Here is a 144,179-nt window from a genome sequence, read left to right on the forward strand (position 1 = left end):
GGAATTATGGAAAAATGGTACACAGATTAACATAATGTAACTTCTATACTTACCACAAAAATACAACAATCAAGAATTTGTGCAATATTTATGTTATGAAAGAATAAAGGGGAGGGAGAGAAAAAGCCAAGACAAAGGCAGAAAAATATAGTCAACTTTTAATCAAAAGACCAAAGGAAACTTAGCCAAGGAAAAGTGTGATCTTGACCAATGTTGCTCAGCTATCTATGATTCTATGTGTATAGAAATTAAATAAGCACAAACTTTACAACTTTCACAAAATTAACTCAGAGTGACCCTTAAACTGTTGTTCTGACCCTACAGCTACTGATATTTCTTCCAAAGACAGAAGCCCCATGACCTAGAGTTCTCTCTGCAAATGTACACAATAAACCATTCCTCCTATTTTAGTATGAAGACAGAAGCAATACTCCACATGCATATCTTTTTCCTGTGACAAATTGGATAGTCAATTACATGACTCAAATGGATAATTTTAAAACCCTGATGTGGTACAGTCATTTAATTTAAGAATTTTGAAGGTGTAATATAGAGGACAGCAAGGTCCTAGAGAGCAACAGACTGAAATCAAGGCCACCTGAGTCAAAATAAGAAAGCTTGTGTCAGAAACACTTTTTCTAACAGGATGGAAATGCAGCTATTTTAGAATTAACATGCCTTCCCATTGAGAAATCACTTCACACACTTAAGAGATTAATAAAGAAAAATCTCTTTAATGATGGTATACATCCATCTCTGGCTAATGCTCAAAGAGGAGCCAGCTTAGACAGTTTTTGCATTTCGCATATGCTGTCATCCTTAAGTGTCTTCTAGGTTCATGCTCCAGGTTACCCTTTGAACAATTTAATTAGAGACAGGCAACTTGCCAGTCAGGACACTTAGGCAGATGGGAGAGTTACACAACAAAGATATTCCCAGATTAATTTCTTAAGCATACCAAGGACCTGAAACAGCAGTGACAGGGTCCTAAGGTAAAGGTCTTGGGGGATGAAAAACATAGGATAAGTAGAAGATAGAAAAGATAAAAGCTGGGGTGGGAAAGTCTTGCACAAGCTATATCCCATGCCATGTAAGCTTCTTAAGAATAACTACCTCCAGGAGGAGGGGGAAGGACAATGGAAGTAAATGGGAACCTTTTATGAAGTCAGCAAGAAGTATGATACAATGGGACAAACTCAGGAGGAGGCTAATCAAATAATGCTACACAAGGGGAACACGGGGAATCTCCACATTGCTAGCCCACAGTGGCCTTGGGACTGATAATCATAGCTCCATATGGTGAGAAGAGCTGGATTCTCAGAATTTGAAGCAACCCCTTCACAAAGGCCCTGACCACAGACCATTACCAGGTCTCCCAAGCATATTACTGGTTTTAGAGAAGGAGCTCTGTTATTGTCAATACATCAGGCCCTTAGGGAAAATCCCAAGGCCTAGGCCCCAGGCTTTTACTAGCTCTCCCAAGAATGTTCCTCCTCTTTGCCTGGGGGCCTAAATGAAAGCCTTGCTTGATCAAGCAAGTCCTTAACAACTGTATTTTACTTTTCAAATAGTTGTCACCTGGTGTCATATTGCCCATCTAGCAGAACTATGCTTTTCTCAAGAAGAAAACTGTAACTTTATGGCACACCACTCCTTAAGATTGGTTGTGACCCTGTAATGCCCCCTTGAACAGCCTGTTCTTTGATATGGGGATGGGCCTAGTGGCTGTTTGTAAATCAGGGGTGGCTTCTTTTTTTTTTTTTTTTTTTTTTGGTTTTTCGAGACAGGGTTTCTCTGTGTAGCTTTAGAGCCTGTCCTGTAACTCACTCTGTAGCCCAGGCTGGCCTCAAACTCACAGAGATCCGCCTGCCTCTGCCTCCAGAGTGCTGGGATTAAAGGCGAGTGCCACCACCGCCCAGCAGAGGTGGCTTCTTTGTAATGGTTTGGGGCCAAATGTCTGGACAATCCAGTGAACAAATGCATATCCTAACATCCTAATCTCTAATAGGCCTGGTTAGCATATACTTATCTTTTGGGTGTTCTAGGGGCAGTCCTCCCTCAGTTAAATTTTACTTTGTGAGACTTATTACCTCCTAAACATTAGTAAATCCTATATATCATCAATTCTACTCTTCTACATCACAACTTAGTAGTGGAGTGTTACCCAACACTCTATAAAATTAACTACAAATGGATCCTTTTTTAATTTTGACAATTTTTTTAATTTTATTTAATTTTATTTTATAATACAATTCAGTTCTACATATCAGCCACAAATTCCCTTGTTCTCCCCCCCTTCAACAAATGGATCTTACATGTAAAGGTCAAATGCAAAGTGCTGAACATTTAGCAGAATCTGGAGAAACTAGGCCTCTCTGAGTTTGGCAACCTGCTTTCCATGGACACACCAAAAGCATGTTGAAGTTGACTAGAAAGATGTTCCTATACACAGCTCCCTGCTCCCAATGTACTGAGCAGATTCAGCCCACAGAGTAAAGTTATTCAGAGGCCTGCCATTGTCCAAGGAGTTGCAAAGACCACATGGGACTTCACAGGACAGAGAATCTGGCTGCAGGTTCCCACTCAGACTTGGGAAGGACCCACCACACTGGCTCCTGCACCTCCCCATCTGCTCCTCCCCATCTGGGGACAGCAGCTCCTTACCATGTCGTGGTTTCCCTGCTCATCCAAGTTCTCCACTCAGCTCCCTGCAGCAGCAATTGCAACATCCACACAAAACCACTGGCACCAGCACCTCTTCAAAACCAAGCCTGAAGCTTGGCACCCAGAAGAGCCCCACACCACTTCTGACTGGCAGGTCACCTGGAGGGCCTGATTGGCTAGTAAAGCCTGAGTGACATGAGCACCTCCTATAGGGTTATAGTGTGCTTAGAAACACAGCACAGTGGTTCTTGGCCACACCTTCCACCACAGACAAAGATCTTTTCTAGATCTGCAAAGACATGCATTTCAATAGCACTTCCCCCTGGCTCTAATAGCAGACCTTGCTATCTTCCTGCACTCCATAGGCACTTCCCCTTCTTCCTCCTGAACACAATGTGGCTAGCTTGCACAGCCGATTATACTATGTGGGTGGAGTAATTTCCTGTCCCACAGGTGGAAGAGTACCAAGAATATTAACAATTAAAGAGAGATTTAATGACACAAAAGGATATGTTTGTTCTGTGGTTTCATGCTGAGGTCAGGTGAACTGAAAGTACTTTTTACCTGGTTGTCACAAGGACTTCAGACAACCAGGAAAGAAAAGCAGGAACCAGATCTCAAACAAGATAATAGGTCTTTCTCCCATCAGAAGGTTGGATGATGGCTCCTTTGCTTTAGGAATTTTATTCCTGAAATTCAGAGGAAACTTTTGGCAAATGACTAATAATAAAAAGAGTAGTCTTCATGGAAAGTTGAATACTTGGAGAATAATGGAGCTAGAAAGAATTTCTTTATGAGCACTATTGTTAGCCAGCACATCTTCCATGGGCAGGTGAAAAACAAACAAACAAGCAAACATCTTATTCAAGATTCTCTCTCCATGTATGTAGAAAGTAGATTTATTAGAATGCCTCATAAGCTGTGGTCCAGATAGTCCAACAATGGCTGCCTACCAATGGAAATTTGAAGAATACAGTAGTTGTTCAGTCCATGAGGCTGGATGTCTCAGCTGGTCTTCAGTATACATCAAAATTCCAAAGAAGTCTCTAATGCAAGCACAGGAATGAATTTGGTAGCCAGAACTAGGGCAAGCAGGCAAAAATAGAGAGGTTCCGTCTTCAATATCCTTTATATATGTCCACTGCTACCAGAAGATGTGATCCAGATCAAAAGTTGATCTTATTCTTTGTTTAATTGTGTTCTTTTTGTTTGTTCATTTGGTTTTGGTTTTTTTGAGACAAGAGTTTACCTGTGTAGCCCTGGAACTCATTCTGTAGACCAACCTGACCTCAAACTCAGAAAATCTGACTGCCTCTGCCTCCTGAGTGCTGGCGTTAAAGTTATGCACTGCCAACAAGCTGCTAAAAGTGTATCTCATCATCTCAAATAATTCAGATTAAAGATGTGTCTTTAATTTCAAAACCTTTAAGAAAAATCCCTCACAGTTGTGCCAAACTCTTTGGGTTTTAGTTAATTACAAAGTTAATCAGTTTGACTACTAAGAATAGCCATCACAACAGCAAGGCAGAAGAAATGAAAAAACCTGCAGGAGGCAAGGAGAGCATGGGAGTTATTTCCAAAACAATGATTTTCCTAAACAAAAGAAGCATGTGGATTTTACTTAGGGAGTCTGGACACATTCATGTAGAGTTCTGCCTATTCCTAACTAATCCATTTCTGAACATGATCACAATGTTAAAGCAGAGACATTTAGGGACATTCTCACCTCAGAGTCATGTAGGAACATATATAAATTATAAAAATGATGGAAAGAAATGCCTCTGGCTGTGGGGGGAGCCAAAAACAGCTTGATTACACAACTGCCATGACAGGCTTAGAGGACCAGATACAGCCTCTGTGGCAGGCTTACTGGCAGGCAATACCCAGATCCAAGAAAAGCTATGAGCTGATCCCACCCAGGGAGGGCCTGCATTTAAGGGGAAATATCTGACATTCCAAACATTCTTACATTCTTAGCACCCCTGGACAAATGTCAGTCAATCAGGGTCCTGAACCTGAAAATCCCCTCACTCCAACCTCTGCTTTTTTTGTTTTGTTTTGTTTTGTTTTTGTTTTTTTGAGACAGGGTTTCTCTGTGTAGCTTTGGAGCCTGTCCTGGGACTCACTCTGTAGACCAGGCTGGCCTTGAACTCATAGAGATCTGCCTGGCTCTGCCTCCTGAGTGATGGAATTAAAGGTGTGCGCCACTGCCTCACTTTGCTTTTTTATTTAAAATTTATTTCCACAAATTGCTAATTAAAAGATATTACACCACTTTCCCCTTTTACCTCTTTTTTTAAAAGATTTATTTATTACGTATACAGTGTTCTGTCTATATGTATGACTGCAGGACAGAAGAGGGCACCAGATCTCATTACAGATGGTTGTGAGCCACCATGTGGTTGCTGGGAATTGAGCTCAGGACCTCTGGAAGAACTAGTCAGTGCTCTTAACCTCTGAGCCATCTCTCCAGCCTCACCCCTTTTACCTCTTTAAACCTCTTCTAACTTTTTCCTTGTTAAGTACGGTTGAATGAGTATGCTGAAATGCATGAATACAACCTGCTGTGTCCATTTTTGTTGGTTGTATATATATGAATAATGGGCTAACCATGTTGTATTGGACAAATAATTAGGGAGCTCATCACTGCCTGAGGCTAATTCTCTCGAATGGAGGTAAATTCCACTTTTTAATCAGCATCAAGTGTCTGTCCCTGACTAGGCTGCCTTGGACAAAGGAAAAAAACTTGGGTGGAAAATACCTTAGCAATTAAGAGCACTGAAGATTTTTTCAGAGCACCCAGCTTCCATCCTCAGTACATATAGAAGCTCACTACTATCTGTAACTCCAGTATCAGGGGGTCTAACACTATCTCCTGGCCTTCCTGGCTGCCATAAAAAGAGGAGACTTGCTCCATAAAAATTATTTTTCAAGCTGTGTGTGGTAGTGCATTCTTTTAGTACCAGCAATCTGGACACAGAGGCAGGAAGATCAGTGTGAGTTTTAAAGCCTGTGATACATAGTCTACACACACACACACACACACACACACACACACACACACAAAACTGGAAAGAAGAAAATGGAGTAACATACAAGAAAAGGAGCATTGGTGAATTTGGACAATACAATGCCTCTTAAAGTCACTTCAAGTGTCTGTCACTGGTGCCCACAGAATCATTTTCAAAACTAAATATGGCCAAGTATGCAAGCGCATCCCACTAATCCCAGCCAGTAGGAGATACTGAACATTGAACAGTGGGCCACCAACTTACCATGCAACCTGAACTGCCTATCATGAGCTGGATGTTATGGGAACCACAAAGTTATAAAGTAGGACATGCACAGCAGCAATATGTTATCAAATGATAGTAGTATATAAGAGATCAGGCCCAAGCAGGTCCTGAAGGCACAAGCAAGCTATATGAAGAAGTTGCCCAAATGCCTATGGTTTTTACTCATGTTACAATGCCTTCTGCTGCCGAGCATATACCTATATTCTCATGGGGCATTCCCTATGATTGGTTGACTGAAGAAAAGAAAACTAGGGCTGGGTTTACTGATGGTTCTATACATCATGCAGGCACCACAAAGAAATTCAGGTAGTACACATCATCATACAATTTGTTTGAAAGGAGAAATTGCCTAATATGCAACTATTCAATGATGTTGATAGGCTATAGCCAATGGATTGGCTGGATGGTCAGGGACTTGGAAAGAGCATGATTGGAAAATTGGTAAGAAAAGACATCTGGGGAAAAAGTATGTGGATAGATCTCTCCAAATGAGTAAAGGGTATGAAGATAATTGTATCCCGTGTAAATGTTCACCAAAAGGTGACTTTAGCTAAGGAGAATCTCAATAATCAATTAGATAGAATGACTCTTTCTGTGGACAGAGCCCTTCATGTCATTGCCCAATGGGCCCATGAACAAAGTGGCCATAGTGGCAGACATGGGGGTTTGGCACGGGCTCAATAACATGCACTTCCACTCACCATGGCTGACCTGGCTATAGCTGCTGCTGAGTGCCATATCAGCCAACAGCAGAAACCAACACTGAGCCCCAGATATTGTACCATTCCCTATGGTAATCAGCCAGCAACCTAATGTTTGACTACATTGGGCTACTCTTGGTCCTCACTGGAGTAGATACTTATTCTGGTTATGGATTTACCTTTCCTACATGTAATGCTTCTATAAAACCACCATCAATAGATTTTTAGAATGCCTTATCCATCAACATGCTATTCCACACAGTATTGCTTCTGACCAGAGAACTCACTTCACAGCCAGAGAAGAGTGATAGTGGGCCCACAATTATGGAATCCACTTGTCTTCCCACATTTCCTAGCATCCTGAAGAAGCTGACCTGATAGAAAAATGGAATAAATGGCCTTTGGTCTTTTGAAGACGCAGTTACAGTACCAATTAGGTGGCTGCATCTTGAGGGCTGGGGCAAGGTTCTCCAGGACACAGTATATGCTCTGAATCAGCATCCAATACATGATACAGTTTCTCTTATAGCCAGGATCATGGGTCCAGGAACCAAGGGGTAAAAAAAGAAATATTTCCACTCATTATCACCCCTAGTGACCCACTAGTAAAGTTTTTGCTTCATGTTTCTGCAACCCTAAGTTCTGCTGGCCTGAAAGTTTTGGTTCCAGAGAGGGAATGCTCCTGCTTATCATAAGCCACAGCAAACATTCCATTGAACTGGAAAGTCAGACCTCTACCTGGTCATTTTGGGCTTCAGATGCCCTTAAACCAATAGACTAAGAAAGGAATAACACCATTAAGAGGGGTGGTATATCCAGATTACTATGGGGAAATTTGATTGCTTCTCCACAATGGAGGTAAGAAGGATTATGCGTGGACTGCAGGAGATCCTTTAGGGCATCTTTTGGTGCTACTATGCCCTACAACTAAAGTTAATGGGAAACTACAATAATCTAATCCAGGAAGGATGACAAAGGGTACAGACCCATCAGGAATGAAGGTATGGGTCGCTTCTCCAGGAAAAGATCCAAGACCTTCTGAAGGTCTTGCAGAGGATAGAAGAAATACAGAATGAGTAGTAGAGGAAAGTAGTTCTAAATACCATCTAAGGCCATGTGACAAGTTGCAGAAATGAGAATTATAACTGACATAGGTGCTTCTGTTGTATTTTGTTAACAATGTATTTGTACAAATATTTGTATGTTCTTTCAATTTCCTCATTATATTGCAATATCAATTAAGAGAATATCAGTGGTTATCAGATATAAGTTTGAAATAGTAGAAAGATGTCCCCCAAGGGATATTGCCGGTATTCTAAATATACAATGCATTTGCAATTGTATGTGGGATAGTTATGCTATGTTTAGGCACAATTATGATGGGGTCATTGTCTTCATTTGGAAATTAATCATAATATAAGGCTATATGATTTTGTGTCAAGTTGACAGGGGTGGATTGTGATAGCTCCTCTTGGCTGTCAACTTGACTATATTGGAATGAGCTATAATTCAGAAATGGAGTACACAGTTGTGATCTGGACCTTAAGGCAAGAAGAGAACATACCTTTGATCCAGATCCTGAGGCTAGATGACACACACCATTTGTCAGGAGCCAAGTAGCCTAACTGATTCTCATGGGAAAAAGCTGTGTACCTAACCTTCCATTAACAGTTTCAATAGCAACCATTTTTCAACAAAACCACAGTATGTACCTTTTGATCAACTCCCTAAAACATGATGGTTTGCTGCATGGTCCGTTGATCAAGCCCTGGAACAAAGAGACCTTTCCCTGAACCCTACCTTACCCTAACTTCCTCCTAGTAACTTTCCATACCCCTATCTACTTCTCCTAGCTCCCAGCATATATAAGCCTGACTCCCCTTGCAATAAACAAGACCTTGACGTGACTCAGACTGACTTTGTCTTCCTTTATGCGCCTGGTCTCCTTTCTCTCTCGCCCCCATTGATCTTTCAGGAGGTGCCTCCTCGGGTCTCACCCAATAACCTGGCCCTCGGGATGGGTCAACCATTAATCCAGACCTTGAGGCTGGCAGGCACACCTTTAATCTGGGTCACACTTTCTGCTGGAAGGACATTGGAAGATGGAAGTTTGTGTGTTAGTTCTTTGTCTGCTTTCCCTCACCCTGTCAGCACAACCATTCCTTCACAGGCATTGAAGCCTACTTCTTTGGGATTCCAGCATATTCAAACAAACAGCTGAGGCACCTAGCCTTGTGGGACTTAGCAACTACTAGATTCTTGGACTTTCCATTCACAGATGGCCATTTTTGGATTGCAGCCTGTAAATCATTCCAATATATACATACATACATACATACATACATACATACATACATACATACATACACACACATACATATATACATATATATACACACATATAGATAGATAGATAGATGAGAGAGAGAAGAGAGAGAGAGAGATTCAGTACATAAGTTATGTGACTCTAGAAAACCCTAGTACACTGGGATTTCCAGTCATTCAAATTTCTATACTTTTAGGTCCTAATTTTCAATTTATACTCTGACTACACATCTGAAACACTTTTAGCAAATACTTCAGTACCATATTACAATCTCTACTATGTTGTCTCTCACACATAAAGCATGTTATTTAATGAGTGTTCCCCGACATTTGTTTTTGCTTTATGTTTGAAATATTTGCTATGTTTCTGGGATTTGTGTGTGTGCATAAATTTGTAGTTGTTTGTTTTTATTTTTGTTCTTTTTATACTTTTGGGACCCACTACCCAGCTCCCAAATGTTGTTTGAATCTTAAATGGTCTAATTAATAAAAAGCCCTGAGCCAGCTATTGAGGTGAAAGTTGAAAGATCAGAGAAGCAGAGAAAACCACAGCCAACCTCACCTTGCCAACTCCTCAGTTGATCCTGTTTCCATGAATCTTCAGACTGAAAGCCTCTGAGTCCTCACCCAAAATGATGTCAGCTGAACTGCCTTAGTTCCTAATTCTTTACATACCTTTCTCTAACCTGCCATCACTTCCTGGGATTAAAGGCATGTGTGCTTCCCTGTACTGGGATTAAAGATGTGTGCCACCACTGGCTGGTTCTATTTTCAGTGTGGCCTTGAACTCACAGAGATCCAAATGGATCTCTACCTCCTAAGTGAGTGTGTGCCACCACTGTCTGGCCTCTATGTCTAATCTAGTGGCTGGCTCTGTCCTCTGATTCTCTGACAAGCTTTATTGGGGTATACAATATATCTCCACATTTCCCCTTTTTTGTCTAAAATAAAAAAAGGTTATAACTAATACAAGAAAAACTATATACAATAAGTATATACAATATATATAATCAAGAGTCACATTAAAATGTCCAATCCATGAACATTTAACAAATTCAGAGAAAATACTTCATTACCTATCCTATTTTTGTGAGTCCAAAGTGTTGTACCTAATTCACTTTCTATCTTAACTTGTATTACCAACAAAAATATCTTTTGATGTCTTTCAATTTTATAGGCTCTACACCTCTTCAGTGAGTAACAAGGAAAATTGTAACTATAACTAGCTAATCTTCAACTCCCCCCAGAGACTCGAGAAGGAAATAATATTAACTGAGTAAGCATGAGGTACAAACAAGTGACTTCCAAAAAATATGAGAAATTACAGAAACAATTGGATGCCTTGACAGTCACCCAAGATTTCTCTGTGACATTGGGGCATCCATCTTTGGCCTACAGGCCTAGCATATCTGACAGACTCATCTGTGAAGCAGAATTTTCCAAAGGATCTTCCTACCTTGTCTTGGCAAGGATCAGCAGTCCTTTCTTTTGTGTCCTGCATGTCCACTTTGGACAGCATCTGTCAGCAGTCAAGGCAAGGGCACTTTCTTGCCCAGTGGCTAACTTTTGCCACAATGAAAGTAAACTCCATAAGGAGTTTCTTCAATGCTCATCATCTTCTCTAAAGTATATTGGTGCTGCCAGGAGCAAACATGTCTCATTGTCATAAGAAAAAAAAATCTATGTTATTAAAATATGGCCTCTTAAATGCCATATTCTGTAGATCTCTGAAGTGTTTAAAGATGATCTGTCTATCTAAAATATACTTCTGTTTGACCTTGGAAACATACCTACTATGACTACAAGTTTGATTGTAATGACTATTAACTTGCATTTGTTATATCCTAGTTAGTTGGTAATAATAACTTTGAAGGACTAGTGATTTGCATTGTGTTGTTAAATGAGCTGTATAGGTACAATACCTTGAACAAGATTAGAAATATATGTACAGTATTTTCTAACAAAATCAATCTCAAATTTGTATCAATAAACATAATTTGTATATAATATACAAAAATCCAATCCAATATAAAATATTTAAAATTAATAGTTGCTTTTTAAAAGTAGATTCAATAATCTACCTTTTTACCTTATATCTATATCATCCCCTTTTTATTTTCAAAGTAGATTCAATAATCTACCCTTTATACATAATTTCTGTATCTTTTTTTTCAGAGTAGATTCAATAATCTACCTTTTTATATATATTTATATCCTCTTTTTTCTTTGTTTTTCTTTCTTTTCTTTTCATACAAGAACCCTAAATCTAATCTCCTTGTCTTGACCATTAACAATAACAGCTTGTAACCAACTATCCTAAACAATGACAATTATTCATAACCCACTGAACAACCAAAAACTGCCCATCCTACTTCTTGCAAATGTGGGCATCATGTTCTTAAAATTACTTCCTGCTGTGTGTGTGGGGGGGGTGAAGGCATCTTTAGGGAATCCTAAAAAAAATTGGGGGTTAATTGTAAAGTTCTGGGAGAGGTAGCTCTATCATTTGTCCAGTCTCTGCATAATGGGAAAGTTCAGGGCTTGTCTCAAGTTCTTGCTCAAGTAGTCTGTGAGGCTGGATCATCTCAGCTAGCCATCTCAAAATTGTCCCGAATGGTTTGTAGTCCAAAGCCGATCTTTGGGTGGTATTTGTCATCTTAGTGGTATTATCCTGATGAATTGTTGTTGTGGGGCTCCATCATCTTTTTAGAGACTTCAAAGATCACATTGGGTCAGATTATTCTTTTTCATGGTAATTTTTTCCAGGTAATTCTCTCTTCTTCTTTGGATGGTTATCTGTTCAAATGACTTTAAATTATTAAAGATGGTTGTTTTAATTTTCCTGAAAGACAAAAACAAAACCCTTCCCAAATCTTAACTTTGGGGAGGTTCTAGATCTAATCTTTATCAATTTTGATTTATGGTTTCTCCTGAATCTTTTGTTCTCTCTTATATAGTTGTTATATCACCCTGAGTTGTATAGTTTTTTACAATAGGCATTAAATTTTTAATTGCTCTGAGAATGGGTTTCTTTTATGATGGCAGGAAAGGACTGAACAGAATTTAACATAGAGGCCTGTGAGAGGCCCCTCAGGGAGTTTCCCAATGGCAAAGGCAAAGGATTAACTTGTCTGTCCCTTGTTGATCTACATTCATTAGTGAAATGTTTGCCTTTGCCATACCTCCTGCATAATCCAGAAGGGAGGGGCATTCTGTTGCCATTGTTCCTTGAAAAGCATTGTTTCTAGGAATGCCCTGCTTATGGTCACCTTTGTAGATGACTTTATTTATTGTATTTCAAACATCTGACCTTACTATTTTTCTTCAAACCTCTGGAAATCAAGTCTCCTATCCAAGTATCATCATGGTCATGAAATTCAATGTTCATTGTACCCCAAACCCACTACTCCAAGGTGCTGATCTTGCCTTTAATGGCCCAGTTACCTTTTTGTATTATGAATTAGCATTTTCAAAAGCCAGAGATTTGATTACTATCTGTCTAGCTTTTGAATTTGGTATCATTCTATTTACTGCTGAAGTCAATCTTTGTAAGAAATCAGTGAAAGTTTCTTTTGGGCCCTGTATAACTTTTGTAAATGACTCAATTTTCTTTCCTACTTTTTCAATTGTGTCCCAAGCATTCAAAGCTTCTGGGAGGCATGAAGCTAGGGTGTGGTCATCATATAGAGATTGCCTTTCTATATTAATAGCATAATCTCCCTCTCCAAGAAGTTGATCCTGGGAGATTTCAATACCTCTAGCCCTACTTCATTGCTCAATAGTTTTAGCCCCATCCTTCCACCTGGTCCTCCATTGTAATTGGGACCAACTTCTAAAACAGCTGTAACCAAGTCTCTCCATTCTTGAGGAATAATTCTATTACAAGTTGACCAAGTTTAACATCTGCTTCACAAACAGGGAATGAATACTATATGAGACTATTCCTTCTTTAAATCTCCTCAAATCTAACATTTGTACAGAAGTCCAGTTAGCTCTTACACAGCCTTGAGCATTTGGCAGTTCCTGTAAGGTTACTACATAGATTAAGGTTGGCTGTTTGAAAGCCTTAGACTGTTTCTCTGTAACATTATAACGTAATACTGAGATTGGTTCACCTTTAAATTCTTCTGTCTGGGTCTGAATATCTCTAAGATCTTTTTTAACATGTTTTTCTAAAACTTTTATCTTGGCATTTATATTAAACAAACGTTTTTAATGATGAAACAAAAATGATCAAACAAATAATATTTATAATTGACATTACATCTATTACATCTATTACATCAACATTAATTATCCTCTCATTATTTGTTCCATTTTTAGACCATTTAATGTATAGTCAAACAGAGAATAAATGCCTTCCATTGCAAAAATGTTTCTCCTTTTTTTTCCCCCAGGGACAAGGTTTCTCTGTGAAGTTTTGGTTCCTGTCCTGGATCTCACTCTGTAGACCAGGCTGTCCTTGAACTCACAGAGATCCACCTATCTCTGCCTCCTGAGTGCTGGGATTAAAGGCATGTGCCACTACCACCCAGCTTCCCATTTTTAATGTGGAAAAAGACTATCTTTTAGCTAATTCCTCCCTTTAAGGAATCCCAATTGACTCACCAAATCTGCTGACAATGATGATTCAGATGTGAAGCTGACTGTTTCTGCGTAGAACAGTAGGAGCCCAAGTCAGTTTTAAGGCAGCTAAATAATGTGATAACAGCCCAAGATGGGGATCAAGGGAGAGCCCACAACCAACCAGAAGAGAAGAAGCCAAAGAGCCAGCCATTTTCATGAAGGAACATGAGAAAATGGCTAACTCCTATGGTATTTGGAGCCCAAAAACACTATGGAGTTTGCTGCAGAGAAGCTGCAACAGAAACTTAGCCAGTGGGTTAGGGACTCTGGCAGTGTGCAGCTCAGGCCTGAGCCAAGGCCTGTAAGGCCACAGGCAAGTGGCTTTTTCATGGATTCATGCCCCACATTGGGTGACAGATGTTGTTTGAATCTTAAATGGTCTTATTAATAGAAAACCCTCAGCCAGATATTGGGGTGAAAGCTAAAAGATCAGAGAAACAGAGAAAGCCACAGCCAACCTCACCTTGCCAACTTCTCAGCTGATCCTGTTTCCATGAATCTTCAGACTGAAAGTCTCTGAGTCCTCACCCAAAAATGATGTCAGCTGAACTACCTTAGTTCCTATTTCTTTACATATCTTTCTCTAACCTGCCATCACTTCCTGGGATTAAAGGCATGTCTGCTTCCCAGTACTGGGATCAAAGGTGTGTGCCACCATTGCCTGACTCTTTTTCCAGTGTAGCCTTGAATTCACAGAGAACCAGATGGATCCAAGTGATAGGATTAAGGGTATGTGCCACCACTGTCTGGCCTCTATGTATAATCTAATGGCTGGCTCTGTCCTCTGATCCTCATGCAAGCTTCATTAGCATACAAAATATATCACCACACCAAAATAAATACACAGAGACTTAGTCTTAATTATGAATGCCCAACCTTAGCTTGGTTTGTTACTAGCCAGCTTTTCTAACTTAAATTATCTCATTTCTCTCTCTCTCTCTCTCTCTCTCTCTCTCTCTCTCTCTCTCTCTCTTTGTTTTTTTGAGACAGGGTTTCTCTGTGTAGCTTTGGAGCCTGCCCAGGAACTCGCTCTGTATACCAGGCTAGCCTCAAACTCATAGAGATCTGCCTGCCTCTGCCTCCTGAGTGTTAGTACTAAAGGTGTGTGCCACTACTACCCAGCTATCCCATATTACTTTATGCCTCATACTACATTTTGCCTCTGGGCTTTTTACATTTCCTTATTCTATATATCTTTCCTTCTTTCTTTCCTTCTTACTCTGTAGTTGGCTGGGTGGCTGAGTGGCTGGCCCCCATTGTCCTCCTCTCCTTCTTTTCTCACTCCTATCCTTTTTTAGCTATTTTCTCCTCTTTATTATTGCTGCCCACAAGCCCCACCTATTTCTCTCTCCTGCCTAGCTATTGGCTGTTCAGCTCTTTATGAGACCAATCAGGTGTTTTAGGCAGGTAAAGTAACACAGCTTTATAAGGTTAAACAAATGCAGCATGTTTTTGCATCATTTAAACAAATATTTAACAGCATAAATTCATCTTAAACTAATATTTTACAACAAAAATTAGTCCATAATATACTATAAAAAAGACCTGGGGTTTATGTGAAATTTACAGTGACTGAGCTATGCCTATGTTAAGATACATATGTTCTTGTGTGAGCTGTAAATCATAGTCTCAGGAAGAGCTTGTTATAACAATACTATGGTTGATAAACCATAATTGAACTTAAAAAAATAATTGTAATGCCATTCTGCCTTTTGCTGTTAAGTCAAATGTGTCTTGTAAACTGTTGATATGTTCTAAGTGTAATTTTAATGGCTTACAGCAATGGGTAGTAAGTACTGCAGAAGTCCTGTTTTGAGTGCCCAGGATCAGCAAGTGAAATGGTGCTGGCTCACAGAGTGTGTGTAAATTCAACCTGTGAGAAGCTTGGGGTTATTTTTGTAGTTATTTAATTAGAATAAGTTAAAAAATCAAGTGTGCTCTTGCTAATAAGTTCAGTATTTGGTAGAATAACTAATATTGTGTCTTTTAATAAAATGTAAGCACTCATGAAGGAAACTTCCTGAGGGGCCTCTCTCAGGCAACCTTGGCAAATTCAGTTCCTTCCTTTTCTGCCATCATAGAAGAAACTCCTTCTCAGAGCCATTAAATAACCAAATGCCTATTGTAAAAAAATCATACTGCTTAGGGTAATAGAACAGCTATAGCAGAGAGAACAAAAAATTCAGTAGAAACCACAAAGCAATTTTTTTTGGCAAACTTCTATAAATAAAGACCAAAATTAAAAATATGAATAAATGGAATTCTCTTTGAAGGTCTTGTAGACACAGATGCAGACATAGCAATAATTGCACCAGAATCTTGGCATCCAAATTGGCCTCTTCAGGAGGCAAATGTTCAGCTGCTAGAGATTGGAACATTATCTCAAGTGAAACAGAGCACAAAATGGGTTGAATATATAGGATCAGAAGGACAGAGAGAAAAATTAAAACCATATGTGGCTAATGTAGGTATAAATCTATGGGACCTTGATTTATTACAATAATGGAATACCCAGATTAACATTCCTCCAATCTCAGAAACAAACCATAAACTAACATATGTTTCTGAGAAAAATATTAAAAGGTATTATAAAGAACAGTCACTGACCATCCAGATTGTACAGAAACAGGTCACAACAGCTGCTGATCTTTCAAAGACACCAACAGCCCTACCTTTAAAATGGTTAACAAACAAGCCTGTATGAGTTCAGTAATGTCCTTTAACAACAAAGAAACTACAGGCCTTGAAACAACTGGTGGAGGTTCTACCAAGATCCGAGAAAGAAGGGACGTCACTGATGGACACCTGAGTAAGGCTGGCCAGCATTATAAAGAAAAAAGAAGGTAAAGGTGAATTGAATTGAAATGGGTGCAGCTAGCTCACAGTCAGTTAATTAGACTGTTGAAGCAGGAGGGTACCGAAGTTAAGAAGGGCAAGACAGTTAAAAATTTTAAATAAAAAAGGAAATCTTCCCAATAGAGAAGAGGGAAGGAAAGGAAATTTCCCATTAGAAAAGGGAGGAAAATTTTAATCAAGAAAAAAGGATTTTCCTGGTAAAAAGGGGAAAGATTTTGAAACTAGGCCTAAAGATTTTGGGGCCCTGTAGAGGAAGGATGAAGGAAAGAAAAAAGCCTCTTCCCAGTGGTAATGGAGGAAGAAAGGGCTCTTTCCAATTTAAAAAATTTCAGGATAAGCTAAAACTCTGAGCTCTTTCTGCCTGCCAGTGCAGAGCAGCAGCATCTGAATTACAAAGAATCAGCAGGTGGGCCTCACTGCTGCTGACTGAACAGCAAGCAAGCCCAGAGCTTAAAATTTTGCTGTCTGTTTGCTTATTTTGGTTTAAATGTTCCTTTTTCCCTCAGAGTGGGAATAATTCAATATTTAGGATCCCTTAGTGGGAAATGTTTTTCTGTTTTTTCCCTTATGGTGGGAATAACTCATTATTAGATAATCCCTTCATGGGAGTAAGAAAAAGCTTAAACAGGAGTATGCATGCCAAGCATGTGCAAGATGGCCCCGAAGCAGTGGGAGGACAGGTAAGCACCAATGGGAGGCAGAGTTGCAATGGAGCGTGGCCCAGGCAGGTGCTGGCACTAGAGCCCCAGCACCAGGTGGAGCCAAAGCCAAATCTGCAGCCTCAGCCCGCACCAAGAGATCAGAGGCCCAGGGAAGGACTAGCACTAAAAGTTTACCACTTCTGGTGAAAAATGGTTTCGGTCAGGACATAGAATGCTAAGTCAATGCTGTTGAATTTCTGTAGTGGGTAGCCATTCCAGCTTTGATCTGGAAGTTCCAACCCCCACTGAGGCTTCATTAACTGTCACACCTAAAAGGCGGGGCCAAGAGAGGGCCCTGAAGACCCGAGATCCAGATGCATGGGCTTTCTTAGTTCCTGGACCCTGTACGCTGGAGGTAGACTGAGCAGAGTTCTTCAGAGAACACCTCCGGACTGCACCATGCCTTTCCCAGACTCTGTAAGCTATCCATTCACTTGTAAGTCACCCCACAAAATAAACCTCTCTTTTAACTATGTGGAGTGCCTTAATAATTTCACCAATAAATTTCCAGGGATATTAATCATTCATTGTATAAAGGATGTTCTGTTCTTTTGATTGTCTTAATAAATGTTTGGATGAATGGTTGATTCTCATGGTAAATAAACTAAAGGAACAGAATTCATAGTTTTGAACTATATATTAGGTATGCTCTTGTCTGTTGATCATTATTGAAAATTTGGCTCTGCTCTTTAAGTTGCTTTCTAGAAATTCTTGGAAATTTTATAGAAATATAACACCTGAAATGGATTGGGTTGTTAGCTTATTAAATAATGTTGTTGCTAAGATAAACCCATAAAAAATAATCTCTTACTGATAAAGAGGTTACAAAATTATTTTTCCAGTAAATAAAATGCAGGTAAATTGTTTAGTCCACATTGTTAATAATTGGCTATTTGCATTAATGTGTTACTTGGGATCTATAAAAAAGGATTCTATTTTTAAGATTTTATAAAACTACTCTAGAAGAGTATTACCTAAAGTTATCTCTTCAAATTCTATAGAGATTGTATTTAATGCTTTTATAATTTGGCATATGTAAAAAGGACCATAGAAACAGAAGCTGGTGATAGAATTGCTCAATTATTATTGCTTTCATATTTTAAATGCAAAATGGCACTTATATGTAGAACTGGAGGCTTTGGAAGTACAGGAGAAAAGGTGTTTTGACAAACAGTTATCAAAGACAAACAGCCTAAATTAAAAATAAAATTATATGGGATTGAGATTAAAAGATTACTAGATTCTTGTGCTAGATATATCTATAATTTCACAAGAATCCTGAGATCCCAACTGGCCTCTACTAGACATCAGGAGAATGGAGGCTCTTACAGGATCTTAGAGCTGTAAATAAAACCATGCTTCTCATGGGAGCAACACAGCCTGGCTTGCCTGACCCTGTGTCAATTCCTAAACATTGGCATTTAATTGTGATTGACTTATATGGATGATATATTATTGGCTGCTAAAGATAAAAAACTTGTTTTTGATACCTTTTCTAAATTACAAGAGGTTCGTAGCCTGGCTAATTTACAGATAGCCCCAGAAAAGGTACAGGTATCCTTTCCCTATCATTATTTAGGTCATGAATATTTTGGGTTTTCTCATTCACCTACTGGAGTGTTTTGGCAAACAGGTCCTATTCTATGGGTACATTCCCCAGCTTCTCCAGCAAAAACCATTACTCCTTATCCTCAGGCTGTTGCTCAGATTAAATTTAAGGGAATCAAGATCAGTGTTCAAATCTTTGGAAAGGAGCCAGATATTGTGGTGACCCCATACACCCATTCTCAAATAGCATGGTTGCAAGCTAATGATAATGATTGGACCATATTGACATGCTCCATGCAGAGTCAATTTGATACTCACTACCCCTCCAATGATGTGTGTCAATTTTTTAAATTGTATCCTGTTATATTTCCCAAGATAGTACAGATGACCCCTATTCCTTAGGCCTGTGTGATATTTACTGATGGCACTTCACGTGATTTTGCTGTGGTGGTTTCTGGTAACAGAGTAAAGAGAATGAAAGTCCAGGACACTTCTGCCCAGATGGCAGAGGTACAGGCACTGTTGCTTGATTTACAGATGTTTTCTAATGAGAGTGTAAATATTTATACTGATAGCAAATATGTGGCACATGCCATTATACCTTTGGAGACAACAGCCTATGTACCATCCATTTCTCCCATTCATGAATATTTATTGCAAGTGCAAGGACTCATTTGGTCCTGCTCACATAACCTTTATGTGGGCCATATTAGAGCTCATACTCAATTGCCTGGACCTCTAAGTGAAGGTAATCAGAGGGCTGATACCATTATTCATATGGCTGTCACATTAATTTGTTCTGCCTTTGAAAAGGCTACTCAGTTGTGTCAACATTATCATCTTAATGCTGGATCTTTTTGTCATCACACAGGCATAACCCAGGAACAAGCCATCCAGATAGTTAAATCATGTCCTCCTTGTGCTGTATTTTTACCTGTTCCTCATTTGGGAGTTAATCCCTGAGGACTTTTACCTAATAATATGTGGCAGATGGACATCACACACATGCCTTCCTTTGGAAAATTATATGTCCATGTGTCTATTGATACATATTCCTCTGTAATTTTTGCCTCTGCCCATTCAGGGGAAAAAGTTAAGGATGTAAAGAATCATTGTCTTCATGATTTTGCTTATATGGGAGTGCCAAAATGCATAAAGACTGATAATGGTCCCACCTACAGCAGTATGGGATTTTCAAAATTCTGCCAAGATTTTTCTATTGTTAATAAGACTGGTATTCCTTATAATCCTCAAGGACAGGCTATAGTAGAACTCTGCCACCATACCGTAAAAACATATTTTGCTAAAGTAAAAAAGGGGAAGCTAGGGGCTCATCTCTCCTCTCCACATTCTATTCTTTCCCTTGTTTTATATATTTTAAATTTTGTATCAGTGGATCTGCTGGAGTATCTGCTGCAGATGAGCATTGGAGGGCTCCTGTTGCAAATCATCCTCTGGTGTGATGGAAGGATCTTTCTACTGGCACTCAGAGGGGACCCGATCTGGTGTTGGTGTGGGCCCGGGGATCTGTTTGTGTCTTTCCACAGGACAATGAGGTTCCTCTTTGGGTTCCTGAGCACTGTGTGCACCCTGTGGCTGCTGCTGAATCCCAACATGGCAGAGACCTATTGGGTCTTCATGAAAAACTCTCACCTTCTGATGCCAATGGGGATTGAGAGCCCAATACGGCCAGCCTTGGCAAGCATTAACGTAAGTCTAGGAACTGCAGCCATGTGGTTGGATTCTTCAGAAGGTAATGTATGGTAACTGCTTTTTCAAGTATGTTTGAGAATATGTCACCCAGACACCTTGAAGATTAAGGATAACCCTGAAGGTCACTGACCCCCATTTGTTAACAATAGCGTGACAGCTAAGCCTTTTCATTTTTGTAATCTTCAAGCTGGTGTAGTATCTACTTTTCAGGAGTGGCTCTGTGCAACATTTATTGGCCTCCTGAAATTCATCTAGCCTCTTTTGAAGATACCTTAAAATTTATGAGCCTGAATGTAGCCATTATGAGACCATTAGTTCTGCTCCTTGTTTGCTGTCTGTTTTTTTTTCTTTTTTTTTTTTTCTTTGTGGTTCTTAGTTGTCCTTTTGCAGAGCTGCCAGCTTAAGTCATGCTGGGATCAAGAAAAATGGGCCTTGGTGGTTCATGTTCCTGGAGCTGTGTCCATGCCAGTGGACCATGGCAGTAAGACACAGATGATGCTCACATGCTCAAGAAGAGTTTTTGACATCGTTGCTGCCATTGTTGTTGTTATAGCAGTGGTGGCCACTGTTGCTACTGTTTCTGGGATTGCCATTTCATAACTGGTTACTACAGCTAGCACAATGGAGACCCTGGCAGCAAAAGTAGCTACCACAGTCAATTACTCTTTCATTCTATTGGGCATGATAAATTTAATTCAGCAGTTACATTTTGATTGACTTTGAAAGTTATAAAATTTATAAATTCAAGTTCCACTTGCTTTTGGGATACCACCTTATGAGGACTCCAATTTGCAGTAAGGAAGGGAATGGCTCAATTGCCTTTAGCCTACTGGCTATGGGTGGGTTAGGACTTCTGTTGGTCTTTTCTGTGTTGCACAGATTGCAAGCCCAGTGCCACTTTGAGAGCTTTGGCAGCAGTTAACGCTAGAGCTCACATGGTTTAGCCTGTATGATAATGAGTAGTCACAGATGGGTAATGCCTGGGAGGCAGTCACCAACCTAAGGCAGAGTGCCTGTGTGGCCTGGGCAGGTGTCTCTATAATGGGTAAGGTGACCTGCCGACATCCCACGCAACCTAAATCAGAAGCTCATTTTTTAGTAAAAAGGGGGGACCTGTTGGGCCCTGTGCCCCCATTTTGGGTAGCTGCCACCTTGCTTGCTGACCTTGACCAGATGTCCTCCCTATGCTGATTTCCTGCCAGTTTCCTTCTTCCTGAATGCTCACCGGAGGTTCTTTGTTTGTGTATCCTGCATTTGGGTCTAAACAGCTTAGATGCAAGAATGTAGAACATTGGGTAGTGAACTTCGGCCCTCTGGGGATCCTCCATTGTGCTGTAAGCCTGTATTTAAGGTTTTCCCCCTCCTTCAATAAATGGCATTTGGCATTCTGCTGGGGCAAATGACCCGCTGTCTTTTGCCTATGTTTTTTAATCCACAGCCCCTCACTTGGACATGGTGAACGGGTGGTGGTAGCACAGGCGCTACCACAACAAGCTGGTACAAGAGCAGTTTAATGTCCAGCATATTGAAAAATCAACTAGCCCTTAGAATTATCCTGTATTTGTTATTAAAAAGAAATCTGGTAAGTGAAGAATGGTAATAGACCTAACAGCAATTAACAAGGTAATTCAGCCAATGGGCTCTCAACAATCTAGAATTCCTTTGACTACTCTGTTAACTAAAGGATGGCTTCTTATAGTTACTAATTTTAAAAGACTGTTTTTTCTCAATACAAGAAAAATACAGAGAAAATATCCCTTGACAGCACCTACGTATAATAATTCCCAGCCAGTCAAGAGATATCAATAGAAAGTTCTCCCACAGGGAATGTTAAATAGCCCAACCCTGTGCCAATATTTTGTACAACAGCTGTCGGAAGTAATACATAAACAATTTCCTAAATCAATAATTTAACCATTACATGCACAGTATTTTATTAGCTGATTCAAATGCAGATACCTTAGAAAGAATGCTTGAAGAAGTAAAGAAAGTTTTGCCTTGTTGGGGATTACAAATTACTCCTGAAAAGATACAAAGAGGAGATTCTATTAATTATTTAGGATATAAAATATGTCTACAAAAAAATTAGACCCCAAAAGGTGCAAATTAGGAGAAATTGATTATGAACTCTTTTTTTTTGTTTGTTTGTTCTTGTTTTTTTCAAGACAGTGTTTCACTGTATGGCTTTGGTGCCTGTCCTGGAACTTGCTCTATAGACCAGGCTGAGATTTGCCTGCCTCTGCCTCCTGAGTGCTAGAATTAAAGGCATGTACCACCATGGCCTGGCTGATTATGAACTCTTAATGACTTTCAAAGATTATTCATAAACATTTCTTATCTATGGACCACTGCTGGGTTAAAAATTGATGTACTGAGTAATTTCTTCAAAACCTTAGAGGGTGACAAGGACTTAAATAGTCCAAGAGAATTATTAGCTGAAGCTGAGAAAGAACTGACTTTGGTGGAAAAGGAAATACAGAATGCACATGTGGATCATGTGGATCTAAAGCTTGATTGCATTTTGGTTATTTTACCCTCTAAACATTCTCCTACTGAAATTTTAATGCACAGGGAAGATATTATATTGGAATGGATATTTCTACCAAATAAACAGTAAAAAATTAAAAACTTATGTGGAAAAGATCTTTGAGTTGATTTTAAAAGGAAAATTGAGACTTCATCAATTAGCAGGAATAGACCCAGCATAAATTGTAGTACCTTTAACTAATCACAAAATTGACAAATTATGGGCAGAAAGTGAACCTTGGCAAAGAGCTTCCAGTAATTTTTTGGGAGAGATTAACAACAAATATCCCAAAAGCAATAGAATTAAACTTATAAAGAGAGCTAAATGGATCCTGCCTCACACTGTATAGGAAACACCAATAACTGGAGCCCCTACATTTTATGCAGATGCAAAAAAAAAAAAAAAAACAAAGAAAGTCAGGTTACAAATCAGAAAATTTAAGTAAAGTGGTTCAAAGTGCTTATAATTAGGTTCAAAAATCGGAATTATCTGATATTCTGATGTTATTAATGGATTTTTCAGAACCTCTCAGCATAGTTACTGACTCTCAATATGATGAGTGGTCTTATATAGTGAAACTGCAGAGTTTATACCTGGTGAGTCAGAATTAACTTTGTTATTTATTCAGTTACATGAAATAATCAAGAATAGGAATCATTCCATAAATATATAATTCACATCTGATCCCATAGAAGCCTGCCAGGACCTCTAGCACAAGGTAATGACAAGACTATAAACTATTGATAGGAAATGTGCTAGAGGTCTCAGAATTTTATAAAAAACAAACAAACAAACAAACATGTCAATAGTAAGAGTTTTAAAAAGGATTTTTCTATAACCTGGCAACAAGCCAAGGAAATTATAAGGAAATGTCCTACTTGTTCTTTTTACAATTGAATTCCACTACCAGCAGGATGTAACCCAAAGGGTACTCAGAGGAATGAAATCTGGCAGATGGATGTGTTTCATTTTGTAGAGTTTGAAAACTTGAAATATGTACACCACACCATTTATACCTATTTGGAATTTCAATGGGCAACTGCTCTGAGTCCTGAAAAGGCTGATTCTGTAATCACACATTATCTAGAAGTTATGGCCATCATGGGGACACCTGAACTAATTAAAACTGACAATGCTCCAGCATATGTCTCTGGTAAAATGAAAGTTTTTTGCTTATTACAATATAAAACATATTACAGGTATACCACACAATTCTACAGGCCAAGCAGTCATAGAAAGATCAAATCAAACTCTAAAGGATATGCTAAATAAACAGAAAGGGGTAACAAAATCTCTCAGAAATAGATTAAATAATGCTCTATTAACTTTGAATTTTCTCAGTGTTAATGAAAAAGGAACAACAGCTGTGTAGAGACATTGGATAATAGAAAAAACTACAGAATTAAATCAACCTGTATATTTTAAAGATGCTCTGACCTCAGAATGGAAATGAGGTTTTTGCTTTTGTTTCTACAGGAGAAGAAAAGCTATTGATACTATCAAAAAATGATAAAGGTTCTATTTGAACCAGAGAGACCACTTAATTAGAAGAGGTGATGGTTCATCAACCAGCATGACCATTCAATTTAAATTAACTTATACCACTAACAAATGCCTTCATTTATTTAGATATAACTTGCCACAAGGGACCTCCTCAAAGTTAGGGTTTGGAAAAGGGTTTTGTGTAGATGTATCCAACCGTCTTATCAAGTAAGAAACACAGAGCCAATTCAGAGAAGAAAGCCAAGAGGTCAGAGCTAAGAGCCTCACCCTTCCTGATTCAGGGATCCTCTTCAGCCAAGAGAGCTCTCCGAAAAAGGGGCCTCTTCCTGTGTGTATGACTTTATATACTCTAGCTGTTCTGCCTTCTCATTGGTTGTAAACCCAAACATGTGACTGCCTCATCACTGCCTGAATGTACCACCCTCCATGTCCTTAAAGGCGTGTGCCACCACCGCCATGCACTTGCTATGGCTCTAATAGCTCTGACCCCCAGACAACTTTATTTATTAACATACAATTAAAATCACATTTCAGTACAAGTAAAATACCACCACAGTTTTGTTTTTTTCTTTCAGGAGAATGAAGGCTAAAGAATCTGAAGAACACTGGACAAATGAGACATCTGAAGAAAAAGGACAAATCATCCAGAAACATGTCCCAAGAAAGAGTAAATTGGCCTATTGGCATATCACATATAACATTTCTTAAGTCTTCCTAAATATTTGTTTCTGCTGTTCTCTGCAGACACATAATGCAAATTGTCCTTATGTAGTCACAGTTCAATTAAAAATTAAAGCCAGTTTTGGAGTTGGAGTGTGGCTCTCTCCTTCCCTAAACTCTAGCATGCTTGTTAAAAGAAAGTGCAAAATCTCTGTTTCATGTCAGAAGAACCACCTGATATGTATGGGACCCAAAATTAAGGATTATTCTATTGCCACTAATCTCACAATTATTTGGTTTTATTTTGACTCTCTAAATTTTTTCTTAAGATATGAATTTTATATTAAAATTAATAAGATATAGATATTAAACATTTTTCATGATATTAATTATCATATAGAGTACTAACTAATCCTAGAAAAAACACTTCATCTAGCTTCCTGTATTTCAGGTTTGAGTCTATATCATTTTCCTACAGGGAACCATGACCATTCCTAACAATGACTTTGAAGTCTCCAAAAAGATGATAAGGCACCACGAGGACTATTCCACCAGGACAATGATAATATCACTAAGCTGACAAACACTACCCAAAGATTGGCTTTGGACTATAAAATGCTCAGGACAACTTGGAGATAGCCAGCTGAGATGATCCAGCCTCACAAACTACTTGAGCAAGGACTTGAGACAAGCCCTGCATTTTCCCATTATGAGCAGACTGGACAACAAATGATACAGCCACCTCTCCTAGGACTTGACAATTAACCCAAAAATTTTCTTTTCAGGATCCCCTAAAGATACCTTTTCCCCTAGACAGGAGGAAGTAATTTTAAGAACATGACACCCACATTCTCAACAGGTGGAGTGGGTGGTTTTTGGTTATTCAATGGGTTATGGATAATTATCATTGTTTAGGATGGTTGGTTTCAAGTTGTTAATTAATAATGGTCAGAAAAAAAAACTAAACAAAGGAGATTAGATTCAGGGTTCTTGTTTGAGAAAAATAGAAAAAGAAAGAAAGAAAAAGAAAAAAGAGGATATAGATAAGAGGTAGATTATTGAATGTACTCTAAAAAATATAGAAATGATAGGATAAATGGGTAGATTATTGAATCTACTCTGAAGAGAAAAAAGAGGATATAGATATGATAAGATTAAAAAGTACATTATTGAATATACTCTAAAAAGATACAGAAATGATAGAATAAAGGGTGGATTACTGAATCTACTCTGAAAATAAAAAAGAGAAATATGGATATGGTAAGATTAAAAGGTAGATTATTGAATCTACTTTTAAAAAGCAACTACTAGCTTTAAATATTTTACATTAGATTGGATTTTTGTATATTGTATACAAATTTTGTTTATTGACACAAATTTGCGATTGATTTTGTTAGAAAATACTGTACATATATTTCTAATCTTGTTCAAGGTATTGTACCTATACAGCTCATTTAACAATGTAACACAAATTACTAGTCCTTGAAAGTTATTATGACCAACTAATTAGGATATAAAGAAATTCAAGTTAGTATTTAGTCACCTATTACAATAGAACTTGTAGTCATATTAGGTATGTTTTCAAGGTCAAACAGAAGTATATTTTAGATAGACAGGTCATCTTCAAACACTTCAGAGATCTACAGAATATGGCATTTAAGATGTTTTAATAACATAGATTTTTTTATATGACAATGAGACATGTTTGCTCCTGGCAGCACCAATATACTTTAGAGAAGATGATGGACATCAAAGAAACTCTTTATGGAGTTTACTTTCATTGTGGCAAAAGTTAGCCACTGGGCAAGAAAGTGCCCTTGCCTTGACTGCTGGCAGTATACTGTCCAAAATGGACATGCAGGACACAAAAGAAAGGACTGCTGATCCTTGCCAAGACAAAGTATGCCAAGACATACTTTCTAGTTCTATCCATTTACGTGCAAATTTCATGCTGTCATTGTTTTTCTCTGCTGAATAGTACTCCATTGTGTATATGTACCACATTTTCTTAATCCATTCTTCAGTCGAGGGGCATCTAGGTTGTTTCCAGTTTCTGGCTATTATGAATAGAGCTGCTATGAACATAGTTGAGCATGTGTCCTTGTGGTATGATTGAGCATTCCTTGGGTGTACGCCCAAGAGTGGTATGGCTGGGTCTTGAGGTAGATTGATTACCAATTTTCTGAGAAACTACCATACTGATTTCCACAGTGGTTATACAAGTTTGCATTCCCACCAACAATGGAGGAGTATTCCCTTTGCTCCAAATCCTCTCCAACATTGACTGTCATTAGTGTTTTTGATCATAGCCATTCTGACAGGTGTAAGGTGGTATCTCAGAGTTGTTTTGATTTGCATTTCTCTGATGATTAAGTCTGCAACGTAATCTGAGTAAACTGCAATCAGTCTGCAACCCACAGAACCAGGGAGGCTATATAGCAGGGGGGACACTAGGATGACTGTGGCTTATAATAAGTTTTAGTTTTACTCAATTCCTGGGCAAGCCTCAATGAAACATTTCACTATTGGGATAAGAATTTATACTGTATCAAGCTGATAATAGAAAAATAAATAAATAAATGAAAATGAAAAAAAAAAGAAAAAAGAAATTCCTGCTTCACAGATGAGTCTGTCAGATATGCTAGGTCTGTAAGCCAAAGATGGATGCCTCAACATTGCAGAATAACCTCAGGTGACTGTCCTGAAAGCCAGTTATTTCTATCATTTCTCACATTTTTTGGAAGTCACTTGTTTGCACTTCCCCCTTACTCAGTTAATATTATTTCCTTCTTGAGTTTCTGAGGGAGTTTAAGATTACATTGTTACAGTTATAGTATTCCTTGTTAACAAATTCAGAACAGAAACTCACTAAGAGGTGTAAAGTGTAAAGTTTGAAAGATATCAAAAGATAGTTTTCAGTTGGTAATACAAGTTAGGATAGAAAGTGAATTAGGTACAACATTTGGGACTCACCAAAATAGGATAAATGGAGTTTTTTGTCTGAATCTGTCAAATGTTAATGGAATAGACATTGTTAATGTGACTCTTGATTGTGTATATTGTATATACTTATTGTACTTAATATATATAGTTTTTCTTATATCAGTTATAACCTTTTATTATTTTAGACAAAAAAGGGGAAATGTGGTGATATATTGTATACTCTAATAAACTTATCTGAGGATCAAAGGACAAAGCCAGCCACTAGATTAGACATAGAGGCCAGACAATGGTGGCACACACCCTTAATCCTATCACTTGGGTGCTGTGGGAAGTTCTATATGGCAAATGTGTTGCTAATTAGTCAATAAATAAAACACTGATTGGCCATTGGCTAGGCAGGAAGTGTAGGCGGGACAAGGAGGAGAATAGAGCTGGGAAGTGGAAGGCTGAGTAAGAGAGACACTGCCAGCCGCCATCAGGATAAGGAAGATGTAAAGTACCGGTAAGCCACAAGCCACGTGGCAAGGTATAGATTAATAGAAATGGATTAATTTAAACTGTAAGAACAGTTAGCAAGAAGCCTGCCACGGCCATACAGTTTGTAACCAATATAAGTCTCTGTGTTTACTTGATCGGGTTTGAGCGGCTTGGGACTGGCGGGTGAGAGAGATTTGCCCTGACTGTGGGCCAGGCAGAAAAACTCTAGCAACAAATGGCGCCCAACGTGGGGCAAGAATTTCCACCTAAACCTGAGAAAAAAGATTCTAAAACGGAGCTAAAAACAGTTCCTAGTTGTCTCTTTCAAGTTAGCGGCAGCCTGCCGGTTTGAGCTACTGGTGGGTTCCTAGCGTGCGTGCTCGACCTGCAGTATGGTGGAAATGAGACCTCTGCAAGTGGCACATTAAGCTGCATGGTGGATTTAGCCTTTTCTAGTACAAAACAAAAAAAAAAAAAAAGAGGTTTCTGGGCTACACGCTGCTTGGATAAAAGCATAGACCCACGATAGCTCCCAGAGCTGGCGGTAAACCACCGCCATGTTGGGAAGCTGAGGTGGGCGGAGCCAGCAGCCACAGCTGCTGCAGCTTAAAGCAATAGATTCACAATAAGACAGATTCAGATGTAATAGTTTAAAATATGTGTAAAATATATGTAGGCTTAAAAGAGACAAAAAGGTGATATATACAGTATAGAAACAAATACATGGTTTTAAAAAATAAAGTCTTTAAAGAGACAGTAAAATTAATATAAAAAATAAGCCATGTAAAGATGAATATTATACAGAGAATCTGGATTGTGTTGTCTTTGGGATTTTTAACTGCAGAAAAACATTTGATTGTAAAAGCTGTTGAGTTATGCCAAAATGTATATTTTAAAGGTAACTTGACTTCAAAATTTGGATGTAAGGATATATTGCTTTGGAAAGGAAGCTCTGCTTTTGTTTCCACAGAAAGCAAGAGACTATGGATTTGTTCCAGATTAAGACACATCAGGTTTGACCAGCCAAGACCCCCTGAAAGGTCTCCGATGACACCATGGCCCAGATGATCCAACATCCAGAACGATTTGAAGGCAACTGGCTCAGATGATACACCCTCATGGACTATTCTATAATTCTAAAATTTTCTTTGTATCCCCATAAGATACAGCGCCCCCCTCCAGCAGGAAGTAGTAAGAGAAGCTACACCCAAATTCCCAAATTATATGTAATTTTACTTTGTTAAGGTTAAAACCTTCCTTTTTGAAAAAAAAAAGGGGGGGGGAAGTGCTGTGTTAAGTTCTGTATGGCAAATGTGTTGCTAATTAGTCAATAAATAAAACACTGATTGGCCATTGGCTAGGCAGGAAGTGTAGGCGGGACAAGGAGGAGAATAGAGCTGGGAAGTGGAAGGCTGAGTAAGAGAGACACTGCCAGCCGCCATCAGGATAAGGAAGATGTAAAGTACCGGTAAGCCACAAGCCACGTGGCAAGGTATAGATTAATAGAAATGGATTAATTTAAACTGTAAGAACAGTTAGCAAGAAGCCTGCCACGGCCATACAGTTTGTAACCAATATAAGTCTCTGTGTTTACTTGATCGGGTTTGAGCGGCTTGGGACTGGCGGGTGAGAGAGATTTGCCCTGACTGTGGGCCAGGCAGAAAAACTCTAGCAACACTTGGGAGGCAGAGATTCATCTGGATCTCTATGAGTTCAAGACCACACTGGGAACAGAGTCAGGCAGTGGTGGCACACACCTTTAATCCCAGCCCTTGAGATCTCATGCCCTTGCTTTGAAAGCACACATGCCTTTAATCCCAGGAAGTGACATGGCTGGGTGGAGAACAGTATATAAGGTATGAAGAGACAGGAACTAAGCAGCAGTTCAACTGAGATGCTCAGGGGTGAGGATTCATGGAAAAAGGATCAGCTGAGGAGTTGGTAAGGTGAGGTTGGCTGTGGCTTGTTCTATTTCTCTGATCTTTCAGCTTTCACCCCAAAATCTGGCTCCAGGTTGTTTTATTAATAAGACCATTTAGCAATTCATATTACAGCTGGATAGTTTATGCCTCCCAGGGCCAGTGGGACTGCAGTAGGGGCTGAGCCACATATCTAGCCACAGTGATTGGAGACAAAGTTATGACTTATGGGCCCCACTATGAAGATAGCTGCTCTGACCATTGGGGGCTTCACTGGGTTTCATGCATTTCCTCTTCCTTGTGCCTCTTCTTGGGACTCCACATAATCTCTCTTGGCCCTATACCATTCAACTGTACAAATGCACTTGTGTTTATCTACCTATAGGGACTACTGGGAAAGCTTCATCCATACCCTTCTTCCTCACTGAGCAGAAGCAGCAGCTGAGCAAGGTGGAAAAACTGATCCTTCAGCTAAAGATGATGATATATGAAAGGGATTACTGTGTGTAGTCCTGGCCAATTATACCAACAATGATTTGAAAAATAGGTACTCATCATGCCTCATTTTCTGGTGATGGTCTTGACTCTACTGTGTCAATCCCCCATTCCTCAGGTCACTGGAGACTATACCTCCAGGGTGTCCTCCTGCCCAAACTAATTTTCCTGAGTGCATCTGAGAGGCAGAACAGAAGCCTCGGTAGGGGTGACATGAGGATACAGGCTGTTCTGCTTTCTCCAAATGAAAAGCAGGGCCTGTGGCCTGAATCACTGTCTAGAGATAGGGGAAGTAGTGTATGAACTCTCAACATGCATTTCAAGAGGGCTTGACAGGTTTTGGCTTGTGGGAGATGCTGGGTGCTGTGAGTTTATAGTGAGTCTTCATATTTGACTATGTGATTTTTTTCTGGTTGCTCTGGGAGCAGCTTGGAGAGCCTGGACCTACTTGGTCCATCTCAGTGTGTGACTGGAAGGCCTGGAGTTCATCCCTGCTCCTCTCTGGTTTTTTTCCTTATGACATAAGACAATGCCACATACCTGCATTTCTTCAACATCTTAATTGTATGTGGGTTTATGTGTGGAAGGGCTCTCTAACAGGCCCAAACATTGCAAACATGGCATCAGTAGGTTTTGCCCTTTTCACTTTCCTCTCCCTTGCTAAACCATTAGATTACCTTCCTGAAGTTCATTCTATGGATTACCCAGGGTCTGGGGAGATCACTACATCTGGCATGGGATATCTAAGGGAAAAAAATCTACATACAGTATGTTTTTATGTCTATTGACTTTATTCCTTTAAGACAAAACTTTATCTACACAGCTACAGCTCCATCAGGCATTCAGGGCAGGAATTAATCTAGACACATCAAGCTCCTTATCCATCTACTTTATGTCTCTGGGGTGAAATCCTGTCTCCATAGCTTCAGTTCCATCCCGACACTCAGTTCCTCTTTGTCCCCTCTTTTACTGTCCTTTCATAGTCTTGCTAACAACTTTGTGTAAGAATTCTGTCCTTAATTACATCATCAGTCTGGGATGGCGTCCCAGCCTAAAAAGCGGGTGGGCCCTCTGTGCGCCCCTCTCTTTCCTTTCTGCTCCTTCCTTCCATCTGTCTGTCCTCTCTCTCCCTCTCTCTCTCCCTCTCCCCCCCACCCAATAAAGCTCTAAAAAGGTAACCATGGCTCATGACTCACCTCCAGCACTCTCCTTCATTGGCATGGCCGCTGCAGGCAGCAGCCAACCACAAGCAGTGTGCTGTTTAACCAACACTAAGCTCTTATGCTTCCAGCCTCATCTTCAACCTCTGTTTCTTCTCCATCCATCTCTACTTGCTCTCTACTCCTGGCACTGATGAATTCTACAAGAATTTTGTCTTACCATCTATGAAACCTCTGTGTTCTTCCTTTCTCCCTGATCATGCCATTCTCTTTGCTCTACAGAAAATGTCTCTCCTTCCCCTGGCCACATGGTTCTCTCTCTCCTGATTGGACAGCTTCATTAAGACAAGAAACAAAGCTATGCATCTCCAGCCAGCTTGTCTCCTAGGCTCACTGGGGGAGTTAGTTACCTAGAAGTTCAGCAGGTCTGAAGAGCTGAACTGTTTGCCAAATGGTCTGGGAATATTTTGGCATACAAGAATTTCATAGCAGAAGACAGCTGAAATATTAAAAGCTGGATAACACCAAATATTCATAATAAATGCCTTGCCTTTTGACAGATCCTTGGCCAGTCAAAGTATAGCTTTAATACACAGAAAAAATCTCTATAATATATTCTTTTTTTTTGTTTTTGTTTTTTTTTTTCGAGACAGGGTTTCTCTGTGTAGCTTTTCGCCTTTCCTGGAACTCTCTCTGTAGCCCAGGCTGGCCTCAAACTCACAGAGATCCTGGCTCTGCCTCCCGAGTGCTGGGATTAAAGGCATGTGCCACCACTGCCCGGCCTCTATAATATATTCTTATTGCTTGCCACACCATTCCCTTATTCAGCCACTAACTCATTCCTGAGACTAAACGCCAAAGTCCAAGGTCCAGAAATCAAAATTCATTATTGGCTATACTGGCTAACCTGTCCAATCAGGTCTCACCAACACATCCTATCATAGACTTTCCCTTTTCTCCTTAAATACCCACTGCTGGGAAAAAACAAAAACACCTGCTTCTTGTTGTCTGCCTTTACCTGATCCAGGGGCAGTCCCCAATTCCATGATTGTTCCTCTGGGGTAATAAGTCTCCAAGTCTCCTCTGTGCTGAGAATTTGGTGTCTGATTGTGTTCTGTACTGTCTCTGGGGGGCTTCCTTATTGTAGGTGAGTGTTGCAATTCTGGGGGAAAGGTATCCTGAATGTTCAGGGAGTCAGGCAATTCCTTGAGCTGCTAGGACAGCTCTTACAGCTGGAGCTGCAATGGGACAGCTCAGCTCTGGAAAGAAAGGTATCCTGACTGCTTGGGAGAGTCAGATAATACCTTGAGCTGCTAGAAAAGCTAAGCTCTGGAGGGAAAAGTATCCTGACTATTTGGGAGTCAGGCTATACCTGGAGTTGGGGTGCAGTGGGGGATGGTCTCCCTGCAGGACACAACAGTTCTGCTCCTCTCCTGGACAGCCACTACATCTAAGCTTTGCTCAGCCACCACTTACAAGGGCTTCCCAGCAGAGCTCTGCTTCTTCTCTGGCCCAATATGTTGCTTCTTTTGCTTCACCTTGCTAAAGAGGAAAACCCTGCAGAAATGTAGCAATCTCCTCTGGCTCCAGTGAAAAGTTGTTACTTTTCCTGCTCAGCCTTGCTCAGTCCCCTAAGGGACATCTCAGCAAGGTTCTTCTGTTCAGTCCCACCTTGCTCAGCCCCCTAAAGGAAGTCTCAGCAAGATTCTTCTGTTCAGGTCCCCCTGGCTCATTCCCCTAAGGGACATCCCAGCAAGGTTCTTCTTCCCTGCGCCAGCAAATTAAGATCTTCACACCCAAGACTCTTGAGAAAGAGATTTATTTGGGAAGAAGGATTCCAGAAGAGTGGCTGCCTCTACCAGGGTGGATAGAACAGTCCCCCAACTGAACAGGCAGGGTGGTTTATAGAGGATGCCTTCGGGGTGGATTTTCTGTCCAGGAATTGGTTAGTTTCTTCTGCTCAGGGATTGGTTAGTGTCGTTAGTCAGGAGCAGAGATGGCCCTGATTTCAGAGCCAAACTGTGTTTCTTTCTTAGCCTTTTGGCTCTAATTCTAAGGCCAGGGCATATTTCATTCACTGGGTCTGATTCTAGGGACAAAGTGTGTTTCTTTGGTACTGGTTTCAGAGTCAGGCCGTGTTTCTTTGGTTCTGGGCTCAGGGATAAAGTGTTTCTTTCTCTGCGTCAGGTTCCAGATCTAGGCTGTGTTTCTTTCACTAGTTCTGGGCTCCAAGGTCAGGGTGGGTTTCTTTAGCTGGCCCCTTTTCCCTACACTTTGTGTGTGTGTGTGTGTGTGTGTGTGTGTGTGTGTGTCCAGATCCTGTGAGTCAGAGATTGGTATCAAGGCTGAGGATTTGCCTGTCTCAGAGTTTCCAGGTGATGTAAGTGCTGAGGTGATAAAAGAGCATCACTGCTCTTGGTTTTTGTGCTCACCCTGGTAACACCTTGGAATCCCCTTGGGGGTGTATAAAGCCATCATGATGTCGTGTCTCCTCCATGGAGATATGTAGCACAAATCTTAGATGGTCTTATTAATAAAATCAAACCTGAAGCCAGGGGTGAATGCTGGAAGATCAGAGAAGCAGAACAAGCCACAGACACCTCACCTTGCCAGCTCCTCAGCTGATACTGATTTTGAGGCAGGAGAAATGTCATCAGTTTTCAGGTGGGCCCAGACCTGTGGCACAGAGTCCTGGGACCTTATTAGACACGTAGTCTACCTGTCTGTCCGTCTGTCCAGGCCTACTGAGCGAACTCCTGCAGCCCTGTCTCCTCCCTCTTGACATCCTGCCTTTCCTGGCCCTGGAGCAGGATAGCAAATCTAATCTCGTAACCCTAACCCCTAAGCCCTGACCCTTGATCCTGATCCTGACCCTAACCCTGTTCTCTTCCAGGCCATGGCAAAGGCCGAGGACACAGGAGGGATGAACTGGAACCAGCAGGTACAAACTGGGCATAGACAGGACTCAGTGCACATGCACTGCACTCTAGTACTGAGCCACCAGCACTCTAACCACTGAGTCTCTGTCACTGAAACCACTCAGTCCTCAACACTCTACCCACTGAGCATCCAGCACTCCATCCACTGAGTCACCAGCATTCTACCCACTGAGCCATGATTGGCAGCTGTCTGTCTCCCCTCTCCCGGTTCCCCTCAGCCCCAAGCTGACTGATCTTCCGGGCGGTCACGTGCTGCTGCTGATGTCATGTTGTCCTCACAGGGTCCCCACAGAGCATGATCTCCAGCATCATTGACGCCATGGTGGCGTGCTCACAGGAGCCACGCGGAGCCTCGCAGCCTATCAGAAGAAGCTGTGCTTCAAGGAGCAGAGTGGTGACAGGGATGGCGGGGTGTGTGAGGCAGGGGGATGACAGCAATGGCAGGGATGACAGGATGTGAGGCAAGAGGATGATGGGGATGATTGGGTGTGAGGCAGGGGGATGACGAAGATGACCATAAAGTGAGACTTCTGGTAACTGAAGGACTCCTGACCCCAGCTCCATGACATCATTCCTTGGAGGGGGAGGAGCTTTGGAAATGTCACTTTGGAAACATCACTGATGGAATTATGGGATGGAGCCACAGGGGGCGGGACATTTCAGCTCCCGGCAGGAGGGACTGTCAATCATGCCATTGTGAGGGGCGGGACTTCCTCTCTCCCATTTCCTGTCTTTCTCCTGTCCGTTTCCTCTGGCCCTGCCCCTGACTTTCGCTGATGTCATCATATCACTTCCGGTCCTGTCTCGCTCCTACCCCCTAGGTCTTGCCACATTGTAGGGACTCTGGCACTGTAACGTCCTGGGGCTGATCCCATGATGTTCAGAGAGGCCCCCCCCCCGCCCCCCCCCCGTGGCAGCCTCAGTTCTTACTGCCCTGAACTCCTGTTCAGTCAGCAAAACCCTTTTCTATTACGTTTTTGTCTAGTAACCAGACTAGCCTCAAACTTGCCGTAATCCCTGCCTCAGCTCAGGCTAGCCTCATACACCAACCTCTCTATGCTAGCTTGGGCTACCCTAGTAGTTACAGCAATCCCCTGTACACTCACAGTTACACTCACAGCAGTCTCCCTGCCTCAGCTCAAGCTAGCGTCACACTAAAAGCAATCCCCCTGCCTCACATCCCACTAGCCTCACACAGCAATCCCCCTTCCCTGCCGCAGCTCTCCTCATCCATGCTGGGATGACTGACATCAGGATGACATTTTGTGTCCAATTACCTTATACTTTTCCACTCCCCATTTCCTCTGCCTCTGGGTGTCAATCATGTGCAGGTGTCAATCATTCTCAGATGTCCATCATCCACAACTGTCAATCATCACAGTTGTCAAAAATCCAAAAACCTTCAAATGTTGATTTGCCAGTAAACTGAATTTTTGTATTTCAATTTTTTTGATATTTTTAGAGAAGGCGGGTGTCTCTCCAGGTAGTCCCCTGACTTCACATCTGCAGCTTGATGGCGGGTCAGTGGGGGGAGGGGAAAATGTGCTAGTTTAAACTAGGGTGTGAGGATTAAGTTGAAATGTACCAAGTGCCTGATGTCTCAGCTGGTGAGGCCCCACCTCTGACCCCCTGTGACCCCAGCATGACCCCACGTGACCTTGTAACCTCTCCTGGCCTGTTTACCACTCTCTGCATCTGCACTGAAGTATTTACTCTTACGTTTTGTTGGGGGGAGCGGCAGAGTGCAGTATATTCTAGGCTGCGAATGGACACGCCCCCAGTGTGGGGCAGGGGAGGGGCCAATGTCTTGTATCATAAACAAAACAGGAAGTTTAACAAAATTGATTCATGACACAGAGGGTGTCTGACCTGTCAATCATGGGTGGGCTGGATCAGATGGATGATTGACCTGGAAGGGCTGTGGGTGTCTCCTGAGGGATGGATGACTGACACAGGAGGGTTGTGGCCCTGTCTAAGGGATGATTGACACGGGAAGGCTATGGCCATGTCCTGAGGAATGATTGACAAAGGAGGAGATGTAGACATGTCCTGAGGGATGACTGATGTTTATGTGAGTTGACTGACTGGTGGACAGGTTGGTGTCGGGTAGATGATTGACATGTGTTTGGGTGATTGACAGGATTTCAGGTTGATTGGCAAGTGGGTGGATTGATCAGGTTCCGCAGGTCTTTGGTGATCCTAAAGCTACTATCCACTGTGATGACATCACGACCAGACTGGAAGGCCAGGAGGCTGGTGAGGAGGGCAGCAGGGCTTGGGGTGCACAGTGGGGCCACAGTGATTTGCTAGGTGACCTGACGCCCTCTGCAGCCCAACAATCCACATTCTGGCTCCTAGTGGACCAGTCACTCCACGGTCAGTCACACCACGTGACTGGAGGAAAAAGGCTCCAGCCCTTGGGGAATCATGGGAGTTAACTGGTGACCTCATCCCAGTGATCCTCAGTCTAAGAATGCAAATGGAGGAGGCAACAAGCCAACAACACCTGTCACCCCCCAACCTACCCCCCAACCCACCCCAACTGGAACCGGAAGTGGTGGGAGGAGAGTGAAGGACCATCGGAGGGACAACCCATACCTCAGTCTATTATTGCCAAAGCAACCGAGGTGTCCTAAGTCCAGCTCGCCTGCTATGATGAGGAGAATGCTTGGCTTCCTGGGGATCACCAAGGTAGACCGAGAAGCTTCAAGAGACAGCAGCAGGACTGGAGACAACATGGCACCTGTGCAGATGGAGACTTCAACAGGTCACCTGACACTGGTTTATGTTAAATTCCTTAATTTTAAATAATTTTAATTCAATTAATTTATTTATAATTGATGTATTTCAAATTAATTTATTTAAGATTGGTTTCTTTTAAGTTGATTTACTTCCAATTAGTATCCTCCTTCCAAGTAATTTACAGTAAATTAATCTTTCTCAAATTAATTAATTATAAAATAATTTATATCTAATTAATTTATCTCTAATTTATTGCAAATTAGTTTATGTCATTAATTTATTGTTAATAAATATATTTTATTTCTAATTAATACTTTGTAAACTAGTTTACATTAAATACATTTATTTTAAATTAATTTTTGAAATCGACTTTCAGCTAATTCATTTCAAATTTATTTCTTTAAAGTGAATTAAAAAAACTCATTCATTTTATATCAACTTGTTTACCAATCTTTTTATTTTAATTTGCCCATTTGGGTTTTTAGAGACAGATTTTCTGTGTGTAGTCCTGGCTGTTATGAAATTTAATTTAAACGAGTTATTTAAAATTCTAATTAATTAATTAATTTTATTTTTTTTAACATTCCAAGCTTTTTGTTTATTATAAAAAAAAGTGAATGAACAGGAACAGGGGCATCATTTCTCCCAGAAAAACTGCTTCAAGCTGACTTGATAGGTGTCAGTTGACTCTTGGGCGGTAGGGAAGGGGGCTTCTGAGGTAGACAGGTGTCCTGGGATGGTCCGCTATCATCTGCTGCCTCAGAGCTGTTCATCTTTCTTGGCTTGGCATTTTGGCTGCTGTTGTGTCTGACAGGATGCTGGTAAGACAGAGAAAAGCTTAGAAGAAAGAATTATTATTATTATTATTATTATTTCCTTTGGGGAATTCCCAGGGTGATAGAGGGGATCCCATGACCAGGAAAGTTTGGGTTTGGCACTTATCTGAAGTAGGTCCAATCTGTCAGAATGGTTTAAGCTAGTTTCTGGAGCCTAGGAAAAATTATAAACACATTAAGAAGCAGTCATGATGCTGGCACACGCCATCCAAGTGGCTGCATAAGGGCTCCCAGGTCCTTGTTTTAGAAGGCTACTCAGGCTAGTGTGTGCCCTGCCAGGCCATCAATTTAGCCTTGTTCAAAGTGCCACCCAGAGAGACAACTGGTCAGCTGACTGCACCCGGGCACCAAGTGGCATGGGGACAAACAACACCAACCTCCAGCAGACTTCCCAGGCTTAGGTTCAAGCTCACAGGGAACCCAGGATGCAGCATGGAGGCGATCCATTTCATTCATGTTGGATACTGAGCCACTTAATCAGTCCTGAGGGAGTTTTGGGGTCTCACCTCTCCTCATTTCCCTATTGTCAGGGTAGGGGGACAGTCTTACTCACCTCACCAGACTTTCAGGGTTACTTAATGTGAAAAGATTTTTCAGCTAAGGTAGGAGCTTTCATTTCATTTGCTCCCTCCATGTGCCTCACTCCAGACCGGTCAGCAGTGCTTCCTATGCACAGTGACACAGACAGGGCCCTGCTCTCTGCCTTGTCCCCAATTCCAGAAGAATAATTTATTTTAATGTATTTGTATTTTTTTATTAGCGGGGCTGTTAGTACCTACGGCGGCCGACAGAGGGCGTAGCGTCACGGGCTGCCCAGGCGAATTATCCACTTCCGATGAGCCGCTTCAGGACCGAGCGAGACCAGGGATTCCTGCGTCACCTACGGGAACCTGAAAGGCCAGTCCGAGTTGATTTGGGTGGGAACAGAATCCGACTAAGAGGGGAATTTAGGAGTAAGAAAGGGGCGGGACTCAGAGACATGATTGACGGGGAGGGGATCAGAAGGGAAGAGAGGGAGGGGCGGGATAGGGAGACGCGATTGTTGAGGCCTGGAGGGGAACAGAAAGCTACAAGACAGGGGAGGGGCGGGACCGGGAGACGTGATTGACGGGACCAGGAAAGGAATGGAAGGGGCCGAGAGAGGGGAGGGCCAAGATCTGAAGACGAGATTGACAGGACGAGGAGGGAACGGAAAGGAGTAAGGGAGGGGCGGGAACGGGAGACGTGATTGACAGGACAAGGAGGTGAAAGGAAAAGGAGTAAGGGAGGGGCGGGAACGGGAGATGTGATTGACAGGACAAGGAGGTGAAAGGAAAAGGAGTAAGGGAGGGGCGGGAACGGGAGATGTGATTGACAGGATAAGGAGGGGAAAGGAAAAGGAGCAGGGGAGGGGCGGGAACGGGAGACTTGATTGACAGGACGAGGAGGGGAAAGGAAAAGGAGTAAGGGAGGCGGGGGCAACAGGAGACGTAATTGACAGGACTAGGGAGGAGACCGAAGGCGACAAGACGTGGAGGAGCTGGACCTGGAGACATGATTGAAGGAGGCCCGGAGGCCCGGCGGAACCCGGGAGCATATTATGGGATGCGGTGAAACCATTAATGACAGGGTCACGGGCCAGGTGGAGGTTAAGGGGTGACCTGGTGGGGTTGCAGTGGCCCCAGACATTTTTTAGCTACAGGTTTGGCGGGCTTGGGTGAAGTGTGCGGATGCCCACCCCCCACCCCAGCCTCCCCTCTCCTCCCCCACCCGGGACCCACCTCCTCACAGCGATCCCCTGTGGGAAGCTATCTGGTTTAATACGGTTTATTCCGGTTACTCCGCCGCCACCCCCACAGCCTCACCTCTAGGGTCTACTCAGTTGCAAGCTGGTTCGGCTTGGTTGGCAGAAAAGTCTGAGATTCCGGATTAAGCCCCGCCAGGAGAACCCCAATACCTGCTCTTGTAATGGACTGTGGGGGTGGACAGTGTTATGATGTTGTATGCGGCAGGTCCTGGAGGGTAGAGCCAAGGTGTCCCGTGGCGGGTGAGAGACAGAGATGCCATGCAGACGGGGCTCAGTGAAGTTTTATTCGTTGGGGGTTGGGGGGGAGAGAAGGAGAGAGAGAGAAAGGAGAGGGGTGCACACCTCGTGGGAAGAAAGCAGGAGAGAGAGAGGAAGGGGCCGGGATCAGAATATTAACAGACATAGATCCATGGCACCCAGGCTTGGATCATGTCTATGGCAGGGGGATGATGATGAGAGAGAAGAGAGGGGAGAAAGGGGGGGGGGGGTAACGGACATCCGGTTCTCCAGTAGTTTTTGTTATTCTATCAGTCAATTTAGTAACAGTTGGCCCATACGCAATACATTGTGGGCCGGAGCTTAGCCCCTGCACTGCTAAATTTCGGGTTTGGTACATAGAGCTAAGTCCCGTCCCACCCCCACCCCCACCCCCCGCCAAAATAAAAGACTCCCTCTGTGTTCACCTCAACACTTCACCTGAGGTGGCATTCACTAGTCAGGTGGTTTCAATAAAGGTCAAGTGGGTATGACATCACACACACAAGTTCCAAATATAGTTCAACATGTTTGGTCTCGATCAGAAACATTCCAACTCTCTTTGGACTTGGACTCTGTCTGGGAATTTTAAATTTTATTTCTGTATTTTTTTGGGAAATTTCGATTTATATTTTGGGGTGAAAATTCCAATTTTCCACCCCACCTCACCCCCCAGTGTCTGTGTCCTGTGAGGGAAGTCAGGCATGAATGTCACTCGCAGTCACACCTGCACCCTGGGAATGCCCAGCACGAGCACCCACAATGAGTTGTAGATCTGGTGTGGGCTCATGTGGGTCCTTGGAAAGAAGACCCAGAGGCACCTTAAGGATGATTTTAACCTTTCCAGCTGCAGGGGGACTTAGCCTCTAGCAGACTGAGACCTCTTCCTTAGCCAAGGGCTTTTTTATTGTTATCCAGTTTACACCTTTAGCAAGTTGATTTCCACATCCCAAAATATCTTATCTAAGCGTCTCAAAGGGATAATGCCCAATGCAAATTTTCCATCAAGGAATACCCTGGTTTGCCAGGTTTTTCCCAACCAAGTTTTGCATAAGCTTTGCACCCCTAGTAAACTCCCAGGGAGCTATCACAAAAGGCACATCACAGCTGGCTGTTAGCACTCTAGACTCAAACCTGGAGGAAGCCCAACAACGGTTGCTATGGACATAATTCTGACAGTGATGGACAGGCAAAGCCCCACATCTCAGCCTGCGTGGTGTCACATGAGCATCACTCCTATTGGTCACACCCCACGCTGACCCTGAGTACCCAGTGGGTTTCACGTGAGTATCACTCTTCAAGGTCGCACCCACACAAGTGGAACATCCCGCAACAGCACCCACAGTGCATTGTGATGGCCTTAATATCCAATTCTGAAGGTGATGGACATGCAAAGCCACCTCTTGGCCTCACGACGGTGGGGTCTTGTGAGGGTGTCACGTGGGCGTCACTCCTCAAGGTCACACCTGCACCAGTGGAACACCCTGCACCAGCACCCACAATGCACCTCACCACAGGAACTCCCCAAACCCGGACCTACAATGCATTGTAATGGCTACAACTTCCAGTTCTGAGGTTGCTGGAAGTGCGAAGCCCCGCCCCTTGGCTCCACGTGGGTGTCATATGGGTGTCACTCCTCAAGGTCACACCCGCAGCGTGGGAACTCCCCGCAGCATGGTTGCAGCCATGGGCGCCAGATGTTGTAGATGGAGCCCAGCTGCTGGCGGACCTGGCTCAGTGAGTACCCTGCTGCCTCCTGCCGCAGTTTCCCCACTACTGTGTGGAACTCCGGCTCCAAGTCAGGCGTCAGGGGGTGGGTCTCTCCAGGGTCTGTAGAGAGGTCGAAGAGCAGAGGCGGGTCGTGCTCTGTCACGTCCCCTATGCACGGGCACACCTTGCTGCCGTAGCAGGCACCTGCCCCTTCCGGGTGGAAGTTCGGGGTCATGAAGTGAACCTTCCAGACTCTTCCTCCTGCCGGTTAAATGGATGATTGACAGCTGCCAATCACAGGGATGAATGGCAGTATGTCTACTCAGGGGGAGGGGAACAGTACATAGCCCCGAAGAGTGACTTCATTGACTGATGGATGCCAAAAGGGGAGGAGCCTAACCCATGGCCACTCTTAACCAGAAGTATTCCCTTCCTATGGGGAGGGGCAATGTGTGTACTCACGGTCACGCTGCACCCAGCGCGCAGCATGCAGGAACACCTCACAGTAGTGCAGCAGGAACTCATGGTCTGAGTGTGGGGTCTCCCCTTGCAGCAGGGGCATCAGATTCTTCCCATCAATCACCCTGGGGGGTTGGTGACACATTGGCTGTCAATCAAACAGGTGCTCCACAATGCTAGTATGGGGGCCTATAGTACCACCTATCATTCAAGTCCTATGCTATCCCCCTCCCCCGCCCCCTTATTGTACCACGTGACATCACACCTGTCACTCAAGTCCTCTGCAGCCCTGTCCCCCCCATTGTACTATGTGACAGCCCCACCTGACATTCAAGCATATTTCCGGTGTGACGTCATTGCTCATCCACCCTTCTGCCCTGCACCCACCATGTGCCCACATAACCGCAGCAGTCACTGACGTCTCGTGTGATGTCACTGCTCACTGGTTCCATGGTTTCCCTCTCCTTCTCCCATGTAACAGCCGCTGACATCAGGTTAACTTCCAGTGTGATGTCAGTGCTCACCTGTCCCCAGTTGCTCCGCCCCACCCTGTCCGCACATACATGACAGCAGCTGTACCCAGGAACACTTCCGGTGTAACACCATTGCTCACCAGTCCTGAGGCTCAGCCCTGCATTCACGTGACAGCAGCTGCCACTCAGGCACCTGTCACCCAGGCTCACTTCCAGTATGATGTTAGTGACCACCTGTCCACCGTGCTTGACCCAACCCCTGTGCCACACCTTTGTGACAGCAGCGGTCACCCAGGCTCACTTCAAGTGTGACATCATTGCTCACCTGTCCGTTGGCTCCGCCCCGCCCCCCAGGAGGACCACGGTGGGGAACACATCCATCATGCTCGTTGGCTCATCCACAACCCGCCCTGCGGGCAGCACACCGGGCCAGCGGAAGATGCCGGGAACGCGGATGCCACCCTCCCAGCCGCCCATGCCTTTGCCGCCTGCGAGGGAGGGACCAGAATTTAGGCTGGGAACCGGAAGTAGCAATGAATAGAGGAGGGGCGGGGAACAGTGAGGGATCATGGGAGATAGAGACAAGGGCACAACCCCAGAATACCTGTCACCCCAGGAACTCAGAGGGATCATGGGAAGTGGGAGGGGGCCAGCAGCCAAGGACACTTGTCACCCAGTTCGGGCAGGGCCACTAGCCCGGGACAGCTGTCACTCCAGGAACAGGAAGTGGAGGGAAGAGAATGAAGGATCATGGGATGGAGGGGCAGGGCCACCAGCCAACAAACCAGTCACCTCGGGTTCTTGAAGTAGGGGAGGAGAGTGAAGGGGAGAGGGAGGGACAGGGACAACATACAAGAACACCTGTCACTCAGGGAACCGGAAGTGATGAGAGTGAAGGATCATGGGCAGATGGGCCGGGCCACCAGCCCAGGGCACTGTCACCCTGGGAACCAGAAGTAGGGAAGTGAAGGATCATGGGAGGGGGAGATGGGGCCACCAGCCAAGGAATGCATGGTCGAGGCTGTGGAGAGTGCTCCTGTTAAGTACCTGAGCGGAGTACCGAGCTCACCTCTGTACACCCCGTTCCAGCCCCCGAGCTGCACGTGACCCACACGAGACTCCAGTGAGCCGCCATGGTCAGACGCGAAATACACAAGCGTGTTGTCCGTCAGTCCTTCCCGGTCCAGCACGTCCAGGACCCGCCCTGTGAGGACGGGCATGTGGGACCCTGGGACCCTGGGGGCCCTGGGGGCGTGGGGACGCACGCTGACCCGGGCACTCCCACCAGCGCCTGCCACCACCCGGCACTCACCCACCATCCAGTCCAGCTCCTCCACATTGTCCCCGTATGGCCCGTGCTTGCTTCGCCCCCGGAAGTCCGCAGTGGTCACGAGGGGCACATGCACGTGCAGGAAAGACATGAACAGCAGGAAGGGGTGGTGCTTGTGGCTGCAGGGGGTGGTGACGTCAGCGGCAGAAGAGACAGAATCTCCCTGCCGGTCCCTCCTATTCTCAGTGATACCATTGCCTCTGACCTACTTCCTCCCTGATTTCCCGTAGTCCTGCCTCTTGGCTTCAGTCATTTCCGCCTGGAGCCTGACAACATTAGTACTGTTTTTTCCATCTCATCTTTCTATCAACTGTCTATCATCTGTCAATCAATCTGTGCCGATATCTGTCAACCATATATCTGTCAATCAATCTGTACTTCTGTCAATCATGTTTCTTTTAATCTGTACCTATCATCTGTCAATCAATCTTTACCTATCGTCTGTCAATCATGTTTCAGTCAAACTGTACCTATCATCTGTCAATCATGTGTGTCCACCAATCTGTACCTATAAATGTTAATCATGTTTCTGTCAATCATTCTGTATTTATATCTATCAATCTGTATCTATACTTGTCAATCAATCATATACCTGTAAATCAATCTGTACCTATTGCCTGTCAATCAATCATGTATCTGTCAATCAATCTATCTGTCATCTATCAACCATCCTTTACAGACCTGTCAATCACGTATTTCTGTCTTGTGTGTGTATTCATCGATCATCTATCAGTCACTCTCTGATCAGGCCTTCAGCTACCTATCAGCTGTCAATCAATCCCTCAATTATCTGTTACGCATCGACCCGTCAATCATCCACCTGCCTATCTCTGCTTCTAGTCTCCATCCATCAGTCAATCAACCAATCAGTACCCATCACCCACCTCCTCATTTACTGATCACATAGTAGTTGTTCTGTGTCCAAGTTGTCGTCAATCCCGCCACCCTCTCTGCCTCCACTTACTTCCTGGCAGTCGAGGGTTGAAGACACCCCACCAAACGGTTATTGATTTTTTTCCTCACCCTGTTCCCATAGTCTATTTCAGACTCACGTGTACAGGGCAACTAGGCCCATTCCATGTGAATGACTGACAACCGACTCCCCACAGGGCACCATGGGAGGGAGAGAGGGCGTGGGGAGATGGTCAGGGATTTCCCAACATGCCCTGTGCTACTCACTTCTGCAGAAAGGTCTCCGCCTCCCGGAGCATGAGGCCTGTAACTCGCTCGAGGCGCAGGGGCTGCTGGGTCACGCTGTGGTTTCTCATGAGGAAGCAATCTGCGTAGATGATGAGGTCACCTATGTGACGCGATGCAGCAAGGAACATGGTGGCCACAGCAGCCAGGCCGAGGACCAGCATCCACCGCGGTGTCCGCAGGAGCCGGGTGAGTCTCCCAGCGGCCAGGGTGAGCGCAGCTAGCCCGGATACTTGGCCCCAAAGGTGCAGGCGGTGCTGCAGAGTCACGCGCTTCTCCGAGGGCTCTGCCCCTGTGCAGTCCCCCATCATGCCCAGCGGCATGCCCAGGAAGTGCTGGAACCCGTGACTCAGTGGGTGGTGGCAGTGGTCGGAGGAGGAGTCACAGTTCAGACCCAGGTGCCACTTCCCTGGAGGAGGGGGAAGAAACCGCATGGGCAGGTGGGTGCTGGTGGCCCAGTGACATCATCACCTGCTTAACATCACATGGTCTCCTGCTTAGTCTCACCCCCTACTGAGTCAGGTGAAGTCACCACCCACTCCATTTCAGATGACATCACCACACGCTCTACGAAGGATGACATCATCACCAGATCCATGTGTGATGATGACACAACCAGCGCCAAGTCTGGTGACATCACTACCCATCCAGGTCAGATGATGTCACCACCCCCTACATCCCAAGGACATCAGAGAACACACCGATGAGGCCCGTGACATAGCCTTGCTCCTTCAGGATTTTTGCGAACGTTATCTCCTCTGCAGGAAGGCCGCCAGAGCCTGCGGCCCACTGGAGGACACGGTGGCCATTACCGGAAGTCATGCCTGCACCGGAAGGACGATAAATCTGGAGAGTGTACACACAGTAGGACATGGAGCACACAGTAGGATTCCCCTAGAGCTGCCTCCCACAGCTCCCAGCATGCCCGTGGTTCTGCCTTTCACAGAAGAACTCAGGTGTCCAGAATAGAGGGAGGAAGCTACCTCATCAGTGGCACATAGTGGGAGGGAGTGACGTCATAAGTGGGGGTCATACATGGATGGAATCATAGGTCGGTGGGAGGGACTTAGGAATGCGGCTTAATGAGAGGAAGTGACATCATTGGACATTGGACGAAGTAACAATCAGTGTGGCATAACAGAGGAAGTGATGTCAACAGTGGGATCTAGTGGGAGGAAGTGACCTCACCAAGAGGATCATTCATGGATATAGTAATCGGTCAGGAGGGGGATTTAGGAGCCGGGCCTAGGGGAGGAACTGACATAATCAGTGTGATCATCCATGGATGTAGTCATAACTCAGTGGATTGTGGGTGGGCAGTTAGGAGTGGAGCCGAGTAGAGGAAGTGACATCATCAGTGGGGCCTAATGGGGAAGTGACGTCATCAGTGGGATTATCCAAGGCTGGAGTCATAGGTCAGTGGGAGGGACTTAGGAATGGGGCCAGTGGAAGGAACATGCCTATCTGGAGGAAGTTGTGCCATCAGTGAGGTCTAGTGGAAGGAGTGACATCATCAGTAGTCCATGGAGTCATTGCTCGGTGGGCCATTGTGGGGGACGTACGGGTGGGACTGAGTGGAGGAAGTGATATCAGGGGCATGTGGGCCCACCTACCTGAGCGGATGGGGTACCTCCCGGTGAGGAAAGCTGCCCGGCTGGGCGTGCACACAGCTTCAGCTGCCAGGTGCTGTGTGAGTCTCACACCACCTTCTGCAAGTCGGTCGATGTTCGGGGTCCTGGTGGGGAGGGGCGGGGGCATGGATCATGGCGTGGGGGGGCCAACACACCCTTGTGACACTGGCACACCCACGTGACCCCAATGTCAGCCTCACTGGGCAAGGTTGGCCTGGTGAGGCTCACTTCACTATCTGGCCCTAGGCATCATGGGAAATCCTGAACTGACACCTTGGGTGAATCAGTGTCCAGCTTTGGCATCATGGGAAGGGCAGATCCTGATGCATTATGGGTACCATTGCGAGGAGTATTTTGGGTCTCCTGGTGAGCATTATGGGTATCCTGGTGAGGAGCATTATGGGTACCCGGGGCCCTCCCCTGCGGTGATATTTTGTGCTCTAACAAATAAAGCTTGTCTGAAGATCAGAGGGTGGAGCTAGCCATTAGCTAATCATAGAGGTCTGGAGGTCTTTACAGAGGACAGACAGGAAGTGACAAGACGGGGCAGGGACAGTAGCTCACCCTTTCGGTCTGCGGATTCAGTAGAGGTAGAAAGTCTGGTGGCTGACTGCTCTTTCACTTCTCTGAACCTTTAGCGTCTACCCCATATCTGACTCCAGGTTTTAATTATTAAGGCCAGTTAGAATTCATGCTACACTCTCCTTCCTCACCTGACGGTGCTGTTGCCATAGCAGCCAACATCCCCGATGCCCAGGTCGTCTGCCAGGAGCAGGAGGAAGTTGGGTCGAGACTGTGATGTGTCCAGGCACGTGACCGGCTCCAGGCTGAGGAAGACACCCAGTAGGGCAGCAAGGCAATTCCTGAAACACATGTGATATGTCATCCATCGATCCTGCTTCTTCTATCCCTGTCTCTGAGGCAGGGAGCATGCACGTCATCACTGCAGTGCATGCTGGGTAGCTACATGTGGGTCCAGAGATCCAGTGGAGACTTCCGGCCACCATGGGTGTGTACAGGGTTAATTTTCAAATAATTATAAACTGTCAATTAAATTTCCACAAGGACTTCTGGGAGATTCTCTTACCATAAATGTGGGTGATGTGGCATGATGCTTCTGGCCTGAGAATTCCTATGAGAAGTAAACACGTGACAAGTGAGCATGTGACAAAAAGGACACCTGCATAGTCCCTGCCCCTCCATCTGCCTGAGTGATGGTGACGCCCACAGTGGAAATGCCCCCACTCCGTCAATCATCCATAAAGGACACGCCCACAGCCCTCCTGTGTCAATCTTCCCTCAGAACACGCCCACAGCCCTCACATGTCAATCATACCTCAGGACACGTCCACAGCCCTTCTGTGTCAATCTTCCCTCAGAACACGCCCACAGCCCTCACATGTCAATCATACCTCAGGACTCGCCCACAGCCTTCCTGTGTCAATCTTCCCTCAGAACGCGCCCACAACCCTCACATGTCAATCATACCTCAGGACACGCCCACAACCCTCCCTTGTCAATCATCCCTCAGGACCCACCTATAGTCCTCCCCTACCAATCATCCTTCAGGACACGTACAGTTCTCATGTCAATCATCCTTAAGGACACACCCACAGGCCAAACCCCTGAGACCCTTCCAGGGAATTCTGGGTAATGACAGTTGACAGAGTTGTCAATGACGTCACTGCTGCCCACTTGCCCACGTCCCCCACGTGGCCCTTAATGGATCAACTGTGACATCATCAGCGTGACCCTTTCTAGAGTTGCTGGTCAGGAAACTTGTTGGAGAGGACTGCTGGAGACCTGATAGCACCGGAAACGGAAATAGAGGGGCCTGTGTTACGGGAGAGACCCTCCAGCGCTTTCATTTTTAACTTCGGCTGAAATTGAATTTAGAGATAAATTTCATCTTTTAGTTACCGACCCCTGGGCACTCCATGTGTAAATATTTTGATTCCTGATGATTTTCCCATCCTGCGCAAGGCTGGGATTTTGCCAGTGCCTGTGGGACGGGAGCTTGGTAGAGTCGTGATAAATATTAATTTTTAAAAACCATTAAAAAAATCTTTAATGTTCTAAAACTTTAAAAAACTTTTCATATTTGAGAATCTCGCTCTGTCATAGGCTAAAAACTCATAGAAATAATGGTTTTGACAGTTTCCCACTTTGTCTACTTACTTATTTTTCAAATGTGCCTCGCTGGGACAGGCGCCACACAGCACAGCAGCCCAACAAGTGTTTTGTTTGTTTTTTTTTTAATTAATTTAAAATTTTTTCTTTATAATTTTACTTTAATTCAACTTAATTTTTATTTTCATTAAATTTCGACTAATTTTCAATTTTATTTCTAGTTTAACTTTCGTCTCAGTGTGCTTTCCAATTTCATTTCTGTTTAGATTTCTTTTAAATGCCATTTCCATTTTTCTTATTCAACTTAATTTAGCTTTTGATTCTCATCCATCTTAATTCAGTTTAGTTTTCCCAACTCTTCCTCGTCTTTCCTGTCTCCCTCCAAGCTCTTTTTCTGCAAAAAATAACTTTGGTTTCGTTTTGTTAACCAACTTTTTTTCACCCCAAGGTTTCCCACGCAGAGCTACACCAACCCGCCGTGACGGACCCTCCCGCGAGCACAGAAAGGAGCCTTTGAAGTATTTTTGGTTTTCTCCCCAGGGTGGGGGAGGGTGAGCGTTCTCTGCTGTCCTCCCGCTCCCCGCTCCTTTTCCCGCGATGGATTCCCCCCAGAAGACAAGGCTGCCCGTCCTGGGATCGCGGGCGCAGCCCCCTCCCTCTGCCCCTCCCCCTCCTGCCCAGACTCACTGTCAAGGCCGAACAGCGGATCCGGTGGGTTACAGCCGGTTCTGACCTAGCTCGCCACTGTCTCCTTGGTGTCCCCCAACCCCCACCCGGAGGAACTGGTCTGTCTGGTTGGGCGGGGTCGACAGGGATCACGCTGGAACCCGTTTTCAGCCTACTTGGGCCTGGGCAGCCAAGATTCATGTTTAATTTAATTTAATTTAATTTTATTTTGGAAATTCCCGTCCCACCTCAGCCACTCCAACGTCAGATGCTATAAGTTTCTGTAGAAATAGCTACAGGGGAGGAGGTTAGACCAGCAGGAGCTGCAGGACTCCCTGACTCCCTTAAGGTGATCTGTACAAGCTAGCTTGCTGACACTGGGACAGTAGCAGCAAATGTAGGAGCCTGAGTGTGCATGGCCAGTGTGGGGAGTGCCCAGCAATGACCAAGGCTCTCCCAGCATGCACCAGGCTCCTCCCAAAATACAGAGACCCCTCCCAAGCATGTACCAGGCCACTACCATAATACACAGGCCCCTCCCATAAGACACAGACCCATTCTGTAATACACAGGCCCCTCCCATAATACACAAGACCCTCCCTTAATACACAGGTTCATGATACACAGACCTATTCAGTAACACACAAGTTACACCATAATACACAAGTCCATCCCAGCATGCACAGGCCCACCCCATCATAAACAAGCCCCTCCCAGCATGCTCCTGCCCCTCTCCGTTTATTCTTCATTAATTCCCCCCCTAAATTCCCCACACTGGTGATTGAAATGTGGGCAGCTGAAGTCCTGTGAGACCTGTTGCTTGACCTCTGTGTGACCGCAGCTTCATTTCTTCCAGGTTATCATTAAAACTCTGTATAAAGAGCTCGGATTGGGGGGGGGGGGTTGTAGTCCAGACTCCCTAATTAATATGTAATTATGGTAATGAGGACAGTGGGGTACTTAATTATGCTAATAAGGCAGGGATACCAGGATATGCTAATGAGGCCTGACCATTGTACCAGCCTGGCAGGAATGACTCTCTGCATGTAGGAGCCGCAGCAGGAGCTCAGGGTGAGTGTGGTAGATTATTCAGTTTATTATCACAATACGGGGGGGGGGGGTCGATTGCTCTCTGTGACCCTTGACCTTGGCAGGGGGGAACCCCAGGGTTGGTGGGAGCACGTGACAGGTGTTGAGGGAGTTTCTGGAGTGTTGTCTGCTTGGGGACAGGAACTGTCTGTCTCTCCATTTGTCTGTCGTGATGAGAAATGGCATGTGTTTGATTGACAGCTAAGACTGGGGTCCGGGTCATGATGGGAAATGATCTGTGTTTGATTGACAGCTGTGACTGGGTCTGGGTCATGGTGGGAAATGGTATGTGTTTGATTGACAGAGGTGACTGGAGTCCAGGTCATGATGGGAAATGATATGTGTTAGATAGCTGTGATCGGGTTACTGATCATGATAGGAAATGATGTGTGTTTGTTGGGGTCAGGGTCATGGTGGGAAATGAGCATTTGATTGACAGGAGTGACAGGAGTCTGGGTCATGATGGGAAATGATCTATGTTTGATGGTCAGGGGTGACTGGGGTCCGGGTCATGATGGGTAATGGCGTGCGTTTGATTGACAGGAGTACGTAAATTTCTGTGTGTTTGTACATTATCCCACGATGACTTGGGGGAAATCACAGAAGGTCACGTGGTTCTCATGTGATGTCAGGCCGTCCCAGCACGCACCCTGTTTTCTGCGATACCCTGTCTGACCCTGCCTGTCTGGCTAAGTAATTAAGGGTGCAGGGAGTGATGGGAAAATTTAACAACTGCCCAAGTCCCCTTTGAACTTCACCCTTGACCCTGAGCGACTCCAGGTTCCCGCCCACATCACAATTAGGACATCATAGCTGCTTCTAGGCGATTGGGGTCACCCCGGGGTGACCCCGTGACATCAAAGACCCCGGAAGTATAATTACTGTTCATGACTCTGCCTCTCCCAGCCCTGGAAGTGTTTGTAATGAAGCCACAGGGACTCTCCATCAGAGCTGCAGGGATTGATGGGAAGGTTCTTGCACTCACCTGGGCCTCTGGGTGCATGGCATTCTGGGAGTTAATAAGGAATCAGTGGTTATAATGGTTTTAGCCCAGGATATCCCACATCCTTTGCCATGTGTGCACAGGGACTTCTTCCCATGTCCCCACGGGCTCATGCTTTAGTGAGGGTCTGTGACCTGGGGTCAGGGCTGCTGCATGGGAGTCTGGGGGAGGGGTCAGAGTGGATGACATCAGGGATGTGTGCACCTTTTTTCTCCACCATATAATTCCCTGCCACCCCAGCATGCCTTGCAACTTACTATCCGCTTATATTTTTTGTGTAAGTGTGAGCAATTTCTTTCTAGACGTCCCATGATGCTTAGTGAAAGGAGGGAGGAATAAGTTGAGCTGGTAACCCAGAGCATCTTGGGAGGCTGTGAGACAGCAGGGCATCATGGGAACATGAGGTGGAGCAGAGCATCATGGGAACATGGGGTGGAGCAGAGCATCATGGGAGCAGAGGGTGGAGCAGAACATCATGGGAACATGGGGTGGAGCAGAGCATCATGGGAGCATGGGGTGGAGCAGGGCATCATGGGAGCAGAGGGTGGAGCAGGGCATCATGGGAGCAGAGGGTGGAGCAGGGCATCATGGGAGCAGAGGGTGGAACAGGGCATCATGGGAGCATGGGGTGGAGCAGGGCATCATGGGAGCATGGGGTGGAGCAGGGCATCATGGGAGCATGGGGTGGAGCAGGGCATCATGGGAGCAGAGGGTGGAGCAGGGCATCATGGGAGCAGAGGGTGGAGCAGGGCACCATGGGAGCAGAGGGTGGAGCAGGGCATCATGGGAGCATGGGGTGGAGCAGGGCATCATGGGAGCAGAGGGTGGAGTAGGGCATCATGGGAACATGGGGTGGAGCAGGGCATCATGGGAGCAGAGGGTGGAGCAGAGCATCATGGGAGCAGAGGGTGGAGCAGGGCAGGGCATCATGGGAGCAGAGGGTGGAGCAGGGCAGGGCATCATGGGAGCAGAGGGTGGAGCAGGGCATCATGGGAGCAGAGGGTGGAGCAGGGCATCATGGGAGCACATGCTGACACCCAGCTGCTGATATCACAGTGAACCAGAAGTAAGATGGCTTCCTGTGTCCCTTTGAAGGAAAGGCCGGCAGTTATATAACTCTCTCCCTCTAGGCTCTGCCCCTTACAGGTGACCCCACCCCCGGCTAGTGTCACTTGCCGGGAAACAGGTCACTCAACGATCTCAATGGAAAGCCATGTCATTTCCTGTAAACCTGAGAAATATTTTCCACCTGGTGTTCAAATAAACCGCCGGGCAGCCATGTTGTCCCAGTTGATCTAATAGTCTATCAGAATGACATCAGCGTGATGACATGGCCAGGTCACATGCAGGTGGCACGTGATCAAAATTACATTTTTTTAAATTTATTTTTGTGCTTTGCTTCCCAAAACAGAAGAAGATGCCACTGCAAGATGCATGGTGAGAAGATACATTATTTCCTGTGTGTGGGCGTGTCTGAGGGATGATTGACACGGGAGGGCTGTGGGCGTGTCTGAGGGATGATTGACACGGGAGGGCTGTGGGTATGCGGCCACCTTTCCCCAGGACCCTCCATCTGTGGCTGTCCGTCTGCTTCACCTTCGTGGACACGGGTGGCGAGTTTGTGACCCGGAACTCCCGCCCCAACATCGTGCTGCTTATGGCGGACGACCTCGGTGTGGGGGACCTAGGCTGCTATGGAAACACTTCTGTCAGGTAAAAGCAGTCACGCCCTCAGCCCGCCTCCTTCCAGTGACGTCACCCCCAGCGGTGGCGGCCATCTTGCAGAAGCCCAAGTCTGCCCACAGGATAGCTGGCCACAGAAATCACAGTAGCTCATGCTACTCTGATGTGGGCAGTGACACAGGCAGCCACCCTCTCCCTCTGCTGTCAAGTCTTGATTAACAGCTGGGGGGGCGTAACATGTTGACCCATGATCTCTCCTGGCCCCACCGCCACCACGTGACCTCCCTGTGACCCCACAGCACCCCAAACATCGACCGTCTGGCAAGCGAGGGCGTGATGCTCACGCAGCACCTGGCGGCTGCGTCCATGTGCACACCAAGTCGCGCAGCCTTCCTCACGGGGCGCTACCCCGTGCGCTCAGGTGGGTGTCATGCATCAGCTGACATCATTGTGGGCAACTCCATAACCAGCATGCACTGTTACGTGAACTCAGATGGGTGTCACGTGTCCCTGATGTCACTGTGGGCAGCCTGCTACCCAGCATGCACCACCCAGAGTGCTCAGACATCATCACTGGCAGCTCCCTACCAGCATGCACAGTATGTCTGCCATTGCCTGACTAGATGTCTCTGCAGAGACAATGTTGGTTGGCTTATTTCTCAGTAATATATGCTAATTGGCATGCAAATAAATTTGCATATATGTACATATACTTCCATGTCACTCTTCCTTGTAGTGGGAAATCCTGGGGTGCTGACATCATGATGTTGTCCATTGTCCATGGGTGCTGACATCATGACAGAGTCCCAAGGGTGTTGAAGTCAGGATACTATACTGTGTGATGACGTCATGATGGGATGTGGCTGTGCTGCTGTCATGATATCCTCCTGAGAGTGCTGATATCGTCCTGTGGTGCTGATGTCATGATAGCATCCCCAGGGTGCTGAGGTCAGGCGGACGGGTTCAGATGGCAGCTCCCATGACCCCCTGACCTCTGCTACCCTAGGCATGGCATCACCCAACAACATGTACCGTGATGTCATGTGGCTGGGCGGGTCAGGCGGACTCCCGAGCAACGAGACAACGTTCGCCAAGATGCTGCAGCACCGCGGATACCGCACGGGGATCATAGGTGAGGAGTGGGGGCGGGGGGTCAGGGGTCAGAGAGAGGAGGGGGAGGGGAAGGAGGTCATAGATGAGGGGTCAGGGGTCACAGAGGCGTGAGAAGTCATAAGTCAGAAAGGAGAAAGGTGAGGAGGGGAGTGTAAGCGTTGCGGCTGGGATAGAAAAGTATTCTAGCCGTGGGGAGCCGAGGAACACAAGTCATAGTAAGTGTGGCAGCAGCTTAGAGCCCTGCTCCAGGGAACGCTTCCCCAGTGGAACAGCTCTGCTCCGCTCAGCCCAGGCTCCGGCTCTGCTCTGGTGAAAGAGGGCCTCCCCCAGACCTCATTCAAGAGATGCATAGGGAGGGAAGAATCTTAGAATCCCACCTCAGCCAGGGTGGGGGGCAGCAGGGAGAAGGGCAGCAGCAAACTGAGCAGGTGCAGGGTTTATATTGGCTCCTTAGGGGCGGAGTTTTCCAGGGAGAAGATTTTCAGGGTGAGGATTGGTCAGACTTCAGTCCTTGAGCTCAGATTGGCTAGATCTCGTGCTCCGGGACTGGTTACTTTTCTGCTTAGTTGGTCAGGGGCAAATTTGGCCCTGGTTTCAGGGCCAAAGGATGTTTCTTTCACTGTTCATTTTTGGCCTTTTGGCTCTAATTTCAGGGCCGGGGCATATTTCTTTCGCTGGTTCTGATTCTAGGGCCAAAGAGTGTTTCTTTGGTTTCAGGGTCAGGGTATATTTCTTTGGTTCTGGGGTCAGGGCTAAAGTGTTTCTTTCACTGACTCTGGTTTCAGGGCCAGGTGGGTTTCTTTGGCTGGACCTTTTACCCTACAGGGAGGGAGTCATAACTGAGGGGTAAGGGGTCACAGGTCAGAGAGGGAAGGAATGAGGACAGGAGGGGGTCATAGGTGAGGGGGGAGGGGAAGAGGTCAGAGGTGAGGAGAGGTCATAGCTGAGAGGGGGTGGGATGGGGTGAGGGGACATTGTGTATGCCGCGATTTGTGTGGCCAGGTGGGACTTAGGGAGTGGGACTTCTTACCCAGGATGATACCAGGATGCCCTGTGATTGACAGCTGTCAGTTATCAACACCCACATGTCCTGACAGAAGCCTCCTCCTAGAGGGAAAGGTTCATTTAGTTCTCAATCTTGGGGTCACAGCCCAGCACCGAGGGGAAGTTAAGGCAGGATTGGAAGTTAGCTGGTCACATGACATGTGCAGTCGGCTGTTCCATGCTGGAGGCCTCGTATGGAGGAAGGTGCCTCCCAGAGTGGGCGGGGCTTTGGCTGTCCCTTACCTATTGGGACACTCATACAAAGCCCTTAGGCTGTGTTTTCCATCGAAGATGGTGCAGGCCGGGAATATTATACACATGTGAAAAAGGGGCGTTTCCTGCCTAGGATAACACAAGGGTGTGATGTCGCTAACATGATGACACGTGCCAATGACCTCACCTTCACTCTCCCCTCCCCCACACAGGGAAGTGGCACCTGGGCATGAGCTGTGCATCCCGTGGCGACCACTGTGCGCACCCGCTCAACCATGGCTTCAACTTTTTCTATGGGATGCCGCTGGGGCTGCTGGGGGACTGCGGTGCCAGCTCCTGGCCGGAAGTGCACCGTAGGCTGCGCATCCAACTGTGGGTGACATCAGCAGCGCTGGCCACCCTCCCCTTCCTGCTGCTGGTGCCCCGCCTGGCACGCTGGTTTTCTGTCCCCTGGACACTTGTGGCCACTTCTGGCTTCCTGGCCGCGCTCTTCTTCCTGTCCTGGTTCAGCAGCTATGGCTTCGTGCGCAGGTGGAACTGCATCATCATGCGTGACCATGACATTGTCCAGCAGCCAGCCGAGGAGGCCCGGGCGTCTGGGCTGATGCTAAGGGAGGCACTGGCCTTCATTGACAGGTGATATCATGTCCTGCGCAGGGCCTAGGGGCAGGGCCTGAGGGTGATTGACATGGGAGCGCTGTGGGCGTGTCCTGAGGGGTCATGTGACCCCCCTGAATTCCCACCACAGGCATAAGAGAGGCCCATTCCTGCTGTTCCTGTCCTTTCTGCATGTGCACACGCCCCTGCCTACACGCGGGAATTTCGTGGGTCGCAGCAAGTTTGGGGCATACGGGGACAATGTGGAGGAGCTGGACTGGATGGTGGGTGAGTGTCACGTGACCGAGTGAGGAACTGCATATGTAAAGAGCACAGGAAGTAAATTAGGCAAATGTTTCATGGTCATTGGGTGACATCATGGCGTGATTTAATAAGGAAGCATCCTGTGATCTGAGTGATGGCATCATATTGTCATTTAACATCGTCAGAAATAACATCTGTGTGAACTCTAGGATGCTGTTGTTCAGTCATCACATATGATATCCCCCCAGGACTCCCTGGCAGTGGGCGCTCTTACCCCAAGCAGACACTGAGGGTGCTCACTGCAGGCCCCGCCCCCACCTGCCTTCTCTTTGTGGGACCCACCCCTTACCTACATGCACAAGGTAGTCCAGGCCCCCGCCTCAGGCGCTCACCTATGCCCTGCCTTCATCACATGTACTCATCTGAGGCCCCACCTGACCCATGAACTCCCTGCAGGCCCCCCCATCAGGTGTTTATCATATGTCCCGCCCCTGCCATGTTCACCCTAGGCCCCACCCCTACAAGCCCACCTTGGGCCCACCACCGCCCTCATGCTCACCCTGGCTCTGCCGCTAGGTGTCACCTTAAGCCTTGCGCACTGTCCATGTGCTCAACCTTGGCCCCTCCTGATGGGTGATGTCATTCTGTACGCCGTGAATATGTGCCGCTCTGATTGGTTGATAAATAAAGCTGTTTGGCCAATGGTGAGGCAGAATAGGGTTAGGTGGGAAATCCCAACCAGAGAGGAGGAAAGAGAAAGGCAGAACAGAGGAGAAGCTGCCAGCCACCGCCATGAGAAGCAAGGTGTAAAAATACTGGTATGCCACGAGCCACGTGGCAAAGTATAGATTCATAGAAATGGGTTAAGATGTAAGATCTAGCTAGCGAGAAGACTCAGCCAATAGGCCATACAGTTCGTAAATAATATAAGTCTCTGTATGTTTATTTGGGTCTGAGGCGCTGCAGGCCAGGCGGGACACAGAAAAACTTTACACCCTCCCACTCTCCCCCACCCCTCCAGGGAAGGTCCTCGCTGCCCTGGACCGGGAGCGCCTGACCAATCAGACCCTGGTTTACTTCACGTCGGACAATGGTGGCCGCCTGGAGGCCAAAGAGGGCAGTGCTCACGCGGGAGGCTGGAATGGTGTCTACCGGGGTGAGGGCTCCCAGCATGTGCTGCTGTCGCCCCAGGCTCTGTGTGGAAGTCAAAAGCCACCTACACTGTGTTCCCCACTATTCCCGAAGGGGGGCAGGGTGCAGGATTCGAACCCTGGACCTGGGCTGGGCTGCAGTCAACCCACCCGTGCTCAGCCTTCTCGACCCTGCTCCATGTTGGTCACGTGACAGGAGGCAGTGGCACCGGTGGCTGGGAAGGCGGAGTGCGTGTGCCTGGCATCTTCCGGTGGCCCACGGTGCTGGAGGCAGGACGAGTAGTCGAGGAGCCCACGAGCCTCATGGATCTGCTCCCCACGCTGAGTCACGTGGGCGGCGGGATCCTTCCCCAGGACAGGTGCTGAGGGGGTGGGGCGAGTGGGGGCGGGGCCTGAGGGATGATTGACGGGGTGGAGTTGGATTTGTACTGAAATCCCGCCTCCCTCCCTATGCCCCCTTCTCACCCCCACCCCCACCCGTGCTTCTGCATGAAGAGTGATTGATGGCCGGAACCTGATGCCGCTGCTGGAGGGCCGCGTGCAGCGCTCGGACCACGAGTTCCTGTTTCACTACTGCGGCGTTTTCCTGCACAGTGTCCGGTGGCACCAGAGGGACTGTGAGTGGGCACAGGGGTGGGCAGAAGCAAAAGGAAAACGGAAATGGGAAGAGGAAGGGGAAATGGAAGAGGAAGAGGGAGCAGGAGAAGAGGAAGCCGGGGGGGGGGGGGGACGACAAAAAGGAAATGGGAAGAGGAATAAGAAGTGGAAATGTAAGAGGAAGTAGGTGGGGAAGGGGAAGAGGAAGAAGGAGGGGTACCAGAAATGAGGACAGGAAGGGGAAGAGGAAGTTGGGAGGAAGAGGGAGGGTAAGTAGAAGAGGAAGGGATGGGGAAATTGAATTGTGGGGAAGAGGGAGGGGAAATAAAGAGTACAGGATGAGGAAGTGAGGGAGAGGAAGAAGTGGGTGAAGAAGAAGCCTCTGAAAGTATCTCGAGATAACCGTCCTGGTCCTGTGACCGTTGCACGACCCCTTTCGATCAAGCATCGCTCATGCAGTCAGTCAATTATGCTCATCTCCTCACAATGAGGTCACCTAGTCTCGCCCTCCCCACCCCCACTGTGGGGCATGTTCCTGAGATCCCACTCCATGAGGTCTTGGATTAATATGGAAGTCCATGGGGGTCATGTCACGTGGTTCTTCCCCTGTGCAGGCAACACAGTGTGGAAGGCCCATTACATCACCTCCAAAGGCTCTTCAGAGGGCTTGGATGCCTGCCATGGCAGTGGGGTGTGTGCGTGCTCGGGTGATGTCACCCACCATGACCCGCCACTGCTCTTTGACATCTCACGAGATCCCGCCGAGTCACGGCCGCTGAACTCAGAGAACGAGGTGCTGTTTGACACAGTGCTCAGCAGGATGACAGCGGCAGTGAGGGAACACCGAGCCACCATCACTCCTGTGCCCCACCAACTCTCTGCCTTCAATGCACTCTGGAAGCCCTGGCTGCAGCCCTGCTGTGGCGCTGCCTTCCCGTTCTGTGGCTGCTCAAGGGAGGACGCTTGAGTGTGGTGCTCCCCAAGGGCTGGATGCTCCCCATGAGGTGCTACATGATGGCAGGGTGCTCCTCACATGGTGCTCACAGATGGCAGGGTGCTCCCCATGAATCTGTGCTCTCAACACAGTGCTCACTGACAACTAGGTGCTCCCCACACAGTGCTTGCCAAGAGGGACTGTCCTCACACGGTTCTCACTGACTGCAGGGGTGCTTGCCAGGCAGTGCTCCTTGTTTGTTGCACCAATGATGACCTGACTTCTCATACAGTGCTCCCTCAGTGGAAGTGCTCCTTAAAGAGTGCTCTGTGGTGATATATTGTGTACCCTAATATATTATGTACCCTAATAAACTTATCTGAGAATCAGAGAAAAGAACAAGTCACTAGATTAGACATAGAGGCCAGACAGAGGTGGCACACACCGTTAATCCTATCACTGAGGGGCAGAGATCCGTATGGATCTCTGTGAGTTCAAGGCCACACTGGGAACAGTCAGGTGTGGAGGCACGCCTTCAATTCCAGCACTTGAGATCTTGTGCCTTTGCTTGAAAGCACACATGCCTTTGATCCCAGGAAGTGACATGGGTGAGTGGAGAACGGAATATAAGGTGTGAGGAGACAGGAACTAAGCAGCAGTTCAACTAAGACCCTCGGGTGAGGACTCAGAGGCTTTCAGTCTGAGGATTCGTGGAAACAGGATCAGCTGAGGAGTTGGTGAGGTGAGGTTGGCTGTGGCTTGTTCTATTTCTCTGATCTTTCAGCATTCACCCCAATATCTGGCTCTGGGTTGTTTTATTAATAAGACCTTTTAAGACTCATGTTACAGTACTCACTGACTTGCACTGAAAGGGAAAAATCATTCGGTGCAGGGAAGGCCATGCACCCCAGGAACTCCCACAGCACGCGTGGCGTCGGGATCACTTCAGCCTGGCGTGGGATCGGCTTCTGGTCGCCTGATGTCACCCTCAGAGGAGGAAGTCACAGCAGTGGTTTCGGGGCTCCTGTGGATCCCGAGTTCACGGATGTTTAGGCGCAGCAGGGCTGTGGACAGGAAGTCACGTTTGACAGCTGTGACTGGGGTCCAGGTCATGATGAACGGTCCCTGACCGTCTAACCATGGCTCTCACCTCCACCATGTCCCTGACCCTGTTCCTAAAACGCAGTCTTAACCTCCCTCCTCCACTTCCTACCACTGGTGCCTGCTTTCATTTGGCTTATGACTCTCAAAGCCAACATTCCATTTGCCTCGCCGTGGCATCTCTTCTCCCCTTCAAGGCTGAGATCTTTGAGGAGGTCTCTGAGGAGGAAGGGTTCGGGGCACTGTGCTTGTCCGGCATCCGTCTGCTGTTGGCTTGGTCTTCCGGTTACACACAAGTCAGATGTTTTCCTCCCTCACTGCCTCGGCAAGTTTTATGAACAAAGATTAAATGAGACAAGGAAACTGAAATGCACAGGCAGAAGTGTGAGCCTTTGTACTTGTGGTTGAGATGAGCTCTCAACTTCATGTTCCTACTACCAAGCCTGCAGATTGCTGACTTCCTACCAGCCATGATGGACTTATCCCTCTGGAACAGTAAACCCAAATAAACCTTTTCTATAAGTTGTATCGGCTGTGATTTATCATAGCAACATTAATCCTGAACCCCTGATCCCAACTCTAACTCATAACTAAAACCAAATTGAGATAATCTTACCCTAGTCAGAAAGGCTATAATTAAAAAAAAAAAAAAATCCAATAACAAATGCTGGATTTAAGGCCCATTTGACAGGGACTAACTTATATTTGGTAGTGGGGAAAGACTATGGTATGAAGCATACTATTAATACACGTTATGTGTCTATGTAACTTCCCTCTAAGTATTTGTTATTAAGCATACTTATTACTGCTGCTATCAATTTTGGTTATGGAGAAAAACTATTTACATCAAGATTCATAACCAGTTAAATGCCAATATGTGATTGTTAATATGACAATGCTCAAATGCCCAGTGCTCAAAACAGCATCATAAGCATATCGCGCCATCCAAAGCTCAGGGGACAACACTGGAGGAGGACCAGGGACAATGCTGACACCATGATCACTAATCATAGAGCAGAACGCAGAGATGACTTTAGTGCCATAGTCATGGCAATGTTAAGTCTAGGGTAATGGTAATGGTGCTATTAACACTCTTTAATATAAGAGGTAGAGTCAACTGACTCTTACCTAGGATTTTACAAACCTTTCCTCCTGTCTCACAGCAATAAGAGATCTTTGGGAAAGGGGTATTGCTAGAATATACAGGAGGTAGAAGACTACTTGAAGGTGGAACTCCATGAAATAGCTTCCATTCACAATGGAGTGGGACTGTGCAGTGGTGTAGCTCTTTTGGGTCACCTACACAACTCCAACTCCTTACCAACCTAGACTTGTGTGGAATCATTACTTTGGTCAATTGACAGTGCCCTGTCTGGGGGTAGTAGAGATCTGTTCACATCTCCCCATGAAAAATAAGCAACAATTAATGACACACACAATCTTTTACATTAAATACAAAAAAAGTTTCTACTGATATTTTGATTAAGAAAAATGACCAGAAGGCTGAGCATTTTGCTTGGTGGAGTGCTTGCCCAGTACACACAAAGCCCTCAGAATCTCCAGAATCACAGAAAACAAGGAATAGTGCTCCAACTCAGTGGTCTTAGTGTCTGGGAGGCTGAGGTGGAAGGATCAAGGACATTAATGGCTACACAGTTTTTTGGGTTTTTTTTGGAGCTGAGGATAGAAACCAGGGCCTTGCTCTTGCTAGGCAAGCGCTCTACCACTGAGCTAAATCCCCAACCCTGACTACACAGTTTTAAACCAGCAGAGGTATACAAGATAATGATTTAAAAAGAAAAGGTTGAAGTGGGGGGGCAGGAATCATAAAGAAGGGAAGAGAATGATGATTAGAATACTATAGCAAAAGAAAGGTGCTTTCTTATTAATCATTTATATTCAATACTGGCTCTGAACACATTTCTGTTTCATAACCATAACCTGTTATTTAGTTCTATTTGATGACAATACATTTCAATATAAAAATGTATCCAATCCAAGCTAGGTATGGTGACATGTGTTTTTAATCCTAGCACTCAGGAGGCAGAAGTAGGTGGATCAATATGAGTTTGAGGCCAGCATGGTCTATACATTGAGTTCCTGGACAGAAATGGCTATGTAGGGACCCTATCTCAAACAGACAAAGGAACACTGTACACATGACATCTACCACATGCTTGTTCTCACATCTTGCATCTCTTTCATTTTCAATACTAAAGTGTATTTTCAGGCTTAATATGGGAGAGTTGTGCATTTAAGAAAGCATACTTTTCTAGATAAGAAATCTCCAGTTAGTTTCCTTCCTTTTTGTGGGGGAGGTGGAGGAATGCTGGGTATCGAACCTGGGGCCTGGGCACTGGGCATGTTAGACAAATGCTCTAATGAGCTACATATACAGCCATATTTTATGTTTTTGTGGCTTTGTTACAAAGGAGTGCTTTGTGTCTAATACATGTAGATAGAAGTAAATACACATTTTACACAAGTTCAATCAAGTACATATTATATAACATACAGACATGAAGCAAATGAAGCAAACTACATAAGCAGCATGATTGTTAGGATATGTTCAAAATACAATATTTTGTGAGCTACTGATATCATTGTAGCTAGTAAAGAAATGTGCCAAAACTCCCTTTGCCATTCCACTTAAACTGGTTTCCCATAATTTCAATAAACATCGCCTGTGACATTATGTTGTCATCAGCTTGTATGATCCCAAGTTCGCTCAATCGTTTCTTCATCCGGCCTTTTTGCATGGAAGTAGCAAGCAGTTCATTTATAATTTCACAGTTTCCCTTAGCTTGGTCAGAAAAGTCAGCTGTGGCATAAAGCTCCATTTTGCTAGCCACACACTGAAACATTTCTTCCAGATCTAATCCTTCAGTGGCACCCGCCTCTCTATTTTTCTGAATTGTATTGTCTGAGGAAACAAATTATAATGAAGTTAAATGTACAGTCTAAACCAACAAGGGGGTATTTCTAACACAATCTGTTATGCTCAAGTATTTTCTGCCAAGAGTTTATAACTGGATTTTACTAATTCTTTACTATAAGAATCTCAATGAATCTTGAAAAGTTTCATGACACTAATAAGGTCACCAATTTTAAATTTTGTTTATCTTCTTCATCCTAGAATCTTAGTCACTGGGCAGACATTTTCCTGGAAATTTACTATCTGCTAAGCTCTGCATTGGGAGCTAGGATGCAAAGAATAATACAACAGTGCTACTTTCCTTAAATGCACTCTCACTCTACCAGCTAATTGACTGCCATCATGATTTCCATCCTCAAGAGGGTCCTCACATGATTACTAAATGACAAAAAGATTTTGCATTATTACCGAGCAATGCAATTAAGGCTATTTAAAAGTCCCCCCGGCCCCCTCTAGCTGGTTGCTGAAGAGGAACTCAGAAATAGGAAGTAGATTCTTCCACCAGAGCTTTCAAGGTACGATTCTATTCAACATATATCTCAATTTTACCCTGCTAAGTCCTGAGTAGGATGGACCCTGAATGATGGCAAGGCATATTCTTTAAACTGCCTCAAAATCTCCATCGGCACACTAATACTTTATACTTCTTTATGTCTGATATTTAAAAGTGGTTTACACCAATGACTTCAAATTCACACATTTCCACTGTGTGCACTCATCTTTACTGCCAGGAAGCTGGTATCAGGGAGGCAGTTACTTTTAAGCAAGAAAAAGCAAAGGTAAACTCTAATAAACTTCAGGCAAAAGCAACTTGCAACCTGGAAAATTCTTTTCCCGTTTTCATCCTTCACAAATATCTACAGAAGCTACTATACTTCACACATTGACAAGAAGCCAAAAAGGGACTTTCACTGAACCATACCAAAGCTCTGAATGAACAGATCAACAAGTCAAATTTGAAAGTTTCTTTCATACTTAGATTCTACCAAGCTTCTCTCTATGACCAAGCATATTTAATGTTTGTATGCTTGCTTGTTTTTTTGAAAAGTGATCTCTGACTCTCTGTAGCTTCAATTCTCACGCCCAAGTGTTGGGACTGAACCTACAGTTTTGTGCATGTTAGGCAAACACTCTACAAGTTGAACTCTATCGCCAGACCTCCAGCAACATTTTTGAGGAAGAAAAACTAAAATTGTCACCAGAATTTACTGCTGAAATACAGTAAATTAGATCTAGTTTTATATTCAATTAATAAGTACATTTACATATTTTAATTAAATTACTAAATATAGCATACCGCTAGTTTCATCTTGGGCCTTTTCCTGTAGATCACAGAAAATCGTAGGCTTCACCAAAACAACACCATAACCTTCATTGTTATGTATGATGTTATTTATCATAGAAATTTTGGGAATATCATAATGTTCATCAAGGAAGTCCTGTAACATTGAAAACAAGTATGTTAAGGAATTGTCATATTAAACAAGTTTCATAAATTCTCTGCCTTTCCCCACACTATTTCTAAAAATGAAAGTACAAAAGCTATGCTTATTAGTAAGTTGTAGCACTGAGTTCAAAGTAAGTGTTGCTGTTATTTCTGCGGATCTAAAGATACAAGACTTTAATTACTATTAGTGTCCATAAAGTTTATGTACTGTTTATATTTTACAAAACAAAATAACAAAACACAACATGAGAAATATACATAACTTTTTAGGTGAAATCATTCTAACTTTTAGAAAAAATGTTTCAGTTAATACTCACCTTAATAAGGATCCCTTCCTTGCAGTGATGGATCCCATTGTCAGTTAGGGTACACTTACTCCCAGGATATATTTCTATACCAGCACCCTATAAAATATGAGGTACCAGCTTTAAAAAGTTAAGAATAGGGGCTAGAGAGATGGCTTAGCAGTTAAGAGCACTAGCTGCTCTTCCAGAGCACCCAGGGTTTAACTCCTAGCACCCATATGGTGGCTCACAACCATCTTTAAGTCCAGTTCCAGGGGATCTTACACCCTCTTTCTGGCCTCCCTCCATGAGCACCAGGAACACATGTGGTGCACAGACATACAAGCAGGCAAAACAGTCACATACATGCAAATAAAATATTTAAAAAGACACGATTATAAAGGTTTATTACTATTACTTCTTGGCCTTTCAGATGGGATAAATGCAAAATATATTGTTTTAAAGATAACTTTTATTAGGTCTTTCTTTCACATTTATTTATTTTGTGGACGTGCGTAACTTCACACATACTTGTGTGTATGTGTGTGTGTGTGTGTGTGTGTGTATACATACCATGGTGTACCTGTGGAAATCATAAGACAATTTTTAGGAGTTGGTTCTCCCCTTCTCCCATTTTGGTTCTCAGGGACCAAACTCAGGTTTTCAGGTTTAGTAGCAAGCATCTAACCCACTGAGCCATTTTGCTGGCCTTTATTAGGCAGTTCTAATCCATATTGCCACCAAGCAATATTGGGGCACCAAGCAATACTCCAATGATGAGCAACTTTTGATAACTAAGCACTTTCAAAAATCACATTCATAAAACTGAAAAAAAAAAAAAGGTTCATTTACTAAAATGCTTGCAACACAAGCATGAAATGTTTGGATCCCAAACACATACATAAAAATCCAGGCACAACTGTGCGAACCTGTAACTCCAGTGCTGCGAGGACAGAGACAGGAGGATCACCGTCCAGCCAGACTAAACGAGCTCCAGATTCATTGAGAGACATTACCTCAAAAATAATATAGAAGTGATTGAGGAAGAGATTCAACATCAACCTGTCTTATATATGCATGAGTACATGAGCACACATACCCCTATACACACATACCCACACATCACACCACAGAGACAAACAGTAGCACATATAAAAATCACACACACAAACACTTATAAAGATGTACATTACAAGGAGTAAAGAGTGCCACACTTAATGCTTATTATACATTTTCATTATAGACAAATCAATTTTCTGATTACGTCAATAAATTTATTTAACAATTCTGTTGAAAGATGTAGTTATTCAAAATGACTCTCAACAAAGCCTACAGTGGCTCATTCTCAGTCAATCCATCACATGGACCTCAACCCATACACATCTGGGCAGCAATAAATGGACAAAGGTTTAAAAAAAAGAGGACACGAGGTTGGGAGGGGAAAGTGATAAAGAGGTAGAGGAGGAAATGGAGAAGAGGGAAAAGGAGGTGTATATATGCATGTATGAAATTCTCAAGCACTTAGAGTAACAGCTTCAATTGTTAGAATATTTATAGTTATGATCTTTTAAAAATATTAAGAAAAGTATTTACTATATATATATAGTAAATACTATATTTTATATATATATATATGTGTGTGTGTGTGTGTGTGTGTGTGTGTGTGTGTGTGTGTGTGTGTGTGTGTGTGTGTGTGTGTGTAGGAATGTGCACATGTGAGTACAGATGCCCAGAGTCCACAAAAAGGGTGTCAGATCCTTTGGAGTAGGAGTTACAAATAGTTGTTGGTCTACTGACATGAGTGTTGGGAACTGAACCTGGGTCCTCTCCAAGAGCAGTATATTAGTTCTTAGCCATTGGGTCACCTCTCCAGTCCCACCAGGGTATAATCTTAAGGGTCTGTATTTCTTTTTTTTTTTAAAGATTTATTTATTTATTATGTATACAGTATTCTGTCTGCATGTTTTGCCTGCAGGCTAGAAGAGGGCATCAGATCTCATTATAGATGGTTGTGAGTCACCATGTGGTTGCTGGGAATTGAACTCAGGACCTTTGGAAGAACAGCCAGTGCTCTTAACCGCTGAGCCATCTCTCCAGCCCAGGGGTCTATACTTCTTAAAGTCATCATAGGGAAAGTTAGACAATCATTTTCTCTTCCAGTGCCTTGTTTATAAAATGCTATAGAGGTCTTATGTTTAATGACTTCCTAAATTTTAGGTGACTAGATTATTAATGTCTGAATTTCCTTGAAGAAATAATAGATTTACAACTATTGGTATCTTATTTGTTTTATTTATTTGGAACTTAAACACCCTAACTACTTCTTTCCAAAGACAAAGCAATACCTTGGCACCATATACATCTGAGTTCTTCATGAAAAGTTCTGCTGATGTGCGTACTGTGACTCCTGTAGTTTCACATTGCAGTACACAATTTTCCAGTGTGGTCTTGCCATGGTGAATGACTGTAACAAAAATATTCATTCAACTACTTTAAGTGATATATCAATATCAGAAACAGCTTACAGCTAACATTAGATGTTGTGATAACTCTTTATAAAAATATCTCTTGACCCCCCCAAAAAACTAAAGTTTTGATGAACTTTGCAGCCAAGTTAATAACAGGTGCTGAGATCATTTAAGACTATGTACTTAACCCATCTTGTTGTGTATTCAGCCTATTTAAATTTAATCTGCTGTCTTGGTCACTGTTCTACTGCTGTATCATGACCAAGGCAACTCTTACAAGATAAATAAGAAAAAGCATTTAATCAGGGGCTTGCTTCACAGTTTTAGAGGGTTAGTACATGATCATCAGGCGGCACACAGGGAAGCGTGGTGCTGGAGAAGTGCTGAGAATTGTAGATCCTGATCAACAGGTAGAGAGCAGGCAGACAGTGAGACTCAGTCTGATGTGGGCTTTTGAAACCTTGAAGTCCACCACCAATAAAACACTTCTCCAAAAAGATCACACCCCCTAAGCCTTCCCAATAGTCCACCAACTGGGAACCAAACATTCAAATAGCCAATGGGGTCCATTCTCATTCAAACTACCACAATGGCCTTTATGTATCAACAAACAGCTTTGCTGGGTACCTTGGAAAAAGAAAAAGGATCTTGAAAACAGGTAGATACATATCCTATAAAACAAATACTAGAACAATGTTTTGGTCTTTTTGGTGTATCTATAACAAAATTCCTCACACACGATTGTAGTGTATATAAACTCAGAACAGCATGGTATCTGATAAGATCTCCCTAGATATGTCACAATGTAGAGAGGAACTGCATATAGAAGGGGTACATGCACCAGCAAGGAAGAGTACAGAGTTACCATGTTCATTCTTATAAGAACATACTCTCAGGGGAACTAATCTGCTCCTACAAGACCAGTATCAATCCATTCCCACGGATAGAGCCTCAGTAATCTAATTACCTACTACTAGGAAACATGTCCAAAAAGGGTCTACCACTTTAAAACTATTATACTAGTATTAGGTGTAGTGAAACATGCCTATAAACCCAGGGCTCAGGAGGCTGAGGCAGGGCTGCCATTTGCCATGATGGCTAGGTTCAGAGTGATAGCCTGTCTCAATAACCAAACCAAACTACAACAAGAAAACATTAATAGAAAAGAAATGAATAAGTTTTCAAGAATAAACTGAGTTATTTTTCACTATGAGGATTCCTAAATTTTCATGATATGCACATAAAGTATTAACTAGCCCTACATATATCCAAGTAGTATTAAATTTTATCTTCCATGAAAAGCCAATTTTTCTCTCAAAGCTCAAAACAAATATATCAAATATCCAGATACTTACCTAAGATTCCTTCTATAGAATCATGCTGGATAAATTTTATGCTTGAAATTTTAACATCCATACCCGTGCAATCCACAAAAGTATCTCCTTTGCCCCTCTTTTCTATGACAATATCATCTGGTAGACCATATCCTAAGGAAGAGAGAAAAACACTTAAGTGAAGAGAACTGTCTGTAGCACAAATTCTAATTGGTCTTAATAATAAAAACCTGGAGTCAGATATCAGGGTGAAAGCTGAAAGTTCAGAGAGGCAGAGTAGCAGTCATGAGAAAGAATTCTTACCTCTAGGAATCCTCAGAGTGATAAGGGCCTGTGCTCCTGTCTCCATCCTGCCTTATCACTTCCTGTTTCCTCCTCCTAAATGCTGGGATTAAAGGTGTGTGCCACCACTGCCTGACCTCTAATGGCTAGCTCCATACTTTGATCTCCAGGCAAGCTGTATTCCCCTAAGCCTCTGAGTGGATCTAGGATTTTTCTGTTGCAGCCTATCTGTAGCAAACTCCATAGGCTTTTGGGCCCCCAAAACCACAGGAGCTAGCTGCTTTGGCCCGTGCCTCTGTGCAGATGGCTGGCTCTTTGGCTTCTCCTCTCTTGGTGGGTTGTGGGCTCTCCCTAGACTCCCTTCCTAGGGCTGCTACCACACTAGGTAGCTCCCTTGAAACCCGTTCTGGCTTCTACTGTTCTATGCAGAAGCAGTCAGCCTCACAACCGAATCATTATCACCAGTAGATTTGGTGAGAAAATTGGGAATTATTAAAGGGAGGAATTAGTTAAAAGAGAGTTTTTTCCCACATTAAAAAATGGGAAACACTATTACAATGGAGTTAGGTCTCCATATGATAATACACAGGATGGTTTGAAAATGGAACAATTAAATGAGAGGATAATTTAGATGGGATTTACATAATGTCAATTATAAAAATTACCTGTTTGATCATTTTTATCTTATCATAAAAAAGTTGGTTAATGAGTACAGAGATAAGTTTTAGAAAAACTTATTAAAACAGATCATAGAGAGATTCAGACCCAGACAGAAGAATTTAAAGGAGAACTAATCTCAGCATTGCATTACAAGGTTAGGGAGGAACAGCCTAAGATTTTCAAACAGCCAACTTTAATTTATCCAGTAACCTTACAGGAACTGCCAAATGATAGATATCCTCAAGACTATAAGACTATTTGAATGGATTCCTGTGCAAATGTTAGATTTGAAGAGATTCAAGAAAGCAATAGTCTCATATGGCATGCATTCACCTTTTGTGAAGTAGATGTTAAACTCAACTTGTAATAGAATTATCCCTCAAGAATGGAGAGACTTGGTTACAGCAGTCTTGAAGCCTGGTCCTCAGTTAGAGTGGAGGACCTGGTGGAAAGATGAGGCTAAAACTATTGAGCAATGAAGTAGGGTGAGAGGTATTGAAATCTCCCAGGATCAACTTCTTGGAGAGGGAGATTATGCTATTAATGTAGAAAGGCAATCTCTATATGAAGACCACACCCTAGCTTCATGCCTCCCAGCAGCCTTGAATGCTTGAGACAGAACTGAAGAAGTAGGAAAGAAAATTGAGTCATTTACTAAAGTTATGCAGGGCTCAAAAGAAAACTTCACTGATTTCTTACAAAGATTGACTTCAGCAGTAAATAGAATGATACCAAATTCAGAAGCTAGACAAATAAAAATTGAATCTTTGGCTTTTGAAAATGCTAATGCACAATGCAAAAGGGTAATTAAACCATTAAAGGCAAGATCAGCACCCTTGGAGGAATGGATCTGAGATACAGTCAATATTGAATCTCTTGACCATGATGATGCTTGGATAGGAGAGGAAACTTTCAGAGGTTTGAACAAAAATCAAAATGTCAAGTGTTTCAATTGTGGTAAACAAGGTCACCTAAAAAGGGACTTTAAACACGACATTCCTAGAAACAATGTTTGTTTTTTTTTTCTTCCTAAGAATAATCCCAATAGAACACATGGATTCTGGAGTATGCAGAAGGTGTGGTAAAGGCAGACATTGGATTAATGAATGTAGATCAACAAGGGACAGGCAAGGTAACCCTTTGCCATCGGTAACACCTTGAGGGGTCTCTCACAGGCCCCCATGTCAAATTCTGTTAAGGCCTTTCCTGTCACTGTGGAGGAAACTCCTTCCCAGAGCAATTAAAGGACCTAAAGCCAATTGTAAAAAACCATACTGCTCTGGATGATAGAAAAGCTTTAAGAAATAAAACAAAAAATTCAGTAGAAACCATTAATCAAAATTGATAAAGATTAGATTTGAACAAGAGAGATCTCTTGAGTAGAAGAGGTGATAGTTCATCAACCAGCATGACCATTCAATTTAAACTAACTCATACAACTAACAAATGCTTTTCATTTGATCAGATATAACTTGCCAAAAGGGAACTTCCCCAAAGTTAAGATTGGGAAAGGGTTTTATTTTGTCTTTTCAGGAAAATAAAGACATCCAGCTAAAGAATCTGAAGACCATTGGACAAATGAGACATCTGAAGAAAAAGGACAAATCATCCAGAAAAAAATGTCCCAAGAAAAAGAGTAAATTGGCCTATTGATATATCACATTTTCAACAGGATGAAATTTCATAACTCTTCCTAAATGTTTGTTTCTGCTGTTCTCTAAAGACATGAGTGTGACTCTCTCCTTCTCTAAACCCAAGAATGCTTCTTAAAGTAAAAGCCAAAATTTCAGTCTTGTGTCAGAAGAGCCAACTGATAAGGGATAGAAGAAAAACAAAAATTAAGGGACTATTTTATTGCCACTAATCTCATAATCTTTTGGTTTCATTTTGACTCTTTAAAACTTTTTTGTAAGGTATGAATATTTTCTCAAAATTTATAATATTAATTATATATATTTTAAACTTTTTTTTGTCATGATATTAATGGTCACATAGAGTACTAAGTAATTCTAGAAAAAGGTTTCATCTAGCTTCCTGTACATGATTTCGGGTTTGAGTCTCTATTAGGTAACTAGGAATTAAGTTTTTGTACTCTGGATGTATATAACAAATATCAATCCTTTAACCTTTTTGAGGTTAATAATAAATAAATAAATGTCTGCATATGACATTTAAAACGTTTAAGTTTTCAGCAGTGAACCATGAACACGCCTAACAGTGACCTTTGAAGTCTCCAAAAGGATGACGGGGTCCCACAATGAGGATTCCACCTGTATTGCGATAATGTTACTAAGCTGACAAACACCACCCAAAGATCGGCTTTGGACTGCAAACTGCTCAGGATAATCTTGAGGTGGCTAGCTGAGATGATCCAGCCTCACAGACTACTCTAGCCAGAACTTGAGATAAGCCCTGCACTTTCCCATTAAGCAAAACTAGACAACAAATGATACAGCTACCTCTCCTAGGACTTGCAATTAACTCAAATTTTTCTTTTCAGGATCCCCTAAAGATGCCTTTGCCCCCAGACAGCAGGAAGTAAACTTAAGAACACGATGCCCACATTCATAAGAGGTGGGGTGGGTGGCTTTTGGTCATTCAGTGGGTTATGGATATTTGTCATTGTTTAGGGTGGTTGGTTACAAGTTGTTATTGGTAATGGTCAGGAAAAAAGCTGAACAAAGGACATTAGATTGAGAGTTCTTGTTTTGAAAAGAAAAAAGGGGGCTATAGATATGATAAGGATAGATTATAGAATCTACTTTTAAACCAAAAAAGCAACTAATAGACTTAAATATTTTACATTGATATGGATTTTTGTATATTGATACAAAATTAAGATTATTTTTGTTAGAGCATACTGTACATGTTTCTAATCTTGTTGAAAGTATTGTACCTATACAGCTCATTTATCAATGTCATGCAAATTCCTAGTCCTAGAAAGTTATTATTACCAACTATTTAGGATAATAAGGAAATGCAGGTTAGTAACTAGTCACCTATTACAATTGAACTTGTAGTCATATCAGGTATGTTTTCAAGGTCAAAGAGATATACTTTAGGTAGACAGGTGGTCACCAAACACTTCAGAGAGCTATTGACTATGGTATTTAAGATATTTTAATAACATAGGTTCCTTTTTCTTTTTTTTTTTTTAATAACAGTGAGACATGTCTGCTCCTGGTAGCACAAATCTACTTCAGAGAAGATGATGGGCATCGAAGAAACTACATATGGAGTTTACTTTCTTTGTGGTAAGTTAGCCACTGGGCAAGAAAATGCCCTTGCCTCAACTGTTGACAGTATGCTGTCCAAATGGGACAAGGACACAAAAGCAAGGCCTGCTAAACTTTGCCAAGGTAAGGTAGGACAGCCCTTTGGAATATCCTGCTTCACAGAAAAGTCTGTCAGATATTCTAAGCTTGTAGGCTGAAGATGGATGCCCCGACATTGAAGAGGAACTGTGGGTGACTGACTGTCCAGGCAGCCAGATGTTTCTGTCATTTCTCACATTTTTTGGAAGTTGCTTGCTTGCACTTCCTGTTTACTCAGGTAGTATTATTTCCTTCTTGGGTCTCCGATGGAGTTGAAGTCCTTATAGCTATAGTTATAATTATCCTTGTTACCAGATTCAGCAAAGAAATTCACTAAAGAGGTGTAAAGTATACAAGGTTGACAGACATTAAAAGATAATTTTGGTAATGCAAGTTAGGTTAGAAAGTGAATTAGGACTGCTCTCACCCAATGTGAGGTTGAACTGTTGACCTTGTGTACATCCTACTTCACAAATGAGTCTGTCAGATATGCTAAGTCTATAGGCTGAAACCTCAGGTGACTGTCCAGGCAGCTGGCTGTTTCTGTCAACTCACAATTTTTTTGGAAGTTGCTTGCATGCACTTCCTGTTTTTATTTTTGTTAGGAAATATTATTTCCTTCTTGTGTCTCTGAGGGAGTTGAAGATTAGTTAGTTATAGTTGAAGATTAGTTAGGATAGAAAGTGAATTAGGTACATTTTGGACTTACCAAAATAGGATAGATAATGGAATTATTTTCTTTGAATTTGTCAAATACAAATGGACTAGACATTGTTTAGGTATTTATTGCTTGTATATATGGTATATAGTTATTGTACTTTTGTATATATTTTTTCTTACATTAGTTACAGCTTTTTTCCTTTTTTCTTTTTATTAAAATAGAAAAGGGGAAATATGGTGATATTTTATTTGTACTAAAATGTGATTTGTATGTTAATAAATAAAGTTGCCCGGGGGTCAGAGCTATTAGCAAGCCATAGCAAAAGCTGGGCGGTGGTGGTGCACGCCTTTAATCCCAGCACTTGGTAGGCAGAGCTAGGTAGATCTCTGTGTGTTCAAGGATACAGCCAGCATTGGAGACATATGCCTTTAATCTCAATATCAACCATAGAAGACCTGAAGGTCTGTACAGACAGGCAGTGACTAGGAGGTCATGTGGTTGTGTTTACAACCAATGAGAAGGCAGAACAGAAACTATTAAAAAGACAGGCACACAGGAAGTAGCTCTCTTTCGAAGAGGTAGGACAACAGCAACAGTGAAGGGTAAGATTTTTAGCTCTTAGCTATTGCTCTGACCTCTTGGCTTTCATCTCTGTATTGGCTCTGTGTTTCTTATTTAATAAGACGGTTACATCTACATTGTGAATTCTGGACTCATCAAGACAGGATAGATATGGAGTATTTTTCTGTGCATTTGTCAATTGTTTATAGACTAGATAGTGTTGCTGTATTTATTGACTGTATATACTGTATACAGTCATTATACTTATTGTATATAATTTTTCTTGTATTAGTTATCACCTTTTTTTATTTTAGACAAAAAAGGGGAAATGTGGTGATATTTTGTTTGTGTATACACAAATAAAGCTTTCCTGGAGATCAGAGTGCATAGCTAGCCACTAAAGGACAAGCAGTCGTGGCACACACCTTTAATCCCAGCACTTGAGAAGAGGAAACAGGAAGTGATATGGCTGGGCGGAGAGAGGAAGTGATAAGGTGGGTTAGAGACAGGAGCTCAGCCTTTTCAGGTTGAGGATTCGGTAGAGATAAGAAGTCTAGTGGTTGGTTCCTTTACTGGTCTTTCAGTATTTACCTTGATATTTGGCTCCAGGTTTTTATTATTAAGACCAATTAGGATTCGTGCTACAGAACTGGAAAGTATTACACTGAGTAACCTAGGCCCAGAAAGGAAAACCCATATTTTCTTTCTTGTATACATAGCTTCAAAATTTTTTTAAATTAAAATTTAATTCTCTATAGTGCCAAGAAAGATGCCATGGGCTGACAAACTCTGAGGAAAGAGGTAGTAAAACACAGGGACATAAAAGTGGGGGAGCTAGGTTTGGTCAGGGATATGGGGTGCTGGGAAGACAGGAAAAGCTATATAGAAACAGTACTTTATAAAGTAAAAAAAAAAGCTAAAGAATTTAAACTAAAAAAAAGCTTGAAATGGAAGTACTCTTCATGTATGGATAATGGTGCTCAAAGAAGTCATAAGCTTTGGGGTTGGGGATTTAGCTCAGTGGTAGAGCGCTTGCCTAGCAAGCACAAGGCCCTGGTTTGGTCCTCAGCTCCAGGGGGAGAAAAAAGAAGTCATAAGCTTTTAAACAAGAGCCCAGTACCATACTGTTTTGTGACTTGTTGACCAGAAACGTCTCAGAAGTCCCAAAAACAACACAGGCTATTATCATTGCTCTCAGTCACCCACCAGAACGTGAGGGTAACATACTTTTGCTATAGGACACAGAGAAAACGATATACAACTACGCAGAACTCCCTCTCTGCTGGCTAGTGTTCACAGTACCAGGAGGTGCTATCCAGGCTGCTAAGGGAAAAATCTTAACAACAGTCTCACCCAACTGTGGAACATGCATGTGGTAACACACACCTGCCAGACAGAATATGCTCACTGATACAATGGTAGCATGACTATCTTGGTAATAGCTAACTGCTGTGTGAATGGATATGGGGCCTACTCCTTTAGATAGATTACATAGCTGGTATTCAAGACTAATAAACAATAACTGCCCTCATAAAATTAAGAAGCTTCCATACAGCAAAGGTCTTGTTAATGGAGGGAAAATGTACTCTTCAGAACGGGAGAAAATATTTTCCAGCTATATATTCAAAAGATGGTTAATATATAGGATATTAAAAAAAACCCCTCAAAATACTAAAACAAAACAAGCAACCCAATGAAAAGCAGGCCATGCAATTGAATAGAGAATGTCCAAAGAAGAGGTGCGAATGGCCAATGAACATCTTTAAAGTATTTAACATTTTAGTCATTAGGGAAATGCAAATTAAAGCAACCCTGAGATTTCATCTCACCATAGAACAATCATCATTAAGACAATGAATGACGCTGGGCAGTGGTGGCGCACACCTTTAATCTCAGCACTCAGGAGGCAGAGGCAGGCGGATCTCAGCCTGGTCTGCAGAGTGAGTTCCAGGACAGCCAGGACTGTCACACAGAGAAACCCTGTATTGAAAAACAAAAACAAAACAAAAAACCAACCCCCCCACCAAAAAAAAAAAAAAAAGAAAAAAAGAAAATGAATGCCAACAAATGTTGGTGAAGATGTGGAGAAAGATAAATTCTTATTCACTGTTAGTGGGAATGTAATATGGACTATGGAAATCAGTGTGGAAATTTCTCAAAATACTAAAAATAGAACTAACATATGACCCTGCTACACCACTCCTGGACATACACTCAGAGAACTCTTCAAACCTACTAAAGAGATACTTGTTTATCCATATTTATTGCTGTTCCATTAAAAAAAAAAAGAGACTAGATATCCATCAACTGATAATGATATTGTGGTATATATACACAATACTCATATTGTGGTACATATATAAATTCAGTTCTAAAAAAGAAGATAGGAAATTATAAAGTTCACAGGTAATGGAAGCAGAAAATATTAAGTGAGGTAATCCAGATTCAGAAAGACAAACATCTCATTTTCTCTCTTGTATGTGTATCTTAGCTTCTAATTTTTAATGTATTTGTATTAGATGAGAGGGGATATAGTATATGTCATGAAGGGAGGGGTGCAAGAAATAATAGATATGAAAGTAGAAAGGGAATACTGGGAATCAAAGGGTTAAAGCAGGGAAGCAAGGAGGCAGTGACAGGCAGAAGTTGTGGTGAGGTTAAACTAAAACTAAACATACGAAAACGTCATAAGGAAACCTGCTACTTTGTAAGGTAATTAACAAATTCACACACACACACACACACACACACACACACACACACACACACACACACACACACACTTCTGTTCTAGAAATAGACTTCCTTTCTATAAACTACCAATCTTCTAGAACCTATACTTGTTACTAATAGCCTTTGTTTTTAATGTGCATCTATAAAAATCTTATCAATATACTGCTACAAACACTTATGATTCAAACTGTTCAAACACTGGGTCAATTTCTTATACAATTTAAATATCCTTAATGTGAGCCGGGTGGTGGTGGCACACACCTTTAATCCCAGCACTCGGGAGGCAGAGCCAGGTGGATCTCTGAGTTTGAGGCCAGCCTGGTCTACAGAGCGAGATTCAGGACAGGCACCAAAACTACATGGAGAAACCCTGTCTTGAAAAATCAAAAAAAACAAAACAAAACAAAACAAAACAAAAAAAAAAACCAAAACACCAAAAAACATTAATGTGTCAAAGCACCTCACTTGAAATCAGATGGGTTGAATTTTGGAGTTAATCAAGATCACTAATTTACTGTTTACTTATGAATGAAAGTTTGGTTATGATCTTTCATACTCACCTTCTAACTCAATGGAGTCAGCTATGGAGCAGGTGCCATGAACCACATAATGGCCAGGACAAATAATAACAGTGTCACCCTCATGGCAGGCATTTATAGCAGACAACAGATCACTATGGAACTAAAAAACAACATACTGTAAATATACATCCCCAAAGCCACTTAGGTATCACTCCAAGGGCCTTCATGTCCCATTTGAAAATGAACCCAACTTTGTTTTTAATCTATCTTTCTAATAGTGCACTTAGCCCAGTGTGTGCTTTTGCATTGCTATCACTGAAAAAGAACAGTGCTCTTACTATTTGGATCTCACAGAAAACCAACTCCAGAAACTTTCTGTAAACACTTTGTAGAATTGGTGAAAATTTGGAGTTAATCAAAAGCAGTCACTTAGAGCAAAAATTTCTTTTTACCTGAATTTCTGTTTCTTCTTTGCAAGACTCCTCACAAAACCTGTCCCTGAATAGAGACCGCAGCAGACCTGTCTTCATGGTGGAGGAAACCACATGGGTGACCTTCTGGCCATTTTGACGAGTGCCCTTGGCTTGGATATTAGAGTTCTTCTGATAACCAAAAACATATCTTTAAAACAAACAAACAAAAACAAAACAAGAAAACAAGAACCATCACTTCTCACTAAGATAGCTAGTAAGATATGCTAAATAATTAAGAACAACAAGACACATACCTCAACAAAGGATTCTCGATGAGTTTTAGCTTCTGTTTCAACTGTTCAATTTCTGAATACAAATTTAACCCTTCCACCATGGAGATATTTTCCTGTTCAGAATCAGAATTACAATTTGACAAACTGCTTCTCAGATTTAAAAATTTCCTGTAACTCTCTTCACATTGAGACAACAGATTGTGGTAGTCAACAATAAGTCCTGAGGGAACTCGATCTTCAAGTATATCATAATACCTGAAAGTTTAAAAGCAAATTAAAATCCATTCCCTTTTCTAGGACATTTTCCTATCATTAAGATTTGATTTAGTCCTCAAAGACTCAGCTTATTTTACCATCATTTTTAGCACTCTCTTTGTCTGCAAGCCACCATTCCTGGGTCACTTCTTACTTTTCTATTCTTGCCCCGACCCATCAGTCATCTGTAAACTTACAAGCTTTGTTCTTGATCTGTTGGCCTGTGAGTAAGGCACCTTTCCTGAGTAAATCTCTTATTACCTTTCCCTGGCCTTAAATTAGCCTTTACCCCACCCCACCCCGCCATCTGCAAATCTGTAATCCTAATTATAGAGTTGTGCTCATGAACTTTCAACATTTGTAAACCTCCTTTCTTGGACTAGCTATAGACCTGTAGTTTAGGAGCTATCTTTCCCTGGTCCAATTCAACAGATCATCTACTTATTATACCTGGCCTTGCTCTAGGGACACATGGCCTACATTGGCCTAATCTAAAGAAGGGCAGGTTTGCACACCAGTCACACAGCCAAAGAAAGAAGTCCACATGCTCAGGTCAAATCATAAAAACCAAAACAATATGAAAGGCCAAAATAAAATAGCATACCTCCCATCAAACTTAGTCCTATAGAAGTGTTCTTTAATGAGAATGCCCTAGATGAACCTCAGGTCACAGACTTTAAAAAAATAATCACAAAATATGCAAAAAATTTAAATATACAAACATTGATCTCTGAGAAGAAAATAATAAATACTTGAGTAATGTACAAGAAAAAATACACAGCTGAATGAAGATAATTTGAGATTTGAAAACTTAATTCAATAAAGAGATAGAAACATTTAAAAGAATACAAGTCAAAATGAGGATGGAATGGAAAAACTCAGTATTCCAATTAGAGAACTCAGAGCAAAGCCTTACAAGTAAAATGAATCAAACAGAAAATAGAACAGCAAGATACAGCAGAGGTTCTAGAAAAAAAATAAGCTAAGAAATTATTATTTTAGTCAAAGGATAGGAAAAAACAAGAAATGTGGGATACCATTAAATCTTGGAATTATAGGCTAGAAGACCGAGAATTAGGAGGCAATGTCATGGACCAGATCTTTAACAACATCATAGAAGAAAACTTTCCCAAGCTAAGGAAAGACATACTCAAAGAACACCAACTACTCAAAACCAGAAAATTAAACACTCCACATCATATCATAGTCAAAACACTATATAAGACAAAGAAAAAATATTAAAAGCTAGAAGAAAGAAGATACAAGTTATATATAAAGGAAACTCCACTAGAATAACACCTGATTTATCAATGGAATCTCTGAAAGCCATAAGAGTCAAGAACAATACACTCTAAGTTATAAAAGACTACAACTGCCAACTCAAGACTACTGTACCCAGAAAAAAAATCTGACATAGTTGAATGATTAAAACAAAACAAAAACATTCCATGATTCCAAATGGCCTAAAAGAATTCATACACAGAAATAACAAACCTTAACAAATACAGAAAAAATTTTTAAAAAATCCCTTGTAGCCTATCTGAATATTTAAATATAAAATTGACACAAGACTCTAGCAAACTAGTGTATAAACTCATAGAAGTTAAACAACTTATTACTTAATGGCAAGTGGGTCAAATAAATCAAATTATTCCTAAAACTAAATAAAAACAAAAGAGAAACAACAAAACCTCTGAGACACATTATAAGCAGTTCTACGAGTGAAGTTCGTAGCCCTAAGGACCTACATTAAAAAAAACCAGGGAGAGTACAAATAAATGACTTAACAATGCACTTCAAGAAATTAGAAAAAGAAGTAACAAAAATTAAAGCAACAATTAATGATATAGAAAAAAAGAAAACACTACAAAAAAATAAATGAATCAAGAATTGGTTCTTTGGGAAGGTAAACAAGATAGACCTTCTATCTTTCCTTTGGTTAGTTACCTCTGGCTCAACTAACCAAAGGAAAGAGTTAGATGAAAAAGGCATGCAGGGGCTAGAGAGATGACTCAGAGAGGTGGTTCTTCCTGAGTTCAATTCCCAACAACCGCATGGCAGCTAGCAACCATCTATAATGAGATCTGATGCTCTCTTCTGGAGTGCAGGTATGCATGCAGACAGAACACAGTATACATAATAAATAATCTTAAAAAATGCATGCAGTAAAATGACATGACTAAGCTAATGGGTAAAAATTAATGAAAAAAAAAGATCAATATGGAACTTAAGTACAATATTACTCTCATATATAATTATATATAATTTTTAAATAATCATTTTATTTCTCAATTTAACTAGTTATGACTCAGACAAGAGCTTTTTAATATTATACTCACGGGTAGCATCTAAAAATGTAAATGCCAGACTCCCAATCAGACCAATTAAATAGATCTCTTAAACATAGATGTACTTTCTAAAGTTCTCTACAGAAACTAATACCTAGTGAATGTTGAGAAATAATGCCTTAAATGTTTTGTTTTGTAGAAGTTTTGCTGTTTTAAATTAGTAATGCTCTGAATAAGATGGGAGAAGAAAAACATAACCTAAGCAAACATATCAAACTACAGCTAATACTTAACATTTTAAAGAAAATAAATTTTCAGGCTTTTCAAATATTAGGAGACACTAGAAAGTGTGGATTTGGTGCTTTAGTTAACCCATATGCAGCTAAAGATAATCTGCAAGTCCACTTTCCAAACAAGAAAACAGGGACCATCATTGACAGATGCATCAGGTCAAGCTGTGAAGACCAGACTCAATTTTAAAAGCAGTCTCTTAACATTTCTGCAACCATGTTAATTAGCATTTTTTTATACTGAAACTTCAAAGTTTGAAAATAATACACCAACAGTCATATTTCTGCCTCCTACATTTTGTTATAGTGTGTTCTGAATTAGAAAGGAAAAATACACATAATATAAAATCAAAACAATATGGTTTGATCACTTTTAAATGTTGCCTGTTGACAGCTCTTCTATCAGCACAGGGAACTTTTCCCATCTGCCAACATTTCTATCATACCATTTTCCTTTCTTCTCCATAACAACAACAACAAAAAATAATCTCCCTTAGGTTCTCACATTTGCCAGTGAAATGTATGATACCATATTAATTAATCATTGTTAGCATATAGAAGACTGTCAAATCAGAACATATTTTTTCTCCAGGTAAAGATCAAATATACCAGATACATATGATATTTACCTATAATTAAATTTCACACCTATAAAAATTAACTATTGCTGTTTAAGAGTAACCAAACCAAATTTAGAAAATATTCAGTCTCTTAACAATATTCAAGATTCTTAACGTACAAGCTCAGTTGAATATTATTCAGTGAATTGAACACACAGAAATAAGAGTCCCTAATGGCTAGGTGTCTAGGAGGAGGGGGAGGAATGAGAACTACAGTAGACAGATTGTTGGGATCAGGAAGTCTTTCATAAGTTGATGACTTATCCAAAGCAAGTTTATTAAAAAGTAGAGCATCTTATATACGGTTTGCAAGGAACGAAATGGCCAAAGATCAGCAGAGAGCTAAATCGGATGATGTTGGCAAAGAAAACAGGATTCCTCAGACACAGCTACCCCAGCTACATCCATTCAGAGGAGAAATCCAGGTTCCCAGGGGCCAAAACCGTAACTCCTTCAAGGCCCTGGCATCAGCCCTACACTGGGATCTTGCCAAGTTTATACCCTGGGTAAGGACACAGAACTAGAGTTCTCCGTTCCCTTTTTCTTTTCATTGGGGCCTCTGAGGAAGCCTGGGGTTGGCCTGGCTCCCAATATTTCAGATTTACAAGCTTTTAACCTAGATATTCTTAAAACTCTACTTTTTTTTTTTTTTGGTTTTTGGAGACAGGGTTTCTCTGTGTAGCTTTGCGCCTTTCCTGGAACTCACTTGGCAGTCCAGGCTGGCCTCGAACTCACAGAGATCCACCTGCCTCTGCCTCCCGAGTGCTGGGATTAAAGGCGTGAGCCACCACCGCCCGGCAAAACTCTACTTTTAAATTTACTTCATAAATAGAACCAGGCATGGTGGCACAAGCCTATTATTGCAATACTAGTGAGACCGGGGCGGGGGAGGCGGAGCTATAGAGATTCTATCTCAAAACAAAACAGAATACAAGTATACAAGTACGTACACACACACACACACACACACACACACACACACACACACACACACAATGCAGGTGTCTGTTTTTCCCCCCACAAGGTTTATTCAATAACTTGTCATGATGCACTATCTGTACTATCTGTACATCAGAAGCTCCTGTGTGTGTCTCTACCACATCAGTAAGTAATAAATACTTACAATCTCAGTCGAGGTTCAACACATCTGATAAAATAATCATACTCATCTTCTTCTTCTTCATCCCAACTCCTCCAAATGTTTTTATAGAAAAACCTGAAAAGAAGCTTAATATCAATCAGATTCAACTGCTGGTTCAAAAGGCCGGTATTGTGGTTTGAATAAGGGAAGCCTACCGTAAGCTCATGTGGGTGAACACTTGGTCTCCAGCAGGTGGCAATGTTTGGAAACGTTTAGGGGATGGAGTCTTGCTGAAAGAAATACTAGGCAGGAGGCTTAAAGGTTTTAGCATGGCTGTACCTGCAGTTATTTCTCTGGTTCCATCCTGCCTATACAAGATTTGGAGATGGTATTACACTGCTGCTACCGTCCTAACTATGATGGTCTATGTCCCTCTTTGGAGCAGTAAGCTAAAAGAAACCCTTTCTTCACTAAATTGCTTCATATTTTCTTTAAAACTCTCCAGATGCTTCAACATATGAAAAAATTCCAAACATATATGATAAAAGAAAACAGACAATATGAATAGCAGCTTCAAAAATTATCAATTCACAGGTAATTTTTTTCCCCAAAACGCTGCCTAGGGGGCCAGCCTCCAGGCAGCACCAGGGCTTGCAAAAAAAAAAAAAAAAAAAAAAAAGCCATGAATGCAGCAAGGGCTAGACTTTTTCTATCTGACAGGTAATAAAGAAACACATGCTTTATGATGGTAACTTTTCTCTTTTACTTCATCTTAAAAAATATTTCTGAAAATCTGTCTCCACACAACTTCATTTTCCATACACCTCTTCTACATAGCTATACATTTCATCTACATAGCTCTCTCTTCTATCCATACATCTTTCCTCAACAGCTACATCTCCACATACCTCTCTTCTACATATCTCTTCTTATACACTTTTTTTTCCCCCCGAGACAGGGTTTCTCTGTGTAGTTTTGGTGCCTGTCCTGTATCTCGCTCTGTAGACCAGGCTGGCTTCAAACTCACAAAGATCCTCCTGGCTCTGCCTCCCAAGTGCTGGGATTAAAAGTGTGCGCCACCACCGCCCGGCACACACATCTTTACATAGGTGCTGCTCCATCTCTCTACACAGCTACTCATCTTCTATACATAGTTCTACACAGCTCTTTACAGCTCTCTACATAGCTACACAGCTGTTTACACAGCTCTAATCAGCTCTTTACATAGCTCTTTCTACACACACCTCCTTCAACTGCCAAACTCTGGACAATAATGAGCTACATACACGGGGGTCCAACCTATTCTAAGAACACTAAGCACATAGTTTCTCTCAGGCTAGGGAGGCCATGCTGACATGATTCCCAGACAGAGAGTAACACTGAAATTCAGGACTTAATAAACACTTAGTTGGCTGGACCTTGAGTCCTACATCACAAATTGAGGCCAGGAGTATGTGCAGAAAGTCAACATCTGCAGGGAGTTATGTCTTAATGTTATCGGCCTGACTTTGGTTCAACAGACACCTGGGAATCTGCCCTTATGAATTATTTTGCAGGGGCAACTAATCTATTTTGAATCTGCTCTGAAGTCTGAAATCAGCTAAATGTGTAAAAAGCTGTCTTTATAACTAAGAATATTGTAATTTTACTATGTCAGTCTGAGCTTTGAAAAATATCCTAATATTATTTCTATTCATCAAAATTATATAGCTTAAGCAGAAATCATCTTTCTGACCATCCAGATATGTGTGCCCAGTAGATGAAATATATTCATGAGATAAACACACAAGCAGTGGGGAAAATACCCACAGCTGTTTGTAGGGAAGAAATGCAGAGACACATGAGAAAATTACAGACAGAAGCAACCAGTCCAGAGTCTGTGGTCCCGTAAGCCTTGTTAAACAAGATTCCTCCATCAGAGAATTATTCATCTGGTGGGTTGACACCTGAACTATCAATTGCCATCTGCTGTATGTTCTTGTGGCCTCTGGTAAAGCCATTGCTACCAGCAGCTCTCAGCAACCCAATTCACTTATCCCTCTTATCTCCTATATGTTCATACTGGATTATTTCTAAACAAATCGCAGACATAGTATTCGCTCATTTTTATCATGTATCTTTAAAGCACTTCTGCTTTTAAAGCATACAAACTTTAAATCACTTACACACACAAACTCCCAATTTCACATACTCTTTCAAATTCCCTTGTAGTATGTTGGTCAAATGCCTTCCACTTTCTCCACCTGGTAAATATATTTAAATTCCATATCTAGCTCAAGTATTATTCATACCAATACAGTACAGATACTTATATATCATTCACTATGCATCTCTTCCAGAGCTTACTCTTTCAAAGCAGAACTCAGAATGGGGCTCAGCCTCCCACAGGGCTCACATATCACCCTTCCTAGATGCTCACATCCCAACTGCTCTACTTCTCAGTTTCTATCCTGTCCTATCAAGTCCCCACTCTAGTGCATGCACTCATAACTGACTGACCTTATATACATAACCTTCTGACCTATAAAAACACCCAGTCTGGCATCTCCTAGGACTGACTGTGTTCTGAATGTGCTGGCCTTTCAACATCTTAATCTCACTGACATCCTGCACCTGTCCTCCTTGCCTAGTTAACCTTCCAGACTCAAGTTTATATGCCACTTCTCCAAGAAACAACCATGGAACAGCCATCTCAACACAGTAATTCTAATTTAGCACTTACTGCCATTTCCAGTTATGTATATATAAGTCTGGGTGCTTATCACTTTTTTTTTGGTCTTGTTTTGATAAGGTCAGTCTGAGCATAGTGAGTCTGGGTATTAGGGCAGTCTCAGTAAAATCAGTTTAACTCACTAAAAGTATAGAAAGTACAAAGTACCTTTTAGACTATGAAACACCAAACAATATGATTGACATCATATTACCTAATCTTACAGTTCCTAGAAGAATATGCATCTAACTTTATCATTCTTAGTATCTTTTCAGATGTATGTTTCTTTGGAATTTTATTTGTGAAAGACAATTTGATTAGACAAATAAGGATTACTAATAAAGAATGAGTATATACACCAGGGCCTATTATATTGACATAGGAGAGTGGTATTTTTATTCCCCACCTTAAAGAGGCAAATACAAAACAAAGAACAAATCTACTACCAAGTATGACTGCATAGATTATATAGAATTTGAAAACAAATGTATTACTAATACAATTTTTGTCTTTTAGTGTCCAATTTAAGATATTCATGATATATATTCACTTTAAGCAGTTAAAAGCAAAATTTCTTTAGTAAATATTCACATACCAAAATATACCACATCTATTTTCTTACCTTTCACCTTTTTTTCTGTTCTATTACATTCAAAATGTACCAACCACAAGCCTTAGCATTCATGACTTGAAAGAGGATTGTGGAATATTCCTTTACACTGTGTGAAGATAAGCCACTGTGATTGGTTTAATAAAAAGTTAAACGGCCAATAGCTAGGCAGGATTTTTGGGGCAGAGAGAATGCTGGGAAGGAATAGGTAGAGTCACCAGCTACCCATAGAGAAAGTAAGACATGTAGGAGATGAGGTAACAAGCCATGAGCCATGTGACAGCATGTAAATGAATAGAAATGGATAAATTTAAGTTATAAGAGCTAATTACAAAAAAGCTTAAGCTATCAGCTGAGCTTTAATAATTAATAAGAAGTCTTCATGTCATTTATTTGGGAGCTGGCTGGTGGGACAGAAAAATACTCCCTACAAAAAACAGTTTCTAAATTCATAAAAACCAAATCAGGAATCCTTTATTTTTGTCAACATTTGAGGAATTCGAATGATAAAAAATAATTTCATGTACTATTTTTTTCAAATTTTCAATAGGTTGGAAGTGATAACAAGGTGAAAATTTAAGATATTAAGATTTTTGTTTTTAATTTTTAAAAGATTTTCCTAGGGTGTGGATGTGTGGTTCAATGGTAAAGACATTTCCTAGGATTTGTAAGGACTAAGGTTTAAGCATGACAGAAAGAAAAGGACTAGGATTATTTCACTTAATTTACAGTTTTGACCACAAGGTTACTTCTATCAACAAACCTTCCTACCTGACATGCTCAATGGCAAGTGCCATCTCGTGAAATTCGCGTGAATCATCTGACACCACCCACAACTCCTGCAGAGGCAGGTGAAACTCCTTCAGGTCCAAAAGCTCCTTCACATTTGCCAAGGTAAAAGTGCTCAATTTAAATTCATAAATACATGGCTCTGCAAGTCTCACTATTGCCTTCAAGGCTGAAAAGTCCACGTTTGTAACCTGAAATTCAAAATAATGTTACTCATTTTAATACCCAGAAATTAAAACTGAAACACATATATAAAATACTATTTATAACCTAGTTTTTAAAAGTTAGAAATAGGTCAGAATGCCTTTTAAGAATAAACAAAACAGAACTAACTCTTGTCCTCAGCCTACAATCACGGGGAAAAATAAACCAGAGGACTTCTGGGTAAGATGGCAGAAAATAAACTGTTTCTGTGAGACACAGTAAAGAAATTCTCAGAATTTTAAAAACCAGAATATCTCAAAGAGAAAGAGGAACAGAGCTATAAATTAAAAAAGCAGTGATAGGAAAGCCAAAAAGTACTGAGAAAGAGATAGGAACTCAAGTTCCTTAGCAGCAGGAGAGAAAACAGAAGCCTCCTCCAAAAGGTAAGCAAGGTGGGTGCCAGTAAGAGACTGAGAGTCCTACCTCAAAACAAGCCAACAGCCTTCACAAGCTCCAAAACCGGCTGTGAGTTTTGGTGAGGCTGTGCTTCTTCTGGAATTTTACTGTTACTCTGTATGACTTGGAGGGCAGAGGCCAGGCACCATGTTACTTATTTGAAACTGAGCTAAAATTTGGGGGCCTCAGTATGAGGAACAATAGAGGAAGCCTGAATTTAACCTGCCACAACCCCAGATGATAGACAGCTCTGGGTGCCAGTTGCAGAGAGTAGATGCTGAAAAACAGCAAAGTGCTGGCAGCAGGAGGCTCTGACCAGCAGGGAAGTACACAGAGAAAAGTAGCCCCACTCAGCTGCCAAGAGCAGAAGTCATCAACTGAGAATAACCCTGGAGTTCCACTGCCTTAAGCCTGAACTCAACAGGGCAATCAACCTCTAGAGTCACATGTCTGCCATTCACTGCTGTAAGCTACAAAACTTGGATGTTCCAGTAGTCTACTTAAAACTGAAACTCCATCCCTTCAGCAAAATGACTCATATTTTTATTTATTTACTTTTGGTTTTCAAGACAGGGTTTCTCTGTGTTACTGCCTTGGCTGTCCTGGAACTCTCTCTGTAGATCAGGATGGCGTCGACCTCAGAGATCTGCCTATCTCTGCTTCCTGAGTGCTCGGATTAAAGGTGTGTGTCATCATGGCCTGGCTGTGATTCATATTTAAAAGATTTTTAATGTACAGACAGACTAGAGCAGAATATTATTTTAAGGTGTATTACATTTGTTTATGTTGCATTTATTTAACTCTGTGAAGCTGTATTACTTTGCCTGTCTAAAACACCTGATGGTCTAATAAAGAACTGAACGGCCAATAGCAAGTCAGGAGAAAGGATAAGCAGGGCTGGCAGGCAGAGAGAATATATGGAAGGAGAAATCTGAGAGGAGGGAGAACTAGGAGCAAGAGAGGGAGGAGGACTCCAGGGGCCAGCCACCAAGCTACACAGCCAGCCACAGAATAAGAGTAAAAGTAAGACATACGGAAGTAAGAAAAGGAAAAAGCCCAGAGGCAAAAGGTAGATGGGATAATTTAAGTTAAGGAAAGATGGCAGAAACAAGCCAAGCTAAGGCTGGGCATTTATAATTAAGAATAAGCCTCTGTGTGTGATTTATTTGGGAGCTGGGTGGCGGGCCCCCAAAGAGACAAAGAATAAAAAAACAACCAACAGACTAGACCTATACAAGAGTTCAGTGCAGCAGCTGTTTCTTATATTCTCGATGCATTTGAGAGATAACTCTAAGTAGAGCATGAGCCACTCATGGGTATAAACTGGGAAACATCAGGAGGGGTGACAGAATCTGCAGAACCCACTGGGAACACAAAGGTAAACTCCTAAAATAAAGACAGCTCTGGTGGACATCAGACACTTGTCCAATACAGGTTCAACACCAGCATAAGCCACAGGAAGATAAAGGGTTCACAAGTCCAGTGACTTTCCACCTCTCCCACCTGATGTATGTGACAGTTTCCAATTTTCAAGGACCTAGAAAGAAGTTGCTCCAACATTTTAACATTACTATTATTATTGCCCTTTATATTTTGCTGTCCCTCAGCTTTTTGTCTTTAGTACAATATCAGCTGCATTTTTATTTCAGTGTATTTTTTAAAATGGTTTTATTACTTCCTTTCTGACATTCAGCTTATTATGTTTGTGAACTTTTTTATTAGTGAGTTATCTTTTTCCCCCTTTTTTGGCTCTTATTTCCCCTCCACCCATTTTTTTCTGTACTATTGTTTTAGTAGTATTTATTGTTTTTGTTTTAAAAAAATAAATTTTAATTTTTATTCTTCTTCATGTATTTAGGTAATTTTGAACTTTCTCATTCATTTTTTTTTTAACCTCATTTACTTACTATATACACATTTATCCTAAATAATTTTTAACTTCAAAGCATATTCTACATGAGTTTTCCCATTTTCTGCTTATGGTCATCAGTGATGTATTAGTGAGTTTTAATCAATTTAAAGTGTATTTCTGTATCTTCTAGAGTTCAGTGTTGAGCTATCATAACTGTGTTCTCCTCAATGAGTGGCAATGGAAACTAAAACCTCAAGAGGAAGCTGTCCATGTAAGATCTTCAAGTAAAACCAGAATACTTATCTAAACCAACAGATATGTAAATTTCATCACAAAATATACAAACAATTGGAAAAAAGGTAACAGGATGCCTTCAAAATAACACAACTTTTAAATTGCTAAACTGAGACACTGAAATATGTAAAATGTCAGATGAAGATGTCAAAAGTTCACTAGTACAGGTGTATATTTATACATTTGTGGTTGAGTATCTAGAGAGACTGTCCAGGCTCAGCAGATAATGGTGCTTGCTGCCAAGCCTGACTACCTGAGTTTGATACCCTGAATCTACAAGGAGAGAACTGATTACCACAAGCTGTGCTCTGACTTCCACATGTATACATGCGTACACACACACACACACACACTGAATAAATGAATATAAAAATACATGAATTTTTAAGAAAGAAACAAGAAAAGAGATCATGAAAAGGGAGGAAAAGATCTTAACAGGGTATAAAATGGAACGGGTAAAGGAATACATGTGATAAGAAAGCAGAAGCTGGAACTAACTTGGGGGAGGGAGGAGATTTGTGGGGAGGAAACAAATGAGAACAAAGTACATCACACATGTATGAGGATGCCATGTATTATGAAAACCATCACATATAACCTTAAAAATGATCAATGATTCCAAGGAGGATTGAAAACAAACACATTAATTCAATTCAGGACCTGGAGAACACAATCAGAAACACACAGGAAAGGTTGGCAAAATGTCTTCATAAGAGAACTCAACTTACTTCAACGAGCACCTCAAACACGTTAGTGTGCCAGACTGCCCACCATCCAGATGGTTTAAGGACCTTTTCCAAGAAGCTGACTGTGAATTCCTTTACCTCAGAGGCCTTACAGTCAGCTACAAATGAAATAAGAATTGGAAATGTATAAACGAGAAGTTAATAAATTCACCTGAATCCATTTTCTCAGAACAACTGACAATCTGAGGACAATCTACTTACAAAATAGATCTATAAAAAGACAAGAACTTACTCACCTAAAATGTAATCTTGATAGGCTCTGAATCTCTCATAAAACAAAAGTTCATTTGTTGGGATAATTTGTGGAAAAAGAATTTTTCCTTCTGGCACAAGAGTGTTTACAGTAGCACCTGGCTTAACATGACAGTTATGATCACTGCATGGATCTGCATCCTGGAATAAACCTGAAACAATATAACAAAGAAACTCAACTATCTAGTTATTACACAGTGCTTCTAATTGCAAGTCTAGTTATTTATTTATCTATTATTTTCCAAACAAAATAAAAATAAGGATTTTGAGGATGAATGCCTTACTTAAGCTCTCATGATCAGTAATATCACTAGTTAATAAAGCTTAAACATCTCAAAATCTAAATTATACTTCAAACAACAACCAGTTAGAAAATTTCACAGATATTTTTGTTACTATCTGTGATGATTTTGGAAGCCACTCAAGTTCTCTTTCAAAGCTAATAGTTATGACTTTCAAAGATTTTTACTTTTAATTCTTTGTATGTGAAATGGCTACCCACTACAATGTAAGCCTGTGGGGGGGGGGGGGGCGCGGCAGTATGATGAGTGCATAAGGCCAGAGGTATTAGAACTCCCTGCTCCTGGAATTACAGACAATTGTAAGCCACCCAATGTGGGTGCTGGGAATCAGACCTAGGGCAACCACTACAAAAGCAGTACTTTTTCTCACCAGCTTCCATTTTTATTTTTACTACAATTAGACCAAGTATCTTATAGTTATTTTTTTCTCTGAAACCATTCCACCAATATATATTTTAAAAAGGAACTGCAAGAGGCTGGGGGAATTGGCTCAGCAGTAAAAAAAAACATGTACTGCCCTTGCAGAAGACCAGAGTTCAATTCCCAGCACCCATGTGGCAGCTCTGGAAATCTGTAGTGGGTAGCCATTCCAGCTTTGATCTGGAAGTCAATGCCCTCTTCTAGTCTATGCAAGCCATTGCATGTATGTGGTACACACGAACCCACAAGCACACATACATTCACATGAAAATTTTACATTAATTTCTAAAAACCAGTAATTAAAAAAGGAACTACACTCCTATACTCCTTCTCAAAAGGAGTGTTGAGGCCTCTCTACTTTCTACACTATGAGCCTGTCAGTGGCCCCTCAAAAAATAGAATGAGATTTTTTTTTTTGGGGGGGGGGTTTCAAGACAGGGTTTCTCTATGTTGTTTTGGTACCTGTCCTAGATCTTGTTCTGTAGACCAGGCTGGCCTTGAACTCACAGAGATCCACCTGGCTCTGCCTCCCGAGTGCTGGGATTAAAGGCGTGCACCCTGCCTCCTGGCTTAGAATGAGATTCTTAAGGCTACATAAGGGTTATTTGATTAAGACAACTAGGGAGATTTCAATACAAACCACCTTAGACATGAGCTATGTGTAATAGGTTTCAAAAGCTATGATTGGATACTAGCATATCTAATTCTATCTAATAATTTTTTTTTGTAGGCAAGGTGATTAATAAATAAATAATGCCAATGGTAGCTCTTAAGACTGGCAGAGTGCTTTCCTGAGGTCTCTGGGAAGGTATGTGAAACTTTTACTAGACTTTCTTCCCTTGCCTTCCTTTAATTGCTCCTTCTGTTTTCTCCTTCTTTCTATTTCCTTGTCTGTAAGGCCACCAGAATTACTGACCAAAATACACCTGAAGGTCATTGCTTCCTGTGATGGTCTGAATGAGAACACCCCCACAGATTCATATATCTGAATGTTTGGTTCACAGCCGGAGGTCCATTTAGGAAGGATTAGGAGGCACGGCACTGTTGGATGAGGTGTGCCATTAGGGGTAGGCTTTGAGGTCTGTGCTTGTGCTCTCTCTCTGAAGATCAGGAAGCAAGCTCTCAGTGTCAAGCTTGCCTGCTGCCATGCTTCCTGCCATGCTGACCATTGACTAACCATCTGAAACGGTATACTTTCTAAAAGCTGCCTTGTTCATGGTGACTCTTCACAGCAACAATGACAAGGATACTTAAAAACAATACACAAGCCTTAGAGTGTATCAGTTTCCTTCCCCATAAAGGGAAGATAGAAATAATATACTTATTTCAATTGGGATTAAATAAGGCATTTCTTAATAATTTACAATAGTGTCACTAATGGAATATATATATACATGCTTAAAAATAGCTTACTTACATTGCCAGTGGCACAAGCATTTAATCCCAGTACTTGGGAGGTAGAGCCCGGCAGATCTCTGTGATTTCAAGGCCAGCCTGGTCTACACAACAAGTTCTAGGACAGGCTCCAAAGCTACTAAGAGAAACCCTGTCTTGAAAAACTGAAAACCAACCAAACAAACAAAAACCCCAAAAAACAAAACGACAAAAAAAAAACCAAACCCAACCAAACAAACAAAAAAACCCAATCAAAAAAAGCTTACTTCAGTACTTATTCTTTACAGTTATTTTGTTTTTGTTTTGATTTTCAGCTTTGCTGAGGTACAAATCACAAAAATTGTAGCACAAAACCAGGAGCACAACAGCAAATTAGAGTAGGATTAGGGGTTTATTATAAAGACAGTAAGGAATATATTCTGGAGCTACTTTCTTTTTTTTCCTTTCCTTTTTTTTGGGGGGAGGGGCACCTTTGAGACAAGGTCTCATGAGGTTCAGGCTGGGCTCAGACTCACTTTATAACTGAAGATGATTTAGAACTTCGAATCCTTCTATTTCTACCTCCCGAGTGCTGAGACTGTGTACAACACTCTGCCCAGTTGTATATGGTACTGGAAACAGAAAGCAGGGCCTTATGAATGCTATGCAAGCACTATACCTAACTGAGATACATCTCCAGGCTTGGATATACCTTTTCTGCAAGAAAGTCTAGATGTCACTTCTACTTTAGATAGTTCTCCATTTGCAGATTATATTTTCTGTGGAGAGTATTTTCCCATGGCTGAAAAAGACAAATTTCTTTCTCTCTTTTTTTCCCTCTTTGCTTCTATTCTTCTCTCATATAATACATCTCGACCTCAATTTCCCCTCCCTCCATTCCTACCAGTACCACCTCCCCCACCTTCCCTCGATCCACTCCTTCTCTGAACACAGCACAAGTTATATTAAGACTAGGCACAAACCCTTGTATCAGGGCTGAGCAAGGCAACCCAATAGGAGGAAAAGGGTCCCGGGGTAGGCTAAAGAGACAGAGACAATCCCACTGTGAGGAGTCCCACCAAAAACAAAGCTAACAATCATGTTTGCAGAAGATGCAATGCAGACCCATGCAGGCTCCATGATTGTTTCTTCAGTCTCCGTGAGCCCCTATGAGCCCTGCTTAGTTGATTTTGTGGGCCTGTTCTCCTAGTGTCCTTGACCTTCTGGCTCCTACAATTCTTCCTCTCCCTCTTCCACAGGCTTGCCCTAGCTCCAAGGGATGGGACCAGATGGAAATCTCCAATTTAGGCTCTCTCAGCCTAATGTTTGGCTATGGGTCTCTGCATCTGCTCCCATCAGCTACTGGAGGAAGTCTCTCTGCTAATGACTGGGCTAGGCACCAAAATATGTGTATAGCAGAATATCATTAGGAATCATTTTATTGATTTTTTTTCTCCTACCCTAGGTTGCCCAGCTTCCAGTTCCTGGTCATCCAGGCAGTGCTCCCTTTTGTGGACCTCAAATTAGACCAGTCATTAGCTGGCTGTTCCCACAAGTTCTGCATCTCCTTGTTACTGTACATCTTGCAGGCTGGGCTGGTTTCTACTGCACTAGGTTTCCATACCCACCCCCCTCAAATGCCCTCCAATTCTAGAACTCTCTTCTTGTACTCTTTCCCTCCATCCCTCCCGCAACTACTTGATCCCTCCTGTTCCCATTCCTACCTGTCCACAGTCCACCTGCAAAATTTTTCTATCTCCCCTTCCTAGGGGGATCCATATACACCCCTTAGAGCCCTCCTTGTTACTTAGCCATTCTGAGTCTGTGGGTTGTATCATGATTATGATTTACTTAACAGCTACTATTCACTTATAAATGAGTACATGTGGGGGCCCACAAAGATTCCAACTTGTGGTTTGTTTCTATTTTGACTCAAGGTCAGAGAGTCAAAGTTTATATTGCTCTCCAAGGCTGCATAATAGGATGTTTTGGCCAAAGGCATGGTTACCAGGTGTCTTATGCTTCAAGGCCTAATTACAAGATGCTTTGCCATAAGGTGTTTAGAGAATTAAGAAAGGGTCTATACTTGTTTGTACTTTATACCTTGATCTTGAAAGGGGGAAATCTTTTGCCACTCTCTTTGCTGGTATATAAAAAGTCCACTAGAAATAAACTTGAGGTGACTGGGTATTGACCCAGCTCCCCACCCAAAGCTATCCTGTGCCTTTATCTTTTTCTTCATCTACGTCTATATTTTCTCCTACCTAGCATTTCTCAATTCCTCACTTCCCCGCTTCAAGGACCCTTCGACAGGCCAGGGTTGGACCCTGACAAGTACATATCATGTTTGTCTTCCTGGGTCTGAGTTACCTCACTCAGGATGATTTTTTTCTAGTTCCATCCATTTTCCTGAAAATTTCATGATGTCATTCTTTTTTTTTTTAAACAAGTGAGTCATACTCCATTGTGTAAATGTACCACATTTTCTTCATCCATTCTTTAGTTGAGGGACATCTAGGTTGTTTCCAGTTTCTGGCTATTATGAAAATCAATACAAACACAGTTGAGCAAGTGCCTTTATAGGAGGATGGGAGTGTCCTTTGGGTATATGCTCAAGAATGGTATACCTGGATCTTAAAGTAGATCGATTCCCCATTTCTGAGGAAAAGCCATATTGATTTCCACAGTGGTTGTACAAGTGTGCACTCCTACCAGCAACGGAGGACTGTTCCCCTTGCTCCACATCCTAACCCTCATCCTGAGTCATTCTGACCAGTGTAAGATGGAATCTCAAAGTAGTTTTGATTTGCATTTCTCTGATGGCTAAGGATGTTGAACATTTGTCTCTTAGCCATTTGAGATTCCTCTACTAAGAATTCTGTTTCAATCTGTATCTTATTTTTTAATTGGATTATTTGGCTTGTTGATGTCTACTTTCTTTAGTTCTTTATACATTTTGGATACCAGCCCTCTATCAGATGTGGAGTTGGTGAAATCTTTTCTCATTATGTAGGCTGCCATTTTGTTCTACTTTTGTGTTCTTTGCCTTACAGAAGCTTTTCAGTTTCATGAGGTCCCCTTTATTGCTGATCTTAGTACCTACACTATTGATGTTTTGTTCTGGAAGCTATCTCCTGTGCTGAAGTGTTCAAGGCTATTCCCCACTTTCTTTTCTATCAGGTTCACTGTATCTGGTATTACATTGAGATCTTTGAGCTACTTGGACTTGAATTTTCTACAGGATAATATGGATCTATTTGCATTCTTCTACGTGCAGATATTTAGTTAGACCAGCACCATTTGTTTAAGATGCTTTCTCTTTTTCATTGTGTCTTTCTGTCTTCTTTATAAAAAAAATCAGGTGACCATAGGTGTGTGAATTTATATATGAACTTCCAATTTGATTCCATTGATCGATATGTCTGTTTTTATGCCAATACCATGTGTTTTTTATTACTATAGCTCTGTAGTACAGCTTGAAATCAAGGATGATGATCCCTCTAGAAGTTCTTTTATTATTCAAGATTGTTTTAGCTATTGTAGGGTTTTTTGTCTTTCCATTTGAAGTTGAATATTGCCCTTCCAAAGTCTGTTAAGAATTCTGTTGGAATTTTGATGGGAACTGCGTTGAATCTGTAGATTGCTTTTGGTAAGATGGTCATTTTTACTATATTGACCCTACCAATCTATGAGCAAGGGAGATCTTTCCTTTCCATCTTCTGATATCTTCTTCAATTTATTTCTTCAAAAATTTGAAGTTTTTATCATACAAGTCTTTCATTTACTTGGTTAGAGTTATTTCAAGATATTTTATATTTGTGGCTATTGTGAAGAGTGTTGTTTTCATAATTTCTTTGAGTTAATCTTGTATCCAGCCACTTTGCTGAAGGTGTTTTTCAGCTGCAGGGAGTTCTCTGGTAAAATTTTTTGGGCTGCTTATTATACTATCATATCATCTGTACATAGCTATACTTAGGCTTCTTCCTTTCCAATTTGTATCTTCTTGGTCTCCTTCAGTTGTCCTATTGTTCTAGCTAGAACGTCAAGTACTATATTGTATAGATATGGAGAGAGTGGGCTGGTCTAACTAGATATCTGCACGTAGAAGAATGCAATCTTGCTCCTGATTTTCCACTTTAGATGGTTCTCCATTCAGCTTGTATGTTCTTTGGAGAGCATTTTCCTAGAGCTAAACAAGACAAATTTCTAAAGCACGTGACTATTGAGCTGAAGACTGCAAAGTCAACACTGTTGGTTGCAGATTTTAAAGGTACATTTCATATTGAAGAAAAAAAAACTACTCATCACAAATTTTTGTTAAGAATCAATGTCAGAGCTCCATTTGAAGAAAAAGATAACTACTTTGTGTTATATGATGTTTTCACAAGAAGATGCAATTATTAGAGAAGAGCTTTAGAAACATACTTAAAGAAATTCTGGAACAATTTGAAACCAATGTCCACAGTATTTGCATATTTTAAGCAGTGAAGAATTGTCCAGAAACTGTAAACAACAGTGAATTCCCACATATATTACAGAAAAAAAACTTAATAATTTACAGTGTTTGCACTGTCAGAAGACAAAAAACACACTTAAAAATCACCTGAGATAAAAACATAGCATCACTAAATCAATCCCAAAGCAGAGAATTTGACTAATTCTCTGTCATTAACTAGTTGGAATTTGGAAAGTCATGGGAATAAGTTCAAAGACTATCAGGGCCTGCTAGACTATCACTATCATGACTGATCTTAATGGGAAGAACATCTGATTTCTGCTATGTACTTTATGAAAACCAAATGGAAAGTATGAATTATTGGGAGAGTTTATGTGCACATGACGTACACACATGAACTAGATCTCCTCAAAATAAAGTCAGACCTTGAATTAAATTTCTATTAGCAAGTGAAATTGATCAATTTCATTCAAAGACAAGTTCTCCAATGCAGGTATTATGGCTGCCATGTTGAGTTCAACTCCAAAAGCAGATTTAAAAGCTCATATAGAAGAAGCTAAACACTGTTTCCTGAAAGAAAGACATGAGATCAAAGAGAGCATTATTTTCCTACCTGTGAAAATGACACTATCCTGTGTACACTATCCAACAGTTAGAGTGAACTGACAGCTGAAGAAAAAAAATGAAAATGGTCCTATCAACACAATTATCACTTGGGAAGGGATAAAAGAGTTCATTCTGGAGTCAAATATAAGTACCATCTTAGTTAGGGGTTATTACTGCTGTGATGAAACACCATGACCAAAAGCAACTTAGAGAGGAAAGGGTTTATTTCACTCACTGTTCCTCATAACAGTTCATCATCAAAAGCAGTGAGGGTAGGAACTCACACAGGGCAGAAACTTGGAGGCAGGAGTTGATGCAGAGGCCATAGAGGGGTACTGCTTACTGGCTTGCTCGGCCTGTTTTCTTAGAAAACTCAGGACCACTAGCCCAGGGATAGCGCCGTCCACAATGGGCTGGGTTTTCCCCCATCAACCATCAATTAAGAAAATGCCCTACAGATAGATCTTGTGGAGGCATTTTCTCAATTGAGGTTCAGTCATTTCAGATATAGCTTGTGTAAAGTTGACATAAAATTAGCCAGCATAGTGACCATGACCCAGGAACACAGTTTTAGGTTACCCCAAATTCTATGTTCCAATGTGGAAGCAGTTTCATTAAGTTTTTTATAGTAACAGAATTTAAAAAAAGTCATAAATCAAGATATTTTTCAAATACATTGGTGGAAACCAGAGGCAAGTTATAGGCAAGCAGAGAAATCTCAGCTATAAACGTCAGATTCTGATAGTATTCTTAGCTCTTTGACTGGTAGAAACTAGAGTTTTTTAACTTAATGCATTCAAAATGCTGTTTAGCTGCATCTGCTAGTCATAGGGCGTTCATCTGTTAATCATGGGATATTAGATCTGACACAGAGGTGGGCAAGGAGTGATTATTTAAAGGAGCCCAAGATAAACTATAATTAGAACAAACAACTTCTCCACATCACTGAAGTCAATCAGACACTGTACACATGCCTTAAATAAACTTTTACACATACAGGTCAAATATGCCTTTGCACACACAGCTTCTTTCCAGGAATTCTTATTACATGTCCATCATCACTGTACACACATCTAAACTGCTTGCTTTGAAAGCAAAGCAGTGATTTGAACTGATCCAACTGCTCCTACAGGAGTGCCTGAGTAACTACTGAAGAAACTGCTACAGAAACTATTCTTCATGTTTTTCTCCTATGAGACAGACATCAAAGAACAGTTTAAATGCCACCAGCCAAGTATTTGTCCTTAATGTAATAATTTTAGACTTTCCCAAGAAATTTAATAAACTCATCTGCTGGAGACATTCATGTTTATATTTATATATTAAGAAATGATGACCACAAGAAGGCTGATTTCCATTACCTCACATAGCTTCATAGAGTGGTGAGAATACACCATCTACTCACACTGTTCATTAAGTCTCCTTTGGTAAACAACTCTCAAGGATGACCTTTTCCCTGTCACTACTGCTCCTACCACTCAAGTGCTGAGACCACAGGCAGGCACCATCACCCCTAGCTTGTAAGTTCAACTTTTTTATATTCCATATATGCTAGCATAAAAATGTAGTTCCTTACAGCTTTTTAAAACTGACTTTTCATATTATTGCATTTTCCTATCAGAGCTACTGGTTGTTTTCTAAGGGGGTAAACTGTACATAAACAGTTTGGCTAGTAGCAGGTTAGTAGCAGAATTAAGTCACACCTATGATTTCTCACTTTAACAGAACTGATTACACTGCACATTATAGCTGAATGTGTTAATATAAACTAGCTTTAAGAAATTAACAGGGGGGAGGGGAAAAATGACAGGGCCGGGAATGTTGGGAAGCAGAGGCAGGTGGAACTCTGAGTTCGAGGCTCGCCTGGTCTACATAGTCAGTTTCAGGTCACCCAGGACTATGTAGAGACCCTGCCTCAAAACAAAAAACAAAACAGGAACTGGGGATGTGCTCAGTGGTAGAGTGCTTCCCAGTGCTTCCCTAGCATATGCAAGGTCCTAAACTGGCAAATAAAAATTAAATTGGAAATAGAATCTCCATGGCCAGATCCAAGTCCCTCTACACTCCGGAAGCTAAGTCAAGAGGATGGAGAGCCTAGGGTGGCCACAGTAGCTCCCGGCTCCGAGGTCCGGATGCAGGCTCGGAACAGCCCTCCCACGCAGGTGGCCCGGCCGCCCGCGGCCGTGGAAGCAGCCCTCTGAAATGCTCACCTTCCTTCCGGGACGCCGGATCCTCCTCGGCCGCCAAATCGGGGCTCGCTGGAACCATAGCTCCAGGCTCCAGAAGTACACCCTTACGCAGTTCCTCAGCCATTTCAAATTTACGCGGGCGGCGGCCGCGTACCAGAACGCGATGACGAAATCGCTAGCGCTGGTTCGTCCGACAGAGGAGCCTCTCCGGCTGCCAGCAACTCCCCTGACAGTGCTTCAGCGCCACCTGTGGGATTGGCGGACTGTTCTGGACCAAGTTCTTGGACTGGTCTCTAGTTTATCCAAACAAAAGGAAGTTGAATGGTGATATAATTTGGAATGATTTCTCAAAAAACAACAAGCCGAGCTTGGATGTTGGGCATAGTAGAAAAGATAATGAAAATAAAATGATTAAGATAACGCCATCTTGTTTTGACTACATTTTTTGTTTGCTTAGAGAGTTCTCAGCCCAGTCAGCCTTGGCAATACATTTAAGATTTCCATGGCCTTGACCATCGTCCAAATGTATTAACCGAAATAATTGGCAAGTTATGTCTAAACCAACTACTATTCTTTGTCAAGGTTACTCTAACCCTCATCTAACTTTCATGTGTCTTAGTGGGCTTTGCCTTGAAAATCTATATATCTCTGAGCTTGGGCACCAAGAGACTTTTCAGAGGCTCCAGCCTGCTCTTTGGCCTTTAATAAAAAGGACACAAAAATTTTAATTGACTTAATGAGTGTGGTTGTCAGTTACTATCTCCAGTGAATCATTACAAAAAGCAAAAACGGAGGTATTTACACATGTTTCAGCTATTAGTGCTATTACCGTGGGAAAATCCCTTTAGGACTCAGAAGCTGGCTACAGGATGAGACTGTTGGCCTAAATGGTTCTTTCACTTCATCTGATAGCAAGAACTATCAGACGCTGGGTAATTTCAAGTAATGTAAAATTTTATTTAGGTGGGTTGTGTTAGCATATGCCTTTAATCCCAGCACTCTGCAGAAGCGGAGGCAGGAGGCAGGAGGCAGGAGGCAGGAGGCAGGTCTGTGGGAGTTCCAGGTCAGACTGGTCTAACATAGCAAGTACCAGGCCAGTCAGGGTAAGTTATATTTAGTATGCAAGTTTATTAACTTTTAATAATTTAAACTGTAACCAATAATAATAGCAAATATTTACTATGCAAAATATTGTGAGCAACTTTTACCTGCAATATCTTATTTAAACTTCAAAAAGTATTCTATGGAGCTGGAAAGATGGTTCAACTGAGAAGATACTTTCTAGGCAAGCATGAGGACCTATGTTTGGTCCCAGTGCCCACATAAAAAGCTAGGTATGGTGGTGAACATTTGTAACTCCAGTGCTGGAAGAGAGATGGTTTGGAGACAGGAGAACCCTGGATCTTACTGGCCAGCAAGTCTATCCAAATTTGTGAAATTCAGGGTCATTGAGAGACCTTATCTCAAAAAATAAGATGGGAAGCAATAAAAGAAGACACCAGACCTCAATCTCTGGCATCCACTTGTATGTCCACACACCTACATGAACATACATGTACCGCTGACACATACATATATAAAAATTAGCACATATATATTTTCTAAGTCTTAGGTAATTAATTAGTCTTGCTTCTGCCCACTAAGCTGCCCCTTGCCATGTACTCGATGAATCTGTTTTATTTAAAAAAAAACTCTATGAGTTAAGAAATAGCAGTACATAGCCGGGCGGTGGTGGCGCACGCCTTTAATCCCAGCACTCGGGAGGCAGAGCCAGGCGGATCTCTGTGAGTTCGAGGCCAGCCTGGGCTACCAAGTGAGTTCCAGGAAAGGCGCAAAGCTACACAGAGAAACCCTGTCTCGAAAAACAAAAAAACAAAAAAAAAAAAAAAAAAAGAAATAGCAGTACAGTCTACTCAGTTCACAATGAGGTGCAGAAGTCACCAAGAAATTGAATAGCTTCTCCAAGCTAATTCAACAGGACCATCATTGGTGTTTCTTGCAATCCACTACTCCTAGGCTTATCTCTACTTGGGATAGCACAGCCTTCCAGGACATTGGATTAGATGAGTCTACAGAAGACTAAAAGCTGTATCCTGGCAATTCTTTTCTTTTTTTCTTTTTTTGAAAATAGATTTTTTCCCCATATAATATATCCCAATCACTCCCTCTACTCCTCCCAGTAACTCCCCACTTTCCCTCTCATCTGGATCCACTCCCTTTCTGTCTCTTATTAGAAAAAAACCAGACATCTTAAGGATAATAATAATAAGACCAAGCAAAAGCAAACAAATCAGAATAGGACAAAATAAACAAACAGAATGAAAAAAGCCCAAGAAAAGGTGCAAGAAACAGATACAGATGCAGAGACACACTCATTTGCACACTCAGGAATCTCATAAAAATACAAAACCAAAATACATAGGTAAATTTCTTTTTTTATTAAGAAATTTTTTTATTCATTTTACATACCAATCACAGATCCTCCTCTTCCCTCCTCCCGCCCCTCCAGCCTCCCCCACCCCAACTCATTCCTTCCTACAAGAATGTAAGGCCTCCCATGGGAAGTCAGCAGAGCCTGGTACATTCAGTAGAAGCAAGTCCAAGCCCCTCCCCCTACCTCAAGGCTGTGCAAGTTGTTCCACGATAGGTAGTAGGCTCCAAAAAGCCTGCTCATGCAGCAGGGATGGATCCTGATCCTACTGCCAGGGGGCCCCAAGGAAAATTTATTAAAAATAAATAAATAAATAAATAAATAAATAAATAAATAAATAAATAAATAAAATGACAGTAAGAGTCATGCTTCCTTGGTGTTCTCTATTCCCACTGGCTATTACAAGTTTTTTTCCTCCTCTTACACAGGGTTCCCTGAGCTCTGAGAGGAGGGATTTAATGGAAAATCCTGTTTAGGGAACAGTGTTCTGAGGTCTCTCACTCTCTGAATGTTGTCTGGCTATGGGTCTCTGTATTTGTTCCCATCTGTGGCAGAAAGAAGCTTCTCTGATGATGACCAAGCAAGATATTGATCTATGAGTATAGCAGAATGCCATTAGGAGTCATTTTATTTCTATTTTCCTTTAGTAGACAGTAGTATTTGGTTTTATCCTCGGTCCCTGGACTATCTGGTCCTACCTTTTTGGTCACCCAAGCAGTGTTGAGTATGGGTTTAATTTCATGTAGTGGGCCTTAACTCAAATTAGAAATTGGTTGTTTACTCCCACAGGCTTTGTGCGCCATTGCACTAGCATATTTTGCAGGCAGGGCACTACTGTAGATCAAAGGGTTTATAGTTAGGTTGGTGTTTACATTTTTCTTTTCGTAGCATCCATGGTTAAACCTTTAACTGTCAGTATTCTTCACACTTCATTTCATATGTGCTTACACTTTTTGTACTCTTGCTGAATGCCTGATTTTTAGCTTCCTATCATCTTTCACTACCAGGCTAAATTATTACACATGGCATCCTTGTTGCTAGACACAAGGATACTTGGTGCTTCTCGGTGTACTTGACTTCTAAACCCATGTGCCTACCAAGCTCTGTTGATTTGCCCTCTGGGTTCCTTTTTAATTGCTCCTTTCTAGCTTTTCCACAGAATTTTGCTCTACTGGCTGGCTGTTAGTACTCAAGGTGTATGCCTTTGAAGTGACTGGTGTGTGTGTGTGTGTGTGTGTGTGTGTGTGTGTGTGTGTGTGTGTGTGTGTGTACCAGAGTCTAGATAGTTTTTCTTTGACCCTAGTCTCCCAGCCCCTTCCCAGGAGCTTTCAGGATGCAAAGTATCTTTTGTATCAGCTCATTTTTCTTTCTACATTGTCTTTATCATCTTGTCTCAGGTATCACAATAGCACCCAAACTTATTTCTTTTTCATTCTTGATATCACCCCTTTGCCTCAATGCCCTAGCTCCCAACATAGTCTGCTCTGTACAGTAAATCTATTTGAATCCCAATTCTGATATTATAATTTTATTTATTATAAAACTTCAGAGTATTTTTTTTCTGCATTTTTAAAATGACAAATTCTTACTAGGTATCCTAGACTGGCTTGGAATTTGCTATCTATTCTAGGAACTCACAGTCTTCCTGCTGTATTACCATGACTAGCCTCCCTTGTCTTATTGTCAGAATAAACTTTTAGCTCTTTAATCACTCTTCTCCAACCCCATCCTCTGATTTCTTCACACTATCCATGGTCAGATTTTCCTTTCCTTTTTTCCAGATGACTGGAGAAGTCTCAGTTCATGTACCTCAAACACTTGCTTCCTATACCTTGCTTATATCCTATATTTGGGTCCCTGTGTTTATTTTTTATAGCAAATTTACCAGTTTAGTTGCAACTTTAGAAAGTTTCCATGACTATCTGTGTTAGTTACTTTTTTATTGCTGTGATGAAACACCATGACCAAGGCAACTGATAAAAGAAAGTGTGTGATTGGGCATATTGTTCAAGAGGGCTGGAGTTAGGAGAGCTAAAAGAATCCTGTATAATAAAGCAACCTCTGGAGGCATCACAATCCCTGACCTCAAGCTCTGCTATAGAGCTATAGTAATAAAAACAGCTTGGTACTAGCATAAAAACCGACATACCGACCAATGGAATCGAATTGAAGACCCTGACATTAATCCATACACATATGAACACCTGATTTTTGACAAAGAAGCCAAAACTGTACAATGGAAAAAAGGAAGTATCTTCAACAAATGGTGCTGCATAACTGGATGTCAACATGTAAAAGATTACAAATAGATCCATATCTGTCACCATGCATAAAACTCAAGTCCAAGTGGATCAAGGACCTCAACATAAATCCAGTTACACTGAACTTGATAGAAAAGAAAGTAGGAAGTACTCTTGAATGCATTGGCACAGGAGATCACTTCCTAAATATAACACCAGTAGCACAGACACTGAGAACAACAATTAATAAATGGGACCTCTTGAAACTGAGAAGCTTTTGTAGGGCAAAAGACATGGTCAATAAGACAAAAAGACAGCCTACAGTATGGAAAAAGACCTTCACCAACCCCACATCTGACAGAGGACTGATCTCCAAAGTATATAAAAAACTCAAGAAACTAGACATCAAAATACTGAACAATCCAATTAAAAAATGGGCTAAAGAGCTAAACAGAGAATTCTCTAAAGAAGAATCTCAAATGGCTGAAAGACATTTAAGGAAATGCTCAACATCCTTAGTCATCAGAGAAATGCTAATCAAAACAACCCTGAGATACCACCTTACACCTGTCAGAATGGCTATGATCAAAAACACTAATGACAGTGTATGTTGGAGAAGATGCGGAGCAAAGGGAACACTCCTCCAGTGTTGGTGGGAGTGCAACCTTGTAAAACCACTGTGGAAATCAGTATGGTGGGTTCTCAGAAAATTGGGAATCGATCTACCTCAAGACCCAGCCATACCACTCTTGGGCATACACCCAAGGAATGCTCAATCATACCACAAAGACACATGCTCAACTATGTTCATAGCAGCATTATTAGTAATAGCCAGAACCTGGAAACAACCTAGATGCCCCTCAACTGAAGAATGGGTTAAGAAAATGTGGTACGTATACACAATGGAGTACTACTCAGCAGAGAAAAACAATGACATCATGAAATTTGCAGGCAAATGGATGGAACTAGAAAATATCATCCTGAGTGAGGTAACCCAAACCCAGAAGGACAAACATGGTATGTACTCACTCATAAGTGGATACTAGATATAAAGCAAAGAACAATCAGACAGCAACCCACAGAACCAGGGAGGCTACATAGCAGGGGGGACCCTAGGATGACTGTGGCTTATAATAAGTTTTGGGTTTACTCAATTTCTTCACTTCTTAAGTGGGGTCTTGCCCTAATGTCACCACTCCCTTTATTCCATTAAGTACCATGCTTTTCTTTCTTTTTTCCATTCTTTAAAATTTTTCCTGAGACAGTGTTTCTCTGTGTAACAGCCCTAGCTATTCTGGAACTGACTCTGTAGACCAGGACTGGGCTGGCCTCAAACTCACTGAGATCCTCTGCCTCTTCCTCCCAAGTGCTGGGATTAAAGGTGTGTGCACCAATGCTCAGAATTAAGAATTTCAGTAAAACTCAAAGAACAGAAAACAGGGAGGTGATATTTAGAGTCTAAGTCTTTAGACAGCAGTTGCAAGGATGCAGTATTTGTATATCTCACATCCCATGAGGCATACTTTATTTATTTATTCATTACAATTCATAAATATTCAAAGAAGTCTTCTGCACTGTCTGTCCAGTACTAGGCCTTTTCTTCTGTGTGTTCTCAGCACCTTGTAACATGATGTTCTAGTTCTCAGCACAGAATATGCCTGTCCTGATCATTGCTACATTCTCAGCAGGTACCTCAGTGTCTCACATAGTAAGTGCCCAGAATGATATGGTTACTTTAAACCACAACATACACTGTCTGCAAAAATTAACTGTAACATGGAAAATATTTCTGACTTGAAATTCCAAATACAGGATTGTGTGTGTTTCTCTCCTTCTTTGTGAATGGTGGGAACAGGGCATCCTAATTGTGGAACTCCCAGTGGTGACTTTGAAGTCATAGGAAGTTGGAGCTGATGTGGTATGTACAGTTGAATATGTCCTGATCATGTTGCTGTTTATTACTTAATTCTTGCTCTCATCCATCACTTGCTGTTTTTATTTCTGATATGTGAGTTTCACTTACCTTCCTGTTGCTACCACATGCTATTTCCAGCAGTTCTCCTCAAACACTTTGGCAAAAATAAATTTACAGCATCCTTTTATGAATTGATGTAATGGTTTTTTAAACTTTCTATAGACTTCTGAATACATCATACATTGGTAACAGAAAGACAAAAAAGCCAGATGTATCACTACTTTCTGATTTTCTGTGTGGTTAATGAAGGTAAGAAATAAGTTGTGGATCTCTGAGTTCGAGGACAGACTGGTCTACAGAGCGAGATCCAGGACAGGCACCAAAACTACACAAAGAAACCCTGTCTCGAAAACCCATAAAAAAAAAGAAAATAAGTTGTATAGTAGCGATATTCTTAGGGTTTTGGTTCAAGAAATAGATTTGTTTTCATTTCAGGGGAAAACAATCCGGCTCCATCTATCTTTCAAGCAAGTTATTTTGGTGATGTGAGAACCTCTGAGATGACTGGTAGAAATAAGATTTTAATGGAGAGAGAAAGAGGGGAGAGAGGTAGCCCCTAGAAGTTTTCTCATTTTCTCTTTGCAAGCATGCTTTTGCTAGAGACAGAAGGTTAGGACGGTTCCATGAAAAGAGAAATTCTGAGTAGTCCAGGATGGATGTTGGTATGACTTATCCATTGTGCAATGTGATGTTGATAAGAGAAGATTCATGTCCTAGAAATAAAGTTTTTTCTAGAGATAATACAAAAAGAAGGCCCCAGTCTTCTTGAGTATGCAGAAAGTGTGGCAAAGACTGACATTGGAATAACGAATACATATCAACAAGAGTCAGGCAAGGTAACCCTTTACCATCTGGAAATGCTCTGAATGGCCTCCTGCAAGCCCCGATATCAAATTTGATTCACTCATTCCCTGTCAGGGGCCGAGAAACTCATCCACAGAGCAATTAACAAGGACACACTTGCCTTATTGGCATGAAATGAAAAATGGGTTTTCTTAAACCATGTGTCTTAATTCCATGTTAGAATGTTGGACCATAGATTGCCATGTGGCCCACGCTATCTGGGACATCATCTTTTGAGTTCTCTTCTTAAATAAAAAGGATATTTTTGTTGTTTGGTATTAAAAACACAGTTAAAAGATTTAAAATGTTTTAAGTAAATTTAAAGGGTTACTATACGCCAAAGTTGTTTTCTAAATCTCTAAGAGTTAGAGTGATTTGAATAAAATATTTGAGCAGGGTGGTGGTAGCCCACACCTTTAATCCCAGCAGAGACAAGCAGATATCTATAACTTAACTGTTGTCTAAATTCTAGAGTTACAGTGAAAAAATGTGGTTGTAGTGCATGCCTTTAATCCTACCACCCAGGGACAAAACTCAGATACAGCTCCTAACTGGTATGTTTGCACACTAGAGAAATCACACACCATATTTACAGATTATTGTAAAAGCCCTCTACAGGATTACTAGAAAGGCAGCTAATTTTCAATGGGGATAGGAACAATGAGCAGCTTTTGCAACTGCCAGGGTAAGCTCTTGTTCATACATACAACCCTGACCAATATTGAACCAGATGATACCCTAATTGTGGATATTATATTTATTGGTGAATTGGAAACTGGGGACTCTTCATAAAGCAAAAAGGAGTCCACCAGCATTTGTCTGTTGGCTTCTATTGAAAACACTTTCCATATACAAAGAACAAATAGTCTCTCTTTGAGAAACAAATCTGTACATTTTATGAGGCATGGAGAACCTTATACTCAGTCATTGCCAACCACCCTATAGTTGTAAGGGCACCCCATAAAATGATGGATTGGATCTGTTCTAAGGCAGAGTCCTTTGCAGGCTTAGTCATGGGAGGAAAGGTATTACTGTGGAACTGGTAACTATCTGAATTCCATTATGACCAGGATGTGGTAGCAAAGGGGTCTGTGCCTTCCCTCACTGAGGAAATAGCTCAGTTGCCTATAATCCCCATCCTAAAACTGTTCATCCCTCCCCCAAAAGAGGCACCTGTTGGACTGTGGGGACCAAAGGAATGGCCATAGCATTTGGCTAATGCATGGTTTACTCATGCCTCATCAACCACTGGTGACACCAAAGCTAAATGGAAAGTGGCAGCCTGAAGATCAAGGGGCAGAGTGGTTGTTACTGAGAAGGAACCACCAAATCTGCACAATATGCTGAAGCACTATTGGCTATAAGACAAACATAAGGAAGGCAAGAGGAGAATCTATACCTTCTTCAGTTCATGGCGCTTGTGTAATTGCATAGCCATATGGTCATCAAAATGGAAAACCACTAACTAGCAGATAAATGGCAAAGATATCTGGTCATGGAAGACCCGAATAGAAATGGCAAAACCTAACAAAACTTACCAAAGACATCAAATTTTATGCAGCTCATACAGTTAAGAGAGACAAAACATCCAAAAATAGTGGAAAAATTGGCATGATGTTAATTAAGACTAGATTATTAAAATTTGCCAGAAAACAAATTCAAAACAAATCAGCAAGAATGATAGATTGCACTTTCAAAAAACTTGGAAGTTTATACCTAACACTAAAAAATAAGTGGAAATGGAGAACCAAATTAAACCAGGACAACCCTGTGAGAATAACTATTATAAGGAATCTATAGCCAGGTGGTGGTTTACATTTTTAAATCCAGCACTTAGGAGGCACACACCTTTAATCCCAACACTTGGGAGACAGAGCAGACACATGAGAATTACAGTGATTTAAATTTAAAAGTCACTTGCAAAAGGCAGGCTGAAATTCAAAGTGAATGTTCTTTTTGATCTAAAAATAAATACACTTAAACCTTGAATTTATGTATAAAGAGAAAGGGGAATATAGTTGTATTTATCCACACATACTAAGATATATTTAGTTTCAAAATTTCAAAAGAATTTTTAAAATTGAAAAATAATTATTTTCTGTTGCCAAAAAACCATTTTTTCCCTAGGAAAGATATAACCTGCCAAAACCAGAAGCCCCCAGAGTTAGGGTTTGGGGAGGGTTTTTCTTTTATCTTTCCAGAAGAATAAAAGCATCCAACTAAGAAATCCAGAGGCCACTGGACAAGTGAAACATCTGAAGAAAGAGCATGGATCATCAAGAGAAAATGTGCAAAGAAAAAGAATAAATTGGCCAAGTAGTATCACCCACCTCCAGCTGACTGGCCTGAAATCCTGACTCGGAGCCCTAGACTAGCACGGCACCCATGCCACCAATCTCATAATCTTTCGGTTTTCATTTGACTCTCTAATACTTTTCTTAATATACTGCACAAACAGTGGACACCTTTGGGTTGACTGCTGTGTTCTGCCTAGCCAGGATTACCACTAAGCTAATAAACACCACTCAAAGATCAGCTTTGGCTATAAATTGCTCAGGACATTAGGACATTCAAATTGCTTAATTCATATGAGACTGACATGAACATTTTACAGAACTTTGAACTAAAAATAAATTAATCCTAAGACTGCCAAATACATCCAAGCTGGACATTGTGGAAAGCTTGGCAGAAATAGCTTCATTGTTGTAAATAATTTTACTGTGTTAGAGTTAAAACCTTTCCTTTTTATTTAGACAAAAAAAAAAAAAAAAGGAAGATGTTGCAGGATATTTGATCACACTGTGAATCCTGAGATTGTGTTATTTACTGGAAAAACCTGTTTCTAGTTGTGGTGTGGCTTGGCCCTAGCACATGCCTTCAATCTATGAGCTTTCTGCTTGAATATTGTAAACAGGATTAAATAGTCAACTATAGGTCAAGAGGCAGAGCAACCAGTTGATAGGAAGTCAATATAGAGACATAAAAACATAAAAAAAACCCAACAGAGAGTAAGAGGGAGTCAGGAGGAAAGACAGAGAGACACACAGGAAGTAGAAGGGAGGGACATTCAGGTTGAGGATTGTCATTTGAGCCTGTGAAGGAGAAAGGACAGGTGGGTGCTTTTCTGCCTCTCTGAGCTAATAGGCTTTCACTATAACAACTGGCTCCTGAGTCTTTATTGGTAAAATTGAGTGACTGAGGTTTTGTTAAAAACAGAATTTGATGTTTCAGTGCATGACACAATCACATGGACAGAGAAAACACACCAGCTGTGGACAAACTGAGAAGACATCAGATTTGGTAAGACACCTGGCCACTCCTCAAGGAGAGAGTAATATTAAAGGGAAAAATCTTTCCTATGTTAGGGATGGGAAATATCATAATACAGGGCATTAGGACCTTGGATAATGATACTTTATATGGCTAGTAGCAAGGATGGTAATGAGATTAATAATGGACTCAGATGTGTAAGCCATCTGTCTGAGGTCTCCCATGCTAGACTGGTGTTGGTTTCAAGTCCATTATTGGCAGACTGGAGATAGAAAAATGTCTCATTAGATATTTGTGAGAACAAATCAAGGTAGTTTATATAAAAGTGCTTATAATAATGCCCCCAATGGGAAAGGTTTATATATTTTAGCTATGATTAATAATACCTCTGATTGATCTACTCTCTGTAGTCTGTGGACCAAGGACAGTGCTAGGCACTTCACTTGTAGTCTAGAAGGTTGTGTTTTACATCACCACTGTCATACTACAGCCATGTATTCTACTTCAGCAAGTGTTTTTTGAATAAATGATTAAGTAATAAAATATCCTTCATAATTTATTTTGCCTACTTCTTTTGTTTCAAAGATTTTTTAAAAAGGCTCTTATAATGCCAAGTATGTTAATCACGACACTTAGGAGGAAAAGGTAGGAGAATTTCTACAATTTCAAGGCCAGCTTGATCTATATATGAGTTCCAAGATGGCCTGGGATGCATATCAAGAGCCTGTCTCAAAAACAAACAAACAAAAAATAAAAAAGGAAGTTACCACTGGAAACCCCTTAGTTTTCAAGTTTTATTTTTATTCTATGAAACTGCACCTTTTTGTGAATGAATGGGACAGTGGTGGTATTATGCATGTTAATGTAAAGCAGTAATTTTGTTTATTTTTGTCCCTAGGAGTCTAATGACTTTTCACAGTACCAACTGAAAGCTTGCTTAAGAAAAACTACCTAAACAATAACTTAAAAAATGTCCAAAAGGCAAAAAGTTTATATGATCTGAAGACAAGCCAGAGTATTGTCTAGTTTGCTGTTTAATTGATATGAGCCTTACACTGTTTCTGTTAAAGTATAGTTTGCATAAAATATATCACACTCTTTTAAGTGTACAGTTCTATAACTTTTGACAAACATACACAGACACTGAATGGTGACCACAGTCAAGTTCTAAAACAATTTCTTCACTCCTCCAATTCCCTTATGCTGTTCCTTTAGAGTCCAACCCTCTTCCTACTCCTAACTATTGGTACTATTATTCTATTTTCTTTCCTTATAGTTCCTCCTTTCCAGAATGCCATATAAATGGAATCATTCAGTCTTTAAAAAAATGTCCAAAAGGAAATGAATCAGCAACACTTGGAATAAATCTGGAGGTAGTACAAAGATCAGGGAGATTCCGAAAGAGGTGGGATCAAGGAGGGTGGTCTCTAAAGACATCGTACACTACATCTTGATAAAAGATACCAGGCACCATCATTTATTTGACAGTTAAAAACATAGTATAGGGATGCAGTGTGCTCTTACCCTAATGCCTTCACTGCCATGATGCACTGTTGGAAGTACAAAGGTCCTGCGTTCACAGATAAGCACTAGGGGAACCAGGACATTTAAACACACAGAGTTGTCTCTTCAATGGAAGAGATGTATCACCTGTTTTCCACTCAGAAGGCTGGGAATGGAGGTGGCTGATAGCCTAGGTGATCCTTGAACTATCTGTATGGCCAGGAGCTTTTCCAAGTTCCCATAGTGGTCTAGATGACCACTATGCCATCTGTATGACTGAGATTACACCAGATGCTCTCCCTAGACTCTTAAGATAACACATGTAGCCTATATTTAGAACTCATCTTCATAGAACAAGTGACATATACTTTGAAAAGAGTTTTGATGTAATTATACCTCCTTGTACACATGGGATCACGCTAAATCAGGAAGCCCCACCCCCAATCATACTGTACTCAGATATGCCTAAAATAAGCTGCCTGATATTAGACTCTTAAATTTGAACGAATACCAGCTACTGAGTCATGCTGAACCTCACTGATTTCCTTCTTGCCTCATGTAGATCATTACTCTTTTGGCCATGGTATTTGCAGAGTCCCCACAATGACTGCATTCTTTTGTGTCAGTCAAAGCATAAACAATATCTGAGAATTTCTGTTAAGAGACTGTGCTCTTCAGGATCTTGTTTGGTCTTATGCAGGTAGCCACAGCTGCTGTGTGCTTATGATTGTGATAGCCACCCCATATTCAGAACACAGAATTTTGTGGCGTTTCTTGTGGTGATATATATTGGTCACCCTAATAAACTTGCTGGGGTCAGCGAACAGAACAGCCACTAGATAGACATAGAGGCCAGAAAATGGTGGCACACACACCTTTAATCCTACCACTTGGGAGGCAGAGATCCATCTGGATCTCTGTGAGTTCAAGGCCACACTGGAAACAGAGTCAGGCATGGTGACACACACCTTTAATCCCAGGAAGTGATGGCAAGAAGCATAAAGGTATATAAGGTGTGAGGACCAGGAACTAGAGGCTTTTAGCAGTAATACTGGCTTCCAGTCTGAGGAAACAGGATCAGCTGAGACATTGGAGAGTTGAGATGAACTGTGGCTTGTTCTGTCTCTCTGATCTTTCAAAATTTATCCCAATAGCTGGCACTGAGTTTCTTTTTTTATTATTTTATAAGACCATTTAAGATTTGTGTTACAGTTTCTTTCTATTCTTTGGCTCCTGCATTCTTCCCACCCCCTTTTTTTGTGATGTTCCCTGGGCATTGGTGTGTGTGTGTGTGTGTGTGTGTGTGTGTGTGTGTGTGTGTGTGTGTGTCTTATTTAGGGCTAATGACTCAGCTGTTGCTTGTTCTGGGACTCCACATTGACTGTTACCCTCTTCAGGGAGGAGCTTCTCTGATCGAGGCAGAGGGAGCACTAGTTTTTAGGTAAAGTGTCTTTGGGAATCAGTAGGAGTACATGTTCAATTAGCAAAATATCAGTAGTACATTCTTCCCTAGGGCCTGTGACCTTTCTAGCCATGGACTTTAAGTTTACAGTGTCAGGCATGTCTTACCTCCTATGGAATGGGCCTCAAATGCAACTGAGCAACATGTTGATTAATCCCAGAGTATGCTTGACACTGCTGCATTTGTGGGCAGATCTTGTTAAGTACATCAGAATTATAGCATACCGGGAAATACTGTCAATAAATTCTCACTCCCACTAGCCTGCCTAGCACCTTTTAGCACTTTGGAAGCTGGGTAGCAGGGAGGAAGCTTCCAGATCACTTCCAGCTTCATTTTTCTGTGTCTTGTATCCAGGGTATGTGGTGTCACTTGCATTACAGTTTTATCATCTAGTTCTGGTGGATAACCAAGAGCAATGGCAATGGCTTATATTGTTTTGGTAGTTTCTTGGGGATGTCTGGTCAGAGACTCAGGGAGTATATTGCACTTGGCACTGGGATTTTTGTTTGAGACCCCATGGCTTCTGGGGGCAATATTTTCAAATGACACAGAGTACCTCCATTAAAACTTTTCTTTTTTGAATTATGTTTTTAGGTTTATATAGTGATGGGTTTCTATGTGGTTTTTGCATGCATCTTTGGTTTTGGTTGACCCTCCCACAACCATTACCTTTTTTCTATTCCTCCAATCATTTTCCTAGTTAAAACTTTCTGCCCCCTTTATGCCTTCTTTTCACATCATATGGAGAAACACTACTTTTCAAAAATGAGAGAAAATGAAGTAGCATGATTAGCTGCAGCGTTGGTGTGATAGAGAAAATAGAAATTGAAATAATAGGATTTAGAAGCAGACGTGGACTTGATTTCCAGTTCTGCCACTTAATTTTGGCAAGTCACCTAACCTCTCTGAGTCTCCACTTTCATGCCAGGCAGTTTGAAAATATTATTATCTCTAATACAGGTTTGTTCTGTGGGCCATGTCTGATCTTTTTTTATAAAGTGCCCAGTATGTGGTGGCTTCTGTTATTTAACAATTTATTATATACATTAACTACATAAAGTAGAGTCTTGTTCCCATGGTCAGTAGACTATCTCAAATATTTCCTTGGACTTTTGACTAAAATATATTTTCTTTGTGATGGGTGCAAATGTAATATAATATCGATTTTATTTTAAGAAGATATGAGAAGAAAGAAGTAAACGACTTCAAAGTAAATTTTAAAGTATGAAGTTAGCAGGAGCTGGAGAGATGACTCATCAGTTAAACTCTCTACCTGCTCTTCCAGAGGACCTGTGTTCCAGGTCACCCGCATAAGTGACTCGCAAGGGCCTAGAATTCCAACTCTACAAAGCTAGAAGCAGAAGGCCATTTCACACACACACACACACACACACACACACACACACACACACACACACAGTAATGCCTTATTACTCCATACCATTAGTACTTTCAGCAACTTTATGAAATATATTTCTATTTATCGTTGCTTTTTCTTGGAGAGTGTTGGGATTTTTCTTCATTTCAGATTTTATGATAAAGAACTTAGCTTAAATGGCATTTTCCAATTTGCTATCTATTAAAATAATAGGGAGAAATACCATTTTATAAATTGAAATTTGTATGTGTGAGCATTAATACCAGGATTTGGTTTCTATAGAAACAAATAAGAAATAATCTAAATAGGAATTATGTTTTATGAAACAGATAAAGGTACTTATTTTACTTTTGGCTATGTAGTGTGGCAAAATAAAATTTTAAATTAAAAAATGAAACCTAGGGTACTTTGAGGATTAGAGTTCTGGAAAAAGCCAGCCATGATGAAGTCAATGGAGCCATGTTATGTAGTAACAGTTGTACTCAGCTGCCAGAAGATTAACCACAGTGGAGCCAACCACTTTAGAATTAATGAGTAGATTTTTTTAAAAAGGTATCATTATATTTATGATCCAAGGTTCTTTTGTTCTTTCCAGAAATACATTGTCACACTGTGAAATTCCATAATGTTTTCCATGGGACAGTATTTTCAGGCAATTGGTTTAATTTAGTGTTCTCTGTAGTTATATTTCCTGTGTTTGAAAAAATGCAGAGAACTTGTTGTCTGTAGAGCCAATACTGAGATGCAGTGTGGGATTGCAGTCATCACTGGCTCCATGCAGCATTGGCCAGCACATGTGCTGGTGCATTTTGTCTGATGCTCTTCATCTAATGCTTTTTCTCTTTGATTGCACATTTCTTATGGAAAAATTGACATACTAGGGGCAAGCTATTAGGTAACTCATAGAACATGGCTGGTAACTGGCCAAATGCTACAAAAATATTCTTCTGCAAATGAAATAAATACGTCATAGAAGTAATGCAAAGTATGCATTAAAATGATTATACTTGGGGCTGGAGAGTTGGATCCCCAGTCCTGGCTGTCCTGGAACTCACTCTGTAGACCAGGCTGGATTAAAATTCACAGAAATCCACCGTCCTCTGCCTCCCGAGTGCTGGGATTAAAGGTGTGTGCCACCACTGCCGAGCTGACCTCACATCTTGATAAAAGAGTTAAAAGACAAAAAAATGTCTTTTAACTTGATATAATAAATTATTATATCAAGGCGTGGAGAACTTGTGGCTTTGCCCTACTTTGAGGGTTTGTCATCTGACAGTCCAGTACCACTTGTGAAATCTTGAGCAAGGTACTTCTGTGAGAGTGTATTTCCTTTTCTAAGAGGTGAGGATAATGACATGACACATGAAATACTTAGCGTGGTGTGAGATCTGTACCTCATAGCTAATTGCCCCAAAGTAGTAACATTTGTATTCTATACCACATACATTTGTGTTGGAATTAGGTCTTGACACTGCATTTTAGAACTTTACATTTAGCTTTTTCCTTCCAATGTGGCAACTGTATCATCTCACTGCATTGTAAGTAATTGCTCCCATTGTCTTACAGAAAGTAGTGGCATGAAGCTCAAAACAGGAAGGTAACAGCCAATCTCCACAACACCAAAGTAAAAAATAAATTATGGAAGTTGCAACTGACTTCTGGCTTCTCCAAACACATGGTTCAGTTTCTGGCTGCTTTGCCAGACCTGAACACTATTCTTTTGTCTCCTAGTCCTGTGAGGCTGTACAAAGTTGTCAGAGTTCTTGTGCATTGTCTGTACTCCAGTTTCTTAGCCTTTTCATTTCGCCAGAGTAAGAGTTAATGTTCCCTCTTGCTTTGGTAAAATGCATGAAGGGAGTAAAGAAGGAATTGTTTTTAATTTAAAAAGATTTGCTTATTTAATTTTGTGTATGTGTGTTTGACTGTGAGTTTATGTGCACAGTGTGAGTGTAGGAACCTGAGGAGGCCATAGAGGGCATTAGAGCCCATGGAACTGGAGTTGCAGTTGGCTATGCGCTACCATGTCAGTATTGGGAACTGAAACCTGGTCATCTGAAAAACAAGTAAGAGCTCTTAATCACTGATCCATCTCTTGAGCTCCAGAAAGGTTTTATTTTAATTCAGATTTTGAGGGGATATAGTCTATCAGGGCCTGGTTGCAGGAGTTTGTTCACATCTGGGCTAGTGAGGAATTCAGGCTGGGCTGTTCAAGACCAACCTGTCAGCAACCTACTTCCTCCAATGGGGACCCACCTCTTAAAGGTTCCACAACTACCTCAAGCAGTGCTGCCAGCTGGGGGCCAAGTGTTCAAACACAAGTCTGTGAGAGAACAACCCATATCCAAACTCCAACAACCAATAGTTAGCAATTCCTATAATTCTTGGCTGCACTGATTGCTCTGTGATATCATGAAGCAAAGTGTGTGCATATGTGCATGTATGTGTGTACATGTGTGTTTAACATTTGTTTTCCTAGTAGAGACAGAAGCCAGCAGAAGCCAGTAAGCCAGAGATAGAAGTCTAGATGTATTCTATGGTACACTTTGGTGTAGCAAATGATTATTGTCATGTTGTTTAACATCACTGATTTTAGGGTTCTGTATCTGGTAAATACAGCACTGGGGATTACATGATCTTTCAAATAACTCCCTGAAAAAGGTAGATAATTTTTATTTATCGTTGTTTATTCTTTGTTTAAACAGTCAAAAAGGTAGTATGTCCTCTGCCAAAAATTAACTGCCTATCCCTAGCAGTGTGCATTCTTCAGGATTTTGGAATTCCAAGAATGTTTTATGTATACTATTCATTCCCCACATACATACCATGTGCCTTTTATACTATTGTGTTAAAAACAAGGAAAGCTAAGAAATGTAAGTAGATGGCTCCAAGTCATAGGCAGTTATTGACACGAATAATGAAAACTTGTACTTTGTGACTCCTAGGCGTGTCTAATTTATGAAGTGACCTCAGTTCAGCTCTGGGTATATGATGGTATAAAAGTATTTCTTAGAAGTTGAACTCACAATCCTGAGTGCTGTGGGATGTTCTGTATGTCAAATGTGTTGCTGATTGGTCAATAAATAAATCACTGATTGGTCAGTGGCCAGGCAGGAAGTATAGGCGGGACAAGGAGGAGAAAAAACTGGGAAGTGGAAGGCTGAGTCAGAGAGACATTGTCAGCCGCCATGATGACAAACAGCATGTGAAGATGCCGGTAAGCCACGAGCCATGTGGCAAGGTATAGATTAATAGAAATGGATTAATTTAAGCTATAAGAACAATTAGCAAGAAGCCTGCCACGGCCATACAGTTTGTAACCAATATAAGTCTCTGTGTTTACTTGGTCGGGTCTGAGAGGCTGTGGGACTGGCGGGTGAGAGAGATTTGTCCTGACTGTGGGCCAGGCAGGAAAACTCAAGCAACAAATGGCGTCCAACGTGGTGGCAAGAGTTTCCACCTAAAAACTGAAAAAAGATTCTAAAACGGAGCTAAAAACAGTTCCTAATTGTCTCTCTCAAATGAGCGGCAGCTGCCAGTTTGAGCTACTGGTGGGTTCCTAGCGTACTTGCTCGACCTGCCGTATGGTGGGAATGAGGCCTCTGCAAGTGGCACATTAAGCTGCATGGGGGATTTAGCCTTTGCTAGTACAAAACAAAAAAAGAGGTTTCTGGGCTGCACGCTGCTTGGATAAAAGCATAGAGACCCACAATAGCTCCCAGAGCTGGTGGTAAACTACCACCGCCATGTTGGGAAGCTGAGGTGGGCGGAGCCAGCAGCCACAGCTGCTGCAGCTTAAAGCAATAAATTCACAATAAGACAGATTCAGATGTAATAGTTTAAAATGTGTGTAAAATATATGTAGGCTTGAAAGAGACAAAAAAGGTGATATATACAGTTATAGAAACAAATACATAGTTTTAAAAAATAAAGTCTTTAAAGAAACAGTAAAATTAATATAAAAAATAAGCCACGTGACGATGAATATTACACAGAGAATCTGGATTGTGTTGTCTTTGGGATTTTTAACTGCAGAAAAACATTTGATTGTAAAAGCTGTTGAGTTATGCCAAAATGTATATTTTAAAGATACCTTGACTTCAAAATTTGGATATAAGGATATGTTGCTTTGGAAAGGAGATTCTGCTTTTGTTCCCACAGAAAGCCAGAGGCTATGGATTTGTTCCAGATTAAGATACATCAGGTTTGACCAACCAAGACCCCCTGAAAGGTGACACCAAGGCCCAGATGATCCAACATCCAGAATGGTTTCAAGGCAACTGGCTCAGACGATACAGCCTCACAGACGACTCCATGATCCTAAAATTTTGTTTCCCCATAAGATACAGCACACCCCTCCAGCAGGAAGTAGTAAGAGAAGCTACGCCCAAATTCCCAAATATACCAAGCTGACTTTGGAGATGTGTAAAGGTTAAAACCTTCCTTTTTAAGAAAAGAAAAGGGGAAGTGCTGTGGGATGGTCTGTATGTCAAATGTGTTGCTGATTGGTCAATAAATAAATCACTGATTGGTCAGTGGCCAGGCAGGAAGTATAGGCGGGACAAGGAGGAGAAAAAACTGGGAAGTGGAAGGCTGAGTCAGGGAGACACTGCCAGCCGCCATGATGACAAACAGCATGTGAAGATGCCGGTAAGCCACGAGCCATGTGGCAAGGTATAGATTAATAGAAATGGATTAATTTAAGCTATAAGAACAATTAGCAAGAAGCCTGCCACGGCCATACAGTTTGTAACCAATATAAGTCTCTGTGTTTACTTGGTCGGGTCTGAGAGGCTGTGGGACTGGCGGGTGAGAGAGATTTGTCCTGACTGTGGGCCAGGCAGGAAAACTCAAGCAACACCTGAGTGTGCAGTGTTGCTTGGCTTTGATTCTTCCTGCAACTTTAAGGCTGGTATTATCAGTGAAAAGGAATTGATGTATAGTCTGAGATACATACCTATATGCTTATGTGGACATGCTTGGAGAGTCTTACTTATTCCTCTTTGCTTGTTCAGCCCCGGTGAGAAGAAATCATGGTCATTCAATTCTTGGATATAAAATAATGCTATACATATGCTGGTGTAGTTGTGGATTCTAAGAACAGTATTTACATCCAGATAGCTAACATGAAAGCTACATGGTCTCTATTTCACAGGCTATCATAGCCACAGAGTCTTAGAATAACTCTTGACCTCAGAATTAAAAGCTTAGTTTGCTTCCTCCACATAGCCTATGTTCTCACTGTAGGAGTGGTGTGTGCCCATGAGCTCTAGCTGTGTTCCCAGGCAGTTCTGGAGTATTCCTACTGTTCTTAAGCCTTTGCTTTCTGGGCTTTGCAACATCACTGCTGTACAACCAGAGGCATAGAAGTGCCAGCTGTTGGATCTCTTCTGCTTGAACTTGTTGCCAGGATGTATAGTAGCAAAGCATGTGCTCTGAGGACAGCCTTGTAGGCACTACCAGAGGTTTCACCACGAATCACAAGTTGTGGGTGGTACTATTTCACTTCTGTGAACTCATCTAACACTTTTAGATATGTACAGCCTTAACATTGACCAAATATTCACCTTCAGCAGACAGATGTAATGAAAACTGCTTCATTTAAAGGGAGAAATGGAAAACTCAGAGGAAAATGTCTTGCTACTCTTGGCTGTGTGATCTTGATGATTGTATTTAACTTTGTTTTCTACTGTATATGAACTATAGGGAAATAATTTAGCTTCTAACTAATAGAGACATGCCGAGAAGAAAAATATGATAGCTGGGAAAAGTGCATGGGATCTTTGGAAGGAAAAAATATTTTATCAGTTTATGTGAATACTGGGATTATTTGTCTTGTGAAGTCAAGTTAAGAAGTAGAAACATCTGATTGTTGTTTTCAGAGACTAACAGCTCATTTAAGCTGATTTCAATCACCTGCCCTAAGTGAGTGGCATACACCACTTGATCTTGTTTGAGACATTTACTAGGGTGATGTGGACACATAAAGGGAGAGGCTGCCTAAAGCACCATCTAGTAGTTAAGTTAGTTGACATTCTGATTTGCTAATGCCACATTGGTGAATAGGTGAACTATGTACCCATTGGTAGAAAGATTTATTTTCAGTTAATATAATGGTTTACACTGTACTGAGCCAACCTATTTCTTTCCAATGTTAAAAATACTTATCATTTAGAATTGATGTCTTCCTAGTTAATATGGCAATTATGCTTTTCCTTGTGATGGCTGAGTTCATCTCTGCTGAGAATAATGTTCTCTTTCTCTAACAGCTTTTAGTTTTTGACCATGAAGCCATTGCTCTGGTTCTGATGGTTACTAAGTAGTGTTTACACGACCTTTCTTAAATTATGTTTTGTTAATATATACTATTTTACTATACCTTTCTCAGCTACACAAGAAGTTAAAGTATTTGGTAACTATTTTGACTTTATTACTGGCATTTGATATATTAGTGAGTTATGTGCTTATTGTTCAACAAATGGTCAAAAAAACATCAACATATCACTATTCATTAATTCAGCAATTGGTAGACCTAGAAATTAAAGAAGGTAAATAATTTTGTTTCTTCTTTTAATTTGACCAATTCTGTGTAAAAAAAATTAATGGGATAAAAAACCTTACTTTTTCAGTTTTCATTAATACCTTAAAGGGAACTAGGGTTTATTAATAGCATATTATATCTTGACTTGTATTTACTAACCTGAAAATACCTCTAATATTGTTCAATGAATACTGTTAAACATTCATGGTCCTGATGATATATTAAGGATAAATTTGACTGACAATAATAAATTAATCTACAGAAGACAAAAAGATTTTAGGTTTTTTCTTTAATCAGCAAAAATGGACATTTTTAAACTAATGCTACACAGAAAACACACACTGTGATTCCCAAATAATTTTAGATAATCTTGAAAGAAAGATTGAAATAGTTCTATATAAAAACTAAATATTTTAATAATGTTTTGATGAAAGATGAATTTAGGCTACAAAATATTATTAGCTCTTTGACTGTTGAGTCAAGGCAAAAATATATAATGTACTTTGGCTTCTAGATGTAAGATTTTAAACCTGAGTATTTGAAACTGGCCCATCACATTTACAGTCTTGAATATAAAGTATGACTTTACATAGGTTATGAAATATAATGATCTTCAGTGAGAAAAATGCTAGTTTTTTTAATTAAGAAAAAATTTCCATTCATTTTACACAACCAATCAAAGATTCCCCTCTTCCCTCCTCCTGCTCTCCCCCAGCCTTGCCCTCCTAAGCCACCTCCCAACCGCCCCTACAAGAAGGCAAGGCCTCCCATGGGGAAGCACATCCAGTAGAGGCAGGTCCAAGACCCTCCTCTGCCTCAAGGTGTCCCATCATAGGTAGTGGGCTCCAAAAAGCCGGCTCATGCACTAGGGATGGATTCTAATCCCACCGCCAGGGGGCCCCCCAAACAGATTAAACTACACAACTGTCTCACCATGCAGAGGGCCCAGCCCAGTTCCATGCAGGCTCCACAGCTGTTGATCCAACTTTCATGAGTTCCCACTAGTTTGGTTTGGTCGTCTCTGCAGGTTTCCCCATCATGATCCCGATGCACTTGCTCATAGAATTCCTCTTCTCTCTCTTTGACCGGACTCCTGGAGCTCTGCCTGGTGCCTGGCTGTGGATCTCTGTATCTGCTTTCATCAGTCACTGGAGAAAAGCTCTGTGATGACAGTTAGGATATTCACCAATCTGATCTCTAGGGCAAGCCAGTTCAGTTCAGGCACCCTCTCCACTATTTCTAGTAGTCCAAGTTGGGGTCATCACTGGGGATTCCTAGGAACTTCCCTAGCACCCAGTTTCTCTCTATCCCCATGATGTCTCCCTCTATCATGGTATCTATTTCACTGCTTTCCCACTCCATCCCTGTTCCAACTCAACCATCCCGTTCTCTTATGTTTTCATCCTCCATCCCCTACCCACCATTGCCCACCATTCATCCCCAGTTTACTCATGGAGATCTCATCTATTTCCCCTTTCCAGGGTGATCCATGCATTCCACTTTGGGTCTTCCTTGTTAGCTAGCTTCTCTGGAGTTGTAGGTTGTAGTCTGGTTGTCCTTTGCTTTATATGTAGTATCCACTTATGAGTGAGTACATACCATATTTGTCCTTCTGCTTCTGGATTACCTCACTCAGGATGATATTTTCTAGTTCCATCCATTTGCCTGCAAATTTCATGATGTCATTGTTTTTCTCTGCTGAGTAGTACTCCATTGTGTATATGTACCACATTTTCTTAACCCATTCTTCAGTTGAGGGGCATCTAGGTTGTTTCCAGGTTCTGGCTATTACTAATAATGCTGCTATGAACATAGTTGAGCATGTGTCTTTGTGGTATGATTGAGCATTCCTTGGGTATATGCCCAAGAGTGGTATAATGCTAGTTCTTATGTAGACTAGAAGAATTGTCATATTTTTGTGGAGCAGTTTTAACACAGATCAAATTTGCTTTCATTTTCTTTTCCTCTCTTATCTATGCACACTATAGATGTTTTCAAAGAACCATGGATCTGTTTTTTCTTTGGGCAACACCAGGTAGCTTCTATCCAGATAAGCCTATGTACTGTCAGGCAGAGTTGGGGTGAGTCCAGAGTTGGCAGCCTACTTGACTTAAATGCTAGTGCTTTGACTGTATCAATTCTTGCAAACCTAAACATGTAAGTTGTAATGTCATAGAGAACTCAGCCCTTCAGATAATTTGAATTCAGATGCAATTTTTGTGTGGTTCATGAATAGAATTATGTTACTGTATCCTTATCATTACTAACAATTCTTGGTTTCAATTGTGCACTGGATGATTTGGCAAGTTTCAAAGGAAGTGGAAGAAGTTCAAGATGAGGTAGAAACAGAGTGAGTGTTAAAATATTTTACATGAACAAACACACCCCACAATCATCTATGTGGCCAATTACAAATTTAAAATATGTTCAGATGCAGAGTACTAAGGGGATTAAGTGTGTGCTACTGGAGCCAAGCCAGATGACATTTTGTTGGTAAGACTTCCACCAAGCAGAGGAACATTGGGTTCTCAAGTACATAGTATATTGGGATTGGAAACGATGGAGTAAAACTATAGCTCAGCTCTCAGATTTCAGTACTAGTAGGAAGGTTTGAGAATTGTAGATGACACTTATTTATACACAGATTGAAAATAGGACTAGGTGAGAGCTAAAAATTCCCATTTGTGTATGTCTAGTGATACAATGTAATCTAACTTTTCTAGAGCCTCACTTACCTTAATTATTCTAAATACATCATGTTGCCTGCCCTGTGCCACAGTCCCTCTAGCTGCTAGTACATGCAGCAGAGTGTTATAAAATGGCAGCTCCTTAGAATCTTCAGCTGTGGAGCAGACTCATTTCCACCCAAGTTTTAGTGATCCCAGTGGCTAACTATTCCCAAACCTGTTGCTTCAGCTGCTTTTTTCACATTGTGTGTATTGCCAATGTAAGTTTGGGTCCTTCTGGAAGTAATGCCAAAATGAGATTAGTTATACAAGGGATTTATTTGGAATAAATGTTTGTGGTAGGAGACAAAGAAAGAAACAGAAATAATGAAAGTCTTTAGGTTACACCATAAGTGCTAACACATGAGAGGACAGGGAGATGGACACATTGAGTAGGAAGAACTGTTAGCTGCAATATAGGTCTAAGGAAGTCTCAGGTGGGTTGATATGGGATTCCTTGAGCAAAAGTTGACTTATAGAGGTGCATAGATTGTGGTTTAGTAGGCAAATTCAGTTTTCTAGGAGATGAGGCTACATTGGTTTCTGCTTCTTGGCAACTACCTTCCTTGCAGTGGGTCCCTTGATCTGAGTGGGACATCTCAGTAACTATTCCACATTGTAGATGGTCATATGTGTGATGAAAGTAGATTTCCTTTGTAAACCTGCTCTCCCTCCTGGATTTCTCACTCAGAGTATTGTGACACTATTTCCATGGCTGATTGAAAGTGGGGTCATAGCAACCTTTTCCTTACCACCCTTCATCATTTCATCCTTTTGGTTCTACCTCCTTAGTAAGCTTCTCCTCATTTCTAACACCAATTGCCTAGAGTCTGGTTCTTTCTATTTCTTCTCTTGAGTGCTGTTAGCTAATTGGCTTTCTTTTCTAGCCTTCCTTTCTTATGAACTCTGGTTCTTTTTTCTATGCATTAGCTTGCATGCCTTAAAAAAAAACCAAACAAACCATGTCACATTTGTCTTATGCTTACAATTCTTTAGTGCCTTACTGTTTCCTGTATAAAAAACCCAAAACTCCTTAGTGTAATTATAGTCATCTAGATAAGCTTCTGTAACAGCCCTTATAAGCTGATATATCTTCATAGTCACAGTGTACAATAAATGCTCAATAAATGAGGCAATGAATGCATTAGCTAGATATAGCTTAGGTTCAGTGGCTGCTCTTCAGTGATGCATTTGCATTTCTGGACACAGTGCCTTTGAATTCCTTCAGGACCTAGAATAATGTTCTGTATGAAGTATCACATGAGAATCCCTCAGGAAGTTTCATAAATCTTTAATGAGTTAAATTAATAGGTAATATAGATTTTATTAATGACATTGCCTTAATATACAAAAATGCTTGAATAATTCTAGCTTTGTTTGAGAAACCTATCAAACTGTAGTCTGAGAAGACATATCTGTATACTGATTGTAGTCCTATAGAATATACAAGGATAAAATGAGACTGATTATCACTAAAGGTTTAAAAAGTAACCTGGATAGATATATGCTAAATAAGACTCATTTTCCACATGTCAAATAGGAAAAACTTAAATTTACCAATTTGCTTCAGATGTCTCCAAAACTCAGGTTTGGGTCTGATTCAATGCCAATTACTGTCTCCAAGGGGATGTGCAACCCTGCTTCAAAAGCACATGCTTCATACTTAACTTCATGGCTATGGCTGCTGTCTTCATGCAGACATTTGTCACCTTCTGTGTCAATCACTCCAACAATCTACTAATTAGCTTCTGGTCTTGCCCTTTATCTATTGCTGGCAGAGCCAGTTATTAAATATCACACCTTATCACTTAGTGCCCACTTCAACAATCTTTATCGGTTCTTTCTCACTTATAGATGAAGTCAGTACTGCACTGAGGCCTCATCTCAATGTTCATCCTCAGGCCAATCTTCTACAATGATTCCCTGAGTGCAAATGTCCTTTATGATGCTTCTCTTGACTAAACCAACCCACCAAACACTTCTATAGCACTTCAGAGACATCTCTTTTATAAAAATTAGGAAGCTTCTTTGGTGTTTATTTAGTGTCTTTTGCTTTTTGATCCAAGTATCAATTTTCCAGTGCAACCATTTCCATTCATTTTGTTTTCCACTTGCATCTTGGACAATCTCAATAAGAATTTTCTCTTTTCTGTAAAGATATAAAATATAGTATTGTTTTGTCTATTTGATTAGCTACAGACCCTGTACTTTTTTGAAAGTAAGCAGACCAGCCAATAGAAAATATTGTGGAATCTTCTCAGGAGTCAATTTCAGTAAAAGACCCCAAGATTTTGACACTGCTGAAGTATTTGGAATTGTATCTTTTATCCTGGCCTTTGACTATTTACTAATCAGAAAATTCTTTAGCATTTATTCAAAAAGTCTGCAGGTATTTCTTAAAAGCATATGGCACTATTCTTTGAATAGAAGATTCAGTTGAGTATCTTGCACTTAGTGGAGTGTTTTTACTTAAAATTTTGCTGACAGTAGAGCTTGAAGTCAGGGATCGTGATGCCTCCAGAGGTTGTGTTATTGTACAGGATTCTTTTGGCTATCCTGGGTTTTTTGTTTTTCCATATGAAGTTGAGTATTATTCTTTCCAGGTCTGTGAAGAATTGTGTTGGTATTTTGATGAGAATTGCATTGAATCTGTAGATTGCTTTTGGTAAGATTGCCATTTTTACTGTGTTAGTCCTGCCTATCCATGAGCATGGGAGATCTTTCCATTTTCTGACATCTTCTTCAATTTCTTTTTTCAGGGACTTAAAGTTCTTGTCATATAGGTCCTTCACTTGCTTGGTTAGTGTTATCCCAAGGTATTTTATGTCATTTGTGGCTATTGTAAATGGTGATGTATCTCTTCCTTCTCAGCTTCTTTGTCCATTGTATATAGGAGGGCTACTGATTTTTTTGAGTTGATCTTGTATCCTTCTATGTTGCTGAAGGTGTTTATAAGCTGTATCAGTTCCTTGGTGGAATCTTTGGGGTCGCTCAAGTATACTATCATGTCATCTGCAAATAGGGAAAGCTTGACTTCTTCCCTTCCAATTTGTATCCCCTTAATCTCCTTATGTTGTCTTATTGCTCTGGCTAGAACTTCAAGTACTATATTGAATAAGTATGGGGAGAGCAGACAGCCTTGCCTCATTCCTGATTTTAGTGGAATTGCTTTGAGTTTCTCTCCATTTAATTTGATGTTGGCTGTTGGCTTGCTGTAAATTGCCTTTATTATGTTTAGGTATGTTCCCTGTATTCCTGATCGCTCCAAGACTGGCGTCCAACGTGGTGGCAAGAGTTTCCACCTAAAACCTGAGAAAAAAGATTCTAAAACGGAGCTAAAAACAGTTCCTAATTGTCTCTCTCAAATGAGCGGCAGCTGCGGGTTTGAGCTACTTGTGGGTTCCTAGCATGCGCACTCGACCTGCCATATGGCGGGAATGAGGCCTCTGCAAGTGGCACATTAAGTTGCATGGTGGATTTAGACTTTGCTAGTACAAAACAAAAAAGGAGGTTTCTGGGCTACACGCTGCTTGGATGGAAGCATAGACCCACGATAGCTCCCAGAGCTGGTGGTAAACTACCACCGCCATGTTGGGAAGCTGAGGTGGGAGGAGCCAGCAGCCACAGTTGCTGCAGTTTAAAGCAATAGATTCATAATAAGACAGATTCAGATGTAATAGTTTACAATGTGTATAAAATATACGTAGGCTTGAAAGAGACAAAAAGGTGATATATACAGTTATAGAAACAAATACATAGTTTTAAAAAATAAAGTCTTTAAAGAAACAGTAAAATTAATATAAAAAATAAGCCACGTAAAGATGGATATTACACAGAGAATCTGGATTGTGTTGTCTTTGGGATTTTTAACTGCAGAAAAACATTTGATTGTAAAAGCTGTTGAGTTATGCCAAAATGTATATTTTAAAGATACCTTGACTTCAAAATTTTATGTAAGGATGTGTTGCTTTGGAAAGGAGACTCTGCTTTTGTTCCCACAGAAAGCCAAAGGCTATGGATTTGTTCCAGATTAAGATACATCAGGTTTGACCAGCCAAGACCACCTGAAAGGTCTCCGATGACACCATGGCCCAGATGATCCAACATCAAGAATGGTTTGAAGGCAACTGGCTCAGACGATACACCCTCATGGACTATTCCATGATCCTAAAATTTTCTTTGTTTCCCCATAAGATACAGCACCCCCCTCCAGCAGGAAGTAGTAAGAGAAGCTACGCCCAAATTCCCAAATTATATGTAATTTTACTTTGTTAAGGTTAAAACCTTCCTTTTTGAAAAAAAAAGGGGGAAGTGCTGTGGGATGTTCTGTATGGCAAATGTGTTGCTCTGATTGGTCAATAAATAAATCACTGATTGGCCAGTGGCCAGGCAGGAAGTATAGGTGGGACAAGGAGGAGAATAAAGCTGGGAAGTGGAAGGCTGAGTCAGAGAGACACTGCCAGCCGCCAAAATGACAAACAGCATGTTAAAATGCTGGTAAGCCACGAGCCATGTGGCAAGGTATAAAGTAATGGAAATGGATTAATTTAAGCTGTAAGAACAGTTAGCAAGAAGCCTGCCACGGCCATACAGTTTGTAACCAATATAAGTCTCTGTGTTTACTTGGTCGGGTCTGAGAGGCTGTGGGACTGGCGGGTGAGAGAGATTTGTCCTGACTGTGGGCCAGGCAGGAAAACTCTAGCTACACAAGACCTTTATCATGAAGGGGTGTTGGATTTTGTAAAATGCCTTTTCTGCATCTAGTGAGATGATCATGTGGTTTTTTTCTTTGAGTTTGTTTATATGGTGTATTACATTGATGGACTTTTGTATGTTGAACCACCCTTGCATCCCTGGAATGAAGCCTACTTGATCATGGTGGATAATTGTTTTGATGTGTTCTTGGAGCCTGTTTGTCAGTATTTTATTGAGTATTTTTGCATCAATGTTCATGAGGGAGATCGGTCTGTAGTTCTCTTTCTTTGTTGTATCCTTGTTTGGTTTAGGAATCAGGGTAATTGTAGCCTCATAGAAGGAGTTTGGTAATGTTCCTTCTGTTTCTATTGTGTGGAACAATTTAGAGAGTATTGGTATTAACTCTTCTTTGAAGATCTGGTAGAATTCTGTGCTGAAACCATCTGATCCTGGGCTTTTTTTGGTTGGGAGACTTTTAATGACTGTTTCTATTTCCTTAGGGGTTATTGGACTATTTAAATAGTTTATCTGGTCTTGATTTAGCTTAGGTATGTGGTACCTATCCAGAAAGTTATCCATTTCTTTTACGTTTTCCAGTTTTGTGGAGTAGAGGTTTATGAAGTATGACCTGATGATTCTCTGGATTTCCTCAATGTCTGTTGTTATGTCCCCCTTTTCATTTCTGATTTTGTTGATTTGTATGCTCTCTCTCTGTCTTTTGGTTAGTTTGGATAAGGGCTTGTCTATCTTGTTGATTTTCTCAAAGAACCAACTCTTTGTTTCATTAATTTTTTGTATTCTCTTTGTTTCTATTTTATTGATTTCAGCTCTCACTTTGATAATTTCCTGGCATCTATTTTTCCTGGAGACTTCTTCTTGTTCTAGAGCTTTCAGTTGTGCTGTTAAGTCACTAGTGTGAGATTTCTCCAACTTATTTATGTGGGCATTTAGTGCTATGAATTTCCCTCTTAGTACTGCTTTCATAGTGTCCCATAGGTTTGGATATGTGGTATCTTCATTTTCGTTGATCTCTAGGAAGTCTTTAATTTCTTTCTTTATTTCTTCCTTAACCCATTGGTGATTCAGTTGAGTATTATTCAGTTTCCATGAGATTGTAGGTTTTCTGTAGTTTTTGTTGTTGTTGAAATCCAACTTTAGACCATGGTGGTCTGATAGAACACAGGAGGTTATTTCAATTGTTTTGTATCTGTTGAGATTTGTTTTGTGGCCAAGTATGTGGTCGATTTTAGAGAAGGTTCCATGGGGTGCTGAGAAGAATGTATATTCTTTTTTGTTAGGATGGAATGTTCTGTACATATCGATTAAGTCCATTTGAGTTATGACCTCAGTTAAGTCCTTTATTTCTCTGTTAAGTTTCGATTTAGGAGATCTGTTCAGTGGTGAAAGTGGGGTGTTAAGGTCTCCCACTATTAATGTGTGGGGTTTTATAGGTGATTTAAGCTTTAGTAATGTTTCTTTTACATATGTGGGTGCCCTTGTGTTTGGGGCATAAATGTTCAGAATTGAGACTTCATCTTGGTGGATCTTTCCTGTGATGCATATGTAATGCCCTTCTTGATCTCTTTTGATTGATTTTAGTTTGAAGTCTATTTTGCTGGATATCAGGATGGCTACACCCGCTTGTTTCTTTTTTTTTCTTTTTTTTTTTTTTGGTTTTTCGAGACAGGGTTTCTCTGTGTAGCTTTGCGCCTTTCCTGGGACTCACTTGGTAGCCCAGGCTGGCCTCGAACTCACAGAGATCCGCCTGGCTCTGCCTCCTGAGTGCTGGGATTAAAGGCGTGCGCCACCACCGCCCGGCCGCTTGTTTCTTAAGACCGTTTGATTGGAAAGTCTTTTCCCAGCCTTTTATTTTTAGGTAGTGTCTATCTTTGAATTTGAGATGTGTTTCTTGTATGCAGCAGAAAGATGGGTCCTGCTGTGGGATGGTCTGTATGTCAAATGTGTTGCTGATTGGTCAATAAATAAATCACTGATTGGCCAGTGGCCAGGCAGGAAGTATAGGCGGGACTAACAGACAGGAGAATTGAGAGAACAGGAAGGCAGGAGAGACACTGCCAGCCGCCATCAGGACAAGGAAGATGTAAAGTACCGGTAAGCCACAAGCCACGTGGCAAGGTATAGATTAATAGAAATGGATTAATTTAAGCTGTAAGAACAGTTAGCAAGAAGTCTGCCACGGCCATACAGTTTGTAACCAATATAAGTCTCTGTGTTTACTTGATCGGGTTTGAGTGGCTTGGGACTGGCGGGTGAGAGAGATTTGCCCTGACTGTGGGCCAGGCAGGAAAACTCTAGCTACAAATGGCGTCCAACGTGGTGGCAAGAGTTTCCACCTAAAACCTGAGAAAAAAGATTCTAAAACGGAGCTAAAAACAGCTTCCTAATCGTCTCTCTCAAATGAGCGGCAGCTGCCGGTTTGAGCTACTGGCGGGTTGCTGGCGTGCGCTTTCGACCTGCAGTATGGCGGGAATGAGGCCTCTGCAAGTGGCACATTAAGCTACATTGTGGATTTAGCCTTTGCTAGTACAAAACAAAAAAAGAGGTTTCTGGGCTACACGCTGCTTGGATAAAAGCATAGACCCACGATGGCTCCCAGAGCTGGCGGTAAGCATACTGCCGCCATGTTGGGAAGCTGAGGTGGGCGGAGCCAGCAGCCACAGCTGCTGCAGCTTAAAGCAATAGATTCACAATAAGACAGATTCAGATGTAATAGTTTAAAATGTGTGTAAAATATATGTAGGCTTGAAAGAGACAAAAAAAGGTGATATATACAGTATAGAAACAAATACATAGTTTTAAAAAATAAAGTCTTTAAAGAGACAGTAAAATTAATATAAAAAATAAGCCACGTAGAGATGACTATTACACAGAGAGTCTGGATTGTGTTGTCTTTGGGATTCTTAACTACAGAGAGATGTTTGATTGTAAAGGAAGCTGAGTTAAACCAGTATGTATATTTTAAAGATACTTTGACTTCAAAATTTGGATGTAAGGATATGTTGCTTTGGAAAAGAGTCTCTTTTGTTTCCACAGAAAGCAAGAGGCTATGGATTTGTTCCAGATTAAGACACATCAGGTTTGACCAGCCAAGACCACCTGAAAGGTCTCTGATGACACCATGGCCCAGATGATCCAACATCCAGAACCGTTTCAAGGCAACTGGCTCAGATGATACAGCCTCACGGACTACTCCATGATCCTAAAATTTTCTTTGTTTCCCCAGAAGATACAGCGCCCCCCTCCAGCAGGAAGTAGTAAGAGAAGCTACGCCCAAATTCCCAAATATATCAAGCTGACTTTGGAGATGTGTAAAGGTTAAAACCTTCCTTTTTAAGAAAAGAAAAGGGGAAGTGCTGTGGGATGGTTTGTATGTCAAATGTGTTGCTGATTGGTCAATAAATAAATCACTGATTGGCCAGTGGCCAGGCAGGAAGTATAGGCGGGACTAACAGACAGGAGAATTGAGAGAACAGGAAGGCAGGAGAGACACTGCCAGCCGCCATCAGGACAAGGAAGATGTAAAGTACCGGTAAGCCACAAGCCACGTGGCAAGGTATAGATTAATAGAAATGGATTAATTTAAGCTGTAAGAACAGTTAGCAAGAAGCCTGCCACGGCCATACAGTTTGTAACCAATATAAGTCTCTGTGTTTACTTGATCGGGTTTGAGTGGCTTGGGACTGGCGGGTGAGAGAGATTTGCCCTGACTGTGGGCCAGGCAGGAAAACTCTAGCTACAGGGTCCTGCTTTCGTATCCATTCTGTAAGCCTATGTCTTTTTATAGGTGAATTAAGTCCATTGATATTGAGGGATATCCAAGGTTGGATAAAGCACAGGGACAAATAGCCAAACGAATGGAAACACATGAACTATGAACCAATGGTTGAGGGGTCACTAACTGGATCAGGCCCTCTGAATGAGTGAGACAGTTGATTGGCTTGATCTGTTTGGGAGGCATCCAGGCAGTGGGACCGGGTCCTGTGCTCATTGCATGAGTTGGCTGTTTGAAACCTGGGGCCTATGCAGGATCGCTTGGCTCAGCCTGGGAGGAGTCTACCAGGTTGATCTCAGTCCGCGGGGGAGTCTTTACCCTGGAGGAGGTGGGAATGGGGGGTAGGCTGGGGGGAAGGTGAGGGGGGCCAGAGGGGGGAGAACAAGGGAATCTGTGGCTGATATGTAGAACTGAATTGTATTGCAAAATAAAAATAAAAAATTATAAAAAAATTTTGCTGACAGGTTTTCATGACAGCCCTCATATGTAAGCTTAAGCTCAGTTGTCATAGGAATTAAATAACTGGTGATCCTTCTCCACATGTTTTTGTGCTCTGCCTCTTTCACTTTTCATTGTTTCTACTGACTTTAAAGGTAGAAAAGAGAATACAGGCAGTACCTCTTCTTCTGAAGGCCGCAGTCTAGCAGCAGAAACAATTCACTCAGGAAAACCACCATCAAAATGTGGCAGAATTTTGCTAATTTTCACTTCACACTTGAAATCCCTTTCACTCTCAGGAGAACAAGAACACCTGGTAGATTTTGAATCACTATCAGTAAAGATCAATAGCTGCAAAATAGCACTGACATTTTTATATAAAAAAGTTCTAAAGTAGCTAAACCCAAAGTGTTGTAAGACAATGTCTTAATTATGCATTATTTATGAAGTTTTAATATTTATGTTTCAGTATCAAGTTCAACAAGATAATAATATTCCAAGATTATAATAGACAACTATCTTCTAAATGTACAGATGTTGGGAATTTTCTGCTTTTTGTGCCTGGAAACCAAGATGCACCATTTTGTGTGGTGTCCAGTGTTAGTTGTTTGTTATGGGTAGAAAACAAGGAAAGAGCAGGTGAATAAAATTATTTTTGAAACTGTGTACTACAATTTTATTGTATTGTTGGGACCCTGCTGTGGGATGGTGTGTATGTCAAATTGCTCTGACTGGTCAATAAATAAAACACTGATTGGCCAGTGACCAGGCAGGAAGTAGAAGCAGGACTAACAGAGAGGAGAATTGAGAGAACAGGAAGGCAGAGGGAGACATTGCCAGCCACTGCCATGACAAGCAGCATGTGAAGATGCCGGTAAGCCATGAACCACATGGCAAGGTATAGATTAATAGAAATGGATTAATTTAAGATGTAAGAACTAGATAGCTAGAAGCCTGAGCCATTAGGCCAAACAGTTTAAATAATATAAGCATCTGTGTGTTTATTTTATAAGTGGGCTGTTGGAATGCCGGGGCTTGGCGGGACCTGGAGAGAAAATTCTCCAGCTACAGGACCCGCCTCCTGCCCCAAGCCTCAGAGCTGTCTGAGGTGAAGAATGAAACTCTGGTTTGCACCATTTCAGCAGGGGCTGGTTGTAGCTAGAGTTTTCCTGCCTGGCCCATAGTCAGGACAAATCTCTGTTACCCGCCAGTCCCACAGCCTCTCAGACCCGACCAAGTAAACACAGAGACTTATATTGGTTACAAACTGTATGGCTGTGGCAGGCTTCTTGCTAACTGTTCTTACAGCTTAAATTAACCCATTTCTATTAATCTATGCCTTGCCATGTGGCTTGTAGCTTACCAGTATCTTAACATTTTCTCATGGCGGCAGCTGGCAGCATCTCTCTGCCTCAGCCTTCCACTTCCCAGAGTTCTCTTCTCTCCTTGTCCCACCTATACTTTCTGCCTGGCTACTGGCCAATCAGTGTTTTATTTATTAACCAATCAGAGAAACACATTTGACATACAGAACATCCCACAGCAGATGGTTCAAAACGTCCAGAGTTTGACCTCTTGGTTTATTTCTCTTACACATGTAAGCATGTTTCCACGTGACAATCATCACTTTAGGCATGGTTACACCCTAGCAAAGTAACAAAGTATCTGTGACCTTTACAGTGAGTTCTATCGACTGATAAACAGTGATCAGGACAAGTATGTAAGGAGGAAGGATTTGTAATAAGGGGAAGGATAGATTCTATTGATGGAGGCGGCAGCCCTCTGAGTGACCGACTACTGTCATATTTCTTCCTTTGAAGAAAATAGGCCTGCATTTTTAACAAGTCTGGTTCCTCTAATGATTTCTTTAATGTGTGACTCCTACAATTGTATGATAACATTAAAATTTTGAAGAAAATTGATTTTCAAATCTTAACTACAAACTGAACATTATTTGCTAATTCACCAATCTTTTCAATGTTCAGTCTCATTTTCAACAATGAATTATGGCCTCTGAAGAATGCATTCTTTGTAAATTATGTAAATCATGTTTGGAGCACAGTGTCCTCCTTTGTAGTATACAGTGAGACTCTAGACCCAAGAGTGTCTAGGGAATCCCTAGGATTTAGGGATTCCCACAAGATGCTATAGCTGTTTCTATCACAGTGCAGTTAAAAGATTCTTGTGATCCATCTTGTGGTGCTATTATCTTCTGGTTTAAGTAAGCAACCACTACTTTTAAAAAAATATTTTATATGTATGGGTGTTTTGTCTGTGCACCACCTACATGCTTGGTGCCTATGGAGGTCAGAAGAGGGTGGTAGATACCAGAAATCTGGAGTTTCAAATGGCTGTGAGCTGCTATGAGGGTTCTGAGAATTTAACTCAGGTTCTCTGGAAGAACAGCCAGTGCTCAACTGCTGAGCCTTCTCTCCAGCCCCAGTGACTACTGTTTTAAAGTGATTACCTCAAAAATTTGCATAGAAGTTCATACTGGAAAAGAGAGCCACATTTTGTGATAAAATAATTGTATTCTTGTTCCTTTTAAAAATCCCACCTGTGCCAGGCGGTGGTGGTGCACATCTTTAATCCCAGCACTCAGGAGGCAGAGGCAGGTGGATCTCTGTGAGTTTGAAGCCAGCCTGGTCTACAAAGTGAGTTCCAGGAAAGGTGAAAAACTACACAGAGAAACCCTGTCTTGAAAAACCAAAAAAAAAAAAAAAAAAAAAAAAACCCACCTGTTAATCCAGACAAATTATTGTTTTTCATTATAAAGATTTTTATAAGATACTTCAAAGGAAACTTGAATATTTAATCTATTTTGTCCTCAAAGATCATGCTCTTTATGACAATTGGGCTAGGCACCAATTTATGAGTATAGCAGAATATTGTTAGGTATCATTACATTGACATTTTTTCCCTCTCCACTTGTGTTTGGTTCTATCCTAGGTCTCTGGGTCATCCAGGATACATGTTACAGTTGTGTAGCTTGGTCCTCTTGTGGGACTCCTAACAGTGGGAGCAGGGGCTGTGGGTCCTAGTGCTCCAGGCAGTGTCAGAGGTGGGCTTATTCTCCTGGCATGGGTTTTGTGTAGCTGTACTTTCTCATTGGGACTGACAGCCCCCAAATAATGACAGACTTATTATTAATTATGAAAGCTTGGCCTTAGCTTAGGCTTTTCCCCAACTAGCTCTTATAACACACATTAACCTGTCTATCAGTTTATGTTCTGCCGCCTGGCTCAGTTACCTCTCCTCTGTACTGTATATGCAATTTCTTCAATGTCTCCCTGGTGTCTCTCACCCAGCTAGACTCTTCTCCCTCAGTTCCTTTCTTTCCCCAGAAGTCCTGCCTATTCTCTCCATCCTAGCTGTTGGTCATTCAGCTCTTTATTAAACCAATCACAGTGACACATCTTCACACAGTGTAAACAAATATTCTGCATCAGCTTTAGGCTAGACCAGTCATTGGTTGGCCACTCCCTCAATCTCTAGGCCACCCTTACCTCAGCATATCCCATAGGCAGGACAGACTGTCGGTTGAAGTTTATGTGGTTGAGTTGGTTTCCCATTCCTTCCACTTGAAGTCTTGCCTGGTCACAGGAGATGACCAGTTCAGGCTACATATCTTTTCTTTCTGGGAGTCTTAGCTGGTGTTGTCCTTATAGATTCCTGGGAGATTCCCTTGTGCCAGGTTTTTACCTGACCCTGAGATGCACCTGCCTTCCAATAGTCTCTTTCAGTACTCTCCCCCTTCACAACACCCAAACCTGATCTTTCATGTTCCCATCCCCACCTGCCCGCAGTCCACTCATGAAATCTCCTCTATTTCCCCTTCCCAGAGAGATCTGGGTGTGTAGCTTGAGTTTTCCTGACTGGCCCACAGTCAGGACAAATCTCTGACACCCGCCAGTCCCACAGCCACTCAGACCCAACCAAGTAAACACAGAGACTTATATTGGTTACAAACTGTATGGCCGTGGCAGGCTTCTTGCTAACTGTTCTTACAGCTTAAATTAATCCATTTCTATTAATCTATACCTTGCCACATGGCTCGTGGCTTACTGGCATCTTCACATGTGGCTTGTCATCATGGCGGCTGGCAGTGTCTCTCTGACTCAGCCTTCCACTTCCCAGCTGAGATCTGGGTGTCCCCCCTTGAACCCTCCTTGTTACCTAGTTTCTCTGAGTCTGTGGATTGTAGCATAGTTATCCTTTTTTTTATTTTTAAATACCTGTTATCCACTTATGAGTGAGTAAATACCATGTTTGTCTTTTTGGGTCTGGGTTACCTCATTCAGGATGACTTTTTTCTAGTTCCATCCATTTGCCTTCAAATGTCATGATGTTATTGTTTCTAACAGCTGAGTAATACTCCAGCAACTGATGGAGATAGATGCAGACCCACAGCCAAACATTAGGCAGAGCTTGGGGAATCCTGCAGAAGAAGGGGAGAAAAGATTGTTGGAGCCAGAGTAGTTGAGAAAACCCACAGAATCAACTAACCTGGGCTCATAAAGGCACACAGAGACTGAACTGACAACTAGGGAGCCTGCATGGAACTGATCTGGGCACTCTGCATATATGCTAGGGTTGTGTAGCTTGGTCTTCTTGTGAGATTCCTAACAGTGAGAGCAGGGGCTGTTTCTGACTCTTTTACTTTCTTTTGGGACCCTACTTCTCATACTGGGTCACCTTGCTCAACCTTAATACATGGGGAGGTGCTTAGTCTTACAGCAACTTAATATGCCATGTTTTGTTGATACTCATGGGAGATCTGCCTTTTCCTGAACAGAAATGAAGGAGGAGTAAATTGGGGGTGGGAACAGAGGAGTGGAGTGGGGGAGGGACTGGAAGGAGAGGAGGGAGGGAAAACTGTGGCTGGGGTGTGTCTGGGGATGTAAAGAATGATCATATTCTTTAGACAAATAATTTCAAGAGTCAAGTTTAGTGTATTCTGTTCACATAATATAAATTGTAATTTTATGAGGCTGCTACTTCTGGAATACTCATGTGGTATTTAAATTCAAAATAACAGCTGGGCATTGTGGCACATGCCTTAAATCCCCAGCACTCAGAAGGCAGAGGTAGGTGGATGTCTGTGAGCTTCTACAGAACAAGTTCCAGGAAAGCCAGGGCTCACCCCCCCAGAAGTGGGGGGACAAGGTGGTTTGCAGCAAAAGAATATCTTGTTGATCAGGGCCAAGGAATGCCACAAAAATCACACAATGCAACAGATCTCACACAAGAGATTTATTGGGGGGTGGTGGTGGGCACAAAATTGCTGCTTTTGAGCTGGGATAGAAAATACAGACTAGGCTGAAATTTGGCAGACTTTGTAGTAGGTATGGAGCATGTGTGTAGGAAAAACACAGCAATGGTTGCGATAGTGATGGCAGTGGAATCATGTCGCATTGGCCTTTAATGATGATGGGGCTGTTGGGCCTGAGTCATTGAAGGCTTCGAGGAGAAACCTGTTTCTGAAATGTGGACAGCTATTAGTTGACTATCAATATCAAACATTATCAATGAAATTTTACTCATCCTTATAATGTTTTCTACAGGTCACAAATCACCCTAGATATATACTTTTACTTTTTTATTTACTTTTACATGTATACATGTGTTATAGGCATGCCTTTATATATGTAAGAATGTATGTATGTTTACGTAAATGTGTGTGTGTGTGTGTGTGTGTGTGTGTGTGTGTGTGTGTGTGTGTGTACATGTGTGGAGGCCAAAGATTCAAGGTTGGTATCAGATACCTTCCTGGATTACTGTCTACTTTATTTACCAAGGAAAGTTCTCATGCTGAACCTGGAGTTTGCTGACTGATAATCTGGATAGCCAGTTTGCCCTGGGAATCCTCTATCTCTGCTTCTTGAGCACTGGGATTGCAGGTGCAACACCATGCCCATGTTTACATAGCTTCTAGGGAACCAAACTCTGGTCCTCGTGCTCGCATAGTGAATTGTGATCTTTTAGAGTCTGTAAGCAATCAGTAATGACTATAGTTGTTTATTAAACTATCTTTGAAGGTCTTTATCTTAGGAGTGTAATTTTCTGTTATAGTAGAACATTTATATATGTAGTTAAAATTTCATTTCCTTATGGAAGTAGTTCTCATCATTATCAAAAAGAAACGACCAGCTCTATTTATTCAGGAAGTCAGAGTGGCAAGTCAAAGAAACATTTGCTGTCACCCACTTGTTGACAACAGTACTAATATGATCAACTATCCTTTAAAATAATGTGCAAAGTCAGATATATCAGACTCTACTGGCAAATATTCACTAGTAAATATTTTATATTCATCAGCTTTTATATCAAAGACCAGAGCTCTTAGAGACTCTCCTGGGGATTGGTGTGCTCTACCATCCACTGATCTCTGGTGCCTTAGGTGCCTTGTCAAAGGAGTGCTACCTTTATGAGGAGTAGGCAAGGAGGCCCAAGAGGAGCAATTCAGCTAAATGTCAAGGAAGCAATTAATGTCTCTGCTTTTCCCCTAAAGAATTCCCACAGCAAATGTTGCCACTGTTACCCCATCTGTCTTAGCAAATCAAGTGCATATAATGAGATGAAGGTTAAAGTTCAAATAACACTTATTACCAGCATTATTTGGTTCTCGACTGTAAATGACTATGGTTGCTTAAGGAGAGTTTCAGTGAAACATATTGGAAGACACCACTCTTGATGAAGAATACCCATTGTTCATCTTTCTGCTTTCTCTGCATCTTTGAGGGCCAATGTTTGTGGGAGAAGGAGAGTGGGGTGGTAGATATCAAAATGTTATACATGGTCCCAAAATAACAACATAAAGATACACAATTATAAACAGCACAGGGGTGTGGTGGAATTGTGTTCCCCAAAATATTGTGTATCCTACTTTATTTATTAACATACAAATAAAATCACATTTCAGTACAATTAAAATATCACCATACAGGGGTATATTATTGGATGAAATTTAATATATTTTCTCCTAAATAACAGGAATCATAAAGTATATACTACTATACATTACCAAGTCTTGGAGTTGTACTGTGAAGTTACTATAGAAGTCAAGGTATTATAGTCCATCACCAATCTTTCTTTTTATCTAGTTAAACCAAGTGTTGTCCTTCAAGACATGTTTTAAAAAGTATTTAAGTTATTATGTGCTTCATTTAATGTTGTAAAAATAGATTGTGATGATATCAACTTCAGTAAAATTCAAAGATATGGGGAGGCCCTGATGCATGAAATGTTGGGTTAAATTATGAAGTATTTTTATTTATATATTGTTTTTTTAGAGACAGTGTTTCTCTCTATAGTTTTGGCTGTTAAGTGTGGAATGTGTGAAGGCCAGAGGACAACTTGGGGGAGTCAGTTCTCTCCTTCTACCATGAGGTTCTAGAGATTGAATTCAAGTCTGCTGCAGACACCTTCACACATTGAGCCATCTTGCTGTCCCCATGAAGCAGTTTTAAAGAGTTTACTGGTTTACTTCATCTAAAGTCAACGAATATTCAATAGTACCTTGGACTGAGAAAGGCTACATTTCCACTAGATTTCTCTTTTTGTGGGACTTAAAAATATATTTTATTATTTTCTGTAATCATGTAAAATAATGGCTTTCTTTATGAAGTTTTCAGGCATGCATAGTACTCTGCTCATATTCACCTTTTCTTGTCCCCTTTGTCCCCTTCTTTCCTTACATCCACATAATCTTATGCCTATATTTTAAAATCTAGATTCCATATATAAAATAGAACATACAACATTTGCCTTCCTTTCCATTTTCTCTTCTTTCCCATTCCCACCAATCACTTCCTCCTTCCACACAGTCCCCTTCCTAATTTTGTATCTAAAAAAATAAAATCTAGGTAAATCTTGATTAAATCTTAAGTCTAGATTCCTCATATGAGGAATATAATACATTTACCTTGTGAGCCTGGCTAATTTCACTTAGTATGTTAAAATCACTGCCTTTTTCTTTTCTTCTTCTTTTTCTTTCAGAGACTAGAGAAGATGATGAAGTGGTCGAAAAGATCATGAAGAGATGCTTTATTCTGACTTTGATAACAACAGTCTCTTGGAAAGACTTTCACTTTGTTGGTCATGAAATTTGGATTACTGGAGCCGAAGATGGTTATGGTGCTGCTCTTTGGCCATTGGCATAATTTCTTATAAATTTGCAGCACTCAATTACTTCCCAGTTTTATTCATTGTTATATTCAACTTGGAAGAAGAAAACAGGTTGCAAGATTCTACTTTGTGACCTCAGATAACACTAAAATTTAGGTATGTTACTTATACTTTTCAGTGTATCATGACCTGCACTTATATAACTCCTTAATGGTTTAAAACAGACTTTATCAAGAAACTGCCAATGTTAACATCTCTTTACTGGTTTCTTTCCAAAACTTTCTGTGTAAGTAGTTTTAAATCTTCGTGTGGAATGTAAACTTACACTCCTAAGTAGGGGGTGAACTTAATCATCCTGCTAAAAGTATGTGTGAAATGCCAGGCACAAACAGTCTGTTATTGCTGATTTTGATGTACTGAAATTTTAGCACTACTTCTATGTGCCAAGTAGCTCTAGATCCCTTTAGGGTTTTGTAGTCCTAAACTTTTATGAACATGCACCTGTTAGAATACAGAAGGGGCATTAGAAATCATATGAAACTCACACCTCTGCTTTGATTTTTAGGGATTTGTCCTTGGATTTCTTTTCCATTCTTCTTTTATGACTCCCCAGTTCTCTCACCAGCATCTTTTCCAGTGGAATAGGAAACTCTCTTTCTCTCTGTTTGGTTGCCATGGTTCAGCACAGTCTTTGTCATTCTTATCTGTTTCATTGTTTTGATTTGGCTGCCTTCTCTGAATAAGAATAATTGATCTCTTTGGTGTATTTGTGTAACTTGAGACAGCCATTAAAAAATGAACTTCATATTCTGAAAGTGGTAGTGTTTGTGTCTCCAGACAGAAAGACATTAAATCAGCAACTGGGTATTTTCTACACAGTACAGACAGCATGTATTCCTTACCTTAGGATTTAAAAAGATTTGTTAAAATTTAGACTTATCTACATCAAGATATGAAGGTTAACATTTCTAGGATTCTAACATTGATATGCATATTTTCCTCCAATTTTAATTTTCATAAGAATGTTTTTTCAATAGATATTAAGAAATATCTGGCCAGTAAAGGTTCTAGTTTGTTCTGAGCACAGCGAGACTTCTTATGTAGTTGTAGCTTCAAGTTCCTCATATGAGTTTGTGTTGTTTAATGCTATCACTTTAGCCAATTCTAGATTTATTTGCAGGTTATTTTCAGGTTCTGTCACTGTCAAAGCTCACTTTAAGAACTAAATTTCTGGGGGGAAGGTGAGGGGGACGGGAGGGGGGAGAACAAGGGAATCCATGGCTGATATGTAGAACTGAATTGTATTGCAAAATAAAAAAAAAAAGAACTAAATTTCTAGAAATTAGATGCTGCCTAAGTCCTCTCTGAAAAGGGCACAAATCTTCACTAATAACTCAAAAAACTGTCTTTTTTCTGTAAGCATTCTGTTCTGCATCTAGGACCTTTGGCTTTAGGACCGTATACATGTTGGCTATGTTTTAAATGTTTACTGGTGGGAAGGTTTACACTTACAATAGAGGCAAGGTGAAACTGGGCCATAAATATCCATGTCCTTGTCTTTTCCATGGGATGACTTGAAAGAGTATTCTTTCCTTTCTCTACTCACATGAGCACTTCCTGCTCAACCACAAAATTCCCAATGTTACATAAATTCATTAGGTCCTACATGAAGGGTTCAGAATGTTTCTTTTTGACCCTTGGTGGTTATGTTTACTAGTGGGTTGGAGAGAAATAAAAATGCAAATCAACTTTTTCAGGGTTGGAAAAATCAAGTCATTTCTTAATATCAGCATGATGCAGGCCCCTCCACTTTGTTCATTTATGCATCTCTTCATGTGTCTTTGTGTTGACTTCTATAGTAGCCACAGTTCTTTATATGCCATCCTGTGGTGATATTTTATTTATGCTCTAACAAATAAAGCTTGCCTGAAGATCAGAGGGCAGAGCTAGCCACTAGTTAACCATAGAGGCCAGGCAGTGGTAGCACACACCTTTAATCCCAGCACTTAGGAGGAGGAAGCAGGAGATCAAGAGTTCAAGGCAATCCTGGGCTACACAAGATT

The 144,179-nt window shown here is 41.6% G+C and overlaps 3 protein-coding genes and 1 long non-coding RNA gene across 8 annotated transcripts; 2 read left to right on the forward strand and 2 right to left on the reverse strand.

The window, feature by feature from the left end:
• Window positions 1-41,501: 41,501 nt before the first annotated feature.
• Window positions 41,502-50,395, reverse strand: Arsl (arylsulfatase L). Of its 3 annotated transcripts, XM_052751617.1 has the most exons (11): window positions 50,290-50,395; window positions 48,560-48,604; window positions 48,186-48,335; window positions 47,455-47,576; window positions 46,543-46,665; window positions 45,824-46,250; window positions 44,627-44,763; window positions 44,384-44,518; window positions 43,640-43,802; window positions 42,845-42,966; window positions 41,502-42,643 (listed from the first exon to the last, which is right to left on the reverse strand). In XM_052751617.1, exons 2-11 carry the CDS (start codon window positions 48,580-48,582, stop codon window positions 42,303-42,305), a joined length of 1,743 nt encoding a protein of 580 aa, XP_052607577.1. In that variant the 5' UTR covers window positions 48,583-48,604; window positions 50,290-50,395; the 3' UTR covers window positions 41,502-42,302. The 3 variants fall into 3 exon arrangements, with proteins under 3 accessions (XP_052607577.1, XP_052607576.1, XP_052607578.1); XM_052751616.1 differs by lacking the exon at window positions 50,290-50,395 and having other exon boundaries at window positions 48,560-50,055; XM_052751618.1 differs by lacking the exons at window positions 48,186-48,335; window positions 48,560-48,604; window positions 50,290-50,395 and having other exon boundaries at window positions 46,543-46,687; window positions 47,455-47,571.
• Window positions 44,407-46,516, forward strand: LOC128118854 (uncharacterized). Its single transcript, XR_008221355.1, has 3 exons — window positions 44,407-44,520; window positions 45,832-46,030; window positions 46,391-46,516. It is a non-coding gene; the product is annotated as an uncharacterized LOC128118854 (long non-coding RNA).
• A 617-nt stretch (window positions 50,396-51,012) lies between the features above and the next one.
• Window positions 51,013-61,560, forward strand: Arsh (arylsulfatase family member H). 3 transcript variants are annotated; one of them, XM_052751621.1, is made up of 12 exons: window positions 51,013-51,124; window positions 51,291-51,339; window positions 53,772-53,797; window positions 53,924-54,073; window positions 54,343-54,464; window positions 55,050-55,175; window positions 56,626-57,049; window positions 57,162-57,298; window positions 58,296-58,430; window positions 58,622-58,784; window positions 58,921-59,042; window positions 59,637-61,560. In XM_052751621.1, the coding sequence occupies exons 3-12, from the start codon at window positions 53,778-53,780 to the stop codon at window positions 59,987-59,989; spliced, it is 1,752 nt and encodes a 583-aa protein (XP_052607581.1). In that variant the 5' UTR covers window positions 51,013-51,124; window positions 51,291-51,339; window positions 53,772-53,777; the 3' UTR covers window positions 59,990-61,560. The 3 variants fall into 3 exon arrangements, with proteins under 3 accessions (XP_052607581.1, XP_052607579.1, XP_052607582.1); XM_052751619.1 differs by lacking the exon at window positions 51,013-51,124 and having other exon boundaries at window positions 51,226-51,339; window positions 59,637-61,559; XM_052751622.1 differs by lacking the exons at window positions 51,013-51,124; window positions 51,291-51,339 and having other exon boundaries at window positions 51,360-53,797.
• Window positions 61,561-62,137: 577 nt separating this feature from the next.
• Window positions 62,138-100,821, reverse strand: Shcbp1 (SHC binding and spindle associated 1). Its single transcript, XM_052752760.1, has 13 exons — window positions 100,719-100,821; window positions 91,335-91,502; window positions 91,081-91,196; window positions 87,589-87,797; window positions 83,540-83,632; window positions 78,985-79,218; window positions 78,710-78,878; window positions 78,297-78,417; window positions 69,547-69,678; window positions 68,069-68,187; window positions 65,757-65,843; window positions 65,290-65,431; window positions 62,138-63,980 (listed from the first exon to the last, which is right to left on the reverse strand). Exons 1-13 carry the CDS (start codon window positions 100,819-100,821, stop codon window positions 63,667-63,669), a joined length of 2,007 nt encoding a protein of 668 aa, XP_052608720.1. The 3' UTR covers window positions 62,138-63,666.
• Window positions 100,822-144,179: the final 43,358 nt, after the last annotated feature.

Source organism: Peromyscus californicus, unplaced genomic scaffold (genome assembly GCF_007827085.1).
Source record: "Peromyscus californicus insignis strain IS unplaced genomic scaffold, ASM782708v3 Scaffold_23__1_contigs__length_62951481, whole genome shotgun sequence".
Classification (NCBI taxonomy): Eukaryota; Metazoa; Chordata; class Mammalia; order Rodentia; family Cricetidae; genus Peromyscus; species Peromyscus californicus.

Bases quoted from the DNA above. Each gene is read 5' to 3' on its own strand.
- Arsl (XM_052751616.1), bottom strand. From the start codon at position 48,729: ATGATTGACGGAGTGGGGGCATTTCCACTGTGGGCGTCACCATCACTC. The intron at 46,666-47,454 runs GTAGGTGGGCCC...CTTCCGGTGCAG, and splicing joins GAGGTACCCCATCCGCTCAG to GCATGACTTCCGGTAATGGC. The intron at 43,803-44,383 runs GTGAGCTCGGTA...CCTCCCTCGCAG, and splicing joins CTGGAACGGGGTGTACAGAG to GCGGCAAAGGCATGGGCGGC.
- Arsh (XM_052751621.1), top strand. From the start codon at position 53,778: ATGCCACTGCAAGATGCATG. The intron at 57,299-58,295 runs GTGAGTGTCACG...CCACCCCTCCAG, and splicing joins GGAGCTGGACTGGATGGTGG to GGAAGGTCCTCGCTGCCCTG. The intron at 58,785-58,920 runs GTGCTGAGGGGG...TTCTGCATGAAG, and splicing joins GGGATCCTTCCCCAGGACAG to AGTGATTGATGGCCGGAACC.
- Shcbp1 (XM_052752760.1), bottom strand. From the start codon at position 100,821: ATGGCTGAGGAACTGCGTAAGGGTGTACTTCTGGAGCCTGGAGCTATG. The intron at 87,798-91,080 runs GTAAGTTGAGTT...TTTGAATTTCAG, and splicing joins TGTTTGAGGTGCTCGTTGAA to GTTACAAACGTGGACTTTTC. The intron at 63,981-65,289 runs GTATGCTATATT...TTGTTTCCTCAG, and splicing joins GGCCCAAGATGAAACTAGCG to ACAATACAATTCAGAAAAAT.